Source organism: Urocitellus parryii, chromosome 14, assembly GCF_045843805.1.
Source record: "Urocitellus parryii isolate mUroPar1 chromosome 14, mUroPar1.hap1, whole genome shotgun sequence".
NCBI classification, from domain to species: domain Eukaryota; kingdom Metazoa; phylum Chordata; class Mammalia; order Rodentia; family Sciuridae; genus Urocitellus; species Urocitellus parryii.
The window spans coordinates 59,205,718-59,349,896 of NC_135544.1; the positions used below are offsets into that span (position 1 = coordinate 59,205,718).

At 45.1% G+C, this 144,179-nt stretch overlaps 1 protein-coding gene and 1 long non-coding RNA gene across 6 annotated transcripts; one reads left to right on the forward strand and one right to left on the reverse strand.

The window, feature by feature from the left end:
• The first annotated feature begins 9,843 nt into the window (after nucleotides 1-9,843).
• Nucleotides 9,844-97,925, forward strand: Adra1a (adrenoceptor alpha 1A). 5 transcript variants are annotated; one of them, XM_077792422.1, is made up of 4 exons: nucleotides 9,844-10,272; nucleotides 11,565-13,114; nucleotides 91,999-92,528; nucleotides 96,318-97,925. In XM_077792422.1, exons 2-3 carry the CDS (start codon nucleotides 12,232-12,234, stop codon nucleotides 92,514-92,516), a joined length of 1,401 nt encoding a protein of 466 aa, XP_077648548.1. In that variant the 5' UTR covers nucleotides 9,844-10,272; nucleotides 11,565-12,231; the 3' UTR covers nucleotides 92,517-92,528; nucleotides 96,318-97,925. The 5 variants fall into 5 exon arrangements, with proteins under 5 accessions (XP_077648548.1, XP_077648549.1, XP_077648546.1 ...); XM_077792423.1 differs by having other exon boundaries at nucleotides 91,999-92,384; XM_077792421.1 differs by lacking the exon at nucleotides 96,318-97,925 and having other exon boundaries at nucleotides 9,857-9,888; nucleotides 10,081-10,272; nucleotides 91,999-93,688.
• Nucleotides 16,540-18,495, reverse strand: LOC144250054 (uncharacterized). The gene is made up of 3 exons (XR_013342393.1): nucleotides 18,363-18,495; nucleotides 16,896-16,968; nucleotides 16,540-16,618 (listed from the first exon to the last, which is right to left on the reverse strand). It is a non-coding gene; the product is annotated as an uncharacterized LOC144250054 (long non-coding RNA).
• Nucleotides 97,926-144,179: the final 46,254 nt, after the last annotated feature.

The window sequence follows — 144,179 nt, forward strand, 5'->3', positions numbered from 1 at the left end:
AGACAATGGATGCCAACCAAGAATTCTGTACCCAGCAAAATTAAGCTTCAGATACGACAACGAAATAAAAATCTTTCACGATAAACAAAAACTAAAAGAATTTGCAGCCAGAAAACCAGCGTTGCAAAGCATCTTGAGCAAAACACTTCACGAGGAAGAAATGGAAAACAATAACCAAAGCCAACAGTGAGAAGTACCTCAGTAAAGACAGACGGAGCGGGGAAAGCTAATCATGGAGAAACAAACGAAATTAAAAAAAAAAGAGAGAGATAAATAATCAAACATGGCTGGAAGTACAAACCATATATCAATAGTAACTCTAAACATTAATGGTTTAAACACTCCAATAAAGCTACTTAGGCTTGTAACATGGATTAAAAAAAACAAATCCAACAATATGCTGCCTGCAGGAGACACACCTGACTGGAAAAGACATACACAGGCTGAAGGTGAAAGGTTGGGAAAAAATATACCACGCACACGGTCCGAGCAAGCAAGCAGCGGTGGCCATCCTCATATCGAATAAAATCGACTTCAAGACTAAGTTAATCCAAAGGGATAAGGAAGGACATTATATACTGTTAAAAGGAACCATTAAACAACAAGATATAACAAGTATCAATATTTATGCACCAAATAATGGTGCTGCGAAGTACATAAAACAAATTCTCCTCAAGTTCAAAAATCAAATAGATCACAACACAATAATTATGGGTGACTTCAACACACCTCTCTCACCATTGGACAGATCCTCCAAGCAAAAGTTGAATAAAGAAACTATAGAACTCAATACCACAATCAATAACCTAGACTTAACTGACATATATAGAATATACCAACCATCATCGAATGGATATACTTTTTTCTCAGCAGCACATGGATCCTTCTCAAAAATAGACCATATATTATGCCATAGGGCAACCCTCAATAAATATAAAGGGGTAGAGATTATACCATGCATTTTATCTGATTATAATGGATTGAAACTGGAAATTAATGATAAAAGAAGGAAGGGAAAATCCTACGCCACATGGAAAATGAACAATATGTTACTGAATGATCAAGGGGTTACAGAAGACATAAAGGAGGAAATCAAAAAATTCTTAGAGATAAATGAAAATTCAGACACAACATATGGGAATCTATGGGACACAATGAAAGCAGTTTTAAGAGGGAAATTCATCGCCTGGAGGTCATTCCTCAAAAAAAGGAAAAACCAACAAATAAATGAGCTCACACTTCATCTCAAAGCCCTAGAAAAGGAAGAGCAAAACAACAGCAAATGTAGCAGAAGGCAAGAAATAATTAAAATCAGAGCGGAAATCAATGAAATTGAAACAAAAGAAACAATTGAAAAAATTAACAAAACTAAAAGTTGGTTCTTTGAAAAAATAAACAAGATTGACAGACCCTTAGCCATGCTAATGAAGAGAAGAAGAGAGAGAACTCAAATTACTAACATAAGGGATGAAAAAGGCAATATCACAACAGACGCCACAGAAATACAGAAGACAATTAGAAATTATTTTGAAAACCTATATTCCAATAAAATAGAAGATAGTGAAGGCATCGATAAATTTCTTAAGACATATGACTTGCCCAGACTGAGTCAGGAGGACACACACGATTTGAACAGACCAATATCAATGGATGAAATTGAAGAAGTAATCAAAAGACTACCAACCAAGAAAAGCCCAGGACCGGATGGGTATACAGCGGAGTTTTACAAAACCTTTAAAGAAGAATTAATACCAATACTTTTCAAGTTATTTCAGGAAATAGAAAAAGAGGGAGTTCTTCCAAATTCATTCTATGAGGCCAACATCACCCTGATTCCGAAACCAGACAAGGACACTTCAAAGAAAGAAAACTACAGACCAATATCTCTGATGAACCTAGATGCAAAAATCCTCAATAAAATTCTGTCGAATCGGATACAAAGACACATCAAAAAAATTGTGCATCATGATCAAGTAGGATTCATCCCTGGGATGCAGGGATGGTTCAATATACGGAAATCAATAAATGTTATTCACCATATCAATAGACTTAAAGATAAGAACCATATGATCATCTCGATAGACGCAGAAAAAGCATTCGACAAAGTACAGCATCCCTTCATGTTCAAAACATTAGAAAAACTAGGGATAACAGGAACTTACCTTGATATTGTAAAAGCTATCTACGCTAAGCCCCAGGCTAGCATCATTCTGAACGGAGAAAAATTGGAGGCATTCCCTCTAAAATCTGGAACAAGACAGGGATGCCCTTTATCACCACTTCTATTCAATTTAGTTCTTGAAACACTGGCCAGAGCAATTAGACAAACGAAAGAAATTAAAGGCATAAAAATTGGAAAAGAAGAACTTAAATTATCACTATTTGCAGATGACATGATTCTATACATAGAAGACCCAAAAGGGTCTACAAAAAAACTACTAGAACTAATAAATGAATTCGGCAAAGTGGCAGGATATAAAATCAACACGCACAAATCAAAGGCATTTCTGTATATCAGTGACAAAACTTCTGAAACGGAAATGAGGAAAAACACTCCATTCACAATATCCTCAAAAAAAAAAAAAATAAAATACTTGGGAATCAACCTAACAAAAGAGGTGAAAGATCTATACAATGAAAACTACAAAACCCTAAAGAGAGAAGTAGAAGAAGATCTTAGAAGATGGAAAGATATACCCTGTTCATGGATAGGCAGAACTAACATCATCAAAATGGCGATATTACCAAAAGTCCTCTATAGGTTTAATGCAATGCCAATCAAAATCCCAATGGCATTGCTTGTAGAAATAGATAAAGCAATCATGAAATTCATATGGAAAAATAAAAGACCCAGAATAGCAAAAGCAATTCTGAGCAGGAAGTGTGAATCAGGTGGTATAGCAATACCAGATTTCAAACTATACTACAGAGCAATAGTAGCAAAAACAGCATGGTACTGGTACAAAAACAGGCGGGTGGACCAATGGTACAGAATAGAGGATACAGAGACTAATCCACAAAGTTACATATATCTTATATTTGATAAAGGGGCTAAAAGCATGCAATGGAGGAAGGATAGCATCTTCAACAAATGGTGTTGGGAAAACTGGAAATCCATATGCAACAAAACGAAACTGAATCCCCTCCTCTCACCATGCACAAAAGTGAGCTCAAAATGGATCAAGGACCTTGATATCAAATCAGAGACTCTGCTTATGATAGAAGAAAAAGTTGGCTATGATCTACATATTGTGGGATCAGGCTCCAAATTCCTTAACAGGACACCCATAGCACAAGAGTTAATAACAAGAATCAACAAATGGGACTTACTTAAACTAAAAAGTTTTTTCACAGCAAGAGAAACAATAAGAGAAGTAAATCGGGAGCCTACATCATGGGAACAAATTTTTACTCCCCACACTTCAGACAGAGCCTTAATATCCAGAGTATACAAAGAACTCAAAAAATTAGACAATAAGATAACAAATAACCCAATCAACAAATGGGCCAAGGACCTGAACAGACACTTCTCAGAGGAGGATATACAATCAATCAACAAGTACATGAAAAAATGCTCACCATCTCTAGCAGTCAGAGAAATGCAAATCAAAACTACCCTAAGATACCATCTCACTCCAGTAAGATTGGCAGCCATTATGAAGTCAAACAATAACAAGTGCTGGAGAGGATGTGGGGAAAAGGGTACTCTTGTACATTGCTGGTGGGATTGCAAATTGGTTCAGCCAATTTGGAAAGCAGTTTGGAGATTCCTGGGAAAGCTGGGAATGGAACCACCATTTGACCCAGTTATTGCCCTTCTTGGTCTATTCCCTGAAGACCTTAAGAGAGAGTACTACAGGGATACTGCCACAACGATGTTCACAGCAGCACAATTCACAATAGCTAGACTGTGGAACCAACCCAGATGCCCTTCAATGGATGAATGGATTAAAAATGTGGCAGTTATACACCATGGAGTATTACGCAGCACTAAAAAATGACAAAATCATGGAATTTGCAGGGAAATGGATGGTACTAGAGCAGATTATGCTTAGTGAAGCCAGCCAATCCCTAAAAAACAAATACCAAATGTCTTCTTTGATATAATGAGAACTACTAAGAATAGAGCAGGGAGGAAGAGCAGGAAGAAAAAATTGATATTAAACAGAGACACGAGATGGGAGAGAAAGAAAGAGAAAAGGGGAATTGCATGGAAATGGAAAGAGACCCTCATTGTTATAAAAAACTACATAAAAGAGGTTGTGAGGGGAATTGGAAGAAAAAACAAGGAGAGAAATGAATTACAGTAGATGGGATAGAAAGAGAAGATGGGGCCGGGGGAGGGGGATAGTAGAGGATAGGAAAGGTAGCAGAATACAACAGTTACTAGTATGGCATTATGTAAAAAGGTGAATGTGTAACCGATGTGATTCTGCAATTTGTATTTGGGGTAAAAATGGGAGTTCATAACTCACTTGAAACTAATGTCTGAAATATGATATGTCAAGAGCTTTGTAAGGTTTTGAACAACCAATAATAATAATAAAAAAGAAAAGCCTGACGGTACAATATTAACATATAAGAGTATTTGTCATAGCATAAGTCAAAAAGTTATAGGTCAGAAATTTTTTTTAAAACTCAACTATCTAGATACCTGAATTTATCGTACTGTCTTAGCCCATTCAAGCTACTTTTGTGAATGTCCTAGACCAAGTTATTTATAAACAGCAGAAATTTATTGCTTACTATTCTGGGAACTGGGATGTTCAAAATCAAAGTGCCAGCCAGTTTGGTGTCTGGAGGGGACCTGTTCCTCATAGATGGCACTTGTAGGTTTACTCTCATGGCAGAGAGACAAGAAGCTCCTCATAGCTCTTTTATAAGGACACAAACCCATCCACTCTCCAAAGTCCCATCACCTTGGGAGTTTAGCTTGAGAACTGGGGAGCGGGGAGCAAACATTGAAACAATAGCATGTTCATAGAACGGAACTGCTGTGCAGCCATTATGAATCATGCTTTGGTACAAATTTAAAAATATGAGAATGAGTTCATGAAATTCAGAAGTGGAAAAGTAAGATGTGTAGTTATGGATGCAGTATGATGACTATATTGCATATAAAGTATACGATATGTTTTATACCCACACACATAATAAATGTATACATTTCACACTTTGCCAAACATGAAATGTGACAAATATTTAACTGTGGCTATTTGTTCAGTGGTAGGATTGCAGATAATTTTTATTTTTATGTATTTCTGATTTTTAAAAATGTACCATAAAGGGCATGCATTTTATAACCAAATACAGGTCATAAACATTTTAATGTGCCTTATAACATTGTAACAGTCCATCAGGAAGTAAAGAAATGAGAATGCATTTCTACCCTAGGTACACATATTGATTTAGGTCTTTTATTTCCCTTTCAGATATCGTTTTACAAATTGAGAGAATTCGGTTGATACAGCTCAATTCACACTTGCTATGCAAGAGAAAAGTGACCTCATCGGCTAAGGCTGAGCTGACTCCCTATTCCCACCATGATATTTCTATACTGCCCTGATGCCATGATGCTAACTCATAAGATTAGAAGCAAGCTCTATTCTTGGAGCAACAAGAATTTGGTCAAATAATGCCAAAGATGAGATTATTGTCTCATCAAAGCCTTCCATCAGCCTTGTCTTTCTTGCCCTGTGCAGTTTTCTCAGTTCAATAAAGGATTAGAACACAATGCTTGTTTGGAGAATTGTGATTTGATACTGCATCAATATCTTTCTGAGTGGTGTTTTTCATTTTCCTCCCACTGTAACTTTTTAAGCCTTAGGAGAATTAGTTGAAAAGCCAGGTCTTTTGGTGGATGCTAACATTAAGCCCTCTACTTTGTCACTTGGAATCATAAATCCCAGAAAACAGCTCCTTATTCCATTTCACGTTGTTTTCTTAGAGAATGATTGACAGGTCCCTTTTGTTTTTTTAAAGCTCCACACACCTCCTGCACTTGCTGACTTTCTGGCAGCCATTTACAGAGCTCTGCTCCTCAAAGGCATCAGGTGTGTGTTGACTGCCCGGCCTTCTTCTCCAATTACACTGGCTCATCCGGTGTCTCTGAACACACACACACACACACACACACACACACACACACACACACACTGCTGCTACTATCAGGTGACACTCCCCACTGAACTGAAATCTGCTTATCCTGCAAGCATTGAATCAAGCAAGATCATCCCATGAACCTTCCCCGAATTTCTCCTAATTTGGATTTCTCAGCATCCATCACAACTGAAGTCTACAGAGTAGCGCACTTAGACCCAGGCAAGATGGGCCCCTGGATTTTAGGCTTTAGAGCTCAGATCTGACTCCTTTTGGCCATGGCCTTCCCTTTGGGACAAAAAGGTCCATAGATTTAAATGATATGCCTGCCTGGAGCCTGTACCCTCCCTTCTAGACCATGCTGTGGGCCCCAGAATCCCCTGCCCCAATGGCCACAAAGTCTCTCTCAGGGATTTCGTGCCTTTTACTTGGGTCCATCCCTCTGAACAGACAATATCACAAGTGCATGATCCTCCAAGGCCCAAGCCCAAGGGTCAGGTATCCAGATGTGTGGATCGGGGTATTCAGGGACATTCACATGGTCCCTCAAGATGTCGGACTAGGGGGCAATGGGAAGGAGGAGCAGTCAGTGCCCAGGGCCAGCTCTTCCAGCTCTGCCATATTGAGTCTTCCTGATTTTACCATTAGGCCCCAGCACAACACTCAGGCTATTTAGCACATTCTCCAGCTGAATTTACCAGTGTTCATGGGCACGCTGAGTTAGAAATAGATTTCATTTTAAATTAACACAGAAACATAGCAGAAAGAGAAAGGGTTAATAAGATTAAAAATAAAGGAGGTAATAAGCAGTATGAGCTGCATTCTTGAGAGATGATTTCATGTAACCCCCTAACAACTATGTGAAGTTTCGTTGTCTCCCTTTCAAAATTCGGAAACTAAGCCTGAAAAGAGCTGGCTGGGTTTTGCCGTGGTCTCACAGGAGGGGACAGCATCTTCTTGACACCACAGCCCAATCTCTCTTCACTGAAACTTCCCAGGTTCTAGCTCAGACATCTCCTAGGAGGTCCATGTCAAACACACTTCAGGGAGTAACCAGCAGACAAGAGTTTCCCATGTGTGTGTGTTGTGGTTAGCAACCGGAAAGTTGGTTCTAAAAAGTTCATTTTGCAAAAGCTGATGCTCACAGGCTGGAGAGCAGATTTAGAAGATCTGTGGTGGCATACAGGCGGCTCTTCCTGTCTTGGGGTCAGCTAGTTAGTTATTGAAGGTGGTATATTCTAACTTTGGAGAATTGGAAGATTGAGAGTTTCAAAAACCTTTGCAGATGTTGACCTTGCAGAGCTGAGAAAGTGTCAGGGTTTTTTTTTTTTTTTTTTCTTGCAAATAATGCAACTTTCCTTATCTACCATGGAACAGATCTTAATAGAGGACGGACGTTTGTGGCATGAGGTTAGTGAATATTAAACTAAACAATGTATGTCCCTTGGGTGTGTGGGATTTCTGAAGAAGAGACTTTATGCACATATTTAAGAGTAGCAGGAAATTATAGAGCAGCCTCCTCCACCTGAGGGCACTGAATCCCAGAGGGAGCTGGTGACTTAGCCAAAAGAATGAGTAAGGGCTAGAAGGGTAGGTCTCTTTCCACTCCTCCAGGGTGCTCCTTCTATAGCCTAACATCCGGCTGATGGCTGACTAAGCCATGTGTGTATATAATAAAATAAATAATAATGCTAAATATTAAACAATAATATTTAAAATAACGCTAAAGTCTAATCAAATGTGGTAGGTGTGGATACTATACCTATAGATGAGGGTGTGAGGAGACTATGTACAAAAGAAAAGAACATTTAACTATTAGGTCTTCGATGACAAATGCTCCCCACCCTGAGCCTTCCAGGGGCATTCCTCTGAGTCATTCAAGATTGATTGCTATAAGAGCTTTCAAACCCTTATCTCACTAGGAAAAGGTCTTAATGTTGATAAATTTAAGTACATACCACTGCTTTGTTGTTAGGTTTATGGGAACCTTGTAAATACTTTAAGAATGCTTTGCTTTGTGTGAATCCACAAAAATGAAAGAATATTACCTAGGAGGGAGGAATTGAAGTAGGAAAAAATCATTTCTTTTTAATATTCTGAAATACACGTGGCTTTATTCGACCATAAGGTAAACGGAGCATGGAATTTATCAGGAAAAAAAAAGTCGAAGATTGGTTGTGCAGCTTTTCATATTTCAGATATTAATGAATCAAAGAGAAGTAAAATTTCTATCTATCTAAAGATATTAGATGACTGATATTTACGAACATTTCTATATTCTCGCTTTATTTTACATTCCTGGAAATGTGTTTTTTCTATACTTTTTATTGGTACATTATAGTTGTACATACTGGTGGGATTGTTATGTATTCGTTCTCAACCCTTCTCCCTTCCCTGGTCCCTTTACTCTACTGATCTCCCTTTGATTTTCATGAAATGCCCCCCCCCCGCCCCGCTTCCTTTTCCTTTTTCCTCTCTAGCTTCCACATATGAGAGAAAACATACAGCCCTTGACTTTCTGAGTTTGAGCTTATTTTGCTGAACATAATGTTCTCAAGTTCTATCCATTTTCCTGCAAATGACCTCATTTCATTCTTCCTTATATACCATGTTTTCTATCTATTCATCCGCTGACAAACACCTAGGTTGGTCCCATAGTTTGTCTATTATGAATTTTGCTGCTGTAAACACGGGCATGCATTTATCACTGCAGTATGATGATTTTAACTCTTTAGGATAAATACAGGGGAGTGGTCTAGCTGGGTCATATGGTGGTTCCCTGCCTAGTCTTTTGAAAACTCTTCACACTGATTTCCATAGCTCTCTTAATTAATTTACAATCTCATCAACAGCGTAGAAGTATTCCTTTTTCTCTACATCCTCTCCAGCATTTACTATTATTTGTATTTTTTATTTTTATTTGTTCTTTCTAGCAATATATGATAATAGAATCCATTTTGATATATTTATACAAGCATAGAATATATCTTATTCCAATTAGGAACACAGCCTTGTTGGGATGATGCTGAGACATGACTGCCATTCTGACTGGAGAGGAAATCTCAGTGTATATGGCTTTTACTTGGCATTTCCCTAATTGCTAAAGATGTTGAGCATTTTTTCATATATTTGTTGGCCATTTGTATTTCTTTTGTGTCTGTTTAGTTTATTTGCCCAGTTATTGATTGGGCTATTTGGGGGGGGTTAAGTTTTTTTAGTTCTTTATATATTCAGGATATTATTCCTCTGTCAGAAAAGTAGCTAGCAAAGATTTTCTCCCATCCTGTAAGTTCTGTCTTCACATTCTTATTGTTTCATTGACTGGGTAGAAGCTTTTTAATTTTTATGCCATCCCATTTACTAACTCTTGACATTATCCTGGAAATATCATTTTATCACAATAAAATCTATGGAATTTTATCTGATTTTACTTATTTTTTAAAAAATCTGCAAAAAACATAATTTACCTGTGTATTTGGTACAACAACATGCTTGTTGATTTTAACAGCCCTAGGCCACATGTTAAATTAAGCTGTTCAAAGTAACTTTTCTAGCGATTTCTGTGAACACATCATATACACAGTAATATCTAGCAAAAGTATTTCAAATAACTTCCCCTACACACACACACACACACTCACAAATGCCTCCTCCCCCTCCCCCTCCCCCTCCCCCTCCCCCTCCCCCTCCTCCTCCTCCTCCTCCTCCTCCTCCTCCAACCCAATCCACTCTAGTCAGGAAAGAAACTACCGCTGACCTCACTTGTGCCCGCTGCGGCAGAGCAATACGGTAACTGCAGGAGATTACGGTACTAGCTGGGCTACAGCCTGTGTTACGTCAGCGAGAGCTGCAAAGTTCCTGGCCGGTTCTTCTCTGGTGTCGAGGGGCTGAATATTGAAAGGGTGATTGTGGAGTTGTTGGTGACTGTCGGGTTTTTTTTTTTATTATTATATTATTTTCACTTTATTTTTAAATATCCAGGTATAGCGGTAACCAAGGAATTTGAAGGCGTCGGTGGTAGAGGGGTGAGTCAGCGGGTGGAAGAGGACTAGGATTTGGTTCCTCGGAGAGAGGTCCCCTCTTCCCACGCCAAAGAGGCGGCCGGCGGCTCGGGGAACTGAAGCCCGCCGCTCCTCCCCAGCGCGGGAGCGGGTGCTGGGCACCGCACTTCAGGTGAGTGCGCGGCGGCAGCCAGGGCAGGCATGCGGCAGGGCCGGTGGGCGAGGCAGACGCCCCGGCCTGCAGGTGAGTCGGGATCCCCACTACCCCCAAAGCCTCGCCCGATCCACAGCAGCAGCGCTCCCCACCCGGTTTCCCCCCTGTATTCTGGGAAGTTATCTTCTAGTTAACAAGTGTCCCTGGCCCTCTGGGTACTGCCCCGAAGTAGGAGAGGACGGGTTTCCGCAGTGGCAAGCGTTTGCTATCACCTGCGACGGCCTGAACTCGTGGTTTTCAGGGTAGCCTTCGCCGGGGATTCCTGTCTCAGAACTCAACCCCTGAAGGCAACCTGGGCACGTCCCCCCCCCCCCCCCCCGCACTCGCGTCCCAAGTCCCTACGGTCGGCTCGCAGTTATGGAAACCCGGTTTTCTCACGTAGATTATGGTCCCCATCCCAGAAAATCCGAGCGTCCTCTGCCCGCTGGCACGCGGGCTTGATTTTTACGCCTACAAAAATCCGCATTGACTGCCACTTGCAAAGCCCCCTCTGCAGAGTACTGCGCTCCCCACCGGGTCCCCAGCAGTCCGGGTGTGGCTCCCGACTGGAGCCTCTGGGGCGGGCAATCCTGCGGCTTGGAAACCCAGCCAGGACAGACCTGACCTGGGTCCCGGTCAGCCCTCGGGATCCGCTCGGTTTTGCCGCGGACCTGGCTCCCAGGCCGGCGTGGTTGGTGAACCCGCTAGCATCCCGCATCCCGGAGTGCGAATTCCTGGGGCGTGAGCGTGAACGTGCGCGTGGCTCCGGCCTTGCGCTTTCCGGGTAGCAGAGGTTCTCTCTCCCAGGCCGCCCCCTCCAGGTGACTGCGTTGCAACCTGTTCAAAAGACTAAGGGGTAGATCCTCTGGATTCCACCGGCTTTGGCTGAGCGCTACGCACTCCAGCCGCAGTCGCGCCTACCCGGCTTGGGGATTTTTTTTTTCCCCCGCTGTAGTGGCGCTCCGGGTCCAGTCTCCGGGCACTACAGCTTGGATTGCTGTTGATGGGGCGGGGGTTGTTCGGGGGTTGGGGCGGGTGGTTGTTTTGTTTCCTCCCACTTTGGATCTTGAACTTGGTCGGAGGCAGCCAAGCAAAGCTAGAGAGGGCAGGTTCCCGGCTGGGATCTGGGGGAGGAGGAGGGGCGTGCGGTCCACTCCAGTGTCGTCTCTGTTTGGGCCGGGCAAGGCGGCTTCTGGCGGTGCTGCCAACTGGTGTCCGCACTGCCTCGCTCCGCAGCGCGCCTGAATCACGGTCCACATTTGATCTTTCAGGCGGGCGCAGGAAAAGAAGCACCGACGCAGCCACGGTCTCAGCCAACGTTTCACACCCTTTTCTCCCGGCCTGCGTGCCTAGAAGCTGGAGCTAGCAGGAGCCTACGGTGGGCCAGTAAACCTAAGGATAACTAAGGGCGGTGAGCAACGACCAGATGCAAAGGGTCCCTGTCTTTGAGCATCGACGGCTGATCTATACTTGCCTGTGGTTTGGGGGAAGAGTGGAGCTGGAATTTTCAATTCCAAATTATGTGCAGAATGCCCAGTTTTCTCCCCACTAGGACGGATCAGACGGTACAGAAAAGAGGACTCTGGTAATTCTGGTTTTGCATTTTGCAAGGTTTCTCCTCTAGCTTTACGTCAAACGTCGGGTAGGGAGGGAGTTGGGGTCCTGGCCAGCGCCGTGAGTGGAGAGGTTCTCTGACAGCCTCGCGCGCCCCTGGCCATGTTGCCTTTACTTCCCTATGATTTAGCGTGGCCCTCCCAGGGTTCCCAGGGCTGGTCGGGGTTGTTCCCCACCCGCGCATTCTCCCTCACCCCCAGCCAAACTCAACTGGCAGGGCTCCGCCGAGGCGAGACCTTTTGACTCCAGCTCCTTCCCTCCCGCCTCCGTCCCCCGCCCGAGGGTGGCCCTAGAGAGCCGGTTCTCGCCGGCCGGGCTGAGACCATGGTGTTTCTCTCCGGAAATGCTTCCGACAGCTCCAACTGCACCCACCCGCCGGCACCAGTGAACATTTCCAAGGCCATTCTGCTCGGGGTGATCTTAGGGGGACTCATCATTTTCGGGGTGCTGGGGAACATCCTAGTGATCCTCTCCGTGGCCTGTCACCGGCATCTGCACTCGGTCACTCACTATTACATCGTCAACCTGGCTGTGGCCGATCTGCTGCTCACCTCCACGGTCCTGCCCTTCTCCGCCATCTTCGAGATCTTGGGCTACTGGGCCTTTGGCAGGGTCTTCTGCAATATCTGGGCGGCAGTGGACGTCCTGTGCTGCACTGCGTCCATCATGGGCCTCTGCATCATCTCCATTGACCGCTACATCGGCGTGAGCTACCCGCTGCGCTACCCGACCATCGTCACCCAGAGGAGGGGCGTCAGGGCTCTGCTCTGCGTCTGGGCGCTTTCCCTGGTCATCTCCATCGGGCCCCTGTTTGGCTGGAGGCAGCCGGCCCCCGACGATGAGACCATCTGCCAGATCAACGAGGAGCCCGGCTACGTGCTCTTCTCGGCGCTGGGTTCCTTCTACGTGCCGCTGGCCATCATCCTGGTCATGTACTGCCGGGTCTACGTGGTGGCCAAGAGGGAGAGCAGGGGCCTCAAGTCCGGCCTCAAGACCGACAAGTCCGACTCGGAGCAAGTGACGCTTCGCATACACCGGAAAAATGTCGCGGCAGGAGGCGGCGGAATGAGCAGCGCCAAGAACAAGACGCACTTTTCGGTGAGGCTCCTCAAGTTTTCCCGGGAGAAGAAAGCGGCCAAAACGCTGGGCATCGTGGTCGGCTGCTTCGTGCTCTGCTGGCTGCCCTTCTTCCTGGTGATGCCCATCGGTAAGTGTTCAGGACGCCTGGGCGTGGGGTTCAGTGGCCTTCACCCTCTTCCTCTTCTGTGACCCAAGATCACAGTCCCTAGTGGAAGAGGGGTCTGCGTCTCTCTCTGTCAGCCAGGGCATTGGGGAAGGCTTTCTGGTAGAAGCTGAACGTTCATTCTCTTTCTACTCCAATCTCCTTTACACTGGGTCCCAGGGCACTTTTCAACTACTGTAAAGTGGCTTCCAACCGGTGCAGATTAATTGGTCTCCATAATAAGAATGTCAATTTCCTTAATGCCTTTAAGTATGTGTTTAATTTAAATCTGTCCGCCCTCTTTGGTGTCTCGGAGTCTCCGAGGAGTACTTAGGCTGACTGTCAAGACAGGGAGTGCAAATTCTCTTGGCCTGAAAATAAGCACCATGCTTATTTTAGACAAATGTGCCATTGTATTATTGCATTAGATTGTTCCTAGGGGTTATAATGGTCTGCTTATTATGTTGTATATGTGTGTTAATTTTATTTTCTGGATCAAGTATGAAAGGAAATATGGGAAACTTCTAACAACAAAAATGGGTTTATGTCTAAACCAACTTAAACCTTAAAGAGTGTTTTTCAATCATTGAAAATCATAACGTTTTCAATAAGTAAATACTTCTACCTTTATTTTGATATTTTATTTTGATAGCAAATATTAAACCAGACACCACTTATATCCAGAATCATCTGGGAAGTTGGAGATGACATTGTTTGAAAATAACAGCATAATATTTCAAGCCCATTTTTTTTTGCAGATGATAAATTAGCTATTGTCAAAACTAATTAGCTCATTATAAGTATCAGCAAGCTGGTCCACTTGGAATAGTCATCTATCTCTGAAAGGCCTTCAGTGACATCCCAAAATGGTTGTTTGCTATTTTTAGTTGGTGAGTCAAATATAGACCCACACTTTGCTTATCTACTGACTCTAACAAACAAACAGTCATGGTAAAAAAAATTAATCAAAATTTGTTTCAAGTGCTTTAGAGCCAAGTTTAAATGGCATGGACCTAAAGTATTTAATTTGCACCCTGTGTAAGAGCAGCAGCTATTATTTTTTGAATGCCAACCACATTCCAGATAATTTACCAGACTTTGTATTTCACCAGTCCTTTCAACATCTATTAACCTGAAATCACAAGTTGGGGCAGGGATTCTTCTGGCTCTAATCCCGAAGTCACCAGCCACATGTAGCTACTTAAATGTGAGTCAATGATAAATAGTATCAAGATTAAGCACTTCCATCCCACTAGGCATTTTTCAAGTACACAATAGCTAGCTGTGGCCAGTGGCTACTGTTTTAGATAGGAGAGATATAAATTATTTCTATTATCACAGAAATTTTATCAGACAGGGCTTCCGGAGAGGCCCTTCCTGGTCCACCACCTGGCAATCCATGGTGCCCACCTTGTCATCATTACTTGCTCTGCTCCTGGAAGTGCACCTGGGCTTTGTATTTATGGGAATGACACCCCTTACCTGAGCCACTGCCAGTTTTCCTACCTTCCCACATCCCACCTCTTCCTGCCTTCTGGATTTCTGCACATTTATTCATGCGTTTGCTCAGTTGACAAGTATTTATTGAAAACTTATTTTGGATAATTAAGGATGAACAGGACAGAAAAAGCCTTGCCCATGATACTCTTGCATTCTTTGGGAGGAGATAGAAACAAACAAATAAATATACGTTTAAAAGTCAAGGATTAACAAACACTATCCAAAAGTTAAGAGAGTAAGACAACAGTGAGTGGCAAGGATGACGGTCAGGAAAGTTCTACTGAAGAGGTGATATTTGAGCAGAGCCCTGGCTGATATGAAGAGCAAGCCTTGCAAAGTCTGGGAGAGAGAGCTCCCAGGAAAAGGAACAGCAAATACAGGAATGGGAAGGAGCTGGACCTGTTCAAGGAAGAGCACGAGGGCCAGGAAGGCTGGACTACGGACAGCAAAGGGCCAGATGAGTTCAAAAAGAGGTTGGGGAATAGGTGGAATCAAAGGCAAGTGGGTCTCCTGGCCCAAAGTAAAATTTGCGTATTATTCTAATTCTGTGGAAAGCCACTGGGGGAGGGGGTTAGCAAGTGAGTGGCTCGTCTCATTTTATATTTTTAAAGGATTGTTATTTTGGATGGAGAATGAGATTCGGAGTGGGGCAAAAGGGGGATTTAGGGAGACCAAAAGTGGAGGGGAGAGAGGGCCCGAGGCCTTAGATTCAGCTGGGGCAGGTGGAGGTGGCCAGGAGTGATCATGTCCAGCACTTACTTCACAGGTCAGGCTAACAAATGTGGACAGAGAGTATGACATAAAGAAATGAGTGATTCAGGATTGTGGCCTGAATAAATAGGTAAATGGTAGCACATTTTACCGAGGCTGGGAAAGCCTGAGAATGGAAGGGCCTAGTGGAAGTGGGCATTCAGAGCATTAGTTTTATATACACTGCTGGGAAATATCCGTTAACATCTGAGTGGAGATATAGATGTATTCATTTGGAGGCTATAGGAGAAGGCGAGATTAAAATCTGGGACACGCGGAGGTATACAAAGAAGCAGGAGAGCTCTGCCAAGAGAGAGGAACTGAGAAAAAGAGAAAGGTAAGAAGTGAGCCTGGGGGTCAGGAGAAAAACCCAGTTAAAAATCTGACTGGGCTGCTCAGGGGGACAAAGGATCCCTAAGTCTCACCAATCTGGGGTCTGCAAATTCCTCTACCACCCAACAAGGGAGGGGGAGACCACTTGGCAGTCTAATAAGTAATGGGCACAGAACTAAAATTAAAGGATGGATAGAGCACACTTCATCCCCCCGAAGGCCCTGCAGGACAGTTGAGGAGACTCTCTGTGAACCATTGCAGAGGTCTGGACAATGGGCCCTCACAGTGGTGTGATTACCAGGAGGTAAGGAATAGAGCTGTTATCTGCATCCAGAGGTCACTATAGAAGGTTCCAGAAGTAGAGCCGTTGACTGAGCATGTTCTTCAAGACCATACTACTTCTGTTGGCCATTTGCAAGATGTTATCTGTTTTTATTAACAACCTTAAAGCACATTATTCATGCAAAATGTGATCAGAAAAATAAATATGCCATTATGTTATCATACCCTAGGGACGAGAGCTCTTAAGTAGATTAATGTTCTCTTGGGAAAAAGAGGTTATCAGTCTGCATGAAGCTGCCAGAGAGCAAAGGGATCTGAAACCAACCCAGGGCAGGGACGAGCGTGGTGTGCAGGCTCCAAGGTGATGCGCCCTCGTGTGATGGGAACTGACCAGGAAAATCAAGTGAGAGGTTCGCTTCCTGGACTCAACAGTGTGGGGTGGGTGGAGTCTGACTGGCCCATTCCAAGTCCCAATCTTGCCAATCTTGCTTCCTTTTTCATCCCAAATGTTTGGTTGAGATTCAGACCCCTTCATCAGAGGAATGCGGCATTTGAGGTTGCTATCCGTCATTGATTCCTTGGGGAGAATGCTTGGAAAAAGCAGCTTGGTCCACAGTGGGATGACTAGAGGGAACAGGAGGGGGTTAGCCTTCATCCAGGGACAAGCAGGAACTCAGAGACCTCCTCCCAGCCCAGCTCCTGCACTGCAGCTGCATGGTCTTTGCCTGTTTTATCCCCTTAGCTAGAGCCCACCAGTTCCAGAGACCACGTCCCAAATGGAAAAGTAGGGCCCTGAGATTTAAACCTAGGCTTTCTTTTCCATAAAACAGGGTATCCTAGGCAGACCAGCTTCCTCCCTTAGCACCCAGCACAGAGCAAATATAACAAGTGTCAATCTTACCAGGATTCATAAGAATCACAGACCACTACTGACTGATGACCACATGCAGATATTTCCAGGAGAGGTGACTGTCCTTGGAGGTATGAGAAAGAAAGGACAGAAGAAAGGAAGGACTGAGGAGCCCCTTTTGTTGAAGACATGGTTAGGTCATGTTATCTGATGTCAATACAAAAGCCAGCATTATTCTTGGACCTAAGGAATTGCGCTAAACCAAAGGGAGCAGTGTCAGGTTGCTATGTGGCCTCTGTGGACAGAGAGTATTTGAGAATTCCGTTTTTGAAAAAGACAGGAGGCAGGGTAGTCAGTGGTAGGGAGGGAGAATGTCTTCTGGGATGGGAGGTATGAGGAAGACAGAACCCACGAGGTGTTTATCCTGCAGAAGAAACCACAGGCAGAGTGTGAATCAGCAAAATTTCATTGAGCATCTACTATGTGCCAAGCACTTAGAGAATCACTGAGGATAATAACAAGAAATCTCTTCCCGAATGGGGCTCAAAATTGGAACAGTTAAATATCTAGAAGTTTCAGATGGTGAGATATGAATCATGACAAGAGAGAAGAGCTGGTTCCTACAATGACACACAAATTTTCTATAATGTTGCTGATTCCTTGGTGATGCCCAAGGTCACCAGGAGTTAACTATGGCTTCACCCCAGGCGCACTGGGTTCTGCCCTCTAAATCTCACAGAAAAGCTTGGCCTCCGAGAGAAAATGACGTGAAGAGAATCTAATAGCCATTCAGATTTAATTTAAGATAAGAAAGCAATTTTTCCATTACTCTTACTATATCACAAAGCATCCCAAAATGTAGGGGCAAAAAAAGGATCTCGAGGCTTATAATTCCATGAGCCAGGCATAAGTCAGCACCCAGCTTGTCGGGCAGTCAGGGCTGGCTGGCACTCACGGTGGCCTCTCTCCCTCCAGTGGTCTCAACCAGCTTTCTTATAGGGTGACAGTCCTCTCCAAAGACTGCCAGACCTTTGAAGAGCTGATCCCCATCCAGCCCAGCGTCGTAGCTGCCTCATCCTGCAGTCAGAGCCAGTCACGGGATCAGCCTCAGTTCCGGGGGAAGAGAAGCCGACCCACCTCTTGATGGGGGAGCAGCAGGTAGATACCCACTCTGGGGACTGTCATGGTCCTGGTGTGGACCATCTTCAGGAGGGTGTCAGAAAACCTTCTGTTTTCATCCGCCAGTTATGTGGCGACATCCCCACGTCTGGGCTTAATGCAATGAATTGGCTAATAAAACACAGGGTTCCCGCCTTCCTGAAGCTTCTGATCTCTAGAGGGAAGAAGAGGGCCACATGACACAATCCCAGACTGTGTACAGTGCCATAAAGGGGCTCCACACGGCGCCTCAAACACCTCCACTGTGGCTAAGGGTGGTCCTGCACAGGGAGGGCTACAAAGTCTTTCTGCAGAATGAGCAGGTGTGTGGGGGTTCAGAGGGGGAAAGGGAGGACTCACTGTGCAAAGACTCTGGCAGAGGCGGCCTGAAGCCCCTGGAGATCTTCTGGAAGGTCACCGTGGCCGCAGCTGAGAGACCAGGAGATCACTGGTGTCAAAAAAGGCTGGAGAGAGAGGCCAGACTCAACAAGACCACAAGACTTGAGAGCCATGCTACAAGTTGTTTACAAGATGACCGGCGAGCAGAGAGGACACGATCAAGTTTCTATTTCAAACCATCAAAGGCTTAGTGAGAAGATCATGGCTAGACCAGCCAGGAGACCTCGGCACGGGCCAGGGTGAGGGGTGTCCTGCCAAGTGCGATCTGGTTAAAACGCCTGTTTCCCCGGTTGCTGCAGAGCCCTGGCACACCCCCTTCTTGGGGCTTCAGGGGTTAGATTTGCGAGAACACGTTTCTCGTGATCACAAGTATTGTAACCAGGCTGGGCTTTGAAATAATTTTGACTATCGCCACCAGAAAAACCTGCGGGTGAGGATTTACCCCCATACTACAAGGAACGCGCCGCAGAAGACGCTAACAAGGAGTTCTAACAAGGCTTGGGACGAGAGCCAACTTGCAAATCAGGCCACAGCCAGGGAAGTCCTCAGCTGAGCAGCGATCCCTCCTTAGTCACTCAGCAAGGAAGTCACCACCCTGTTCTGCTGCCTCTTGGTTTCATGGTGGGCAAGGGGACACTTTTCGAAGTCATTTCATCTGACAAGTAGTTCCCTCTATTTTAACCTTCCTATTTCCTTGGCCAATTTGACACTTGTATAGTGGCTTTTCATTTTCAGCCAGGTGTGGCTGTGAACATTTCTTTCTATATTTTTATTAGTCATTTTTATTTCTCCTTTTATGAAATTGCCTGCTTGTGCTTTGGGGCCACTTTTTTATATGGTGATTTTTTACTTTTGTACTTTTTTTTTTTTTTACTGTAAGTTCATTTTATCCATTGAAGATATTAATCACTTAGTTATCAAAAATGCTGAGTAGCCCATGTTCTGAGGCTCTATTCAGATATGCTAAGGAAACATAGCTTCTTTATTTTGCAAAATCCCACATGACTCTTATAAATTTCCACAGAAACACACACACACACACACACACACACACGCACACACACACTCACACACACACATACACACACACACACACACACACAGTGAAATCCAACAAGCTCTGTCAGATCTGATCATTTATGCATCATTTTACATTCTCAGTCTCCTTCAGTTTACTTGGGGTCCTGGTCCACTCTGGCTGCTGTAAGAGAATAGCACCCGCTGAATGGCCCATAAAAACCAGAAATGTACTTCAAATCTTTCTGGACCCTGGGAAGTCCAAGATCAAGGCCCTGTTGTCTAGTAAAGAACCACTTTTTAGTTCACAGATGGCACCTTCTAGCTCTGTCCACAGTCAAAGCAATTCTCTGAGGCCTTTTTTCTAATCCCTCTCCAAAGACTGCACCTCCTGATATCATCACATTGACAGTGAAATTATCATTGTATACATTTGGAAGGACACACACACTCTGACCAGAGCCTTTCAGAACTGCCCTCTAAGATATTAACCAGGCTCAAGGGCTTACATAAATTCAGGGTAGTCAGGAAGGGACAGGAGGTTAGGATTTGTATTAGTCAGATGTCTGTCACTACAACAAAATGCCTGAGTCAATTAATGTACAAAGAGAAAAAGGTTTATTTTGGCTCATGGTTCTGGAGGTTACAACCCAAGATCATGTGGCTGCATTGCTTTGAGCCTTTGGCAAGAATGGTACATTTTTGCTGCAGTGGGTAGCAGAGCCAAGCTCTTACTTCATGAGCCAGGAAACCAAGAGGGACACTGAGACCAGGGCCCCATAATCTCCTTCAAAGACACCCCCTCAGAGACCAAAGAACCAAAGAACCTCCCATAAGGCACCACCTCCTAAAGATCCATAGCACCTCTCACTTGGGGAGCCAAGCCTTGGACACATGAACCTTTGGGGGACATTCAACATTCAAAATGTCATCAGGACCCTTGGCCCTAATTGTGTCATATAAAGTCGTGTTTTTGTTTTGTTTGTTTTTGTTCTTTGTTTTAGTGTCTTGCACTAGAGAGGTTGGTTTTGTCCAATGACTGGTCACTAATGCTAGTCTCCAGCCCTTGTCCCCTGATGACTCTGAGGCTAGTGGCCTATGGGTGACCTCGCCCCCCAGCCATCACTGCAAGAACAGACCCTCGAGCTTGACTGTGACTCCATTGGTTCCTGGCGTGGGTGACCCTTGCTCTTTTGCTATTGGTCATGGAGTAACTGTGCCCCTGTCACCCCATAGACGTCTCTGGCAGCCTCCTGAGCCGATTCTCAGCCATCCTGGGCTCCAGACACGGAGGCTGGTTGGTTCCTTCCACACCCTGTGGGTGCTGGGCCCACCCTGCTGACTGTCACTGACCAGGTGCAGAAAACACTTGTGCTCCCACCTTCATTTCCAGACATCCTTGAACGCTCCCACCATCCTGTGGAGAGGAGAACTCAGAACGAAGGTCCCCTGCCTTTCCCCCACCTTTCCTCCTTTTCCCTCTGGTTCCCTTAGAGGGGAGGCATGTTGACTCCCTGGACCCTGCCCACCATTTTTTGGTTTTGTTTTTCTAAATGGGACATGGCTCTGAATCATGCCCCTCTTTCCTGGGTGGCACCCACCGTCCATGGACCAGTGATGGCAGTGGACTGCTGGCTGGGAGAGAAAGAGGTTATAAAGGAGAATGGAGATGAGGAATTAAGATGTTCTGACCCATGTACACATTTAGCTACGACTTTTTCCCATTGGCATCTTATTGTTTTCGTAGTTTTTACAAATATACAGCCATATACAATTTTATGTCTTGAACGTTTTAATCTGTTCCTTCATGGAAGCGCCTTGGGGGTACTCAGAGAGACCTTCCCTGGTGGAGGTCGGTACCCCATCTCCTCCTCGTTCTTCTCGACCATCACTTGTGTTCTACCTGGAAGTTTTTGTTTGTATCTGGGTGGTTGTTGTCTCACTGTATTAACTTTGAAATGGATAACCAGATAGTCTGAAAAGATTACTGAGTAGTTCATCATTTCCTGTCTTATTTGGGAAACTATATTTGTTAAAAAGAGCATGGAGTCTATTTTATGTTTCTCTTCCATTTAGCTCTTTCTCTAACACTGATGCCACATTATTTTAATAGCTGTGGTTTCATCATCCGTTTTCATACTTTGGGGCTTAAGACTCCTGGATGGATATTCATTTTGAAAATGGTCTTGCCTCTGTGTGTTCGTGCACATCTATCTATTCTCTCATGGAATCTCAGGACTCACTGGGTTGCTCTGGTTGCTTCCCAGACTACTATTGAACTGTCCTTGCACTTGGCCACCATCTCCTGAAACACTGACCATTACAATGTCCATGAGAACATTAGAGACGACATCCACTATTGATTTTAGATAAACACATTTCATCACGTCAAGGAAGTATCTTTCTGTAATTTACACACTATATGGATCCAAATTTCAAATGAATTTTAATCTATTTGCCATTGAGAATGCAATTTTATTTTAATATTTATTTTTTAGTATTTGGCGGACACAACATCTTTGTTTGTATGTGGTGCTGAGGATTGAACCCGGGCCGCACGCATGCCAGGCGAGCACGCTACCGCTTGAGCCACATCTCCAGCCCAAGAATGCAATTTTATAAAAAGTGAATTTTTCATCTTATCAAATGCTTCATCAGTATAATCTTTTTTCATTGACATGGATGTGATCAATTTTATTTCTTACGATTAACCTGTGTCTTCTTGGATTAAATTCTACCTGATTTGGTGGCATTATTCTTTTTTATGTGAATGTACAACCCTGAGTTTTTTGTTTTTTTTTTCTGGTTGGCACTTACATTTCTATGTGAAGTGAGTCTATTATTCTGTTTTGTTGGGCTGCTTTTGTCACGTTGTAGTACCAGGTTTATGTTAACTTTAGAAAGCAAATTGTTTTTAAAAAATGAAAAACAATTTTTCATTTTTTCTACAATCTGTAACAGTTTAAATAGTGTAAGAATTATGTGTTCCTGGCAGGTTTGAAAAACTTGCTCATAAAATACTTGGGCACGGCTCCTTTTATGGATGCAATTCTTTGAGACTGGTTTCTATTTCTTCCGTGGGATAGTGATCTATTTTGATTGTCAGATTAGATAATTTTTATTTTCTTATTTTCTTTCTCCTTGGGGTTCAACATCTTAGTTGGGATTTATACGTGAAGTTCTGCTTTCTTTTATTTTCTTGTTATCTCATTTCCCACATCACATACTTGTAATTTCTTTTTGTCTTCATTTGAGGCTTCCTGGAAGACTGTCAATTTTTCTAGTTTTTTCTTTAAAAAAAAATCAAGTTCTAGATTTACGAATTATTTTCATCTATTTGCCAACACACTAATTTGATCTCTAGAAAATTCTCTCTTTTATTTTCTGATTATGCCTTGTTTGTCAATATTAGCTTGAATGGAATGTTTAGTTTCTGTATTTTAATTCTTTCCTATGTGAGGTTAAACACGGCCAAAGCGGTATACTTTCCTCTAAGCAAATTTGACTTCTTTCCCCTGTGTTTTGCTAGGCAGTATTTCCATACAGCGGGCCTGTGTCTCTACTTTTAATATTTCCTTTGCTCTGTGTAGACAGGAACGGAGTCCTTGTGTGTTGTTGTTTGTTAATTTGAAAATAATTGGTATTTTATCTCCTACTTTCTTAAAATTAATTTCTAATTTACTTCATTATTGTCAGAGAGTATGAACCAAACAATTTCTAGCTATGGAAATAATGGGAGGTTTTCTTTAGGACTTATAAGATCAATAATTTATAGGTTTAATAGATTTATGTTTAATAGCCTTCTATTAATCATTTTAATAGCAGTGTTTTCCATATCTTCTCTATCCATTTTTCTTATTTTGATCCTCTATATATCATCTACTTCATTTGTAAAATATTGAGAGAGGTATGAAAACCTTCCCGTTGCTACTGGGTTTCTTCCAATTATTTCTGTATTTTTAGCAGATTGCTGTATGTATCTTGATGCTGTTGCTTGATAAAATCCAACCAATAATATCTTCCTTTAAAGATCATCATTTATCCTATTAACTACTTTCCATGACATGTACGTTTTTAAAGACACAAATGCTGTCATCTTTAATCTATTTGTCTGCATTTTCCAATGTACTTTCACCATTCTTTCACATTTCCGCCTGCACATCTTGTATCAAGTGGATTTTCATTTTCCATGTTCCTGATCTGGGTATCTGTGTCTTAATGAGGATTTAACCAACTTTCACTTACTGTGGCAGATCATTTGGTTTATTTTTGTGTTGTGCTTTCTGGCTTTGTTGTTGTTGTTTTGTTTGTTTTTTCATTTTCTTTGTTAAAGCAGGACATTTTTCCTGACTGTTTTGGAAAGCCTGGCCCCTGTTTTGGATTCTAGGAGGGGTCACCTTTGAATTTCAAAAAGCATGTTTTAGTCTTTGTTTCTCTTGCCATCCCCTCGCCCCCTGTGCACATGTGAGACTGGAGGAGTAGTAGCACACTTCGATTCTCTCTTCACCCTGAAACCCACAACTTTGGGCAAATAAAATTTTGCATTGTCAATCTAGATTATTTCTAGGAGGTTTTAGTGTTGCCTATTGTTCTTTTGTATCTTCTTCATTTGGTCTGGTAATATTAACCGTCCTCTTATCCTACTGTGACTTACTCACTCCTGTGCTCTGGAGGATGCTTCACCTGCCACGTGGCACAGGGGTCAGCAAAGCCAGGCCTGGTTTTATAGATGCAGTTTTCTTGGAACACACTAGTGCTTGTGTTCCCAGCTCCGTGGGTGCTGCTAAGGTGCTGCTGCAAGCGGAGTCATCACTAGCAACTGCGCAGCCACAAACCTGAAAATGTCTGTTATCATATTAAAGGCTATCTACCACCAAAACAAATTTTAAAAAATATGAATAAAGACATGAGCTAGGGGCTGGAGTTGTGGCTCAGCGGCAGAGCGCTCGCCTAGCACGTTGGAGGCCCTGGGTTTAATCCTCAGCACCACAGAACAGTAAATAAATAAAATAAAGGTATTGTGACCAATTACAACTAAAAATATTAAAAAAAAAAAAAAGGGGCATAAGAAACCCATTTTCTCAGCCCTTGCCGTCCTGAGCCTCAGCACGTGAAAGAACACCTATCTGGCCAAGAAGCCACTTGGGTACTTTGTACTTCTCAGCACCCCACGTCGTGCTCAGCTCACTTGTGGCATCTAGGGTCGGATCACCGAGTTGAGACCAACCTGGTTATTGTTTTTGCCAAGAATTTGCTTTACTTATTCATTTTTCAAACAAGATCCTGATAGATTTTTTTCCCCTTATTCAAAAACAAACAAAAATCACGGGTCTGGGGTCACGGTGCATTGCTATTGCCCGCCACCATGGGCAGCCTTTCGCCCTGAAGCCAATGGTGGCCTCCGTGACAGTCACGTGCTCCGCTCTGCTCCTCCCTTTGGACTGCGGTCTCAGAGCTCCTCCATCTCGCTCCACCCCTTTGCTCTTGCTTTTCTCCTATTCTCTCACCTTTGCACTGTTTTCTCCCGGTCTCCTTCCTGATTTCTCAAGTGCATGTTCTAGTGTGTGTCTTGGGGGCTCGCAGCCTTCACTCTCCTCCCCACTCCCTCCGCCCCTCCCGGTTGGGGGCACGTGGTTCTGTCCTCAGTGTCCCCTTCGCCCTTCCTGCAGCCCATTTGCTCCCTCAGCCTTGCTCCAGCCGCGCCGCCGTCTTCTACATCCCACTTTTCAGGGTGGACACTTGCTCCGATTCCCCAGATCCACCTCCTCTACTGAACCTTTTCAGAGAAATGGTGATTTTCCTCTCTGTGTTCCACCTCATAGAAGATGACCTAGTATTAAAATTGGAAGTGGGCTTTGGTTCAGACTGCCTGGGTTTCTGTTCAAGTCCTCCAGGCCCAGACAAAGGGGAGAAGGAAGAAGTTCTCTTGGTTGCAGCTTGAATTTGCTGGAGCACAGCACAGTTCATCCACAGGGAGCCGTGGAGGGCAGAGAAGTAAGGGGCTTTCACTTCTCCCAGTTGCTTGGCCTGGTGCAGTGACCTCTCCTCCAGGGACTCTCTGGCCCCGGGGAGCTGCCCCAGCAAGCCTGGGAAAGCAGAGTGCCTGTTCCACCCTTCAGGGACCTTAGCTGAGTACCCTCCTCAGACCCTGGCGTATCCTTGAGGGTTGTCTTTGGAAAGCTGCCGCAGCCACCGGTCTCCGGCGCCTGTCACTCCAACCCCTGGGGCACGTGACTGAGAAGCCACTGGGAGCCATCTTACCTTTACCCCCTTTTCCTGAGGTGAACCCCGGACTCATCAGACTGTTGTTCAGGGTCCAAGCCAAACTAATGACCTGAAACTTCTCAGGAGATTCTGGCTGATGGAGACTGGTTTTCCCTAGGCGTTTAAATGTATACACACCTCAGATGTATGAAGACATGAGAAGGGACCTGGAAGTTCAGTGGGTTCTAAAGTCGCTTTGCCCGCACAGCCTCCTCTCCCAGTGGCACCACAGTGTGAAAGTAAATGAGGTTGGCTGGAAGGGGGAGCTTGTGGGGTGTGTGGATGACAGAGCAGGCCTGTCATCCCCCAGCCTTGGCCTGTTGACCTGTTTGGAGGACACGGTGGGGTCAGTCAGGAGCAGAGGCCCAGCGGGACCTTGTTTGGTGGATTCCCAAGAAGGTGGGGAGAAACCCTGTGAGAGGTTTGGCGAGTCTCCTCCTAGGAAAAGCAAGACAACTGGTTCTGGGGGACAGGCGCTGTGATGGGTGGTGTCTTAGCCTGGACTACCTCAGCACCCAGAGATGGGGGGACTGAAAGCACACCCATATTCCCCGCAGTTCTGGGGGCTGGGAATCCAAGATCCGAGTGCCTGTGTGAGACCTTTCTTGGGTCACAGGTGACCACCTTCCCACTGTGTCCTCACATGGCTGGGACGGAGAGAGCATTGTCCCTTCCTCTCCTTATACGAACACTTATTCCAATATGGGGGCTCCATCCTCAAGACCTCATCTAATCCTAAATACTTCCCAGAGACACCACCTCTTAATACCATCACATTGGGACTTCAGCTATGAGTTTGGGGGCACAGACATCTGTCTGCATGGGTGGTGCTCGCATGTGTTGAATTCACTTCCCAGGTGAGGTGAGGTGCCTGTGAGGTGAAGCTGCAATGTGGCCATGGAGATGAGGAAGCTGAGGCTCACCAGTGACAGAGTGACATCCTGCTGGAGCTCCTGGACCAGGGCACAGGGAACTGGCCACGAGTTCAAAGCCGAGGGTCTCCCCTTCTGCTCCTTCCCCTGCACTCTTGTCTCCTCCCCTGCGGGAAGAGGGGCTTGCTCTGGGCCTGTGGCTCTCAAACTTAGCTTTGTAACCCTTTGTGCAAAGGAAATCTCATTGCAAATCTCAAGACATAAAGTGGATAAAAGTGGCACCACACCAGGGGCAGCGGCCAGGGAACCCCAAGTCCTGGACACTCAATATTTCTCTCCTGCTGGCTGCTGCCACCGAAGGAGACCGGAGCACAGGTTGCTCTCTGTGCTCAGTGTCTGATTCCAGACTCAGTATATGGAATTCAAGTTCTGTGTGGAGCAGGGTTTGCGTTTTCCAACGAGAAGGAGGCAGAGTTGACCAAGGGCACATGGGCTGTCATTGTTCTGGAATGCCGGCAGAGCAGTAGTCTTTGCCCAAAAAGGGTTTGAAAAGGGAACATTTTGCACACTCACTATTTTTTTTTACATGTGCTATCCACATTTAGCCTATTGCCAGGGCATTTGGTTGCCACTTAGAAACCTGCTGTTTACAAGTTGAGGGTGGACTTGTCCCTCGTAGGAGAAGTGTTCTTGAAGTTTACCTGCTACCTACAATGCAGTCCCCTCCCCTCAGCTTCTCTGTTATTAGGAAATGACTAACGGAGGATCTCAAAGGAATTTTTTAAGGGAAACTGCAGAAGAGGATGAAGTCCCAGAATAACAAACCATTCCTAAAGAGGTCTGAGCAGTTGTTCTCCCCCAGGGGCAATTTTGAACCTGGGTGACACTCGGCAATGTCACCGTGGGGATGGGAGATGCCCCTGGCATCTGGGGGCTGGACCAGGAATGCTGCTCAACACCCTGCAGTGCACAGGTCGCCCCCAAAGCCCTGAACTAGCCATCCCCAAGAGGAAACAGCACCAAGACTGAGAAACTCTCCAAGTTTCTAAAAGTCATCAAAACACCTTAGATACACCATTTTAAACAGAACATAAATTTTGCTACCATTTTAATTTTTTCACTCTGTTTCCAACGTCTTGGCTAGTGTTCAAGAAGAAAAAAAAAAATCAAAGACCCTGAAGTCTCCAGGCGCCTGAGGGTCCCCAATGATTGCTTTCCATTGTTTTCTTTAATGGACTTGAAATGCATATAACATATAATTCTCACTTTAAACCATTTTAAATTGTACAACTCAGTAGCATTTAGTACACTGACAGCGTTGTGCAACCGTCACCACGAAATAGCACTGAAACAGTTCCATCGCCACCAAATAAGACTCTGTCCGTTAGCAGTCACTCCCTCCCCAAGCCCTGGCGACCACCCACCTGCTTTTATCCATGGTGTGGAGGTACCTTTGCTGCAGGCAAAGGGGATCCTACCCCGTGGCCTTGGCACAGGTCTTTGACTCTCGGGAGTCACCACGTGGTGGCATGCCTCACGGCTTTGTTCTGTTTTGCGGCTGAATAATAATACTTCCTTGTGGGCATTTTATTTACCCATTCATCAGTCAGTGGAGTTTGGGGTGGTTTCTATCTTCTGGCTAATTAGGAAGAGTTCTGCTGTGAATGTTCATGTACAAATTTTTAACACCTGTTTTCAACTCTTCCCCGTATCTCCACCTAGCAGGGAATCTTGAGGCACTTGGTACTTCTCTGTTTAGCTTATTGAAAGGGCCCCGCTGTTTTCCACAGCAGACCCCCCACTACGGGCCCACCAGGGGTGTGTGAGGGTTCCGGTTTCTCTTTTCTTCTTAGCTTCATCCTTCCAAGGTGAAGGAGCATCTCGGGGTGGTTTTGCTTTGCATTCCCCTAACGGCCTGTGATGGTCCTCATCCTCCTGTGTGCTTACTGTGCGATTGTGTAGATTCCTCTTATGATACCTATTTTAAGCCCTTTGTCCATTTTTGATTGGGTTGTTTGGCTTTTTGTTGTTGAATTTCTGGAGTTCTTTATATATTCAGATATTAGACTCTTATCAGTTGTGTGACTTGCAAATATTTTTGTCCTATGGTTTGTCTTTTAATTTCGTTTTCTTTCCACATTTTCCTTTGGTGCATCCCAGTTATACATAATGCTGGGATTTGTCGTTACATATTTATACATGCACAATATAGTTTGGCCAATATCAATCCCCAGTACCTCCCGGCTCCGACCCTTTCCTCTACTGATCCCCCTTTGATTTTCATGAGATCCCCCCACCACATACCTTTCTTTTCCTTTTTCTTCCTGTCTTCTGCATAGGAAAGAAAACAGGAACCCTTGACCTTCTTAGGTTGGTTTAGTTCACTTGACATAATGGTCTCTAATTAAGTCCATTTTCCTACAAAAGACATCATTTCACTTTTTCTTTATGTCTGAATAAAACTCATTTTTTTGTGTATATACCCCATTTTCCTTATCCAGTTATCCTTTTACTTTCTTGATAGTTTCACTCAATTCGCACCTAATTTTCATGAGATCCAATTTATCTACTTTTTAAATTGTTGCTTTTATTTTGGATCATAGCTGATAAATCATTGCCTAATCCAATGTCAGAAAGACTTATTCCTGTGCTTCATTCTAAGGGTTTTATAGTTTTATCTCCTACAGGAAGGTCTTTGATCCATTTTGTGTTAATTTTTATGTACGGTATGGAGTTTGGCTCTAACCTCATTGTTTAGTATGTGGAACACCCATTGCCAAAGCCCCATCCAGTAAAGAAAATATTCTTTTCCCCTTTGAATAATCTAGACCTCTTTGTGGAAATTCAGTTGACCATAGGTACGTGAGTTCACGTCTGGACTTTCAATTCTATTCCATTGCATATTCCATATGTCTCTTATCCTCAGGCCAGTACCACATGATCTGATTACTGTAGTTTTACAATAAGCTTTGAAATTGTCACCCTCTGTTTTTATATATATATATTTTTTTAAAAGCTGAATGGAAATTTTCAAAGTGATTACCCATTTTTTTTTGTAGAAAAATTATGTCTAATAGTTCAAGAACACAATTTCTTTGTAATTCCTAATTTCAAAACCTTGGAAGTTAGAAAGTTCCACATCGATTTATTATGTGCTAATCATTTAAAAATGTTTAAGGAAATGGAAATGCTAACCGATTTGATCATTACACATTGTATATACATATCAAATTATCACAGCATGCCCCATATGTACATCCAATTAAAATAACAATAATTAATTTGAAGTATAACAATAATTTGGGGCCAAAACCAGAATGGATGAAGACTTATCTGGAAGTGAATCCAAACTCAAGGGTCTCTTAGTAGATCTTCATCATGTTGCAGAGACATTTATATTTTTAATCATGGGATGCACCCTACTTCTGGTGTCACACAGTATGTGACCCACATTACCTTTATAAGGTCTGAAAAATCCTGAATTCTAAAACACTTTTGACTCCAGAAGTTTTGGAAAAAGAATGGGGCATGGTTATGTTATGATGCTCAAAACTCTTGACCGTTTTTTATCTTTGATTAGAATAACACAAAGACAAACAATAAGTATGATTTTTATGCAACTAACATTTCTGGCACAGCTGACCTGCGTTAGCCAATACTCTAGAATGTTCATCACGACTGTGGTTCTAGATACTCCCCCTCCTCCTGCTTAGTCTACACCGCATGAAATGTTCTCGTTTAATCAGTTCCTTTAGTTCAAACATTGCCCTTCTGGTGTGCCCTCTATCTCTGGGACATCCAATCATATGTCAAGCCTATTATTCAAGTGTCATTTTGTTTAACTCCAAAGTTTCCTTATAAGATTTTGAGTGATATTTTTATTCCCCAAAATGAGGCTCAGAGTTTATGTAGTTTATCCAATGCCCCCAAGCTAGTAAGTGACAGAAGTTCTATCCATAATTTTTCTCTACATGACAAATAAGGCATTAGCCATGACCACCATTTCCAGGAGAAAACAGAAAATTGTACGTGTTCTGCTCCAGCCCTGTCCTGATTAGCTCCTATAGTGTCTAGGAAGAAGGGGGAAAGAATTAAAGTTGGGAAAACCCAGGATGACCCGGGGACTCTGGAGAGTAGGGAGTAACTCATTAACCACGAATCTCAAGTTCACTGAGCTCTCGGACCTCTTCAAGTCCTGTTCTTATCCCAAACTTGCTGATTCATCCAGACATGTTGATGAAGTGCTGAGCACCCAGCTGAGTCCCATGCAGGTTACTGAAGAAGACCCACTGCCTTCCTCTCTAATACGAGAGAAAAGGTTAGCCCCCCGGAGACAAGAGTCATGGGTCAGTTACGTTCGTTATAAATGCCCTAGAAATTGTGGATGTGTAACCGATGTGATTCTGCAATCTGCATTTGGGGTAAAAATTGGGAGTTCATAACCCACTTCAATCTAATGTATGAAATATGATATGTCAAGAGCTTTGTAATGTTGTGAACAACCAATAAAAAAAAAGAAAGAAAGAAATCTAAATATTCAAAAATAAATAAATAAATGCCCTAGAAATTCAGAGGTGAGATGTGTCAGGCAGGGCTTAGATCATCATGGAAATCTCCACGAGGGAGTGAAACTGCAGCTGGGTCTTCACAGGCGGGTTCTGAAAGGCCAGTGGAAGCGCCAAGGCAGGAGTGAACACAGCATGTTCATGTTCCTAAGATGGGAAATCGTGTGTGTGTGTGTGTGTGTGTGTGTGTGTGTGTGTGTGTGTTGGGATGTGTGTAGAGAGATCATGGAAGACAATATTGACTGGTTTGGTAGGACATTACCCTTAATTTCTTTTAGAAAATCAGACAAAGACTTTGGCCTTATGAAAGTGGGGATCGACTGGGGCTTCAGGGTAGATAAGTGTAATCGAGGAGCCATGTTGGAATGAGATTAAACAGCAGCGATGGCAAGAGGCATGGAAGTGAGAGACTCGGACTGATGGTTTGAAGGAGAAGCTGAAAAGGGTGTGGCAGTGAGATGTGGGAGGAACTGAGAGAGCAAAAAACAGTTCCAAATAGGTCAGTGGGTGTCAGAGGCCACATGTGGGGACTCAGGGTGGAATGAATAAAAGACGGCGTTGGAATATGGGGTGTGGCATGGGTGCAGGTACCATAGGCAGAGAAGCTAGGTGAGGAACTCCTTCCCGAGGCCTTTTGTCTTTATCATGTTCAGCCTGAAATCATGGTGTTTAAGTGAAGCTATCTAGAACAGAGGTGTAAAATACGGTAGCCTCTAGCCACATGTGGCAAGTAATTAAACGAGAATTAACATTAGATAACATTAGAAATCCAGTTCCTCCGCCAGGCTAACCACATTCCAACTGCTCCATAGCTAACCTGGGCTGGTGGCTACCATATTGGAAAACATAGGCACAGGATATTTCCATCCTCTCAAGATGCTCTATTGGACAAGACTGGTCTAGAGATCAGTACCTAATGGCAACATTTTGGTGAGGGGAGAGCTCATGAGCCAATTTACGGGATCATCTCTTAAGGAGGAGAGTCAAAGGCTGAACCTTAGGACATGAATAAAATAGGAAAGAAAAGACGCAAGAACAAGCAAAATTTACCTAAGATTTTGGGAAAGTTGAAAATTCAGCATAACATAAAATCCTATCAAAGAAACAAGGAGGAGGAGGAGGAGGAGGAGGAGGAGGAGGACATTTCAGGGAGGAGGGAGTGGTACCAGATGCAGACGGGAAGGCAGAAAGAGAACTGGAGAAACCATCGTGTTTGGTGACTTTGGGTCAGATCCTGATGCCATGTCCCAACTTACTGTCAGGTGTAGACTCTGAGGCCTGGGAAGAGCTTAAGTGAAGTGTTAGGAACACAGGCTGGTCCCAGAGGATGTGGGGAGGAGAGGAGAGGGTGGGAGCAGAGCCAGCTGCTGTGAGTAGAAGAGAGAGAAGTGAAAGAGATTGGACAGTTATCACTAAGGGCTTCACCGTCAAATTGGAGTTTTTTCCCCAACACAGAGGAGATGGATACAGAAGAAGGGACCTTCCAGGCGGTTGGTGGAGAGGATGGAATGCAGAGGGTATTGGTGGAAACGGCTGCCTTCTGTTGCAGGGAAAACATGGCTCTACAGTGTCCAGTGGCACATCGCTGAAGAGAGATTCTGTATGCCCCACTGTGTCCATTGGAAGGGAGTTAGAGCCACAGGCCTTGAATTTGCTGTTACATCCATCCCAGGGTTTGGGGGCAATCGTGTTTCATAAGGGTCAAGGAAGTAGGTCGGGAGGAGACGCTAAGCTTCTGGCCCTTAGGGTAGAAGGAGCAGCTGGTGAAGTTGGGGCCTCCATTCTCTGAGACTGAAATAGTCCCTTGAAGCGAGACAATGTCTCAGCTGGTTGTCTGGCTCTTGCTCCCCTGTTCCCCACACATCTCCCCTGGATTCTTGCTTTTGATTGATCTGCTTTGGGCTGTTCATTTCTTATGGGCAGATACTCGTTGGTTTTTGTGCATTATTTTGTTTAATCCTGGAGAGCATTTGGAGTAATGGCGGTTTTTATTTTTATTTTTTTTCTGTCATTTCAAAAATGTAGAAACTGTGGCAGAGGGTGCTTAAGTCACTTGCCCAGGGTCACGGCAACCAGTAAGCGGCAGAGTAGGAGTTGAATCTGGTTCTGTCCGGCACCAAATCTCATGTCCTTAATGTCCTCTGGACTCTGTGACCAGCATGCTAAGGCAGCCAGTCTATTCCTGCTATCATGAGTAGCTTGGCCTCAACTCTGACCATGTCCACATAAGGATGTGTTTGCTCTCTATAGCCATAATTCTCTTCTCATTACTGAGAGGTGGAAAAACGGTTGTGGAGAATAGCACAAATAACACCTCCCGGTGTCAACCCAGCCCCCGTGGGGGACAAAACGCTTAGCAACTCTTTCAAAGTAACCAAGACAAAACTTGACCTTTACGCACTTTCTCCATTTAGAGTTAAATTTGTCTTCAGCAAATATGGTTTGGATAAATCAGTCCTCCTGTTTTAGCTATTTAACTAGGAAGGTAACATTTCCAATCTGATTTAAATTTTTTTTTCTTTTATCAAATTCTGAAGGGCAAGGGGGGCGGGGGGAAGGAATACTAAAGTTCAGAATAAAAAGGAAACTTCCCAAGAAGTTCATTCTTATAAACTGTTTCCACAGTCATCATAAATATCACTTTTACTTTCCAACTCCAGTCTTGGGTTTCCATGGTAACTGCCTTTACCCCGGCTGATTTGTATCATGTTCTTTGTACAGAAGCCATTGGCAAGACCCGGCTGTGTCACAAAGTTCAGGTGTCAATATCAAATGGATTATCTGGGACAAATTCCAGAAAGAAATACAGTGCACTCCCACCCACTAACTTCCCGAACCCTAGCCCTCTGCTCCTGCTGACCAAGTGCCCAGGGCTTCCTGGCGCTGGCTGCCCTCTCCAAGCCAACCCACTAGCTGCATCCAACCACGACCTCTCTATATGTGCCCCTGTGTCTGTCCATCAGAAGGGAATTAGAGCCACAGGCCTTGAATTTACTAACATTACGTTCATCCCGGGTCCTTGGGCAATCGTGTTTCATAAGGGTCAGGAGGTAGATTTGACAGCCCAGCCAAATCCCACTTGAGAAACCGCATTCTGCCTTTCTGTGATACACAGAGGCTTCCAGATGGAAGTGATCTCCAAGGTCAGTGCAAATCTTGGTACCTAGGGTCTCGTTTAGAAAGCAGGGCGAGAGTCTGTTCTGCCCTTGACGGAGGCAGAGCTGGCCTGCCTGTGAGAGCCTCCCCCACAGGCCTCGTGCACCTCTCGTGTCCATGTCCACCATGCTTCACCAGCCCCGATTCTATTTTCTGGGCTCAGTGAGGGCACAGAGGAAGAAACATGGCCCTTCCCATCAAACCATTTCCATTTTCATAAAATGAATCCCGCTGACTTCTTCAGTGAAGCCACCCTAAATGGGCTTTGATCTCAAAATATTCGTAATTCAAGAAGCATATTGAGAGCTCAGTGGGGGCCAGACACCCACAGACTTCAAGGTCAAGCCCAACAAAGAACAGTGATGGTTGCAAGGGTCCCATCAAAGGAGGTCCAGTCAACTCTGCAGTCAGGGTGTCAAGCCATCCAACAGCAGTGACTGACGTGGCTAGCACAGCTCATCAACTTCTAGTGTAATCAGCAGGCAGGGTTCAGCATTGGGTGTAAGCTTTAGGTAAACACAGGTCTGACTCAATATCTGCTTCAGGAAAGGTCTTGAGAGTGAATCCTGGTCTTCACTACACTGGGTTCAAATTCCGACTCTTCTCCTGCCCAAGCCCAGGGGACTGAGTGGAGGGCACATGGGTAGTTTGTGTGAAGAAGTGACCCTGTGCAGACAGCGGGAAGGGCTTCTTCTGAGTGACCAGTCAAGGGAGGAGTGGACACCCAAGAGTGAAGCGACAGGAAGGGACTTTCATGAGCACTTCCATCTGCTTCCTTCTGTGGGTAGCAACAGCGTCCACTTTTTAACCATGCCTTCAGATTTTGAGTTTCCCTGGCTCTCCCTCCCTCTGTGCCCTTGGGAAGTGTCCTTCTAGAAGCCCAGGTCTCCATTCTTCCTGAGCAGAATGACGGGGCTGGCTGAGGCCGTCCGCTCTTAAGTTGCATTCCTCAGGCATGACCTGCACGGCTCTCCATCCGCTTTGAATCCTCAAGGCCAAGCCCAGCCATGAGTACTGAGTAAATATTTGTTAAATTAAATTAGAAAGAATCAAAGTCCAGTGGCACATCGCTGAAGAGATTCTGGCCAGCTGCTTCATTTAATAAGAGCACAGACCAAGGGCTTGGGTCTTCTCCCTTTCCCTGAGACCCAGGAGGTGGTTTTGGCTACTTGGATCAAAGTCCGAGTTGGCATCTTCAGATGTTGATTCTGACCAATCCTAGAGCTGGGCTTTGTTAAATATCTGAACATAAAAAGGGAAAATAAACATATTCTCCAGAGTACTTAAATGAAGTCTTATAAACTAAAGAAAGTCTTCAAGCAGCTTTTCGGTGCCTTAAAAAAAAAAAAAAGTGCATGGTGTGAAACATCTGTATGATTAAATGCCTGCTCTGGTTTGTACTCAATTACTTGGCTTAATTTTATGCAGCTTGGAGAAGCAAGAGTCTTGTGATCCGTGTAGATAGCCAACTGGAACAACTCAGGCCAAAAAAAAAAAAAAAAAAACTGAGTCGATTGTGTGTTGTCCTGCTTACAGTCACTTAAAGACAACTCTTTCTCTGTCTTCTTCAGTGCTTTGTAAGGATGACAGTCATGTATGGAGGTGGGAAGTCACTAAAGGTGGCACCATTCTGAGCAGCACATGGAGCCCCCGAGTCCTCTCTGAACCTGTTAGCTCGCCAGGTGCCATGGGAATAGCCACCGCAGAATGGTCTCTTAGAGCAAAGCCCTTTTTGCTGTACTGTCCCTCATCCCCAGTGAGGACGCCGGTCAGACCTCAGGCTCTTTCCTCCTGTGGCTGGTGTGGATTTAATGTGACTCTGACCACTTCTTTTATGTGTTTCTTCATGTTCTGCACCATGCCTGAAGCTGTTTTCATTCCATCTAACATCATGCATCAAAAATGAATTAAAAATCTTTTAAGAAGGAGTTGGACAGATAGGTATAAGCAGATCCTGGTAGAGGAAGATGAACTCTATTTACATTTTTATTTCTATTCAAGTGGACAACCATTTCTGAGTGCTCAAGTGCCAGCTGCTTTGCATTTATCTTTGTTTAGTAAGGAGTGTGTGTTCTGCACAGCAAGTACAGGACCACTACCCTGTGAGGGAGCAGCAAGGCTGGGATTCCAACCAGGACCCTTGGATTCTGGAACCCAGGCCTCCCCATACCATGACCCTTTCCTGGGATGACTGAGGCTGCTCCCTGGCCCTCCTCCTGGCTCTTTGGAGCTTCATTCAACTGCCACACAACCTTAGGTGACCAGAGCACTCACCTTCAGTCACCACCCACTTGAACACTACTGCTGGCCCCTGCTACAGAACACAGGGAAGAGCATCCCCCTCTGAATGATGACGGGAGGCTTTGCTGGAAATCTCGGAGATCTGTTGGTAGTTTACATTCACAAACATGGCTTACCAGAGGCTACAAGGTGCCCTTCTACCTGTGACCTGCAGTTTGGGAAAACAGGATCAAAAAAAGCGCTTTGGTTACTGAGATGCAGCCTAAATGATTCACTACTTCTCTCTTTCTCAAAGAGTTGAAGGAAAGTTTTTAGTGACTTGGTTTCAATGCAATATTTGCATATTGTTCTTGAGAAATATCCGTGCTTTCTAAGTGGTGGATCATTTGCAATTTTTCTCCTAAAACAGTGATGAGTATAAGAATAACATCATTAGCCCAGGGGCTCTGGGCCATTTGGTGAGCTTTCTCTTCAAGGATGTGGGATAATGAAAGGCAGGAAGGGGCTCTAGAGCACTTGCTGTGCTGCTGCCCTCCCAGCTGTGGGTTGGACTCCCTGAGCCATGGACGGATAGCAGCTCCAGGCCACCCCACATACAGACCTCCATTAAGGATGGAAAGAACCAGGGATCGTGCGTGAGCACATCAGGGACATGGTGGAGGTGTCCCTGAGTGTCAGTGCAAAGATCTGCAAAGACCTACCCGAGAAACGTCATTTGTAACCAGCTGCCAGTACCTCAGAGAAAAATGACTTGAGGACCATGCAGAGTGCAGGGTTGTAAAAAGGGGACATTGTCTTGTCACCCGGGGCGCAGAAGCCAGTCTCTGCAATGAGTTATAGAACGGTGCGGTGGATCGACAAGTGCCGCCAGAGAACCTAAGTGTTTAGAGACATTTATGGCAGCAGGACAGAGTAACTTTCTCTCTGTTGAATTTAATAATAACAGCTGGAGCTCGTGTTTTCTTAGCAGCTGTTTTTCCTTTTTTTAATTTCTTTTTTACAATTTATTTTTCTTACATTTAAAATAAGTGCCTTGTGGATTTGAAAACATGGCTCCACATACAGATGCTGTGAGCAGCTCTAGGATGTGAGGCATCAGGAGTCCAGGGGACAAGTGAAAAATTAATATTGGAGCCTGCACGTTTTGCCTGTCCAGGGGAAAGGCTGTCAGGAAGTGTCCAGCATTCCAAGTGGATGGGCCACTTCTTCCAGATGTTTGGTGTCCTGGAGACCCAGTCAGAGGATCTGCTTGGACTCCATGCCTTGGAGACTCAACATCGATAAAAGGAATACAAGTCCCAGGCCTAGAACTCTCACTGCTTTTCCTAGGATGATGGCCAAAGACCCTGGGGATGCTGGCTGTTCTGAGATGATGGGCCTGCAGAGAGACCGCCTTGGGACAAAATAGCATCCACGAGAGGCCATGGTCAACTGAGAGAAAAGAGGATGCTAATGTCCACATCCAGAAATGTCAGAAGTGACTGAATAATCAACAGAAACCCTGATTTGTATTTTGGTAGCAATACTTATGAGTTTATTCTACTTTAAAATACATTTTAATAACTAATCAGTCAATGTTCCCTCTCCCCCACCCACTCCACCTCGCTCTTCATCCATATTTATTCCTCTAGATGAAAGGAAGAATAATTTTGTTTAGTTTTGAGTAAATTCTTAGTTGGAATTCTATTAATTTATATATTAAGATGGATAAAATTGAAGCCCTCACAACATTAAGACTCCCATCCAAGAATGTATCACTCTACAGTCAATTTTTGTAGCTTTCTCAATTCATTCCATGTATTTCTCATTAAATGTATCCCTAGGTATTTTATATTTTGATGGCTACTGTGAGCGGAATTCTGTTCTCTGTTACATTCAAATTCTAATTCTTGCCAGTATGTAAGAAAGATTTTAATGTATTAATGTTTAGATGGAAGCCTTCATGCTTTCTTCTTATATTAGTGAGCATTTTTTTTCCAACTAGTTCTTCTGGGTTATCCAAGAGTATGAAAATCATTTACACTTCCTAACTCTTCTTTTTTCTTGGCTAATAACTTTAGCTGTTATTTCCAGAACAACTCTAAAGCGATTACAGCGTCCAGCTGGACTGTGATGGGGGCTGGGCTGTTCTTGTGCTCTTGCTGTATTAACAGGAGCCTGTCACCTGAAGCCATATGCCCGCCTCCTCTTCCTCTCCATTGTTCCTCACACACTTCCTGAGAGCAATAAAATCTCACTCTGAAAGACAGTCTTGGAGAGATATTGAGTTAAGGGTATCGTTTCTGCCCTGCCTTGGTCACACAGTGCAAGGAGAGGGTGAGACATGGGGCTGATTGTATGTCTAACCGTGAGGTTTCATATCCTGGTGGCAGGGGATGTCAGCACTAGGGCTTCTTGCTTAACCCTGGGCCAGAGCAATGACCTTAATCTTATAGCACCCTGGGCATGGCCCTGCCTCCCAGGGACAGAGTAGGGTGCCCTTTCTGAGCTCCTTACTTTGTATTTTCTTCCTGGCTCCTGTCTGAACCCATATTCAGGTTATCCCTGACAGGCAGAAGGGAGAGAAAATTTATCCCTTGGTTCTATTTCCAACCCATTCAAAAATAGCAAGCCGCGGAGTTCTCAGGGGCTGACATGTGTCCAGATGGGAGACTGTGTGCCTGGTGTCCCTGTGACAAGGTCAGGGGAGCCACAGGCCTGTGTTACCACCCGCCCTGCTCAGCCGGGGTTTTGCCTGTGTTTCCCATTGGAATGGAGACTAGTTAGAACTGTCAGTGTTGCAAGAAAACCCTACCCTTCTCTTCTGCTTATTCTTTTGCTTTGTATAGTTATACACACACACACACACATGTACACACCTGTGACTGTGCCAACATACACACAGGCAACATGCTCCCAGGCAGCAGCACCTGCTGTGATATGGTGCCTGCCCCACCCCCTCCAGGGCTTGGAGTGCTGATGGCTGGCCCTCACAGCTGAGTGTCACCACCTGGGGACTGCCCTCTGCTGATGGGAGCCGCCTCCTTTCTAAGAGCAGGAAATACAAGGACCGGCCACATCCTGATTCATGGCCTCTCCATTGACTTGGGCTAAGGCTTTTTCCTGTCTGCATTACAGCCCAGCTGTGGCTCTCACAGGTGTGATGCTGGGGCCATTCCGATAAGCCTTCTGCAAGCTCACCTCCTGAGTCTACTTCCTGGGTTTATCTCAGTAGGCTTCCCTCACCTCTATACTCTGCTTGAGTTTTTAAAGTGTCATCATTTTTATTTTCTTTTTTTCAGCTCCTCCCGTCTCTTTCCTGTACACAATCTGATGGCCTATGTACATTGAGCTTTATTTCCACGAGAGAGACTCCTAAGATAGGGACAGCTGGTCCGAAGGGTGTGCATGCTTCCAATTACAGAAGATGTTTCCAGATCCCTGTCTCAGGAGTCTGTGACCCATTCCTCCAGCCAGTGCAGGAGGGAGCCTGTTGCTTACTCCACCTTGAGCTTTCCACCTGCAGATCCCTCCTGAAGGTCAAGGGCAATGCAGGCCAGAGGCTTCCCAACTGCATCAGTTAGGAAATGAAAGGTGGGTTTGGTGAGGGAGGAGGAAGACGATGGGCTTGAGGAAAGCCCCTCGGCCCTGCGGTGGCTTCTTCCTCTACCTGGATGAGAGAGGTGGGGTGGAGCCCAGCAGGTGCCATCTCCCAGGGACAGGCATGAGCCAGCCTGAGCACAGGATTCCCCAAGCAGGGAGCCCAGAGCCCAGGGACCGTGGCTGCTGCTGACAGGCCAAAGGGACCGTGAAGATGGGCAGCAGAGAGCAGAGATAGAGGAGGAGCAGGGACAGGACGCAGGGAGCCACATGCAGCGAGACTCACAGGGCTCTCACTTCCCTGCGAGTGAAACTGCACTAATCTTGTCTCTGGGGGTGGCGGGGGAGGAGAAAATTTCTAGGTTGCTCACGCCCAGGCTGGAAAGGAGGAAAACTGAGACTGTTAAATTTAGGAAAATCCATTTAGGATACTTGAGTACAGATGCACCTCCTCCAACGTCCAAGTCATTGCACATGACCTGGAGCTTCCCAACTTTTCAAGCTGGTCATCCTCAGTGAGGATGTGCTGTTGGAGGCTGGTCTTGGGGCAGGCCCAGAAGGGTTTGCTACCAGCCTGCCTGCTTGTGCCCTGGGCATGGTGTGACAGGCCATCTCTGCTTCAGTGTCACTGGTATCTCCTGTCCCCTTGGCAAGTGAAATGAAACTGACCCTGTGGGTTGCTTTTATGGCACAGAATCATTATCTGTAATAAGCATTTCTCAACTCAATCTATTTCTGCCAGTTGTTTTAAATCTTTCTCATTAGCTTCACCAGGCAGGCTATTATCTTAATCTTCTTATCATCCATGTGAGAGTTTGACAGGTCATAGGGGCACCTGCCTTCTCCGCCAGGGAGACATGATTAGGTTACAGCTCCAGAGGCCTGGAATCCTGAGCCCCAGCCCCCAATTTATCTCCCGAGCATCTTTCTTTCTTTGTACCCAGGATTCAACCCAGGGATTGCTTAACCCTTGAGCCACATCCCCAGCCCTTTTGTATATTTTATTTAGAGACAGGTTTTCACTAAGTTGCTTAGGGCCTTGTTAAGATGTTGAGGCTGGCTTTGAACTCACGATCCTTCTGCCTCAGCTTCCGAGCCACTGGGATTACAGACGTGCACCATCACGCCCGGTTAACCAAGTGTGTGTGTGTATTTTAACTATGAAAGTTCTTGGTTTCCTGAAGTCCAAGGAGTAAGTGAATCTGTGCAAACAGATTCAAACTAATACCTTGGGCTTTCACCAATGGTTTAACCTTGTGTAAATCAGTAGATAAAGAGTTGAAAGAGAGAGAGAGACCTCCACCGATCTTGGCCTCATCTGGGCAGCCACTGAAACAACCTGGGCCTTCTCTGAAAGGTTGTAGAAACAATTGGTAAATTCTGAAGGAGTTAACCCAAAGTGTAGTGGGAACACTTAACACTCTGATATAACTCAGATCTTTCTTTTCCTGGGATCATCTCAGGGTAGGAAAGCAATTTGGGTATTGGCAGCAGAGATGACTGTGGTCAGAACAGCTTATTTCTTGGTTAATTCCATAAATAAATCATCATATCTCAATACTCTTGTCATAGCCACAACGGATGAGAAGGTCCAGCTACACTGTCTCCCCAGCCAAATCATCTTTGGTCCTAGTTTCTGTGAACTTCTCTCTTTCTTGTGTTAAGATAATGTTGCCTGGTTCCGGGGTGTCATCATTTCAGATCATTTAGCTTTGGTCCAAATATGTGTCATTCTCACAGAAACAAGGGAATCCTGAGGACGGAATCTGGGTTCTAGATACTGCAAAAGCCAGTTGGCTGAGAGCCAGCTCTTATCATACCACAGTCACATCTCTCCCCTGCCTTCCACATGAAAGCATCCAGAGCATCCAGGGTTCAAAGTGGGTGCAGATGGAACAGTCAGCAAGCATCTTTTGCAGAGAGCTGTCTGTGTGTCCATCCAGACCTCTGCTTTCTCTGCAGGGGAGCTGCTCAGGAACAGGATCTTGTTCTCTGGCACGGACAGCTCTTGGATGTGCAGACTAGCAGCTCTCACACTATGATGAGCATCAGAATCCCCTAGGAATTGTGCAGATTTCCAGTTCCCCACCCCACAACTCTGACTCTGGGGCTGGGTCAGGTGGGTCGTGGCTCGTTGTGACACTGGTTACAAACCTGAGTCTGTTGGAGGCTCAGGACAGTGGTCACTCTCACGTATGCCTGGTGCTGTCTTCAAATACCCTACGCTCCTTCTCCCAGAAATAGCCAATCCACCGCATCCCCCATACATTCTCAGCAAAATGGGAGCCACGTCTCCCAAATGAGTCAGCCCCTACTTGGCTCCTCTGCACCTAAGCCAAGGACTTTCTGTGTTTTCTTTGCAGAAACTAATTGGAGGTGTGTGAGGTTGTAAGTGATGTCTAAGGAACTGCAGATCTTTTTCCAGATTTGTTTTTTTGTTAAGCTATTCTGAACCTCCTCACTCTGCCTCTCTTCTCATCTTTATAATGAACTCCAGTGCCAGGAGGGCCGTGCATCTTCAGGTGTGGAATCAGGGTTGTGGACCTTCCAACTGCATTTCTAGGACCTGTGCTGAAACATTCGATCACATCATCTTTTGTTTGTTTTCTGTTTTTCCTTTTTCCATGTATCTGATCACTTGTCTTTTTCTTAATCATTTTTTTTTCTCATGGATAAATTTTATACAAGTTTAATAGCCAAAGAACATTTCATTAGAATGACCTGCTTTATTCAAAATGTGGGCTAAATGGGCATCTTGGCAAGCCTCTCGAGGAGCACCAGTATCTCCCTCTCGCTTTTTACTAAGTTCCTCAGGAATTTTCTGATTTTCTGATTGCTCATTTACCAGGGCAATTCTGTGTTACAGATCCTTCCAGGAGACACTAGAGTTCACCCTGGTTGGTGCCCATTTTTTAATGAGCCCTGCATTCCCCCCGTCTCTGTGCATCTTGCATCAAGCAGGATTGATCCAGACTCTGACTCTGCCAGTGTAGGCAGGCTGCCCATGGCTGTACCAGTCACAGTAGAGGATGGTTCCATCCCTGCTCAGGTGACAGCTGGAGACGCCACTGTCCCTTGTGTGTTTCCCAGCCATCATTCCGCTAGTGTGGCTCTGCCATATTGAGATGTGACACTTCTGAGGCATGATTGTATGCCAGACAATGACGACCTCGAACATGCTAAGTGCCATCAGCATTCAGACGACAAAACAGACGGAGCACATCCAAGATTGAGCAGTTTGGCTCATGGAGCTGGCATTTGGGAAGGGCAGAATTGGAATCAGGCCCTGGGCTCTTGCCCAGGATGTCCTGCGAGTGGTTATCAAGTGCCCCTTGAAATGGCCAGAGGCATGATCGTTTCCAGTGGTCAGGTCAATTGAATTTCAGATCATTGACCACAAAGCCTTGAGAGCATTAAAATACTGAATGTAGAGAAGATCCTGCAGGAAGTGTGATCCTCTGAAGTCTAGAGGATTTTGTCCTTTTATGGCAATGCCAGTGTCACAGGAAAAAAAAAATAACAGAAACAAAAGTCAGTCTTCAGAACCCCAAGCCTTTGCCCCATGTCCTTCCATCCCCCTCTGTCCCCAGCAGACAGAGCCTGCCCTGGAGACAAGAAGCTCACTGGGGCCAAGTGTTGAGGCCTGATGGGGGACTTCCAGGCCCCGCCTTCCAGGCAGGCGCTGTTTTGACTGAGAGGGTTAGGAGCAGAGGAAGGGAGCAGCCTTCTTGAGCTTAGCACCAAATCTGCCTCTAATGAGCAGCGGGGGCTTCGCCGACCACACAGGAGCAGCAGCGGGTGTTTGTTTAGACACCGATCTTCTTCCTCAGCAGAACAGAACGGAGACAGTTGGGGCTGGAGACACAGCTCAGGGGAGAACACTCGCCTGTCAAGCACGAGGCCCCAACTTCCATCCTCAGCACCACACAAGTCAAAACAGGAAAGAGACAGCCTGGCGACAGGCCCACCCAGGGCAGTTTTTAATACTCACCAAGGAAGAACTGTTCCTTGTCATTTTATTTTACAGATGAGAAGGCAGAGTCTCCATGCTATGGTCTGAATGTGTCTTCCCCGAATCCATAGGTTGAAACTCATCACCAGAGTGATAGAGTTAGCAGGAGGGCTCTTTGACTAGGTCCCAGTCTATTAGTCTGCTTGGGCACCCTGAATAGACTTACACCAGAGAGATGAGCCACGTGTCTAACGTCACTGCTGGTGAATGACAAAGCTGTGGTTTGCGCCCACATCTGCCTGACTCCCAAACATTCCCATTAAACCTCAACACTTTCCCCACACAAGTTCTGGCTGCAGTGAGACCTGAACGTTCTAGCAGTTCTTAGAAACCCAAGTGTTCCACAGGCATGAGTCACAAGATAGAAAGATGAGTATTTATTTAGTGCTTGCCACGTGCCAGATGCTGTGGTAAGCTCCGTGCATTAATCATCTAGTCTCATCTTCAAGTACCAGGAGGGGTATTCAGTTCTTGCACGCTGCTTTCAAGATGAGGAAACTGAGGTTTGGTGAGTCACGAACTTGTCCAGTCATGCACAGCTTTGTCACCCGCGTGTACAGAGCCCTCGCTGTGGGCAAGGCGCAGGGCAACATGCCGGGGAGCTGCCAAAGGGCCCATGACCTGGCTGTCTGTCTGGGGAGGCTGATGTGCACACCCCAAGAAGCAAGGCAAGCCAGGTAGCAGGAGCTGGCAGGAGGACCTGGGGCTGGTCAGGACAGAGGGAGATGGCCGCAGTTAGATGAGCAGCCACCTTCGGACCACCATGCTTTAAAGCTTTTTGGAAATACTTTTATTTCTTGAAGATCAGAATAAAAGTAAATTTTCAGGTCAAGGAAAATGTACTGGTACACAACCTAGCCATCTTTAACCACCTGAGTTGTGAAATATAACCCCCACTGTCCTGCGTGGCAGAGGGCCATGAAGACAAGAGCAGCTGGAACCATGGAAGCCATTGGCTCCTTGATGTGGGTCAGCCCAGAGTCTCTGTGGGTGGCAGAGCCACAGGGGAAGGAGGCTGGGTCCCTGGAAGCGGCACACGGAGAGCTGCCTACTTATCAGAAACCCAACAACAAAATGGAAATCGATTCAAGAGATCACGCATGTGGCGCCCGTCAATGGCTCTCGCATGCCTAGCGTCATTTTCTTAGGAAAGAGGAAAGACAGGTTCTGAGGGAAATCACAGAAAGAAATTCAACTGCGCATTGACAGGACGCACTGGCCCAGCAGGGGCACGCCTGCCAGCTGGTGGGTGACGGTGACGGATCTGTCCTCAGGAAGAGCAGAGGAGTGCTCTGGGGCCACAGCGCACCCCTCGCGTGGCCAGGGCCCAGCTCAGTGCCCAGAACCTGGAGGAACTCTGGAAGCCCTTGCCCTTGGGCAAACCTCAGCCGGCAGCACCTGAAGTTTTCTGTTTTAAGCGGGTGTTGAATAGGTCACTGACTTTGTGCCCAGTCTTGCACCAAGACACCCGTGCAGAATACCCAAGAGACGGAAGATCACGCCCTCCCTCAAGAATCCACAAAATCAGGGTGGGAAGTTCAAATTAGCCTGCATGAGAGATACAGCTTGCAGGAATTATGAGCTCGACTTTGGTGCATTCTACAGAAGCAGCAGGAGCTCGGTGAGGGGCTGAAGTGGCTAAGGAAGAGCACAGGGGACCTTTGACCTGGGACGTAGGGTAGAAGTGGGATGTAAGTAGGAGGAATTGGGCAATTTTTGACAAGAAGGGATGAGGGAGCCCAGGATGACCAGGGGAAATACTCATGGTCACTTGGTAGGAAATGCATGATCTCTTAAGAAATGTAGGGGATGCACCTCCCTCCCCCTCTCCCTCCTCAGCTCCCTCCTCTGCTCCCTCCCCCTCTCCCTCCTCCTCTCCCTCCTCCTCTCTCTCCTCCTCCCTCCTCATTGTGTAGAACACCTGTTCCTCTTTGATAAATGATTGGCTGAAGGCAGAGAAGAGAAGGGAGAAGAGAGGGGAAAGCTTCAGTGGAAAAGAAGAAAACAGGCTTGGGAATGAGGAGCCGTGCTCTGCAGCAACCCCTGTGAAGGAGTCCCCATAAAACCTTGAAGAGGGAGCTCTCCCCTGGCCCCCTCCCAGCACAGCCCTGGGGACCTACTCCCTAAGGTCCAGCTGCACTCAGGGAGGGGTGTGGGTGTCACCGTTGTTTTCTGCAGTTCTTGTGTTCAGAAGGATGAGATGCTGACAGGAGGGCTGGCACTTGTCACAGTGGTGGGTCAATCCAGGGTTGAAGGTGCTGTGCCTTCTTAGGAGCAGCTACCGATGCGGCTGAACTCCCATGCTGGACGGGAAGTGGCAGCCACCCTGCTCTGAACATGACGAAGGCGCAAGCTCTGGTGGACTGGACAGCCTTCTGCCTTTTCTTCCAGGAATAAAGACGGGCTCATTTAACAGGATTTCTACCTGTTCTCCTGCGATTAGTGTTTAAGTGACTGTCTCTGGGTATTAGTCACTCGGAGGAAATGAAATGATGCCATGGTAATTGGCCATGTGGTTCTTGTCGATTCCCTGGGGATTTCGCTTGGCTCAGAAATCATTTTTTCACATAGACCCTGTCTGCACTCTTTATTTAGCTAATTAGAGGGCTTAAGGGAGCGGCTGGCCCTGGAGGTGGTGGGAGGCAATGGGAGGGGCAGCATATTAAAACTGGAGGGGCACTTGATTGAAATGAAATACTGGGTTCTGGTCCAGACTATTGAAATTTCTCTTCTATTAGGTTCTGATTTTGCACAGCTGTGTTACATACTTTATCTCATGTAATCCTCCCCAAGACCCTACGTTGAGGGCATTAGGACCCTATTTTCATGGATAAGAAAATGAAGTTCAGAGAGGTTGACTCACCCTATTTCCAGTTGGGCAGCACAGGGATGGGACCAGCTCCCTGGTCTTAATTCTGGGTTCTGCTGTCCATCACTGGCTTCTACCTGCCTTACATCACTGGCTTCTACCTGCCTCACATACCTGATTGCCTGGACCACACCACGTCACCTCTGTCCTTGCTGCTTTGTTCATGATCTGTCCGGGTGCTGGCTGCTCCTTTGAGACTCCAAGTGCCTTTCCTTCTGAACAGGTGGAAATGATAGGCATCCTGTCTCCCTCTCCTTCTTCTTGCTCCATACCTCTTTTGATCTGTATTTCTTCTCCTCCCTCCCACATCCAAACTAAGGCTGGTGCAGCAGGTTGAGCAAGGAGGCGGGCAAGGAGAACAGTTTGGTGCTTTAGGTACAGTTTTCTAGTTCCAGGCAAAGCTCTCTTCCACACGAGCTCAGGGTGGTGTGGCACGGGACAACAGGTTTCCACTTCTGCCGCTATCTCATTTTATTGTGGAGCTTTGACTAAACCACGGTCCTTTTCTCCAACTATAAACATGCACCAGAGAGGGGTTGGTCCCTTGAAGTCACAAAAACATACAACTGTCCCGGTGTCTATGATGGAATTATGGTCCTGGTGGGGCTCTTGAGCCATCTAGTCCTAAAGCCCTACTTTATAGGAAGAAGGGAGGTGAGCTTCCTGGTGCCACATAGATCCTTGGTGGCATAGGTCAAGAGCGCAGGCAGTGTGACTTCAAGCTCCTGGGGCCACTCCATTTCCCCCACTTCTGGGATGGAGGGAAGGTTCTTTTTTATCGGGGAATTTATACTCTTTATAGGGAAATCATGAAACTCCTCCACCTCTCCTGGCCAACTGAGAGGGACCAGAGATAGGGCTCCCCAGGGACCCGTTTCTCATGCCTGAGCACATCCCCGTTGGTGATCTATCTGGATAATGAATTATGTAAAGTGAGCCTCACTGCGCGTGCCCAGCCCCTAGCCACCTAGGCCCCGTGTCAGAGCCCAGCAGGTGACAGTGTGGAAAGCAGGCACCTCGAATGTGTGTGGCAGCGAGGGCTATACTTGGCCAGCCAGTTTGCCCCTGACACCACCTCCCACATCTCATTCACTTATTGTTAGCATTGATTTTTCTATTTATACCTAAAACAAAAAATGGTGGTTCACAATTGGTGTGTGCTAAGGGGAGTTTCTTGGCCTGTACCCTAAACATTCTTGAGGGTTTTTTTATTGATTATTTTATTATTCGAGTTCTCTAGAGGAACAGAACCCACAGAAGATATGGATAGGAATGTGATTATAAAAAGAAGATTTATAAGATTGGCTTACACAACCAGAAGCTGGATAGTCCACAGTGGCCGTCTGCAGGCTGCAGAGCTGGGGGAACCAGTAGCTGCGCATCCAAGAGGCTGAAGCCCCAGAACAAGAGGGATCAACGGTGCTACCCCAGGCCCCACCAAAGGCTTCTGGAAACTTCATTCTGGAGATCATTATTCTTAAAACAAATGCAGGGTAACAACGATTTATACAGTATCTATATTGTATTAGCTATTATAAGTAACCCAGAAATGGTTTAAAGTAGACAGGAGAATGTGCATAGGTTACGTGCAAATACCACAACCCACTGTCTAAGGAACTTCGGCATCCATAGATTTTGGCATCTTGCATTTGGCATCCTGTTAGGCTGTTGTAGTCAGCGTTGTTTTACTTCTGAGGCCAAAAAACCTGACAAGAATTTAGAGGGGGAAAAGTTTATTTGGAGGCTTATGGTTACAGAGGTCTCAGTCCATAGACAGCCGGCTGTATTCCTCAGGGCATGAGGTGAGGCAGGACAACGTGGTGGAAGGGTGTGGTGGAGGGAAGAAGCAAGACCCCACACCAGGAAGCGAGCTCTGCTCAACAGCCCAAAATATAAACCCCAATGGCCCCCTCCTCCAGCCACACCCTACCTGCTTACCCTTTCCACTCAGTTAATCCCTATCAGGGAATTCATACACAGATTGGGTTAAAACTCTCATAATTCAATTATTTCACCTCTAAACCTTCATGTATTATCCCACACATGAGCTTTTGGGAGACACCTAATATCTAAATCATAATATAGCCCCCCCCCAAAGATTACTGTACTAAGATAATAATAAAGGTGTTATGATTATCTAACAAATATCTTAAATAATCTATTGGAAGATGCTTCGATGAGCAATCACAAACATGCTCGAAACAACTGAAAAAATTAAAAGTCCCAGGGAAAACAATGTCTCAGTCCAAAGACAAAAGATATCAAGAAGAACAAAATGAAATTGTTAGAACCGCAGAATATAACAACTGAAACAAGCCGGCAAACACAAAATCCCTCAGTGGATGGACTCGTAAGCAGAATGGGGGAAACAAGAAAGAACTAGTGAGCTGGAAGACAGAACAAGAGCAATGGTCCAACCCGAACAGCAGAGGAAAAAAATAGACCTAAACCAAGCGAACACAGCTTCAGGGACCTGTAGAGCCATGATGAAATATCCAACATTGCATCTCCACAGTTATGGGGAAAAAAAAGAAAGAACCAGGCTGGCCTGAAAGAGCACTCAATGAATAATGGCTGACATTTTTCCAAACTTGGCAAAAGACAGACATACAGATTCAGGAAGCTGAGCAAATCCCAAGTGGGATAAACACAAAGAAACCCACACCCAAACACATCGCAGTCAGACTTCTGAAAACTAAAGATACAGGAAAGAAGTCCTGATACAAGCCAGAGGTAAATGGTGCATTGCCTATGAGGAAAGCCACCCAGTGGCAGCAGATGTCTGATCAGAAACCAAAGATGCCAGAAAAAATGACACCACGTTTTTCAAGTTCTGAAAGAAAAGAACTGTCAACCTAGAATTCTGCACCCAGTGAAAATGTCCCTGAGGGATGGCAGAGTCAAGATATTATCAGACCAAGACAAACAAAGATGATCTGTCACCTGCAGACCTACCCCAAAAGAATAGCTAAGGGAAGTTCCCCAAACAGGAAAAAGAATGATAACAGAGCATCAGAAAGTAAGAAATAACAAAAAAAATATGCAAGAATCTGATTACATACTGTAGACTTTCCCCCTCCTGAGTATTCTCTGACATATGTTTGGTGATTGTAGCAAAAATTATAATGCTGCCTAATTTGTTTTCAATGTATATAGAGGAAGTATTTAAGACAAAATTATAAATACATGACAGTAAGAAATGGTAATTTATACTTTATACTTCACTCAGCTAGGTAAATGTCAATACCTGTATATATTGATAAGTTATGTATGTATGATGTACTACCTATAACCGACCACCAAAAAAATTACATAAGGAGATGCACTCACAAATTCTGTGGATCAGTGAAAATGGAATTAGGGAAAAAAGATTCAAAATATCATAGGAAGGCAAGAGAAACATACAGAGTAACAAAAGAGAAATAGAAAACAAAAATAAAATAACAAACTTAAGTCCTCTCATATCAATAATTACAATAAATGTAGATGGTCTAGATATATCAATTAAAAGATGGAAATTGGCAGAGTGAATTTTTAAAACATTAAAAAACTTTATAAGCCATTATTCTGGTAAAAGGTCCACAAGAAGACATTGTGATCCATAAGAAATTAATCTCAAATGTAGTGATGTATGTTAATTGAAAGTAAATGACAGGAAAATATAGCATGCAAACATTAATGAAAAGAAAGCAAGAATACTATATCAATATCAAATAAAATAGACTTGACCATATGGAAATTATTCTGGTAAAAAGAGGACATTGTAATCCACAAGAGGACATTGTGATCCTAAATGCATGTAAAGAACTGAAAGGAAAAATAGAAAAATCCATAGTTATACATTGATATTTTGACTTCCTTCTCCCCTGACAATTAATACAACGTTTGCACATCAAATCAGGAAACATATAGAAGAACTCAACCACACTATCAACTGACAAGATCTAACTGACTTTTAAAGAACTTCCTACAGAAAGACAATAGGATATACACTCTTCTCAAGCCCCCATAGAATAAATTTCATCATGAACTTCACTTTGGATTATGAAATACACATAAGCAAAATTAAAAAATTAGAATTTTATATGTGGCTTCTGACCAAAATGGAATCCAACAAGAAATTAGTAACATACAGATAACAGAAAAAAAAATATTAGTTTCAGATACTTTGAAACTAACCAACACATTTCTAAGTAATCCATGGGACACTGAGGAAATCTCAATAGAAATAAAATGTTTATCAAAATGAATGAAAGTACAGCATATCAAAATTTGTGGAATACAGCTAACAAGGCAGCAGTAGCAATTTTTCATACCAAAAGCTTACATTTCCAAAAGGAAAAGCTTCAAATAAATAAACTAAAATAAACCAAAGTTAATAAGGAAGAAGATGGAAAAAAAAATAAAAGCAGAAATAATTAAAATTGAAAAGAGAAGATCAATGACAGAAAGGACTGGTTCTTTTAAAAGATCAGTAAAATTGACAAATATCTAGCAAATCTCAGAGAAAGAGAGAAGACATAAATTTCAAACATCAGGAATAGGATAGGCTATTATGACATACTGCAGATATCAAAAGGCAAAGGAATACTACAAGCAACTCTACACACATCGGTTTAATAAATGAAATGGACTAATGTCTTGGAAAGTGCTAACTACCACAACTCACTCAAATAGGTAATTTAAATAACTCTATAACCAACTTTTAAGAAACTTGAATTCATAACTTAAAATCAGCCAAAAAAAAAAATCTCTGAGCACAGATGGTTTTACTGAAGCATTCAATCAAAAGAAGGATTAACCACAATTCCATTCTATAATCTTTAAGAAATTAGTAGATAGAATACCTTCTAATTTATTCTGTCACTTGTGTTATACTGACACTATAATCAAAGGTGGCTAAAAAAACAAAGATAACTGTGTAATATTACCACATAAATTTAGTGCAAAAATCCTTAACAAAATAATAGCAAATAGAATTCAGCTATACATAAAAAGATTTATCATTTCCAAAAGGATTCATTTCAAGGATTCAAGTCTTGTTTAATATTTGAAAATCGGTGTGATTCATCATGAACTAAAGAAGTAAAATCACATGATTGTATCAACTGATGTAGAAAATCATTTGACAAAATTCAACAGTCATGAAAACTCTCAGAAACTAGGAATAGTTGGGGAATTTCTCAAACTTGATACAGAACATCTACAATAAACTACAGACTGTTACATGTAATGGTGAAGGAACAAATGCTTTTCCCTGGTATCATCAACAAAGCAAGCCATGTAATCTCACTACCTTTATTTAACATATTGTTTGGAGTTTTAGACAATACAGTAAGGTGAGGGGAGAAAAAGAAAAGACAAACACATCAGAAAGGAAGAAATAAAAGTGTTATTTTATATAAAATATATGTTGAAAATTCCAAGGAATGAATATATATATATTATATATGTATTTGTACATTTATAAATTATATGTAATTTATATATAAATTATATATATTTATATTTTTATATATACTTATATATTATATAATATATATATACACACACACACACACACACATATTTAAAAACTTCTAGAACTGGTGCATTTGGCAAGCCCTCAGGACACAAGTTAAACCAAGCAATCAAATTCTATATTTATGGATTTTTTTGAATTTTGAATGTAATACCACTAACAATTGCTCTCAAATGAAACAGGAATCAATCTAATAATATTTGTACAGAATTTGTAGACTGAGCACTCCAAGATGTTGATGACAGAAATCAAAGATCTAAATAAATGGAGAGACACATTGTGTTCATGGGCACAACATAGGAAAGATGTTAGTTCTCCCCAAATTGAAATGTAGTATAACAATCCCTATCAAAATCCTAGCAGTATTTTTATACTTATAGATTATATGACTGTTCTAAAATTTATATGGGAAGGCAAAGGAAGTAGAATAGCTGAAACAATTTGGGAAAGAAGCTTAAATAAGGAGGATCGTTACTGAATTCCAAGACTGATTAAACAGTGATAGCAATCAAGACTTGAGGACTGACAGGCTAGACACACAGCTGGATGGAACAAATAGAAACCCAGAAATAGACCCAAACAAATATGCGCAGCTGATTTTTGACACAAGGTGCAAAAGCAACTCATTGAAGGAAAGATAATTTTTTTCAACAAATGGTACAAGACCAATTGAGCATCCATAAGAAACTGAACCTTCATCTAAACCTCATGCCTTACCCAAAAATTAACTTGCAATAGATCACAGATTTAAATTCAAAGCACACAACCACAAAGCTCTTGTTTTAAAAGAAAAAGAGAAAAACCTTTGGTATCCAGGGCTAAGCAAGAACTGATACCAAACTACTATTCACAAAAGAAAAATTAATACAGTGGGCTTTATGGAAATGAAAAACAATTTTTTTTTGCTCTTCAAAAGACCCTACTGAACAAGATGGAAAGTAAGCTACTGACTGGAAGAAAATATTTGCAAGTCATATATCCGTTAGAGGACTGTTGCTAGAATGTCTATAAAACTCAAAATTCAATATTAAAAAATCAAAACAAGCCAATTAGAACAGGACCAAAAGACATGCACAACCATTTCACTGAAGAGGATAAACAGATGGCAAATAAGCACAGAAAAATATGTTCAGCATCATTAGCGTTTAGGAAAGTGCAAATTAAAACCACAATTAGATATCATTGCACAACTAGTAGAAGGTTAAAATAAAAAATAGTGACAAACCAAATGCTGGGGAGGATGCAGAAAAACTGAATCACTTGTTGGCAGTGTAAAATGGTACAGGCGCCTTGCAAAAGTTTGGCAATTTCTTAAAAACCTGCCATACAACAGTAATTACACTCCTGGGCATATATCCCAGAGAAGTGAAAATTTATCTTCATACAAAAACCTATACAGGAATATTTACAGCAACTTTATTTCTAATATCCTGAAACCAGAAAGTACTCAGATATTCTTGAGTGAATGAATAGTGAAGCAAATGTGATACATTGCTATAAGCAATATAAAGCAATATTGATGTATTCTCTAAATGAATCTCCAGAGAAAGTCTATTTTGACTGGTATAAAAAGTATACAGTCACCCTTGCTCTCTTTTTCATTACTCCATAATATCTCAAAACAGTATTCTGAATTTGACAATACCCGTACTTACAAGAGAGGTCTGCACTTCCATATGTTTTCCTGTAACTAATTAGTGTCCTGAAGAACTCCCTTAGCATTTCTTGTAAGGTAAGCCCGGTGCTAAACTCCTACAACTTAGGTTTGCCTGGGAAATTCTCTGTTCTTGTTTGGCAGTTGGTTTTTGTTATTGCTTGTTTGCTTGCTTATTTGTTTACTTTCAGCACTTTTAATCAATCATCTCACTCTTCTCCTGACCTGCAAGGTTTATGCTGAGAAATATGCTGAGAGCCTTATGGGATTCCCCTAGCATGTAAAGAGGCGCTTTTCTCTTCCTGCTTTTAAAATTCTTTTTGTCTTTGACTTTTTTTTTTTTTTTCCCTAGGGCAGTGCCCTGGGGTGTGGAAGGTTGAGTTCCTTTCTCTGGGTCCTGCTGAGTTGAGCCAGCTGTCAGATTAGCTCCTGCACAATCCACAAGGCCTGCAAGCACTGTCTGTGCATGGCCACCAACTATGAGGGGAAGGAGCACACAGACTGGCAGGGTTCAGATTGGTAGTGGGGAGGAAAACCGGCGATGTGTCCAGTGAGATTGTTAATAGGTCTCCTGGTGAAGGTCACAAGACAGTCAGTAGAAACTATGATCCTTTGTTCAATTCTTGACTCCAGTTGCTGTGAGTCCCTGCCCTTTTTCTCTGCTCCTAGCTGCCACCAGATTGTTCAGCTGTGCTGGTCCCTGCAGTGTTCAGGTTGGGTGAAGAGTAGTCCCTAGGGCAGTGTCCTGCAGGGCTGGGGACGCCAGCTACTCATTACACAGTCGCTTTCCTCCACTGCAGAAAGCACAGGCCGAAGGGGTCTTTCTCGACACTGAGCTGACATAGGTAAAGTGACACTGCTCTTCTTACCCTCTGCAGTGTTTCTATTCCCAGATTTTTTTTTTTTTTTTTTTTTTTTTTTTTTTTTTTTGCTCCAATAGGAACAGGGTAGCAGGACCTCTCCTATTGGACTCCCAAGCTCCCGCAAAGCTACTTTCTTCTGTGGGTGATGTTATAACTGGTGATTCTGTGGGAGTGAGGTGAGAAATTAATACTCCTGTTCCACTACCTTATTGATAATACTCCATAATTACATTTAAGATTTTTCTGAAGAACTTAAGCAACTTTTTAGAATAAAACAGATGAGCAAATTGATCGTCTTTCCTAACCTTTATTACTTAAATAATTCTAATAGCTATTTCAAAAGATAATTGTGAAAAATTAAATAACAGAATAGACATGCTAACCCAATGCTTGGCACATGGTAAGAGATTAATAAAGGTAGGTTTTTATTATAATAACAAGTTCCCTTTGGGCATGTTATTGAAGTATAATTTATTTACAGTAAGGTTTATTCTTTTTGTTATTCAGCTCTATAAATTTTGACAAACATATACATACAGTCATGTAACCCTGCCACCAAAGAGGTATAGAAAACTCCATCACTCTCACTTCCTTCATGTACCACTAAAGTTAACCCATCTCCTCACCCACCATCTCTGGCAACCACTGATCCACTTTCCTCCTGTACAGTGTTGCTATTGCAAGAATATCATAAATGGAATTATCATCATCTACCCTTTTGGATCCTCTTCCAGTTAGCACACTGGCTTTGGAATTCACTAATTTTTTTTTTCATGAATTAGTATAAAACAAGATACTGGGGCTGCCTGGAATTTATTCTTATGTACTACATGAAATTGGAAGTCAATTCACCTTCCATCCATTCAGGTAACAAGTTTACCAGGACCACCTACTAAGGTGCATTTCTTTCCCCATTAATCTGTAGTGGAACTTCTGTCATACATTAATATTCCAAACATGGAACTGTTTCTGGGGTCTGTAGTCTTTACTCTTGATCTATGTATCTATTCCTAAGTCGATATAACATCAGGTTTTTCATATCTTTTATATTATTTTGTGGATTATTTTAAAATATTTTATGTCCATGAGAAAATTAAGCGGAAAGTACAAAGACACCTCGGGCCAGTGCATGTGCAGGTATATCCATACTTTTCCTCATTATCAACATCCTCTACCAGAGAGGTATACTCCTTACAACTGATGAGCCTATCTTGGTACCTCATTGCCAGCAAAGTCCACAGTTTATATGTGGTTTTACGTTGCTGTTGGACATTCCATGGGTTTAGACCAAGCTTATGACAAGGACCCACCACTATAGTGTCATACAGAGAAGATTCACTGCCTGTAAAATTCTATGTTCCAACTATTCATCCCTCCCTCCTCACTAACCACAGGCAACTATTCATCTTTCCACAGTCTCCTTGGTGTTCTCTATTCCAGAATGTTGTATAGCTGGAATCCTACCTTATTTAGCCTTCTGAGGTTGGACTCTGTTCCTTAGTAATATGCATTTAAGATTCCTCCGTGTCTCTTCCTGACCACTTATCTCACTTCTTTTTAGCACTGAATAGCATTCCATTGCCTGAATGTAACACAGTTTAATATTTATCAAGTCACACACTGAAGGACATCTTGTTTGCTTCCAGGTTTGGGCAATTATGAATAAAGCTGCTAAAAATATTCATGTGCAGGTTTTTGTGTGAACATAACTATTCCTCTCCTCTGAATAAACAACAAGGAGCACAAATGCTGGATAGAGTGTGGTCAGAGTGTGTTATTTTGTACAAAATCACCAAGCTGTCTTCCAGGGGGGCAGTGCCAATTTAGCATCCCCACCAGCAATGAAATGAGACTTTTCATTGCGGCAGGTCCTCACCCTCTATAGGACTAGAACACGGTTTGTCTATCTGTTTGACAGGCAACGAACATAAATGTTGTTTCCTCCTTTGGGGATTATTACAAACAATGCAATTTATTTTCCATCTGTGTGTTTGTAGTGATCTATTTTAAAATCAGGATGTTTGCTTTCTTATTGTGCCCTGGATTATTTCGTGAAAGCTTTAAAATGCCTTGATATTTAGAGAGTTGAGTCTTTCTATCTTACTTCTAATCCAAGTTTTTCTGGGGCCTAATGGAAGGAGTTTAGGGCTGGAGGATCCACCTGGCGAGAGGGTTAATGCCGTGATCAATGCACCTGAGACTGTGGATCTCTGCTCTTGCCATCTCCTTCTGTGCATAGTGGAGTGATGTGGCCCAAAGGCCTTTGCCAGGCGTGGACCTTATGGCCTTGCATTTCCCAACCTCCAGACTGTAGTAAATAAATCTGTGGAATAAAAAACACTCCAGTGAGGAGTGTTCAGCTACATCAGCACAAAACCAACCAAGACAACTACTGTAATCTTTACTTGATGCTGGATGTGAGGTGCCCTGAGCAGGATGTGGGTGTTCTCTGTGTTCTGATGACACCTTGGGTCTCAGGGAGGAGTCGAGGTTCTCAATGATCCTGCCTGTCCCCAGCCCTTAGATCTGAACGCCTCCTCATTCCCTTTCCCAGCTTCTGTGGGCTTCTCCAAGTCCTTAAAGATGACAGGGCTGTGGCCCTCCCACAGCAGCTTAAGACCTGCCATCCGTGGGAATAGAGGAAAGACAGACCTAGGCACGTGAGTCTTTCCTGCCGGGCTGCTGCCCCACTGGGCCGACATGAGGAAGGGTGTCTTCTAGGGATTCTGTCTGGAGTCGCTGCCTCTCTGTTTAGCCTTTCTGGAGATGCAGATGGGAACCAAATGGCACCCCTCCCTCCAGCCAGCCGACTCACAGGGGCTTAGAGCAGCGACCCTGGCTAACGAGTGGGCTTGACTTCACTTCTCAGCCTTCGTGTCCCATTCCCTTTCTTCTAACTCTTTCTGCTCAGCCAGTGGACCTCTCAATAACGCGTGAGCTCTGAATCCTTGCCTTAGTCTCTGTTTTATAGGGAATAGAAACAGATACTTTGCTCATTCATTTTCAGCTCTTTTCTTATGAAAGTATTTCATATAAAATTTCAAGGGCCGCTTTGGCTTCCCTCTCGGCCAGTTTTGCTGTTTTATTTTTGCTGTTGTTCCATTCCCACAGAGGCCTTCCTCTTCCACAGCAGTGCCCAGGCTGAGACCGACCAGGTTGCTCTTCATGGAAGCCTTGTCCTTGGAGGGCTCCAGCCCACACGCAGGGGTCTCAGTTTTTGCTCCCCAATCTGATCCAAGCCGAAGGCTTCATCTTTGGTCTTTGGTCCTAACATGGCTCATGCAGCTCATAGCTCAGATGCCCACAAGGCAGCTTGGGCTCAGCGTTCCCTTAATACCTTGGTTTTCAACTACTTCTAATTGCTGATCCCTGGAGAATTTTCTATCTTGCAAGTTTCTACCATGTGTAAGGAGCTGATCAAAGTTTACCCATTATGCCTGTGTTCTGTTGCAGATTTTTCAATATTCTAAGTTGCCTCTATTTCCAAAAATAGAAATCTGCATGTAATCTTTAAGTGTCCATGAAAGGGTATTATTTTACTCTTTTACCATGTAATTTGGTCTGATATATATTGGTGAGAATTTGATAGTTGAAATCTTTGACACTTTGGTCCAACTGTCCAGATAATTTTGACCAATAAAAGGAATGAAATGCATGTATTTCTAAATTAGTAAAATGTGTTAAATACAGAAGGTTGATTTCAAGGAAGGAGGCTGCTCAACAGGGAATTCAGATTTAAAAAATTTTTTTATAATCTGCAAATTAAATTCACCCTTAATTTAGATTTCACTTCATCTTGTCAATGATGAAGTGAAATGTCAATTAAAAATTCAGTCAAGAGAGAAAGGAACAGGAACGTATTTTAATTTTGGAAGACTATTTAAATGATAAGGACAATTGTTATATAAAATGATACAAATTAAGTATTAAAAATCTAAACTCTGAAAAGTATAAAGAGAAAGTAAACATCTTACAAATCCCATCATCCAGGATAACAATGATCATCATTTGAGACCACACAAACCTAAACATCTCTAGAAGGACAAGAAATATGTGAATGAACAGATAGAGAATTAAAAAAAAAAATCAGAGTTATGCATACTTTATAAACAGAATTATTAAATTTAAATTTAGAGTATTTAACAGAAAGGAATCACTTGATCAGGAAGTGTTTTTTATTTGTTTGTTTTTGCACCATAAGAGAGAGCAATCTTTAAAAATGCTTTCTAAAGCAAAGAAACAAGTTCATGATAATCATTCAGCACCCTCTTTTTGTTAGGATTGGCCAGATTCAGATTTTTTGTTATAGTCTAATTTTAAAATTTGGCAAGTAATTTATTGTTTTTAAAATGTTGTATCGGCCAAACAAAGCACATCTGTGGGCTCTAATCTGAGGCTCAACTGGACTTGCTTTGGGGATCATGTCACTTGTAGAGAAATCTTTCTCCTGCTCCAAGTCAGAGAGGAAAAAAAAAAAAAATGTCAGCTCTGGACATGATGCTCCTTTTGTCCAGGGTTTTGAGTTGAGTCTTAGAAGACTTTTACTGATGAAGCTGCCTTTTGCTTTCAATATCCTCTTTTCCTAGTGGTTGCCACGTTTTGATAGCAATGGAGAATAAAATAATGAGAAGAATAAAAGAATGCCAATTTATCAGACTCATTTGCTGGTTCCTCTCCAAGGTAACATTATTACCTGTCACAAATGAGCTGGCTGTGTGGCTTGGGTGAGTTGCGTACCACTGGAAAGGATCACACATTTCCCAGAGTGAAATACTAGCCTGGATCCAAGCCAAGACTCTGATACATGGTTGGATGGATGGATGGATGATGGACAGGTGAATGACAGTTGGTCTGACATATGAATGGATACCAGTGTAGTTAAGTTTCCTTTCAGCCCCAGGGTTCCCTTCAGGTGGGACCTTCATGAATTCCCTTCTTTGTGAAGAAGCAGCTCAATGAGGCAGAAAGTTTGGGGAGGATTTGGGGAAAGAAAGACAAAAGATGTCAATTAGTTGCTTTGTCTTTTTAACATTTTTCTTTAAGAGATTAGCCCCATGATGTCATCTAAAATAATTTTACCTGCTCCTTGGTGACTTGGGTTCTAACAGAAGGAAGCAAATCATTGTCACTTTGTGCCTTTACAGAGAAACTGAGCAGCTTTCACTGCTCTGAACTCTAACTGGAAAATTTTAGTATGTTTTAATATTTAAGCAAGTTTAATCCTTCACCCTGTCCTTTAGCTAGCAGTTGGCAAGATGAGTATGGCTGCAATTAATACTGAGAATTTGTGGATAGACTACAGCAGAACTTGGGAATCGTAGGTATAACTAATGCTATTGGTAGCTTTAAAAATCAAATGGGCTCTAAAAGGGAAACCCCCTTTTCAAGGTATGAAGAGCTAACTTCACAAGAAAAATGTTTATGGCATCATTTTCTGGTACTGAAAAGTCTCTTCCCTCGGAAACCCTCCTGATCCTTACTGACCTCTAAAATTTCTTCATCAAAAAGTAGATCCCTTTTTTCCTGTAAATATGCATGCTTCTCCAGCAAAGCAATGCCATTATTATGTGATCCCTTTGTTTTACTTCTGAACTATCTGGGGTCCAATAGGATACATACTTGTCAAAAACACTTGCAAAACCTGCCATCCAGGGAACCAAGGTGCATTGGCCATATGGATTCTACAGGAGTGGGCCTGAGAGGGCTGGAAATGGCTCTGGTTTCTTCTAAAGCCTCTCTGTCATTTCATGAACAACTAGTTAATTTTCTATAAGCAAAGTCACTGTGTATCTTGAAGCTAGAACATTTAGAGTTACCTCACCAGAGTAACATAGTAGTGGGAAGTTATTCAGAGTTCCCTTCTTATTTGGGTTGTTTCAGATTATTACATAAGTAATCCATTACCTTTAACTGAGCTTCTTGGAAATGCCCCACCACCACCACCACCACCACCACCACCATCTCATTTCTTAGCACACTGCTGGAAGGTTCCAGCAGATGGTTCCATTCAGGATCCACGTGCAGTCTCTCTCCCGGGTGAAACAGAACAGCTGTGTTGGGCTTGTTGCCTGTCACCAGCTCCGTAGATGGAGCAAGGGAAAAACCCTACAATCATGACTGTGCTCAGTAGACACTGCAGTGGGAATTCAGAAATGCAGCATGAAATCAACCCAAAGTGGAATCTGCCTGGATTCCCAGAGCTTGCATGGCGATCCTTTTGTAAAAATTGCTCTGGTCCTTGTGATGTTCACAGCTGGTCAAGATCTTGGCATCACTGCTTTGACCTTGGAGTCTATTAAGGAACTATTGGTTAGTGAGAAAGACTTGTGGAAGCCGAGGAGCTCCCTTAAGGGCAGGGCAGGAAGTCCTGGGCAGCCAGTTTTCAAGGGAAGACCTTCCTCTTGGAGGCAGAGTTCCACTGTGAGAAATGCTGCAAGCGGAGAGAAAGAACAGGGCATAATAATATAATCCATTAACAATCTAGGGATCTAAGGCCTAAATTGCTTGAGGGGCTGTGCCAAAATTACACAGCAAGCCATTTAGAGAGGTAGGCAACGTCCAAGATTGTCGCTGCTGTCTTCCTGGGAGCAGATGGTATTGTTTTGCATTTTTGAGACTAAACCAGTGGCCATGGCACTCTTATAGTCCCCCTACCCCTGCTTCAAGGGAAGAGACCATTCCACCTAGAGCACATTGCCCAGGGTATAACAGGAGGATCAGCTTGATACACGTTTATTTAATTGAGTAGATGTGCACTGTCTATCTGTATACTCTACCAAAGCGTATGTGATCTTGTGCTTTTATAAATTGCGATGGTATCTGTTTTTCTGTGGGTTGTGACCTCCTTGGGCAGGATGGCATGGCTCACTGGCCCATAGAAAGGGTGGTTCCCCACGTTGAGTCTCCTAGAAGACTGTGTTGAGGCTCATGGAAGCTGAGGATTCTGGTTCCGTTCCTCCATGGAGGGAGTACCTTCTTTGGGACCTCGGTGATTTCAGGATGATCAGATATCAAGCACTTCTCAGAGGTGCTGGGCCTGGAGATGGTGGGATTCCAGTTTGGGGCCAGAGTGGCTTAAGAGGAAGAGGGAAAATACTTTGGCAGAGAGAATGGCATAACACACATCATGAAAGCTGAAAGGCATATTAGAACAGTAGTCCAAATTGGCTTTGGCGTAAAATTCATTTGAGGGAGTGGTAAGATTGGAAATGCCCGTTGGAATTACAACACAGAGACCAACCCAGCATTGTCTCATGGGCATGTGCCTTGTGCTCCGTGTCAGGCAGGAGCTCAGGAGAGAATAGAGAGGTGCTCAACAACAGCAGGAAGGTATCCATGTCAGATTGCAAAGAGCAACATAAACTTTCTTCATTCACACTGGGATAACCCTGATGTCAGAAAAATGACCCACCAAAGTCCATGGGCTTTTGTGCCCAGAGCTTTCTTGGTTATAGAGACCAAGTAAGTGGAAGGTAAAAACAGATAAATAATTTGCTGTTTTTAAAAATGTGCAGGTGTGAATTAGCCAGAGTGACAATACTAATAAAAAGAAAGACACATGCTAAAATGCCGTTAAAACCATGTCGCCCCATGGAGGTAAAGGTCAATGAAGGGAAAAAAATGACAGGCTGGAGTCTGTCGTCTTAGTGGGTAGGAGAGCAAGCCGGACCTCTAGGTGTGCATCTTTTTATCAGGCAAGAACAAAAAGCAGAGGAGAACAGGAAGGAAAAGGGGTGTCACTTTTAGGGACAGCTGGGATGTTGCAAGAGGACAGATTCGTGACACCAGGCAGGCAGCTAGAAGCAGGGCAGGAGAGAAGCCAGCAAGAGGGCTTGGGCACACAGAAGTGACCAGTGAGGTCCCAAGAGCAGCCGAGCCACTAAGGACAAAAAGGCAACAGCAAATACATTTAAAAGCCAAGTTCAAAAACTCCTCAGAATTACTAGTTTTTCATTTCCACAGGGCATATAACCGGAAAAACAGGGAGTAACCTAGTTATGCAGCAGTTGGGGCTGGTTAAATGAACTATGCTAAGTGCACACAAGAGGAAACTATGCTAACCACCAGCAAGGTTGAAGATCTTTATATATTGCTGGGGGGAAAAAGGCCAGGCTGCATTAGTGGAAAAAAAAAAAAAAAAGCAAGATGTAGATCATATCCAGATGTTGCTTTTGCATTGGAAATGTAAGCAAGTGAGAATGCGTAAACATTCCACTTCTTATACTCTTGTATTTCTATAAAATAAATCAGTGGAAGTATCAACAAGAAACTAAAAGTGAGATTACCTGTAGGAATTGGAGAGGAACCAGAGAGATGGAGTCAAGCGTAAAACATCTCAGAGTACGTGTGGTTACATGGTTCTAATTGTTTTTATTAAAGCATTAGTTGTGCATACTATTGAGGTTCATTCTGACATAATCATACAAGCTTAGAATACAGTTTGCTTCCCTTCCTCTGGTCCTCTCCCATCACTCCCCCCATTCCCCTTCCTCTACTGGTCTTCCATTTATCTATTTTTTTGATTGATGCTTTGTAGAGACCCACAAGGTGAAACTCACTATGGTCTGTGCAGATCTGTGCACAGCGTAAGTTGGTCCATTTCATTCTGTAGTTTCCTGCCCTTCCTCCCTCCCCGTCTCTTCCTCTGCTCCACTGATCTCCCTTCTATTTTCACGGGATTCCCCACTTTCCCCCCTTTACTTTGCTCTGGCTTCCACCCATGAGAGAGAACATTTGATCCCTGGCTTTCAGGGTCTGGCTCATCTCACTCAGCACGCCGGTCCCCGGTTCCGTCCACTTACCAGCGAGGGCCGTCACTTCCTTCTCCTTCGTGGCTGAGCGGAGCTCCACTGCACACATTCCCATTTTCTTCATCCATTCATCTGTGGGTCTTTAAACCAGGTCCATGTGCTGGTGACTCAAAATGTGAGCTGAGGAGGATAAGGAAGTGCACAGTGCTTAGCTCCTGACTGGAGAGCTTGGCTCTGTCTCCAGAGGGGAGCAGGGGCGGGCGGGAGGTGCATCTCCTGAGGCTCACACCTGGGAGAGGAGGAGGGGCAGGACCTCCCGGACAGAAGCCACTCAGGCCTGCCCCTTTGGCGCTCTCTCTCTCTCTCTCTCTCTCTCTCTCTCTCTCTCTCTCTCCTCTCTTTCTCTCCCCCAATCCTCCTCAATCCCTCTACTGTCTTTTCTGGAACATTCTAAATGTGTTCCTTCCGGAACAGCTTCTCAGGTGACATCACTGTAGTCAAATTCACCAGGGGGCTCCCTCCGTTCTGGTCAGACGGAAGCAGAGTGACACCGCTCTTCCCAGCTCCACGGTGCTCGCCCTTGTATTTCTTGATTTCCTTGACTGGTATCTGTGCCACCTGTGTGCCACCTGTGTGCCTCCAGGTCCTCCTTCATTCTGGACCCTGCACCATTCCTGAAGTGGATAAAGAAGGGGAGACGTGGAGTGCTGAGAGGCACCCCAAGGCCAAGCCCATCCTTAGGAGACGACGCTTCATGGGAAGGGCTTGGGTGTGTGACCACCCCGGGGACAAGGACTTACTTGCAGTGGAAAGTACTGCCAGGCTCTGGCTCCGTCACAGAACCTCGATAAGCCAAGGTTCTCTGGAATTGGGGGAGGCCCCGCGTCTCTGCAGCGTTCTCCCCCATGTGACCTGGGCAGTGCCACCACAGCCAGAGCAAGCCAGGCTGCCTCCGTCAGCGGGCCCTCCAACCCTCCTCTTCTGCTGTGGCCCCCAGACACTGCCCCTGCCGGCACTCTGGTAGCAAGGTGGCCTCTCTTCTGTTTCTTGGATGACCTCCTCAAACAGTCTGGGATGCCGCTGTGCTTCCTGAAGACTTTTGACTGGTATTTCTCCTTTTCCAAGACTTTCCCTCAGGCCACTTCCTGCAGGGACCAAGGCCCTTGGGCTCCTGTTCCATCCTTTAGGCATGTGGCCGCGTCACGTCACCACGGAACTCTTAACGAAGCCTGGGTAAAGAGGCGCGGGGCCCTGCGACTGCCAGGGCTCTGCTGTCAATCATCCCATTTCCTGTCTGACCCCGGGTGAGGCATGACGTCTCCCCACTCATTCCTGGGGACCCTTCTTGGTGAAGAGTTCCTATCTGGGTTCCCATCGGCCATCTGGAGAGGAGCCGGGACACCAGAGACTTCCTGTTTTTATCAGGCTCTGGCACGGCATGGCATTCCCTTAAAACTGAGCCAGAAGTCACAGAAAACTGGAATCGTGCTCTTTTTCCCACCTACAACCAATGTGAACCGGACAAGGGGCTGTCGCTCCCACGTTGTCTCATAACCATGAGGCAAGAGCAAACAGAAGGCAGCTTTCCACTAGAAAAGCAAAAGTCTTGGGGATTCCACCGTTTCTGGGGTCATTCCACCTAGCCCGAAGGCTGGAGGGGGACGATCTCCACGCACACAGTCAGCAGGATGAATGACAGTGACACACAGCCAGGGCAGTGAACAGGGCAGGGACAGTTCCCCGCAGGGGGCCTTGTTGGAGTGGGGGGGAGCAGAGGTGGGGTGGAACAGAACACGAGAGGCATGGTCTCTCTTGCGTCAGAGGAAGACAATCTTTAGATGGAGTTTCCAGGTTGTTCTCCCAACAGTGAGGACATGGTGACCATGGTAAGGCACTGGGTGCAGAGGAGGGGAACTCAGGTGTGGGAGGTCACGTCCACTTTGCCTTACTAGTTGCATGGCCTCCACAGGTTTCTTAGCCTCTTGGCCTGTTTCCCAAGCTGCAATAGCATAGAGGTGTTAGTAGCCTCCTAACACTTTTGAAAAATTAAATGAGATAATATATGGACAGCAGTATAGAACTCTAGCCACACAGTGACCATGCAAGAAGTGCCAAGTCTTGCTTTACTTAGAATTTTGGTCTTCCAAATCCTCTACAGCAATGTGATAACCCAATCCAGAGGTGATTTGTCTTATCTTTAGAGTGGATATAATTCTCACCTCGTTGATTCTATTCAGTAAATATGAATTCGGTGTTAATTTATTGTCCAGCCCATGACACTCTGAAGAACAAAGAAAGGACTATTAATAATTATGCCAAGATGACCACCATAAATTGAGACCACCCGAAGCAAACCAGAAAGATGACTGTAAATGGAAAAATTAGTTGGGCAATCACAATGAGAAACCATCTAACTGATCTTTTAGGACTGGATTCCTAGCCTAGAATGAGCATTTGGATCACCAGTAGCATTAGGAAAGAAATTTCATGCCCTTGCCCAAACTTGTAGAACCAACATTGATGGAACATGAGTAGTGTGTGTGTGTGTGTGTGTGTGTGCGTCTACAAAGCCAATTTCAACACAAAGTCGTGGCTGCCTCACTGGTGAGCTATGAAATTCCAATGTCATGGCTTCTCGCTCGTTGTTAATATCAAGCCATAAGAATAAATTAAATTTCTATCAGATCTTGTCATTGCAGTTCTTTTCACACGTCATGTCCCTGATCTCTACCACAGCCATCCTCCGGAGCCCCAGGAGTTCTGCCAACGAGACCCAGAGATGGTCAGTGCATTATGGAACTAGACCCCAAACCTCCGGTTTAGAGGTTTTCCACTTAATGGGATCATTTGTTCATTAAGCAAACTGGTATCAGTTACAGTGATTCAGAACACAACTCTGAGGCCCAGGGAACCCACGGATTGTGGCCTTCTGTCCCCAAACACTGATCTGTTTTCTGTGGCTGCATTGTGGCTTTTCTGACTTCCAGAATCACGCCCAAAGCGGGCTGTGCGCTGTGGCCTCTTCTTTACCCCCTTTCTTTTGTTCCCCCTAATGATCTGGGGACTTGTCCATGTGGTACACATGAATAAATCGTCCTCTTTTTTCCCAGAGTGTAACATGCATATGATAATTTTGAATGTGTTCACCTTTCGTGAACATTTGGACCATTTCCATTTGGGGACGGGTACGAAGACTGTTCCTGTGAACGCTCATAGACACGTCTTTGTGTGGATGTGTTTTCATTTCTCTTGGGAAAGTATTGAGGGGGAAACCAGCTGGGTCTTACAATAGGTATATGTCTAACTGTTTGAGAAATTCACAAAGCGTTCTTCTGCAACGTGACGTCGTGGGCTTACAGGAGTGTCTTACTGTGCATTAGTCCCCATAGTCCTGAGCACTAATGGTGCTGCTGTGGTTTGGTGTTAAGTGTCCCCTGTGTTAAAGGCTTGGTCCCAGCTTGATGCTTTTGGAAGAGGGTGGGAACCTTTAAAAGGTGGGGCCTCCTGGGAGACTTTAGATCATTGTGTCTTCAAGGGAATCAAGGGACACTGGTCTCCTCCTCTCTCCACTTTTCTTATCCCCACCTTGTAAGTGGGCCCCATCCACCACAAGCCTCCTCTAGGACATATATACTGTGCCGCCACAGGCCCAAAGCAATGGAGCAGCCAGTAGGTCATTGCCTGAAACCTCCAAAACTGTGAGCCAAAATAAACCTTCCTCCTTTTTAGTTAATTAGATATTTTCTCAGGTTTTGCTGCAGTATCATAAAGCTAACAAACTCAGAAGCTGAGCATCGTTTTGGTGTACTTAAGGTCATTTGTTTATCTTCCTATTTCAAATGTCTATTCAAGTCTTCTACCTGTTCCTTGAACTGGATTTTTTTGTGACTGAGATGTGATATCTCTGCAGACATTCTGGATACAAGTCCTTTTTTGATATTTATATGGTCTCTATTGTCTCACAGATTATTTTGTCCATTCACTTCCTTAATACCATCTTCTGATGAGCAGAAGTTTTAATTTTGGTGAAATTTATTTACGCATTTCTATGTTTATTACTTTCTAAGTCCTGTATTTCCCTACTCTAAAATCACAAGAGAATTTTTCTATTCTCCTCTAACAGCTTTATAATCCAAACTTTATATGTTAATAATATATACCAAATTAATTTTTGATGTAAGACACCAGGCACAACTCAGGGGTCATCCTTTATGTGTGGGTATTCAATTATTCTCACACCGTTTGTTGGAAAGACTTTCCTTTCCCCCATCTAACTCTTTTGTACCTTTGCTGAAAAATCAACTCACTCACATGTGTGGTCTGTTTCTGGAGCCTCATCTCTTCTATTCATTCATCAGTCTGTCCTTACATTATTGCAATATTTCTTTGATGACTGTACCTTTTATTAAATCACAAAGTCGGAGAACATACCTTCTCCCACTTTGTTCTTTTCCAAATTGCATGTCAATTCTAAATCATTTGAATCTCTATATAAATTGATTGATTCAAGTGTCCACTGTCTTCTTAAATCAATTTTGAAAATTTGCATATTTCAAAGAATTTGTCCGTTTCATCCACATTATTGGATCTATTGGCTAATAATCCAAAATCTGCACTTATTCTCCCTGTCTTAAGAGAGATCCCAGAGGTCACACATATGAGGACGTATTGAAGGTGGAACAAGCTAGACTGGAAACCTTGTCACATAATCTGGGCTCGGCTGACACCCCGGATAAGCACATCTTAGAAGCAGGCTGCCCCAGAAGCAGTGGCAAAGCCTAAAACCGGGGCCTCAACAGGATCGCCTTGCAGGCACCTACCCTGTGCTTCTACAGCTAAATATTTGATGAGGTTCAAGGGCACCTTTCTGAAGATTGCTGGGACTTCCCCGCACAGCCTCCTCCTCTCCTCACCTTGGCTCGAAAGTTCCATCCATCTCCGTATCCCTGAGTAGCAGCCTCTGTTTCCTCCACCCAGAGTATGCTTTCTGCTCGGATTCCCCTTCCCTGCACACAGCTGGAAAACGCTCCTAGGGAGAAAGTCAGGGTAGCACTGAGCTCATCTTGTGTGCTTCTTCCTCTAGAGATCAACCCCCCCCACCCCCGTATGCTTACAAGTGGCAATTTTGCATAATACCCAATTCTATTATTATGCAATGTATGGATATATATGCATTAGTGTGACATGGCTGGCACCCAGCCCTGAACTTTTAAGCAACTACTTACATTAGATAAACAAGTGCAGTGCAGCTGACCCTGATATTTTTTAACTAATTAAATTTCACATCCATTATTGAAATGTGGTACATAGGAGTCTCCATGTAAGGGGTATTGGGAAGCATATGAAGAAAGCAAAATATCTCCCATGGAAGAGGTCCCTGGCCAGGAGGGAAAACAGAAAGAAGTGCAGCCAGCTATAACATGCCAGAGGCTGATAAATGCCATCAGAGGAAGACCAAAGTGTCACAGGAACACAAGGAGAAAATCTAATGTTGAAATGGGATTGGTAGCAGATGAGTGAGTGAGTGTTTCAGAAAGTGTCTTAAAGAAGAATTTTTTTTCATCTGGGTTTTGAAGAATGGTAAAGTACATCCGCCCTCCCACCAAATGTGCCGATTTGTAAACTTTAATATATTTCATTAGCTGTGTCTTTTTTTACAGGCCAGTACCATGCTAGCTCTATTTTTCACTAGAGTCCTGAGAGACAAATAAATGAGTTGACTTTCCCTGCGCACACATTAAATGACCTGTCAAGATAACTGAGCTATGATTTCTGCCTGGGAAAATAATTAGGGAATGAAAAATGTCCTTTGAACAAAAAGTAAATGAGAAGAGGCCAGAGGTAGGTGAGAGCTAACGGCGCTCATGCCTTGTGTAAGCAAAGGGATAAGTGTGTCTAGATCTGCTTGATGTATTGGGAGTCCTTTTTAAAACATGCTCTTTCTGCATGGGTTAAGGAAACCGTGCTTTTCTGTGTTGGAAAAATAATTGAAACTGAACTTGTTTTCCCTTTGTGAATCTCTTTGATGTCTGGCTACAGGAGACAGCTCAATTCCCCTCTCGGCCTCCACATTCACCCCGTGGCAGTAGGAGGCATCAGGTCCTCTCTGGAGCATTGCACCACACTCTGGTGAGAGAAGGAGAGCAAGAAAGGCAAACAGTGTCTCAGCTTTATTACGGCCGTGTTCTCCACCTTTCAGACCCTTTGGAGAACCCTGGGAACCGATGCTCTGATAGGATTCTCTTCATTTCACACTTGGTTCTCTTCTCGTCTCTGTAAATATTTGCTCCTGAGTGCACAGACCTCTCCAGTCGGTCCTGAACCAGCTGCCTCTCAAACAAGGCCCTGTCCCAAGGCTTTCTGGGACCACACCTCGCAGCCGCCCGGTCATCCCTGCAGCCCATCCGGAGGCCGCACCTGACCTCCAGGCCTCCCCATCCTCCCGTTCCAACTTAAGAACGCCTCTACCTAGGTCCCTGGCATGGCTCCCGGTGCCAAACGCCCTCCCCCCCCTCGTGCATGCGCAAGGGGCATCTGTCCCTGAATCTTGCCTCCATGAAGCCGCCCTGCTCCAGGGACAGTCTCCTGTGGCCAGGTTCCTGGCATGATGTCCTCTGAGTGACTGTGGGACTTCTCCGTTCATAAAGACAGACTCGGGGTGGGGGGGTCCTTGTCTTCCCTGGATTCCTCACTCCACCCAGATTCTTTTGAGGCAAATTCCAGTGGAAACACAACTTCATCTGTAAACGTTTGGCTGGGGACCTCTCCACCACAGGATCAGCCTCTCTGACCAAAAACCCCCAACAGGCCCTCCTCATCAAATTCCAGTCAGCGGCCACCTTCCCCGATTTCCTTCTAATGCTTTTAGGATTTTTTTGTTTTCATTGAGATCCAAATAAAGTCCATATACGATGATTTGCTTTCTGTGTTTCTGGGATTTTTTTTTTTAATCAAGTTCCCCTCCAGCATGCTCTCTGTCCTTTTCCTTGGAGTTTTGGTTTTTATTTGAACGGGCAGGGTCTCCTCGTCTGGATTTTGCTGCCCCATCTTCGTGGTATTGCCTGATATCTTCCTGTGTTTCCTGGAAGTTGGTGGTTGGCTTTGGAAGCCTTCGTTCCTGTTTGTTGTGAAGCTAGTGCTTTCCTGGGCCACCCTGAAGCCCGTAGGAGTTATCGGTTTAAGATATTAAGTATGATAATCCTTGCTAGGTTTGGGAACGTGCAGCTGACATTCTAACTGACGCTCTATCTTCCTTTGTTGTCTGGAAAAATCTATGAAGAGCTTGGGACTATAGATTTTCCTGAGAAAAACAGAATTAATGCTAGAGTCTTTACTCACTTATTTTCAAAATCATTAGCTGGTTATTTAAGCTCCCTCAGAGATAATCAATGAGGCTTTCTTGTTCCCCAGCTTCAGTAAGAATTGACAGGTTGAGACACATTGCTACTCCCTCTCGCCATTTTCACCCTGGGGGACTCCTCGCCCAGTCTCACTCATCTGCCTTGAGTGGCAGCTCTTCCAAGTTAGTTTTGAGCCCTTTCCTTGTGGCCCTGCAGTGTCCTGTGGCTGTCCTGCCTGCAGACTGGAGAGCCGGTTCTTGAGCATTTCCCACGCTGACCTGGAATCAGACACGGCTTCCAGGAGTCTTGGTCCTTCTTAGTAGGAGACAGAATTTACGGGACACAGTCTAATGAGGTGTTCATTGCAACTGCATTGATAATTGTCTCTCGGTCATTTTAAAAGTCAGATATAGGAAAAAAAAATTTTTTAAGTTAAAGTACCCCTTTTATTTTCCTGGTAACAAAGCATTAGTATGCAGTTATACAAATAATAACTTTTTTCCATTGTGTGTGTCTCCTTTTCTTCTCTTTTTGCATCGACTTAATCTTCTAGAATATCATTCTAGAAATTGTACTTTTGAACATGCTTCCTGTTGCTAACATTATTTTTATTATATTTTTATTGGATTTTTTTTTTTTGGTTACACATGACATCAGGATTCATTTTGACGTAATCTAAAAAGCGTGGAATATAATTTGTCAAGTTCAGTCCCCTGTCCTTCCTCTTTCCCTCCCTCCTCTCCCTCCCATTCCCTTCCCTCTACTCGACTGATCTTTCTGCTATTTGCTTTTAGATTTATTTTTCTTTTTGGTTAGTGTCTTGTGGACGAACGTGATGGCGAGACTCACTGTGGTATGTTCACGTCTGTACGTAGGAAAGTTAGGGCACATTCACTCCTCTTTCTTCCTTATTCTGTCTCTTCTCCCTTCCACTTCGTCCCCTTTATCTAACCCACCAGTCTTATTCCTTTTTGATGGGAATCCCCTGACCCCCTTCTATTTTTCCTTCTTATTTTAGGCTAGCTTCCACATAAGAGAGAAAACATTCCACCTTGGGCTTTCTGAGTCTGGTTTATTTCACTTAGCATGATGCTCTCCAGTTCCATCCATTTACCAGAAAATGCCATCATTTCGTTCTTCTTTATGGCTGAGTAATACTCCACTGTGTATAGATGGAAAGACCTCCCATGTTCTTAGATAGGCAGAATTGATGTTATTAAAATACCACACTGGGGCTGAGGTTGTGGCTCAGGGGTAGAGCATTCGCCTAGCACGAGCAAGGACCTGGATTCAATCTTTAGCACCACATAAAATAAAATAATAAAATAAATAAATAAAGGTTTGAAAAAAAATAGCCACACTACCAAAAGCATTATCGGATGAATGCAATTCTCATCAAATGACCAATGATATTCCTCGCAGAACTAGAAAAAAACAAAATAGTTTGGAAAAATAAGAGACCTAGAATAACCAAGGCAATCCTGAGCAAAAAGAGTGATGCAGGAGTCCTCACAATACCAGGCTTCAAACTATACTACAAAGCTACAGTAACAAAACCAGCATGGTACTGTTGAGGACATTCGTAATAATCAAGGTGTAGAAGAAACCCATGTGCTCTCAAATTCCCCTTAAAGCAAGAGCTAAATCCTTCTCTGGGTGTTAGCAAACCAGCCCATGTGTCATATCAAAACTGCTTCATTTTTTGAATGGACCATGAATTAATAATGATTTTTTACATTTTAAATAATTGAAAAAAAAATGAAGAATTTTTTTTCATGACGTATAGAAGTGACATGGCATTCGAGTTTTTCTGTGCACAGGTGAAGTCTTCCTGGAACACGCCACATGGTCATTTGCAGGATGTCTGTGGCTGCTTTCAAGCCGTGTAGTGGAGGAGACCCTGGGGTTTGCAGGGCCTGGGATCTTGGCTGTCTGGCTGTTTCTCAGTCTAGGCTTCAAGATGGTGCTGGCCTGGGAGGTGAATCAGGAAGATTTCAGCTTGCTCAAGGGCTCTGGAAATACGTACACAGCCTGACTATAATCTGTTTGGACCCAACAACTTGTAAGGGTAAATTTTGTCCATTTTTATGTCTTCTGTAATCATTATTATATGGAGTGTCCTAGACATTAGTAACTCCATTTTAATTCTGGAACTACATCTTAACCCAAAACCAAAACTTATATAAACTGCCAAGAAAAAGAAACTTAAGACACCTTGTTCCCATACCCCCCACTCCAGGTCACTAAATAAAAAATCTGTTGTTACCCAGACACCTGCACCCAAGGTCAACTCTAGCTTGCCATACCCAAGGTCCTTTCCAGCTTGTTCTTGTCCCTTCTTTAACAAGAGATATAAACTTCTATTGAAGGGACTCTGACTGCTGTGCCACGCAACTGGGCAGCCTGGCAGGCCTTCCCTGTCAGTAACCTTTGTTTACTGAGCGTGGGACCAGGTCTCGAGAGATTTCTTTGAGCATTCTATCCTAACCATTATGGCAATCTATTCTCCCTCTCTGAAGAGAACTTGGCCCATGTCGTCAGTGCTGCCCAGAATCCTCAGGTTATGTGCAGACGGTGTGTCGTTGGAGTTGCCTTTACTCTTCTCACCATCCGAAAGGGCCTCCTTTGATTACTGGTGGACCGATTGCACTTTTTCTCCTACAACTGTGGTCGGGCTTCTCAGGGGCATGTCCAATCTGGGGTCTGTCCGATGAATCAAATTAAACGTGCCAGTTAGTTTAGTGATTGTCTGCTTTCCAATTCTTTGATTTCCACTTTCTTTGTTTAAATCCTGTTGTTCTTTTTCCGCTTGTTTGATCCAACGTCCATTTCAGTTACTCCCGTCTTCCCTGTGTAACCAGGAGTATGTGTAGGCTCAGCAGAGAGCCAGCTTTGGCTTCCTGCAGGGCAGGATGGTGGAGGGGGACTGTCATTTTCAATCTTTCCAAGTTGCCTGCATTGCAATTTTTATTTACTCTTCTACTGAAAAAATCATTGATAGATATTTTTGTGTGCATCTTAGCCATTGTCTTTGAGAATAGTTTTATCAATGTTTTCTAAAATCCTTCAAAATATACATACTTATACACATATGCATATATCTTTGTTATCATTTGGTACATAAAATTCAACAACTATATTTCCTATTGGCAAGTACACCATTTATCAAAATGAAATGATTGGTGTGGCCGCGCATGAAAACCTAAGAGCTTGGTACCTAGAGCACTCGCAGTCATTCATTGCTGTCATCATCACCATATTGTCATTATTTTTCATTGCTGGCACAAATGCCTTCTCCAAAGAGAAATTCGTAAACATGGATCCAAAAACTTATATTTTACAACCCAGAATCCTTTTCTAGAATTTGTCTTGAGAAAATGTTCCAAAAGGTACCACCAAATCTAGCCACACAAATGTTTACTTCATAGTTATTTTTAACAGAGAACACTTGGAAAGAACTAAAATGTTCAAATTAGCAAGAGCAGAAGAAATAAATTTTTTATAATTCGTATTATGAAATGCTAAGATGTCATGAAAAATTGTTCTCTGAAATAAAATTAAGATAGAAGAATGTTCATAATGTATTAAATGAAAAAAGCAGGTCCTAAAAGAAAGTACTATCAATGCAATCCCTGTTGTTTACAGCGTGTTCTTATTTCTGAATTATAACATCTTGGCTGATTGTTATTTAGCGTGTATTTTTGTGCATGCACACACATGTTCCTGTGCACAGAGCGGGCACACCAATTGGAGATATTATAAATTTTACAGATTTGGCATGTATTAATTTGTAACTTAAACACAATAATTGTTTGATGCAGTGACTTTTTTTCAAACTGTTTGGTGCCTGGATACAGATAAACTCATTCCCAAAAGAAAGCCACTATAAATTATTATATGAAAAAGTTTCAGCAATTTCTACTTTTTTTTTTTTTTGTACCAAGGATTGAACCACAGGGGATGCTTAACCACGGAGCCACATTCCCACATCCCCAACCCTTTTTATTTTTTTATTTTGTGACAGCATCCCACTAAGTTGCTTAGGGCCTAAGTTGCTGAGTCTGGCTTTGAACTTGTGATCCTCCTGCCTCAGCCTCCCAAGTTGTTGGGATTACAGGTGTGTGTACCACCACACCTGGCTGGTAGTTTCTTAATAATTGATTGAAGTGGCTTTGTGTCTGTTCCGAAATTAGAACCCAATTTTTGCTGGTGGAAACGTAACAGCAAGCACTCAGCACTGTTAAACTACTACTCAGCAGCAGGAGGCAGCTGAACAGATTTTCAGCAAGTGCCGTGTTGGGACAGGGAGCGGCATCTGGAGCCAGGCAGGCGTGGGCTCAACCCTGCCTAATCTTACAGGATGATTATTCTTTGGCAAATTATTAAACTCCCTGGGTCTCATTCTGCACGTCTGCAAAGTGGAGATGCACAGGGCATGCCTTCTGGGGCCGAAATGGGGTGAGGCAGTGAAGGGTGACCGGCGTGCCCTTAGTGCTTGGTAAGCTACATCCACTGTGAAGGTCGCTGTCCTTAGAGCCACCGTCAGTGCCTCACCATGCTCTGAGGAACCCTTTGAGGTGTTGTGGGATCGTGAAACTTGACTTTACAAACCTAAAATAAACTATGTCTGACTTCTGGGAGGCTTTCATCTTAAGGAGACAAAAATACGGACAGGGTTTCTGATGTGGCCGAAAGCCCAGGGGTCCCTTCAATAAATGTGTGGCCTCAGTTCTAGCCTGAAAGCAGCCCAACTCAGAAAAAAGGCTACCCTTCACCTAACCGAACTCAACCTAGTCTAGAAAGGTTCTCAGATGGGCAAGACTATACATCAACTTTTTATAGGTGCAGTTAGGTGTGACCCCTAACAGGCTACTCGGGAAGTGTGACCATGTTGGCGTGAACGTGCCTTCCCCAACACTCTGAATATAGGAAGTTCTCCCAAAGTGCACTAGTCACCCCTTATCTGCAGTTTTCCTTTCCATGGTTTCATTTACCTGTTGTCAGCCACAGTCTGAAAGTATCAAGTGGAAAATTCCGGAAATGGACAATGCACTAGTTTTTAATTGCCTACCATTTTGCCTAGCGGGATGAAATCCCATGCTGCCCCACTCCATCCGCTAGGACGTGAATCCTTCCCTTGTCTGGGTTCTTCATGCTGTCTGTGCGACCCACCTTTTAGTCCCTTAGCAGTGTCTTGGTTATGAGGTCAACTGTCATGGTATCACAGGGCTTGTGTTCAAGTGACACTTATTTAATCATGGCCCATCTTTCTGTCACTGTGACAAATACCCGAAATAATCAAGTTAAAAGGAGGAGAGGAAAGATTTACTTTGCCTTCTATCAGAGGTTTCAGTCCATGGTTGACTGACTCCATGGCTCTTGAGTCTGGGAAGGCAGAACCTCATGGTGAGCAGCACAAGGAGGAGCAAAGCTGCTGGCTTTGTGGTGGCCAAGAAGCAAAGAGGGACAGAGGAGCCAGGTTCCCAGTGTCTCCTTGAGGGGCTCACCTCTGTTGACTCAACTGTCCCCCTTTGGGGGACACTTTTGATCTGTAAGAGTCCCAGAGCACACAGAAGTGTTGCTGGCAGTTTGGATAAGTTTGAATCTGCCAAAGGAAACCTCTGAAGTGCTTCCAGGAGCGGGAGCTCTTGACTTAATAAGGAAGGAAGAAGCTCACATCTGGGGCTGCTAAAATCTACACTAAAAGTGAACCTTCTCCCATGAAATTGTGAAGAAGCCAAAGAAACTGTTCCTAGTTTTCCTGTTACTCTTCACACTGCAAAAATTGCAGCCACGGTGTCCAATAAATGCTCAGTTAAGATGGAAAAGGCATTACTAAATGTGCGCATTGTGTGTAGGGAGAAGCAGAGCCCTCTGAGCTGTGTGCAGTGTCAGGCACCCACTGTAGCCTTGAAACATAGCCCTGGTGGATAAGGGGGAACCTGTGTACTCACAGATGGTCTGAAGGTCCAGATCCTGGCCTCTCAAAGTATCCCTGAAAATTAGCAACAGGGTGGGCACTAACGAACCAGGGGGTACCTGGGCACAGGTGCAGAGCTGGCAAACGTGAAGAAGAAAAGCAGGGGTCCCAGTGTGGAGGTAGAACCTGCTCACAGCAGGCCCTGTGCTTCCACATGCTGGACACAGAGACACAGAGACGATAATAGGTGTGCCTCTGTCACTGACTACTAAGCAAACTACCCATTGCCTTCCCAGGCAGCAAGGGTAGGAGTTGGAAGTCTGTGTCAGGAATGCACACTTGGACGCCACGCCCTAGAGGGTAACTGTTTCTGTCTGTCGCCATCTCTCCTTCCATTTCCCTATCTCCCCGCCCTCACCCTCGAGAGCTGAGGATTGCAGTTCTCTTGTAGGCCTGGACTTTTGCAATGTTGTATTGTAAATGACAGATGATACTCTCTCACCTAATACCTCTGTTTTCAGGCATGCTTTATTAATAGAGTTTTGTTGGAGGTTTGTTTTTTTTTTTTTTTGATAGAATGTAGTGTACAAAGCTTATCCTGTATCCAAACATGCTTTTAAGAACACACTTGATTATTAATATTCAAGAATTTTATTTTTGTTTTAATGATTCGAATTATGGATGTCTCTGCTTCCTTAAAAAAAAATAGTCCTTGGGACATGTGATTGATTTTTTTGGCCACTTGGATAAGTGTCTTTGCTTTGGACTCCAAGTACTGTAACACTATGCACCGTGTTCACCATAAAGCCAGCAAAGAAGGGCCAGCTTACATAAACAAGAGAGGAAATACAAAGTGTGGATATCCATCCAGATATGAATCTGAGCTCAGCTACTCTCTTTATTGTGAATTAAACTCTTGAAGCCCCAGATTCCTCATCTGTAAAAGGGGGTTGCTACTATACACGCATAGGGTTGTCAGGAGAGTTAAATGGGATGTTTGGGAAATATTTTACATGATGTCTGGCACACAATCGGTGGTCAATTAGTGTTTTAATCTTTAATAAGTGTTTATTAAACACCAACAATATTCCAGGCACAATTTCCATCTTCATGAACTTCATGAGGGAGACAGTGAAGAAATCACAACCCACAATCTCAGAACAACAATGGTAATAGGTGCTTCGGAAAAACATGGGAGGCTTTGATGGTGTTGAACAAGTGAACTTCTCCTGGGCAGAGTCTGGGGTGTGTGGATGGGTAGAGGGGATCAGAGATTCTTTACCCAAGGAAGTGGAATTTGAGCTAAGACCCAGGCAGCGAGTTGGAGCTGGCACCACAAAGCAGATGAGGAGAGGAGAATATTCCAGGCAAGGAGGCCAGCAGGAGTGGAGGTCCATAACAGAGAATCGCCCACAGCTCAACAGGTTGGGGTGACCAGAGAAGGCAGCACAGGGAGGGTAGGAGGAGGGCAGATCACATGGACAGATGGCCTTCCGGGGATTTGGGATTTCATGTAAGGGCACTGCAAGGTGTTGGAAGCACATGAGCACAGATGTCACCAAATTGGAATTGCAGTTCCCAAAGATCATCTGGGGCAAAGGGAGAGAGGGGCAGACCCTCTGGAGACCAGGGAGAAGGCTCCTGCAGGCAACAGGTCAAGTGACTTGGAGTCGGGAGGACCATGGAGACAGACATGGAGAGACCTGAGCGATATTCAGAGGTATAATCTATTGGTGACATCAGGGAGGAAGTGCCAGGGTTTTTATAGCCAACAAATGAATGAATTTTAAAGATCACTTATGAAGATGGGAACCCTGGCAGGCAAACAGATGAGGGCATCACTTTGGACTTGAGACATTCCTGTGAGACACCCAGACGCCCATGCCTGTATAGGTCATGAGCTCAAACCATGATAAGAACTACAGCCACATGTTTGACGGCTAAATGCAGCTACAGACATTAACCTTGAAGGTGTCCATGCTTCAGGCTAAGTTTTCTGAGACCTCCCAAATAATTGGAGGACATTTTCCTCTTGCAACGGACACCTTCCATGTACTCATGAGTGGGACCCTTTCTAAACCTGGAATCTGAAGACTGAGGTTTTTCCTCTGATCCAGTTGCCAGTGTGCAGCCCCCAGTGGGCACCCCACCCCCCGTTCCGAGCTTTCACGTCCTTGCCGACTTGTAGCCCAGTCGGCTTTACTCTTGGTGACTCAGGAATTTTAAAGGAGGATAATAAATACTTTTAACAACAATTTAGATCAAAGTGCGTATAATGGATTCCAAACAGACTACCCAGACAATTTAGGAATTATGGAAACACACATCTAGATGAGTGCTGCTCTCGGAAACAAGTAAATCATGCTAAGTGAACTGTCATGTCCCACAGTATATCCGTACTCTTATAATACGCAGACTTCTTAAAATGCTTCTGCTCCACAGTTTCTCTATTGCATTATTTTAAAAAGGAAGCAAAGACATTCGAACAACCAACTTTTCCTCCTACAATAGTGTTTGCTTCTGAAAAACTCCAAAACATCAGGGTTAGAATGTCCCCTAAGGAGATGTTTAATAGGATGTTCCGTAATGCCTGAGTCCCCACTGTGATGCCCCAGACACAGGTGGTCTGATGCACCCCGGGGGAGGCCAAGCTCTGTGGTAGCCCAAATCTCTCTTCCTACAATGTTTAGCCATTGGTCAGAATTCTGTCACAGGACCCATGTGCTGTCTGCTGGTTGATCTCCCTGACCCTACCGTCTCCCTCTTTAGTTAAAAGTAAATTTTATTAAAATGTAAAACACGAGGAAAGCCAGCAACCTGCTAACACTTAACACCCATCCTGAGCCATAAAGCAGGTGTGATTTCTAACTCATCAAAATCAAACCCGAAGCAACAACAACAAAAAGTATCATTATCTTCACATGGAAGCGCCAGGGTGGATCTGCATGTTTTTATAGCCAACAAGTGAATGAATTCTAAAAGTCACTTAGGAAGATGGCTTTCTTCTCCTCTCGTGGACATTGTTCTGTGGGAGAGAAATTAACAACTGCAGCCAGGTGAGAGCGCGGCTCCCATGATTACCATTGATTCTTCCATTGAAGGAACAAGGCAGGTGCTGGAGCTGGTGAAGAACTCGATGGCTTCCTGACAGCACATCCAGAAGATGCTGTTTGTGGTCACCTGGTGCGTCCTCGACTAATCACCTAATGGGAACAGACACTGGCTGGGCGTTTCAGAGGGGAATCGCAGTGGGTATGTTAGTCAGCTCTCCGTCACGGTGACAAACTACCTAAGAAAATCATCTTGGAGAAGAAAACTTTTACTTTGCTCGTGGCCTTAGAAAGCCTCGCCCAAGCTGGGCTGGCTCCATTGTTCCCAGCCAGAAAGTCATGGAGCATGTGGCCGAGCAAAGATGCTTGCCTCATGACAACCTGAAAACAGAGAAAGAGAAAGTGGCAGGGACATGATGATAGAGTCCCAAGGGCATGTCCCCAAGGACCCACTCCTCCACCTGGGCACTATCTCCCTCAGTTTTCACCACCACTTAATAGTCCATTCTTCTATGAATCCATCAGTGGATAAATCCACTGATGAGGTCATAGCCCCCAAGATTCAATCACTTCTTAAAATCCCTCCCCCTAAACACTGCTGCATGGGGGACCCAGCCTTCAACACATGCGCCTTTCAGGGGACATTCGAGATCCAAACCATCACAGTGGCAAACACCTTTCCCTTGGAAACAGGACTGTAGACTCTTTGTTAGAAAACCGTGCCCTCCACGAGGGGTGGGCTCTTCAAGGCAGCCCTGAATGCACTGGCTCTGCCTTGGACTTGCCCTCGCCACCTTCCCTGTTTATCCTTAGGGCGCCTTCAGTCCTGTCTTTGGTCTTCCAGGCGTCACTAAGCTCCCAGAGCCACTGTCATGGCTACCACTGGAACAGTTGGAAGTTCATGAGGGGTTCCCATCCCTAGCCTTGGGAAGACTTCAGTGTACGTGCTGCTGCCTGGAAGCCACAAGTGTATTCCTTGGAATCAAACTCTGATACCTCGCCCCTGATTCACATCCTGGCCACAAAGGATGCTGAATCACTCCTCGGGGTAAACAATTAGAGAGCTGTTTTAAAGATCCTGCCAGTTGACATCCTCCGTCTTCTATGATATAAACCAAGACTTTGGATGGCACTGGATCTCTGTGCTCAACGAATTAGTTACCCAACAAAGTGGATTTTCAGTCTCCCAGACCCACGGGCCTGAGATGTCATAGTGCAGAATTGGTACTTCATCTTGAATCCAGCGAAGAGATGATTACTCCAGAGAGGGATATAATCGGGTTTGTTTTCTCGGAATCTTCAGACTGTAGTGTGGGAAGTAGGTGGGAAGGAGACCAGAACAGCAGCAGGGAGCCAGTTAGGACGCTGATACAGGGGACGAGACAGAGGTGATGGTGGCCTGGACTAGGAAGGGCAGTGACAGGAGATGGAAGTTCCTGTGGACAGAACTAGATACATGGCCATCATGAAGGAGTCAGGAGATGAGGAGCTGATGGTGGCAATGGGTTTCTGGCTTGGACAACTGAGGGGAATGGCTGCCATCAACTGAGGATGGAGTGGAGACGAAAGGAAAGGTGTGTGGGAGATGATGAGTTCCGTTTGGTTTTCAGGGTGAGATGGTTTGGGAACATCGGGAGCATGTCTGGTAACGGCAGTGCACAAGGTTCAAGTGCCAGATATGATGAGCTGCCCGAAACTTCATCCTCCCCCCGGAAGTACCAGGCAGTGCTCAGATGAGACAGCAGAAGGCTTCGTTAAGTCTGAAGAATGAGAGTGTCCCCTTCAAGCAAAGCTGAGCTACCTAAGTTTTGCCTTTATCATGAACGATGGAGACACAGCCAATTCTTGTTTTCAAAGATGCCTACGATCAAAACAGAACAATACTCTGTTGCTTTTTAAGACTAAAGATGAAATTGTCCCAATCCCCTTTAGTCTTTTAAAATTCTAGCACAGCCATATTATAGATTCAAAAAAAGACATATTTTATTTGTAAAATGAGCTGTTGAAACTTCTGTATGTATCTACTGCATCCACTGGAACACTGTCTGTGTTTCCTGGAGGTCAGGGTTGGTGGCGCTCTAGTCCTTTCTGAGCCTAGGGCTGGTTACCCACGTGGCTGTATCCAGACAGTCTGCAGTCCTGGCTTACCCCAGGCTGGGGAGGGGACATGCAGGAGCAGGAGCGGAGAGAAAGGTATCCATACTTTAAACAGAGCCAGACAAAGATGCGAAGGGATGGCTACCATATCAGGACACATGCCCCTGGGCCAACCGGTGGTCACTGAGAGGGCCCGGTATGTCATTCCCAAGTGGGATTGTCCTGAGGACTCAGGTTAGGTATCATATTCAGAAACAAGCGTCCACCCGCTGGCTCCCCTGTTCACTTCTTACTGCATGGGCATCAGCCAGCTCGCCTGTGACCTTGCTGGCCAAGTCAGGACTTGGACTTGTCCTGGCCTTTAAGCTGAGCGTAAAGAAACGTGGTCCTGAAAAGTCTTGCGGTTCCTCCTGGGAGACCGATTTTGGTTGTTTGTGTCACTGCTTTGGATTGACGGTGTCTGGCCTCAGACTCGCATCCCACAGATACAAGAGGAGATGATGGCTATCGCATCTTCATGGCAGCCGTTGACCCCTCCCAGGGGACCCTATAAAATAGCTTTATAAGTACTGGAAGTAATAATTTTATGATGTGCCTGCAACTTAGCCACATAAAATTATTTGGAGAATGGTCTTGTTGTCCTGTAAATATGAACATCTTGAAGATCGGGAAGATAAAGTTTTGGAATGTGAGTGAAGACAGACTCCTTATTTAAGAGTGTATTTCAGCTGTAAGTGGTTGAAGCAGGAGTTTCATTCAAATGCCATTTTCTTCCATCAACAAATGTCACCCCCATCAACTCAATAAAGACCGAGAATCGAGAATCGTGCTCATCACCAAGGGAGATGTAAAAAAATCACAAGTGTGCGTTTTAATCCTAAAGATAGAATGACATGCATTCAGTGATAAAGTTAGGAGGTTACTATATGCTACCCACTATTCTGGGTTTGAAGATATAGCACCGAAACAAACAGACAAAAAGTTCTGCCTTCAAATTTATAGTCAAAAATGGATATTTTTAAACATAAGTCAAGAACAAAAGACGGTGATAAGCACCATAGAGAAAAAAATTACTGGTGCTAAATACCCTCCAAGATGGTCAGGAAATAAGTCAGACGATAATGGAAGAAAGGCTCAGGGGATGAGCTGGATTTTGACCACAGCCTGGAAGACAGAATTTGAACAGATTCAAGTTGCATAGCTGTAGACGAACAAGACAGGTCACCCAGAGAAGAGCAGGGATAAAGAACCACAGCCACACATGGTTCCTTCGGTGGATCAACAAAGTTGCAGTGAAATGTCCGCCATGTCAGGAAGAAAGCTTTGGAGTTGGAAATTCTTGATTCAGCTTAACAGTCATTTATAGATATATTCACAGAGGGTGAACTCCAGCATCAGAAGCCTTGTGTGTGTTTCTGAACTCTTTTTCCAGTATCTACAACAGCGGCTGGCCCAGAGAAGGTGCTAAGCAAATTATGTGTTAAGCAAGTGAATAATTGGAGAGAGGATTGTGAAGGGTCTTGAAGGACAGGGTATTATTTGATAAACTTGAACCTGACCTTATAGGCAACAAAAAGATAACGCCTAACGCTGTGTTGGCCAATACTCCATTGTGTGTTTCCCTAGCTATATCCTGAGCCCCTGGTAAAACCTCCACTCCCTTTAGTTATTTCTGGGAATGGTCCCTCGAGCCTTCTGCTACTCTCTTCTCGTTCTGTGCAGTGCACAGCTCACCAATTATCAAGGAGTACACGAGCTCTGGAGCCACCAGCATCCCTGACCATTCTGAGCCCCATGCCCAAGAAAAGCAAGCTCCATCCTTTCCCAGAGTAACTCGGTGCCGAAGGGCTTCAGAGAGCTATCTGTGCCCTGTGTCGGTGCATCTCCAGCCACCAGCCTTGGATTTCTCCTTCCAAGCCTTCTTTCCCTTAAGTGCTCCCCAGTTCCCCTCTCTCCTAAAGCCTGCCCTCTTCCCTCTTCCCCACTGTGTTCTTGCATCTTTGATTTCACCTCTGAATATTCCTGCATTAGCACAGGACATCTGGGGGCATACCTCCCATCCAAACCATAACACCACCCTTCTAGGTGGATACCCTAAAGACATCTGGTTGGCTGGGAACTGTCCAAAGGTGGCCACACACGAACCCCAGGAGGGCTCAGTCAGGTCACTGCGACACAACAACCAGGTAGCAACTCAGCACCTGCCATCTGGTAGAGCCCGGCAGGGCGGAGCTTGGACTGGCTCCTACACTGATTGCTGTGGCTCTTCTCTGAGGTTCAAGTGGATGAGGCAGTTTTCTCCCCAGCATCAACTGGTCTGGTCTGAATGTTTCCTGGCCCTGGAGGCTCTTGGCCCGGGAACTGGCACCTACCTGTGTGATGGTTGTTTCCCTCCTCTGCTCCTTGGACCTGTGCCAGTCCCATGGGAGGGATCATGGGTAGGACAATGAGAAGCAATTAAGGGTGATTTTCTCCCATGATCACATAGCATCAGCTTCTCCTTTGGAGTCCACATTTTTAAAACAGAAGTTATTTAAACTCCAATTTTCAACATATGACAGGCTGCCAACATGCCTTCTGAACACTGTGTCCCAACTTCTTACATAATGTTCTTACTGATGATGCAACTTTCCTCCTTCTTTCCCATTGTACCTGCAAAGCCTGCTGTCACCCAGTGAAAGCTGCACATATCACCATTTGTATTTTCCACGCCATTGTAGGGCTGCTAAGGGCGCACAGAGATGGGGAGTGGAAGTGGAAGTAAGCAGGTTCTTGGTCTAGTCCTGACTTGGCCACAAAAGAGCCAAGTGACCTTGGGAAACCACTGTCTTCCTGTGTAAAAGTGAGATTACTGATCCCTAAGTTCCTGCCCATCTTCACAGTCTAGCATCCCATGACTCCCGCTAATTAGGGTTCTCCGTGGCCCCCGTCTCTCAAGGGTATCATTAAGGTGCCAAGTTCACAGGTGGATAAGATGAAGCACAGACGCTGCCAGGCGGGAACCAAGGAGACTGACTCACGGCTCTCTGCTTCAGCACCACTTTCCCTCATTCTGGAAGAAACTGCCAAGCCAAAAAGAAACCTTCTAATTACCAGTGCTGTGTTAAAATTTAAGAACGCTTCTGTTCTCACTGAGTTTGGGAGTAAACTGAAGCAACAGGCATAGAAACCTCCCATAGGAGGCCAATGTTGGAAGAAAACTAAGCGTCTCTTGTTGGAAGCATTAAGTCAAAACTTAGCTCCCTCGAGAGCTGAAATACGACTCCAGTGGCTAAGCTTTTCCTGGGATAAATCCTCCCCCCACTCCCTTCAGCCCACCAGATGAGTCCAAGATCAAAAATGAGACGCAAATGTTCCCAATCGACAGGACATAAAATGACAGGACGTAAAAGCACCCTTGGAAATCATCCATTTTAACTTCTTTTGGGAATCTAGAAGCTTCTACAGTGGAAATGAGCGTTCTGAATCCCCCAAGGTGAGGAGACTGGCCATGGTGGTATTTAGCCATTAGTACCCTTCTTGATCTGGCCAATCTTAAGTTGGTCGGGGTGCTCACAGGGTGTTCAAGGGTTAGAAAAGACTCCTCAACTCTACAGCAATTAAATAGCGACAGGGAACTCAGTGAAGGGAAGGGTTCCCAGAGGTTTGGGGATTTTCCAAAGCCCAAGAATTAAATCAGGCAGATTCACATGCAGAGGCCGACCTGACCTGCAGGGCGAGGTGTTCAGGGAATTAGCAGGGAGCTGCTGGCTCCCCTGAGGCTGACTCTGCAGAGGTTGTTGAAAAGAAAACCTAGCCCTGGTGACAAGAGAAACGGGAGCCCCTATTCTCATGCGGGCCATTCAAAAGTCTGGCTCTTCCTAGGAAGCTTGGTGAGGAAAGCTAGTGTGTTAGGTACGGAAGCATGCTGGTGGGGGGCAGTGACAAACCAGAGGATTGAACAGAAAGAGGGCACAAATCAAAGGGAACCCACACAGCAGAAAGAAGGCAGGGTCAGGGAGAGAAAGAAGAAGCTGGGCTGTTGGTAGAGAAGACAGCATGGGCCACACTGAGGCAGAACCACGGGGAGGGCAGGAGACCTGGTCATGCAGTCAGTCAGGAGGCAGGCCACTCTCAACAAGTCCTGAGCCTTCGAGGGCCTGCGTTATGCTGGATTCTGCAGCCCCGGAGCTGAGCAAAAGGGACCTGGCCCTGCTCACCCAGAGTTCATAGCCTAGTGACGAGGTCCGAGGCATCCATCCTGAACGGGCTGGTTCCACCCTGGTGCTCCTTTCCTTGACGCAAGAAGAACTTTTCAGCTGTCTTCCCCTCTAAGAAGCATCATCAGTCATCAAGAAGGAAGGAATCTGAGAAGCAACTGAGGCTGGGCACAGAAGTGGTGGGGTTCAGAGTGGGAAGGTTTGGGCAGAGAAGGAGGCTACAGGAGGAGGGATCAGATGGGGACCAGGTGATAGCAGCTGTTTTCCAAGCTGGATTCCAGCTCTAGCTCCCCTTCCTAAGGAAGGGGAAATAAAGAAAGAGATCTGGGGATGTGAACAATGTCCAAAAGGAGGGCAGCAGCCCTTTGCTATCTTCTCTCACCCTTTGGAAAGTTGCTAAAGGTCTTACCATTCACTATGAGTCCTCCCCTAACCACGGCCGCAGCAGCTGCTCAAAAAACCACATGGCTCTCCCAGGGAAGGAGGGAAGAATTCCCAGACCTGACCCTAGTGGAACTGTCAGATTGGGAAGGGGAGAGTCTGCCCTAGGCTTAGACACGTGCCTAGACACACTTAATGGGGGCGGGGTGGGGGGGAAGACACCAATTACGGGAAGTTGTTTGGCATCTCTAACTCAAGTGTCTGAAAAGTCAGTATCCAGAGAGTTCTTGGCTTAACAGGAAAATATCCCTGAAGGATTAAGGCTGGGGACTCTCTTACATCCTTATCTCAGTATAAATTAGTTTTTTATCCAACTTCTTGTCTCATCCTATATCTCAGCTGTCGTGAAAACATGGGTGTTTTGAGTGTGATACCATGGTGAGCGAGCTCTGTCATTGACATAGACCAAACTGTGTGTGTCTTTCCACAATGTCAGAATTTATTGAATAATAAGAAATTCCAGGGCTACACCACCTTCATCAGAGGCAATTCACTGAATCTTTGTGGGTCACGTGGTGGTCAGAGCAGGGCAATCACAGGTTCTTTTATTCCAATCTTGATTTCTAACATCCAAGCCACACAACACTTTACACAATGATACACATGTAGGTTACAGAAAGGCCAAGGAAGGTTTAAGACAGCCACAGGTTTCCAAGCAGAGGCAGAGAGCAGATAAGAATGCAAAGAATCACTATAGGTGGATGGATAAGATCATGAACCAGCCAAAGAACTTGTTCAGGACACAGAGCCAGCAAAGTGCCAGAAAATCAGAAAAATCAGACAAAGTGCTGGCATGTATTCTAGGCCAAGGACAAGAGGATGGCAGTTTCAGAGTGTCAATTTGGAGTGGGCCACGTGAGATTGTCACGGGCAGGAGAAACCATAATCTGCTGAAGCCCAAGGACAGAGATTCAGAGGTTCATCTCTGTAGAAAGTTTCCTAGGCAAGGCTTGTGACAGGTGACCAGGTGACAGAGTCAGGGTGCTGCTGTGTCCAGTCTCAGGGTGCTCCTCCTCTCATGGGCCTCGACTGAGGGGGTTGCTTTATTCCATGGTCTGGTGTGTTCAATAAGCACAGGGGCCTGGTTTTCCCAATGAGTTTGATCCATCCATACATCTAGGTGCTTCCGATTAATTTGAAGAGTCACAGGTCATTTTGATGAGTCATTTTTATCAGCATGATAAGTTTACTTATCAGTTTGTGCCTCATGGTTGTGCTAGGCAGGTGGTGGTTGTTTCCTTGTACAAACAAGGTGCGGAGTCATTCCATCTCAGCACTGAAACTCAAAATGGAGTCGCTCATGGCAAGCTGCTGCTTTACTAGATGGAGTGACACAGGTTTCGGCACAGCCCCCAAACCACTGTTCTGTGCATCCTGGAGTAGCTCACAGGAGGGCACAGCCTGCCCTCCACAGGTGCAGAGAAGGGAGACCCTGTACCTACCTCTGGGTCAGCCAGACCTGCAGTTGGGGACACAGGCAGAGAGGGAGGAAAGGGGGTGGGAGGAGCCATCCAGGAGGAGAGGGTGAGACTCGTCTTTGCAAAACCAGACTCTGTAAGCAGAGGTCCTGGGAGGGTCGTGGGAGATCCCAAAGCTCTCAAATCACTTCAGTAACATTCATATTCATAGCTCATATATATTTTTCTATTTATTTTTTCCTGTTAACTGAAATTCCTCAAATAAAGAAAGTCTAGCTGTCTACTGGTATACAGAGTGACGAAATTTCCAGACGAGGTGGTTTTTGCTACACCTGCCATCATGAAGCACAGGAAAAGGTGAAGCAGGTTCCCTTAATCACATGGATGTCCCTATTTGGAGGGATGACAGGAGATACATAGGCATCGTAACACAGGATGAATGCCTCCTACAGCTGACCGTAGTCACGCAGAGCCGGTTAACACGGACGCTTTCTCCACCTCTCAGGTGAAGTTGGAAGGAGCATCTTTCTGATTCAGCTTCCCTCAACGGTAGTCTTCATCTCTTCATCTCTCCATCTCACCCTCCTTCCCCAGAAATACATGGTTCTGATGCATTTTAAGATTCCATGAAGAAACAGTCCCTCAAATCAGACGGTCTCCATTCAAATCCCAGCCCTGCCTTACGCTCTGAATGACCTGAGGTATTTGAATTCTTTAAGCAGCAGCTTCTTCCCTTGTAGAGTAGAAATATTAATAGGTGTCCCATTCTTCCTGTGTCACTGAGGATGACTGAGTTGTATGTCACGCCTTGAACCCCCGACTTGGCTGGAGACACACTCCCAGCCACACAGGACTTTGTTATGACGATGGGACAATATTAGAAGCTTTGGAGCTAAAGAACAAAACTTCCTCATGTGCTTTTTTTAAAGTCAGCACCCACCATCTGTGCACGTGTATGCCTGGGTGTGTGTGTGTGTGTGTGTGTGTGTTTCCTCGAGACACACAAAACTCTGCAGGGACCATGCTTCAGTGGTACGTGCTCATATCAACCCCAGCACCATTCTGGCTCTTTGTGGGCTCCATGGTATGTAGGTTGCTGTTCCACTAGACTCCAGCGCTCTGTTTGCCAGAGGAGCTTGCAAGTGTGCCCACATCACAGAGAGGGAAAGAAAGACATAAAATCAGGACGGTAAGAAAAAGGTTGTGTGTGTCCATTCGAAATTATCATTCAGCCTTTATTCAGGAAGAAAACGTGAGGCCCACAGGAATGTTAAGACTGTCCCAAACCCGCTCACCCGGTGTGCGTAGAACTGTAACTAAAGGTCAGGGGAAGAAGGAACAGGAGTTGGGAGTGAAGAAGGAAAAAGAGGAGGTGCAGGGAGGGTGCTGGTGGTCTTCCACAGCCCGTCCAAGAGGAACAGAGAGGGCTGTTTGGGGTCTCATGATCCATGCGGTTCCTTTGCTGGGCACTCCTGGGGGTCTGGGAGGGCACACTGGGCTAGGAGGGCTGCAGGCCTGAGCGCGATCAAACTGACCTGATAAAAGAATCCGTGAGACTGTTTCCACTTTAGGGCCCCATGGTCTTGTCACCGTGCTGCGAAGGGCTTTGAGGTGGTTACTGTGTCAAGGACCAGAGGCCTGATTCCCAGAGTGCACATTAATGGATAAGGTTTGAGTAGGTAGAGAAGCAAGAAAAGGGCATTGAAAGGGGCATTTAAGACACAATGACTCAACCAGAGAGGACAAAAAAAAATGAGAAAAAGTGGTAGTGAGTCGGGCTAGATTAATAACAATAAGAAGCAATAATGCTCTAAAGCTGGTTAAGCCAGGGACTGGGGAGATCCTGATGGTCAAGCAATTGATAAACATTAGGAGTCACAGGGAACACTGAGAAGGCAAGCAGACTGTAGCATCAAAGGCATCAACAGGAAGAACGGTTGAAGGTCGCTGGCCATAAGTTCCCAGAGCCAATATTTTGTACAGTGGGGGTTTTCATCAACGTACAGAACTCCAGCATAGAGGAGGGAGGGAATTCTGAACCATGTCCCATCTGCATCAGAGTAAAAGGTGGCTCCAAGGAACCAATTTCTTGTTGTTGTTGTTGTTGTGTTGTGTTGTGTTTTGCTTTGCTTTTGAGAAAAAAAGTAAAAGATGTTTTATTGCTTTGCTAGCAAAGGAGAAGCACGGGGGACTCCTGTTGCATGGGCTCTGATTCTGCCCATCAGAGGGAACAGAAGGCTTTTAAAGAGCTGATTCAAAGGCTACCTTCCAGGTGTGCCCTGATGCCATCATAATTCACTTGTTAATTTGAGAGATGTCCTAGACCTTCTGGTGCCATCCCCGAAATCTGAATTATTCATTCCTAAGGACAGATATCTCAGCTTAGGATGGGAAGGAGGTAATCTGTTATTCCTGCCCCATGCACAAACACCCTCCAGATTAACTGAGGGTGGGTCAGCGTGGGAGAGGAAAAGAAAGAGAAAGAAACATGGCCATTTTAAAAATAAGTCCCAGCAACACAGCAGCAAGGGCTGTATTCAAAGCATGAAGTGGACCACTGTTCCATTTCCCCACAGTCAATTTCTACCTTACATTTCTATGAAAAATGGGCAATGATATCTCCAAGCCGCTTCCTGCTGAGGGAGGGGGAAGGTGACCTACAGTCCTTGTTCTATCAGGTGGGGCATGGACTTACAGGTGTCCGGCATCAGGGCAGTGCATAGTCCACGGTGGCTGTTGGTAGGAGATAGACAAGGCATACCTAGGGCAGGGATCATGCTAGGACAGCAATCAACGAGACAGCAGAGCATTACTTTGTTTTTTTGTTTTTTTGGTTTTTTTTGCAAACAATTAGCACAAAAGCAATTAGTATTTCAGCCAGTCTCTGAAAACCAAGAAGCTAGTAACTCATTGAAGCTTCAGGTGGGACCCAACATACCTTCAATTTGTGAGTGGAGGCCACTTTGTGCTTTAGGAATGTTACCAGAGTCATTGGAAACATCCACAACATTTAGTTTTTATAATGGCACGTGTCCCCTTGAACTGTAGTTAAAATATCTAACGACAACTTATTTCTGTAAAATAACTTGCTCATTATCATCACCTCTATGTTCAGTAGAGAGATCCCTTGAACTGTGTCATTTAGGGCTCTCTTGGTAAAGCTAGTTAGGGCTTTTGTGTGCCACATCCCATTGTTTAGACCAATCTGAGGGAGAAATATTAGGGTTAAGTCATCACACCATTGAAAAACAGATCGGGTTTATCTGTGTAGGAGCTTAGGAAGATTTGTTGGTCAATGAGATCAGGCTCGAATTGACTCCTGAAAAATTTGTGACTCTAGAGTCCTTTGTGATAGTTATTATTAGGCGTTCCCAAAGAACCAGATTTTAAAATGGATTATTGAAGTAGATTCCAACTTGTTTCAAAATTCAGGCAAAAATATTTGTATATCTACTCTTAACCAGTATTTAGTATTTCATTATTTAAGTCTTCACAGGAACCACCCAGTGATATTCCATCAGTGACAGAGCTGAAGTCACCTTGTCCTTTGGGCCTGCTGTCATATTGATGGCCACACATGGGCCACGTAAGAATGGTCATTGAGGATATGACCAAGAGGTTTCTGGTAAATGTGAGAAACTCTGATGCATCAGGAATCTTCTAAACATTCAAAAAAATATAAAAAGGATGCATATTGGTTTGTTTTCCTAGTCACTTGGCCTATTGAATTGCAAATCATACATGTATGACTCTGTGTGTTTTCTTCCAGGGTCTTTCTTTCCTGATTTCAAGCCCTCCGAAACAGTTTTTAAAATAGTATTTTGGCTTGGATACCTAAACAGCTGCATCAACCCTATCATCTATCCGTGCTCCAGTCAGGAGTTCAAGAAAGCCTTCCAGAATGTCTTGAGAATCCAGTGTCTCCGCAGGAAGCAGTCTTCTAAGCACGCCCTGGGCTACACCCTGCACGCCCCCAGCCAGGCCCTGGAGGGGCAGCCGAAGGACATGGTCCGCATCCCCGTGGGATCCGGGGAGACCTTCTATAAGATCTCCAAGACGGACGGGGTCTGTGAATGGAAATTTTTCTCTTCCATGCCCCACGGATCTGCCAGGATTACAATGCCCAAAGACCAATCAGCCTGCACCACGGCTCGGGTGAGAAGTAAAAGCTTTTTGCAGGTCTGCTGCTGTGTGGGGCCCTCAGACCCCAGCCTTGGAGACAACCACCAAGTTCCAACCATTAAGATCCACACCATCTCCCTCAGTGAGAATGGAGAGGAAGTCTAGAGGACAGGAAAGGTCAGAGAAAGGGGTGACCCTAGGCTCCCTCCCCACTTCCCACACAGAAGGCCACGCACCCTTCCTGCAGGACAAGAGGGCACCATCCAGCACAGGCCCATCTGGGAACGGGGTGGGGGAGGAGACCCAACTCATCAGGCAGCAGGTGGGTCTCACGGAAGAGGCAGGATGTCTCACCACCACCTGGTTCAAAGTGAGCCAGATGGCATTTCCCCCAGGCTAACATCTCTCGGTCATTTTCTGAATCTGCTTTCCACAACTGGCCCTTTCCACGAAAAACACCATGGGAAACAGAATTTCATACACAATCCCAAAGACTATAAATATAGGGTTATGACTTCATCATGAATATTTTGAGCACACACTCTAAGTTTGGAGCTAGTTCTTGATGAAAGTGAGGGGATTTTATTTTCAGGCTCAACCTCCTCACAGCCACATTTGACATTTATGGAGACAGGGCCGAGAGAGCAAGGACTGTAAGATGGCGGCCAATACCCGAACACGTTCTTTTAGAGCGAGTTTTAAAACGCCATCATCTCTGATACAACGAGTTTCTCAACTTGGGTGCAACTGGACAGTGAGATTTACCCTTGGCTGCACTTTGGATATTGTTCCTTGTCCCCTAAAGGGACATTCATGTCTCAGAATGAGACAGAGACACATTCTCTGCCATTGGGTTTGGAGAATGTGGAAAGAACCAAGCAGGAAAAGCAGACTTTTCCCAAGAGACATGAGGCTCAGTTTTGCAAATTAACGACTAAGGACAGAAATCCTTCCAGAAGCTCCCAGATTATATGAAAGAAAGCCCCTTCTGCAACATTTAAAGATCAAGAAGTTGGGGTGGGTGCTCATTTCTCCCTAAGGTAAAGATTGCCAAATTACTCCACAACATTTTTGATGTGGCCTAAAAAGACCTTTCTTGACAAATCCCTTACCTTTTCCAGAACTCCAATTTGAAAATACAGAGCTCATTCTCTTTTGACTTGCATTTCTTTTTATCTGCTTGCCAACTGCATATTGAGGTGAGGTTTACCTGGGTTGTATTGGAATGAGCCCAAGGTCCAGGTATATCCTTCCTGAACTTTGAAAGACACTAATGCTCAGCCTTGAACATGGAATGACTGATGGCCAAAGAACTGCCCAGAGCATGAGTTTGCAAACGTTTTTGACAAAAACCCATCTATCCCGGCAAAGATCCAGTAGCCTATTCAATTTCATCTATGCCTGCTTTCTGCAAGAACCTGGGGAACGTGCTATTTTTCAATTATATAAACACCAAATTTTGACAAACCTTAATAACTCAGATGACTGCTAATGACGGAGATGGTAACCATATGTAAAAATTCAAATATGCCTGTCATTCCACATTAAGAACTTAAAAAGTAGGATTTAAGAATTCCAGAGCAGGTTGAAGGGGATGCGGAACCTTCCAGCAAGGCTGTGGCCCCAGTATCTTTCTCTTCCTTCCTTGCTGCAAGGTGCTCATTTCCTTAAATCTTTCTCAAAGGCGACTCTCTTTCCACACTGCAATGGATGGTGTACCTGCATGTGGGTTGGGGTTTTGTGGTAGGGTGTGTTTGGTTTTGAGTAGGACTGCTTCCTCAGTGTTATTCTGCCTAGAATCCTCTGATTGTCCAGAGGGACGGACATTTGGCCTTGTGTTCAGAACTTGGGTTCTGGCGCTTAGAAGTTGGCTGGATTTTTAGACTCTCCTGGTCCTCTCTGCATGTCCCATAATGCTTCTACCAGATGTGTCCTTCGTATTCTCCAGGCAGGCATTAGGGAGAACTGGAATATGCAGGCCTCACTGATTTCTGCCTTGATAGGAAAGATAAGCTCTGGTGTCCAGAGAGCTTCTTTCAGATTCTGAATTTAGGGGGAAAAAAAAAATTCACACTTGGCCCTGGTTTCCCCTGCAGGAAGGGTATCCTCATAGGTAATCACTTTTCTTCAGCAAAATGCCATCCCATGTTAGAGATGATCTTTTAAACACTTTTACAGATAAATCTAAATTTTAGATATGGGAAAAAGAAGAGCACCCAAAAGTCAGCACGCCACTTCCAATCAAAGTAAACCACTAAGAAATCTTTTGACCATCAGATAAAAAACATGACAATTTTATCCATGTAAAATTATCCATAAATAATTGTCTGCTCCACTGTTCTCCAGCACCACTCTCTCTGCGGAGGCAAACTTTACATGTTTTATTTTTTTTCTTTTCCCATAGCATGATAACTGGTATAAACATGCCAAGAAATTGGTAATGTCACCCAAAAGTTAGTAACAACGTGGATTAAACAATACACAAGTTATGTTTTACTCATCCACAAAAATATCTGTACTTTTAAGCATGCCAAAAATTATCTAAAATTGTTACAGCTAAACAAATGATTGTCATATTTATACTCACATGTTTACTGTTTCTATTTGGAGTGGGAGGAATTTACCCAGAGTAACAATGTTTTCTCCAATGTGTTATAAAAAGCAGCTGCTCTGGGATTGTCCCGACATCACAAGAATCGATGTTGATGTCGCATGGGAGAGGTGAGATGGACCTTGATTCTGCAGATCGTATTGCTCGTGTTGAAAGGGTCCTTGAAGTTCTTTATTCAAAAATTTCCCCAGACGATTTGCAAGGGTTTCAGAAGAGCATTTTACTCACCCTCCTTTTCTTCTCATTTGCTTCTGGGGCGAGACCTGCACAGGTCCTCATACCCACACTTTAAAATGTGGTTCCTTGGGATTTGCTGCAAATTAACCTTGGCCAGTAGGCTACCAAATCTCCAGTGCAGCCAAGAGCAGGTCGTCATCAGAAATTTGGTATCCACAGTTCCAGAAGACCACACCACTTTTTTAGGGTTGATTATCTAGAATGTTGTTCAGACCTTGCAAGAAGGGACAAGTATACCAACTTGGGAGAAGATGGGCACATGAAAGAATGCAGAAGAGGCTGCATAGGCCAAGAATGGAAAACACAATCTTGGCCAGGACACCCACTGGGAGGTGTGTTGAAGTTATTGATTACCAGCCGTAGTTCATAGGAACACTCCGGAAGTGTATTTTTTTGAGAAAAATGAACGTTAACAGATCCATTGCTTACTCTCACATGTATTCCAACTTTTTAAAAAAATTTTATTTGAGTTGGAGAAAAGGGAAGGGATGATAGGTTTTCCACCATGAATTTCAGAGAATGTGTTGAGCATGGGAAACTCATGGATGCCGCTGTGAGAGAAGGGTTCAGAGTGGTGATTGCCCGGTTGCCAGAGACCCAGGCAATCTGAGGCACCTTGGCAGCTGTGCCACTTGCTAGATGGCAGCCCCCTGCCTCTGGATTTTCTTTCCCATATGAAAGTGGCACATCGCAATCATCTTGGTCTCTCCTCTCTTCAATGTGCACCATCACGCAGATCTTCTAGCTTCAGTGGGTCTCTTGTTCATGGCCTGGGGGTGAGAACAGTTGGGGAAACTATTTGCTTGGGCAAGTAATTGTTCATCCTTTAATGACAGCTACTTAGTCACAGCTGGACAAACATTCTCAGTTGCTTCTGGGGCGAGATCTGCACAGGTCCTCCTGCCAAAAAAGTCGCTGCCTCTTTATGTGAACATTTGTTGATGTATTTAAGGACAAGAGCTCTGCTCATCAACAAAGGGGGGAGGGGTGGCAATTAAGGGGAAGTCAAGCAGGTGGAAGGCAAATCTCCTAGAATAAGCCAGGGAAGGCAGAGGTGGCACACATGGAGACATCAGAGCTGCACTCACTCGACCCTCTGATCTCTTTTACACTACTAGGACTTTTAACCATGAAACCACCTGTACACAGCTCCCGCCGAGCCCAGTTGGAACACTGTTGCGCCTGCTCCGTGTCTACAAACTAAGCTGTGGAGCAGGGCTGAGTCCACCATCTTCCAAAAGCAATGGCAGCAGTGGCCTCTGGCCCTTCAAAGTCCCTGCAAGATGAGTGAGTGGAAATGACTGTCACCCAGCTGAGCCAGGAAAACAAGTTAGGATGTCAGCGGAGGACCCTGGCCCCTTGCCCGGGTTGCCATCAGCACAATCTTATTTTTGATCCCCAGACCCAAATGTCATGTGGGTGGACTGGGAATCGCTGCATCTGCTCTGGGTAGGACAATGTCATTTCTTCTTCGCCACTGCAGCCGGATTATGGGTTCTCCCACCTGCAGGGAAGGCTGCGGGGTGGCAGGGGGCTGAGGGGCAGGGCATTTAGTGGTGTTTTGCTGCAGCTAAGAAGCAAGGAACTGCCATTAGGCTGGAAGCTTGCTCATTTCAAGAGGCAAAATGATTCCTTTTCCTTTTCCTGTGGCTCAGGAGTCACTACATTATCTCCTTCCATATCATGTCAGGGTGGACATGTTATAATCTGGAAATAATTTTGGCCAGACTAGGAAAACTACAGACTTCATTAGGTAAAAAATCCGAAAGCAGATGTATACTGTATTTAGAGAAAAATATGCCGAGGGCACAGGCCTATTAAACAGCCTGAATACAGCAGGTGCATTTGAATGTGAAAGAGAAGACGTGAAGACTGAAAAGCCCAATGTGAGTCTCTTATTTTCATCCATGACTTTGCTTTTTATTTGTCCAGGTGATTTCTCTTATCTCGGGACATTCCCATGTGGCAGAAAGAGAAGCAAGGGCTTCACTTGGCATATGAAGAAATAGGGGAGTGAGTGGAGGGGTTTCTTTGAATATCCCCATATTTAGCCGACACCTCCATGTCCCCGAGGTCCACAACCTCTAACTTTCCTGTTTTGCTCCTCCATCTCTAACCCATAATTCCAGCTGTGTTGGCATCTGCTTGCCTGCTCTCTCTGGCAGCACAGTGTCATCCCAGGGACCAAGTGCAGGTTTGTCCCTGTTTCTCTCCGTGGCTACCAGACAGGACATGTAATTCTGCTCCTTCTCCCTAGCTAGGACACCACAGAGTTAAGGAAAAGTTAGGAAAGGAGGCTCTTGGTTTGCTCAATTTGGTGGCATGTAAGCCACAGTCAGCAGTGACTGTCACCATAAGGTCCTCAGGAACACAAAGGTCCCAAAGGGAATCACGGGAACACTCCTACTCCCAGTGAGCCTGCCAGTCACTGTGGACACTGATGGTCAGCAGCAAACTACCTCCCTGTGCCAAGCACTGAACTTGTCATGAAAACCACAGAGAGGCACAGACAGTTCCCACCTTAGGAGCTGGATGGGTTCCAAGTTCACCTGCCTAGAAATCAAGAATGATTTTCCAACAGGCATTGTTATTCATGGGGAGAGGAGGGCTGTTCCCAGATGAACCAAAAAAATAAAAGTCTATTTAATGTTCACCAAGACTTGGCAAACTTTTTCTGTAAACAGCTAGTTAGTAAATGGTTTAGGCATTATGAGTTTTATGTTCTCTATCACACGTATTTCTCTGTTTGGACATTTTGGGGATAGGGGAGAACATCCTTTAAAAATGTAGACCCATTCATAGCTTGAAAAAAAAGGGGGGGGTGGGCCAGATTTAGCCCATGAGGATCAATTTGCCACCCATCACAGCTTCCAGCACAGTACAAATAATAGGAAAGAGTTTGGGGTGTTCAGCATATAAACATTTTTTAAACATGTCATTCATTGACACATCTCCACTTAGCTAAATCAATGCTCCCAACCTGCATGAGTTGCTAGGCAAAGTGACAAGTTCAGGTCCCAGGGTGATTTTCTGAGCAGGTGCAAAAAGCAGAAGTGAGACCCTCTGCACTCCATCACTGTCCCCCGCAGAGCAGACAGGTCCACAGGAGCACAGGTGAATGCGTGGCTGGCTCAGCCCTTCACCTCCTGGGCCTGACTCGGAGAACAGCCACAACTACATGCCCCTTGACCACAGCTGACCTCAAATTCCTCCCAGGCCCTTGGGAACTGCTAAAGGGGAGGTCCACAGAAGTCTTTGGGGACCACACTTGGCTCCTTGGAGAGTCCTCCTGACCACAGTGCCCTGTACCGGGCATTTGCAAGCCCTGCCTGGAGCTCACTAAGAGTCATGGGGTACAAACGGAGGGCATCTGCCAAAGGACAAACATAAGGAGGAGCTCTTCTCCTCCTCTTCTTTTCCTATTTTTTCTTTTTTTCTGTAAGTTGGGGGTCCCCTAAATGGGAAAGACGTGGTGTTGCTATGGGGAAATGTAGTTGGCCCTCCCAGGCACCAAAGCCAGGTTCCGAGCGAGGTGTGTGCTGGGGAGCACATGCCCTTCCCTCTCCAGCCCTGGTGGGTGCTGAGGGGCAGAAGGACATTCCCAATTGGAAATAAGCTCTGAGCTCATGGCCCCCAGCAGGGTGCCCACAGTGCTGAGGAGACGCCTTCACTGGGCCTGGGTGCAGTGGGTGCAGAACTGCTGGAGAAGGACCTGGAAACATTGAGGCTCTTTTAATGATACTGCCGTCTCCTTTGAGTACAAAAGGGGAGCTTTGGATGAACACTGTGTGGCAGGGTCCCTTCCCCCTCCCCTGCTCTTGATCTTGCCTTTTCCAGCCTTCTGTCCTGTCCCTTCCTCTGTTTCCATAACTCCACCCTGAACTTCCTGCTGACTTTACTGACCATGTGAGATGTTGGGGTAGGCACCCTTCCTGCAACGGGTGCCATCTCCATGGAATGTTCTGCTCTGGGTGACAGGACGGGGCTTCCCTGAGTAACAGCCCTGACTCAGTGAATTCTGGTCCCTGCAGCCTGCCTGCCCAGGGCGGGGGACCTGTCCACAAAGGTGAGGACATTCCCAAGGCCCCAGTCCTCAAGAACATTCACCCTCTCCTTGTATGCTGTCTCTCTGGGCTTACACTGTTGGTTCCAATGAAGGTGCAACACTGTGTGCAGCCAGGTGTTAGAAAACAGCTGGTGGTCAGAGTGGTTCCTGGTGTTGCTGACCACGCTCTCGGGGTGGGCACCTCTTCCTTTGCCAGTGGTCGCTGCTTACTCTGACTCTGTCTTGCAAAGTCACCTTCTGTCCTCTTGCTCCTCATCTTTTGTCTCTTGCCTTTAAAGTTTCTTTTCTGTTGGACTTTCCCTTGGGGTCTTCAAGGCCTTAATTCATCCTATAAAGTAAACCTGGCTCCTTTAGCATTGGGCACAGGAGGCACACCCCAGGCAAAACTGTCAGCTAGGCAGAGATGTTCTTCCCTTCTGGGCTCTGCTTCTTCCTCCTGTCCCCACCAGCCCATCTGTGACGGGGACTTCTTCACTCCCCTTGTCCTTGCATTGGGAACTTTTCTGCCCCAAGAAAAGAGTCCCCTCCCACAGAGTGTGTTCTGGTTTTTGCTGCCATGGCTCCATGCATCTGTAGACACCCGTGTTCGTCGCAGACCCATCATTACAAAGCACTGCAGACTGGGTGGCTGCCGCAGACATCTCCTATCCTACTGCTCTGGAGGCTGGAAGTTCAAGGTCAAGGCATTAGCAGGTGGTTTCTTCAGAGGTCTCTCCCTGTCTGACGCCGCCTGTGCGTGCACAGGTCTGTGTCCTAACCTCCTCTTCTCATCAGAACACCAGGCTTATTACAGCAGGATCCACCCTCGTGACCTCCCTAAAGACCCTGTTTTCAAACACAGTCCCGGTGTGAGATAAGGGGGTCAGGGGTTAGGATTTCAGTAGGAATTTGGGAGGCACTCAGCTCACCCATCTGAACCTTCCCTGCTCTCCTTTCTTCCAATAACAACAACAAAAAAAGTATCCATAATTCTTTTCCCAGATCAGAAGGTCAAATTCGGCCCTTTCTGATTACCCCAATCCCTCCCCAAGTTCTTACACCAATTCTCTGTAAAATATATTTGTCAATTAAGCATGCCCTGTATTTTTAAAATCCATATCTATTTAGTGTACTTTAAAATGTGAATTGCATACAGTGCATATATAGGTTCTGTCTACTCAACTAGATAAAAACTCCTGGGGAGCGTGAACAGCCATGTCATTTAATTGGACTAAGACCCCCAGTCCCAAGTAGGCAAGGAGAGAGAAGAGTAGACTAGGGTCTGGAGACCAGGCCCATAGGGACATGGACATACCCAGGAAGGCCCAGGGAAAAGGTATAGTAAAGCCGTCACAGTGGTGCATGCCTTTAATCCCTGTGGCCTGAGAGGCTGAGGCAGGAGGATCGCAAGTTCAAAGTCAGCCTCAGCAATTTGGTAAAGCCCTAAGCAACTTAGCAAGACCCTGTCTGTAAACAAAATATATAAAAAGGAATGGGGATGTGGCTCAGTGGTGAAATTAGGTTCAATCCTGGTGTTAAAAGAAAATATTTTTAAAAATCATAGTAAGATCCTAATGAAGGGGAAGATCACAGCCGTGGAGACTCCCAGGCCAGCAGCCACCTCAAGTCAGGGGATAGATGGTCATCCCAGAGACACCGGCACCAGGAAAGCAGAGCCCCCTCCCTGAATGTGCAGACCCCGGGCCCCGAGGGCAAGGTGGAGTCAAGGACCAGCTGCAGTCCAGTCCTGAGAACCAGATCCGGGAGGACCTTCGGGAGCCTGTGGTCAACCCAGGCCTTCCCAGTCACAGGTGGATTAAGGGTATGTCGATGGGACCTGCCTGACTTCAGGATTGGCTTGGAAAATGGGTACCCAGGAGCCTTCCGGCAGGTTTGAGGCAATTCCCTCTCTTCAGTGTCATAACCTAAGAGAAGAGGAGAGCAGGCTGCTCTGACCCCGAGGGACGGGAGGCCGAGCACAGCTCTCCTGCTGACACTCAGTTTAATTGAGACCCCCGAAGGCTACCTCGCGCCCTACTGCCTAAGCCTCGGGTGGCTTCTGCAGGGTCCTGGAGCACCTTGTGTGCCCACCTGGCCTTTCTTGTGAAATTCTCCTATTTCTGTTTCATCAGCCTCCTGAGCTGTTGTGGACATGTTCCTTGCCCTGACAGCACAGAGGGATATCTCCTCCTCCGCCCTGGTTCCCGCTGAGAAGCAGAGGGCATTTATCCTCATTAGGAAGACTCAGGGCGCTGACACACGGCATCTCCTGGCTCACGTTCTGCTTGGGTTTCCCCTCCCCCGCCCTGTCCCAGGGGACTCTCAGATTGCAATTGTTCCTCGTCCCCCAATATCAACAGCAAGGAAGCACCCCTGTTGCTAGAGCAACACCGGTCATCAGCTTCGGTCCAATTTAGAAATCAGGGAAAGAAAAGTCACATGAAAAGCCGGGGCCGACAGAAAAATTCAGTGTATTCAAGCCAGACACCACCCAAATACAGGGTGGCATGCCTGTAGCGACCGCTCACTGATTTATCCACTTAAAGAAAAATTGTCTTTCTCCCCAGACCTGGGTCTGCATCCTTTAGCTCAACCTGGCCTCACCTCCCACTGCTGCCATCGCCAGGGTTGGGAGGCCTGTTCATCAAACACCAAGCATCGGGTGAGGACTTTTTGCCCCCCAGTGTCTTCCCTTCCCAGGGCCCTGTGTCATGCGGGAGAGGACAGTGGTGGTAAAGAGCAGAGACGGAGGTGACGTTGACAAACGGTAGGGGAAGGAGCAGTTTCAATTTACAAATAAGGATGCCCAAATTCCAACCAACAAGTAGGGAAGCTATTAAAAATATGCTAGAAAGCATTTTTATGAGCAAAACATACCAGCATTGCAAGGATTTAAGTAACAATTTATTGCCAGTTTTCTACAGACTTTTTTTTTAAAAGAGATAAACATTGATTAGAAAATAATTGAATTAAAAAGTGGAGTCCCTTGCTGGCTGTCCCCTCCATTTCAGCAGTTGGCAACCAAACATGTCACACAACCCCAATTCCTAAACTTCAGTGGAGAGCGAAGATAAGGCTTGAACTATGCAAGCTCTCTTTGTGGAGCACCTGCTACATGCCAAGCCCCGTGCACACTGTGGGAAGGTGAGGAGCCAGATCTCACAGTCACATTCCCAGGGAAACATTCTCACAGAGAACCATGCAATGACGGGGGCATGAGAAGAGGAGGGCAGGGAAAGCTGTAGGGAGTCAGAGAAAGGGGGAAGATGGGAAAGGGAGACCTGCCTGCCCTCCCCTGGGGCTCTCCTTGTGTGAGCTCTCTACCTGCGGAACCTGACCTCCCTGCCCTCCCAGAGCCCATCACAGGAGGGCAACTGGAAGGATCTTGAGAGCAGTGTGGTGGGAATTGCTGCGGACAGAGTCTCAGACCTGCCTTCGGTACTGTCTGCATCTCTCAGTGACTAGGCAAGTCTTTTGACCGCTCTGCCCCCGTGTCTCACCTGTGAACTGGGGAGCGGGTGAAGGTATGCAGGAAGATGCCTCATGTGCTGATAAAACCTATGGAATTCAGCAGGCCCCCCACACACGCCAGACACCCCATTTCCCCTCCCAGTTGCTGTCCACCTAAGATGATTAGAACACAGCTCACCTGTATCTTCAAGCCCTGAAAGAAACCACATGCAGGGAGAGAGAGGCTGGATCTCCCCCTTCCTTTGCTCTTCACCTACTGCAGCTTTACCTATTGCCAGAGGTTGATTTGCACTCACTGAAACACTCACTTCTCTTTATCTAGGCAGGAAGTCACAAGCAAGCATGTGCCAACCTGGGGCGCTGACATGTCTAACTCAGGGTACTAAGCATCAGATTCTTGATTATCCACCTCCAGCTCCCATGCTATTTTCTTTGACTTGGAAATATTCCTCCCTGGATTTTTTTTTTTTTTTAATCAGACTCCTGGCACTACTTTGAAGCTTTCCACCAAAACCAGGATTATAGACACCCAGAACATGGGAAACATGGGACCGGGGCTGGCATGTGTTATCTTTCTCCCACCAGCCACTTACTGGCATTAAGAAGCATTTTATGTTCTCGTGGTTGACCTGTGAAGGATGCTACATAAAATGCAGTCGTTCTAAAAAAGGTGTGGGTGTGAGTTTCCATAACCGACGTTATGGAAAAGAGAAGTTGTTTCGACCGCTGGAAGAAGGGACAGGATTTGACACAAAGCTGGGGTTTAGAATCATCTAAGGAGACAGGGCTGAGCACTTCCTGGTAACTGTCAGAAGTGAAAGTTTACAAGAAAAAACAGTCCCCCCCCCACCCCCGCTCCCGCAGTTGTGAACAGAGAGAGGTTTGATTTTGTGGAATTGAGCCCCTGTCCTGGGAACTCCAGAGCAATCTCACTTCTGACTTCAGACCTGCCCCTCAGGTCCAGGACTGTCGTGGAGCCTTGAGTGGATCTGCAGGAAGCTTCTGGGCAGGGGGTTTAGCAGCAAAGTCCCCACCAAGCTCAGCTCAGCAGGACTCGGTCTGATGAGGCATTCAGCTCTACCCAGAGGCTATCGTTAGCAGGGACACAGCCACCATCTTCCTGCCAAATGGACTCTTGTGACTCAGAACCTCAAACTTGCTTTAAACAGAAGAGAAAGTCACTTTCAGAGATGGGGTTCTTGGCCCAGCCCTCCTTTGGATAAACAGAGTCTATGACTATTTTGGTCCTCTGGGTTTTAAGAAGCAGCTGCTAAGTTATGGCAAGAGCGAAGGGATCAGTATTGGTCCAAATTAAAGTGAAGAGTTTCCAGTTCTCTCAGGGTTGGAGGGGGGAAAAAAAGCTAGAGCAATGTCCCAGGGAACAGCACATGGCTGGCCTGGTAAGGGGGAATTGAGCCCGGCTTCTGCTGAGACCACCCGCCCCTTCCCAGGTCTGGCCTGCGGAAACGGATACTTCAGCTTTGGAGTAAGAATTCCCACTCTAAAAACGGATAAAATTTTGATCACATTGATGCATGAAGCTGAGTAGATTAAAAGTAGAATATGATTGTTGGAAGGTCAGTCCACGTTGTTTCGTCAGGGGGCATTACCCCCATTACGAGGAGTCAGCTCCCTGTCCATGAATTCCATCCTTCCTGCCTCACGAAGGGCCTGCAACCTTGCCGTCAGTCCTGCTCCCCTCTGAGCTTTAGAATCCTCCTCGGGAGCTGCCAGGTCTTGCTCTGTCAATGCTCTGTCAAGTTTCATCTGACTGTAGCTCGAATCTCACATAGGACTGAGGTCCCCGCTGGAACACTGGCCCAAATTTGGAGATGTCAGCTTAGCAGAACTCCCCCTGCTTCCTTCTTAGAAGGTAGATGCTCGTGTTTCCTGAGTGTCCCTCAGATTCTAGCCACACCACAAAACAAAATCGCCTTCTCCCAAAGCAGCTGCCATTGCACAAGGCTGCTCTCTCAGACATTTACCCAGCCTGTAATACCCAGTGCAGACTGACTGGGCACCAGGGCCTGGAGATTAACAGTGGTAGAGACACAGTCCTTGCATCAAAGCCCCTGCAGCCCATGGAGAGCACAGGCAAGCCAACAGGTACAGGAGCACGTGGCAAGCGTGTGGCTCAGTATCTGTGCAGTGTTATAGAGACCCGGAGGATGGTGCCTCCCAGCCTCACTGGGGCTTCTCATGAATGGTAACCTTTAGTGGCATCCTATAGGACAAAACTGAGTGGAGAGCAGAAGGTGTTGTTCCTGGCAAGGAGGGAACACATCCATGCCAAGGCCCTGGGTTTGGTGAATCTCAAGCATGTGCTGGGGTTGCCCCCTCTCACTCTACCAGGAGGGGAAAAATCAGCCTTGCTGATCATGGTGGCCAGTCCCTCATACCTGTAGGAAATTCACCTGCTTTTCTTCTCGCTCTTTTGAGGCTGAGGAAGAGCTCACTAGATGAGTCTATACATAGCAAGCACAGGACTTCCCTAACAGAGCCGCCGTGTTTGGCTTGACTGAAGATGGAAAGGCCTTGGTCTTCCAGGGGCCTGATTCTCTGTTCTTAAGGTTGAGCACAGCATTGCAGTGGGTGGCTGAATAAGAAAAGAAGAAAAGCTATTTCTTTCTCTTTGTGCAAATAAACATTGCCTCAAACGTGCTAATCCATAGAACAACCACACCATGTGGAAAATCAAACACAAGGCAATTCTGCGTTATTAAAAGTGGAGGAATTATTTGCAGCAAGAAAACATTGTGCAATGTGTTTTAAAAACAAAGAGTTCTGTCCTACAAAACAATGCAGGAGAAGATTGCTTCACAGAGGACACCCTGGTGGGCTTCTCTGTCCTCGCAGGTCAGCAGCTCTTGCTAAGTGGGGGCTCCTGCCTAGCAGAGGTGGCTGGTAGCTCACTGCAAGGCAAATGCAGCAGAGGTGGTGGCAGAACAGAAGACTTGGAGCTGCACTCCGCCATCAGTGCAGTTAGGAAGGATGTGACTTACTGGGGCGAAGGAAAACAAAAGGTGAGGCTCATTTTCCCTGTGAAATTAAAACCGTAGTTGAGTAAACAAGGCAGATGCATTTAAACTTGGACTCCGCAACACTTCCTGGCCCTCTCCAGCTTTTCTGCTTGTATCCTCCTTAAGTCTGCTCAAAATACAAACCCAGCTTGTCCTCATCACCCGAGAAGTAGACGTGGGCTGGCTGGCTGATTTTAGCTGCTATGGTTTTCCTATAACCTTTACAACTGTTGTGATCAGTGAGATCCCTGTGAGGTATGATGTCTAGCTGCACCGTGTTTGTGAGCCATGCCCACCCGCTCCAAGCTTGCTGTTTGGTCAGTCCAGCTGACAATCTCATTACCTTCCCTTCTATATTAAAAAAAAAAAAAAAAAGTTAGTCCGAATCATACTGAGAGTTTGGTATGTGCTCTGTGCTATACGAGAGAGAATTCTCTCCTGCATCTGATTAATATGTTCATGTGTGTGAATTGTTATACTTGAATTATCTGCACCAATTGTATTAAGGCATATATCTGACACCCAGGCTGTCTACAATGGCTTCAAAACATTTTATTTCTTTTAAATGGACTGAAATTTGCTTGGAATGTGCTACTAAGTGTTCCTGAATTTTCTACATGCCATTTTTACAGGTTCCTTTGTTTATAATGTGACATGGTGATCATGTTGGTTTTCCGTTCTATTTTTCTTTGAAGAAAATGAATGTACATATTTCAAAGCAAATGAATAAATTATTGAGAAGCTATAAGGATCATGCCCATTGTTAAAAGTGAATTTATTTTATTTGTTTAATAAAGTGTTCAAATAACAAGAATTTATATTGTCCTTTTCATATGGATGCCATGTATTTAAGTGTTGTTCGAAATTGATATATGTTCTCTAATAAAGTATTTAAGCCTCTTTCTTTTTTTAATGTTTCTTTTTTAGTTGTAGTTGTCAAGATCTTTATTTTATTTATTTTTATGTGGCGCTGAGGATCGGACCCAGGGCCTCACACGTGTTAGGCGAGCACTCTACCATTGAGCCACAACCCCAGCCCCTAAAGCCTCTTTCTTTAGACACACAATGTCCACGTGCCTCAGTCATGATGTGCTGTCAGTGTGTCTGCTGAGACCCAGCCTTTGAGACAAAGAGAGTTGCTGTCTTCAGCCAGTTAAATAGGGCAGATGGGACATAGGTTGGTTGCATTCGAGACACAGCCAAGAACCAGAGCTCAACTGGGTCAACAGGGGTAGATGCTGGTAGCAGGAGAAGGTGGGAGGGAAGTCAGACACGTGGACCTGTTGACTATTTTCAAGGTGGAATTGTATTAAACCATCCGCCAAGACAGCGGTGGGAGTTGTCAATGGTCAGAGAAGCCCTGGGCAACCCAGCCAAAGAGCGCTCTCGGACAGCACTTCTCGACTGTCTGTGGTCTCAGAACCCAGCCCCTCTTCCTCAAGGAGACTCCTCGGCATTGAGGTGTCTTGCTGGGGACGTGAATTCTGGAGTCAGATTGTCTGGGAGCCATTACCGGAGCCAGATTCCCTCAACCATTCGCCAGGACAATGAAATCAAACAATGCCCGTAAAAGGTTTAGGGAAATACCTGACATCGACTTAGCACTCAGCAATTGTAGGTTGTTCTTTTTCTTGTTGATTTTGCGGGTTTTGTTCTGGCTCAGTTCAGGTACCCAGGAAAACCAGCATCGATTCTTCCTGGTGAGGAGGATCATGACATCCTTAGCATCTGGGCCAAATGAGAGCACTTCCTCTCTTTTTGATTTAGTTTTTGCCAAATGGTGTCACATCCTACATATGACCTGCTGGTCACAATGCAGGTCATGTGGCCTGAGCCTGGCCTCACTTCTCAATGCTCCAGACAGGACGGGGAGTGGAGGGCAGACGCCAGTGGGAGGGCATCTGACAATACATAAACGTTTTCAGATTTTCAGGACTTGTTTTCAAGGAGCTTGGAATTGTCGCAACTGGTCTATAGACAAACATCGCTGCATTGTCCTGATGGCTCCCCTTTGGACCCCTCTGCTGTCTTTTGCCCTGGGATATAGACTAGGGAAGAGAGGGATGGTGTGGTTTTGCCACTCATTAGTTCTCACAAAGGAAGAGAAATAACTTGAGATAGGTAGCCACAGTGACATTAGGGCCACATCACTGCTATGTCTTCTTTCCTGACGATGCCACCTTTAGTATATAAACCCTGCACTGACCGGTCAGATGCATTATCTCATTCAATTTTCCCAACAATCCCTTAAGGAAATGCTAGAAATCATTAGGGTGCATTTGGCTGCAAGTAACCAAAATAGTTGAATAAAAGTGCCTCACACAAAATAAAACAATCTTAATACAACTAGCAATACTTGGGTCTGAAAACACGCATCTTTGCCAAAATGCTTTTGAGTCAAACTGTCTGGGTTTGAATTCTATTCGGTGATAAATAACTACCTGGTGCCACATCTGTCAGTCCCTGAGGTATATAAATCCTCCCACAATGGGCAATTTTAAGCTGTCAACATGATTCATTCAATATGGTATTGGAAAGAGATGTGCACAGTTAGCTCCTGGGAGCCTCTGTGAGCCAACCCAACGCACCACGGATCCTACCCACCCCCTGCACCTCAGCAGCATGTGATCTACCTGTGTTCATTTCCTCATATGTAAGATGAGATGATGGCAGTAGCTTCCCCATTAGGCCAATGCATGTGAAGAATTCCTGTTTGGTTCACAATAAGCATTGCATCGGTGTTAGCTGTTGTTAATAGAATATTGACTTATGTGAGCAACAAAGCACAAACCCTCTAGAATAGCAAAGTTTTCACCCACGTTCATTCCCAGGGGAGCCACTTTTCTGAGATACATGAGGCAATATTACACTCCTGCTTGGGACTGTACCCAGCCCTGACTATTTAGTCCACCTGCACTGAATTTGTTAGACTCTATTTCAGACTCAAAAGCTTCTGGGTGATCCTTCTGCACCTTTACATTTCAATTTTAACCAATGTGTTCAATGACTCTACAAACAAGTTTTCTCAAAGAGCCTCTTAATAACAAATGATTCTGTCAGCCAATGATGATGATCACTCCCGTTTATAAGTACAAATATAAATTGCCTCCAACAGAATCTATGAAAACTCATCATTCTGTTGTGTAGGTGGAGGAAAAACCTACTCTCTCTTCTCCTCACTTGTTACCATGGACTAGTCTATACACTTATTTCAAACATAATATATGTACATGGTAAACTAAGTCAAAGCACTACTTTGGGGGTGTTCTCTGTTCGTCAACGCTACCGCACACCACCCTGCAGCTCCCTTATGTAAGAACTAGACACAGAAGGACAAGCACCAAATTGGAAACACAGTACGATTTTTATTAATCCCCAGGAGAGCCGTGTGCCCAAGTCCCTGGTTTCTCTGCTCAGCAGTCCTAGCCCACCCGGGATTTCTCTACCTGATTTGCTTGAATCGAAAGTGTCAAGGTTTGAGGAATGCATTAGACCCCCGCCTTGTGTCCCTCCAGAATTCATAAACCAAAACCTAAGGAACCACGTGCCTAGTTGGTTCCTTCATTCTGGGCAGACCTACCGGATACCTGCTCCACAACCGGCATCATCTCAAGACACGTCAACGAACAAAGTAGGGGGAGACAGACGGCCATGGAGTCTGCATTCTAGACTTTTTCTAGAAGTATTCTATGCAAGTGCAAATATGGGATTCTTTTAAATATGTTTTTAAAAACAAAATGAGCCAGATATTCTGAAGGGTCAGGCCAGGTGACGTTTTGTAGGTCAGCGATTAAGCAATTTGGTCAGTCTCTCAATATCCTGAATCCCAGAGGTTTTGCCTTGACAAACACACCAAAGTCAAAGCCAAGTCCAGTCTCTGCCCTTTGAAAAGCTATAGTTTGATATTATAAGTCCTATGAAATAACTTTGAGAGCTTATTTTAGAGTTTCTAGCATTTTTAAGGGTTATAAACTTATTTCGACAGTGTTGTCACTGCCTAAATATTTTTGGAACTCTTTTAAGATTGCCTCTTGAGTCCATTTGTGTATGGGTACTTTCCACCAAAAGTCCCTTATTTACTGATTACTGCAAACGGTGCTAACCTTGACCACAAAAGGCCTTTCTCAAACACAGAAGGTGAGCCTCATTGGCTGAGGGGCGACTTCAGAGGTCCCTGCTGATGGACTCCATGGTGACCATTGCCAATGCATTGGCCAGCTAGCTCTGTCATCCTGTTGGCCCAGTGCAAGTCAGGAAGGTCAAACCACTATAAAAAGCCATTCTCCATAAATCCACTGGGAAAAAAAAATTAGGTCAATGATTTTTCAAACTGTTTTAAGCAGTGCAATTCTTTCAGTAGATGAAATCTTACTCAAAAGTTCAACACAAAAAACAGAAAAATAGAGCATTTTTCCAAAGAGGTAGAGACCTGCGTGAAACCCCAACTGCTCAGACACCCCACACACATACCCTCTCCCGGTGACCCCACAGGACCCGATGGAGCAGGGATTAAGCACCACCAGACCACACACGCTGGGGCGCTGGCTATCTGAACCTTCCCGAGGGCTCCGAGCCCATGGCGACCAGTCAACAAGGCTTTCCTCAGTGAGGAAGTGAGGCAGAGAGTGCGTGTCCCTTGGGGTTGGAGGGTGTCCCCTCCAGCAAAGAGCTCAGCTTACCAAGGGTAAAAGGAGGGCCCAGGACCAAAGACAATTAGCACCTGGAATAAGTTCCCCCACCAGAACAATTTCCTGAAGGTCAAAATCCAAAATCCAGAGCCACCTGATGTTCATGAAGACCACTGAAAGACACAGCTGCCCATGGCCAGGGGGATGGGGACATCCTGACAACAGAGGAGGGGACAGACACTCAATTCCCATTTCCCTCCCTTCTTCTCCAGCAGAGAGTGATCTGCTTTAGAACTAGGGAAAGAACACACGTGAATTAAGCAAGTCGTCATGAGAAGTACAGCCAGGCAGGTGGGGTGTCAAGAGGGAAGAACATGGAGGAACAGAAGGGAAGCAGAACCGGGAATGGGTCTCCGAGGGGCCCAGGATGCACCATCCACCTTCCCTCGGAGAATTCTGAAGAAACTGGTGAGTACAGTTACGTCAGCTGAGCTGGCCAGGGACAGGCGCTGTTCTAAACGGTTGAGTTTTGCTAACTCGTCTAGTGCTCCGACCGAACTCTGAAGAGGTTCTCTTACGTCCCCCCTTTTAGAGAAAAGAAACTGAGGCTCAGCCAGATTAGCAGCTTTCAGACTTTACACACCTGCAAGTGGCAGAGCTGGGACTCGAACCCAGACGTTTCAGTTCAAAGGAGCAACTTCTTAACCACGAAGCTTCTGGAGGTTAGACCCTCAGCTTGACTCCTAATCAAGGCTCAGTGTGAAGAACATGGCTCATGTCTGTGGGCAAATGGGCTTTGTGAGGGGTTGCCCTATACACAGTGCAGTACCAGGGCACAAGGGGAAGGGGAAGGACCAGGGTGGGCGGGGGGCTGGGGGGGGCACATCCACTCAAGAATGACACAGCCTGGGAGCAGCTCACTCTCCAAGGATGAAAGGAGTCCTTGGGCTCAGCCTGACTGTTTATTTTGCTCCAAATTCATCAATCAGATTAAGCTATTTATTCATGGGATGGATGGAAGGGATGATGAGGAGTGAGGAGGACCCACTCTCTAACACAGGACACATACAGGAAGCCAGGGCAGGGCAGAGTAGCAGTGGAATCCAAAGTCATCTTGCCTGATAGGATTCAGGACAGTTCAAAGAGCTAGTGATAAAACAAAGTAGGGTAGATTTACCCTCCAATGGACTAAGACAGGAGGTATCCTAAGGTAAAGAAGCTCCCCAAGGTGGAGCCACAGGCTCGGCAGAGACAGCCACCAGGGCATTCATGAAGTGGTCACAAACACCTTTCTGTGGTAGGTACTTTACATATACTCTCCATTAGTCAGCTTTCCATGACTGTGACAAAACACCTTAGATAATCTACTTAAAAGGTGAAAAGGTTTATTTCAGCTTATGGTTTCAGAGGTTTCAGTCCATGGGCTCTTGACCACGTTGCTTTGGGCAGATGGCAGGACAGCACATCATGAAGGGAGCGTGTGGCAAGGAAGCCTGTTCAACCACGGCAGCCAGGAATCAGACAGAAAAACAGGAAGAGGCCAGGGTTCCAATACCCGCTTCAAGGCCATGCCAACAGGACAATCTCTTCCTCCAGCAAAACTCCGCCTCTTGCAAGTTCCCCTTCCTCCCACAGCCCCCTCAGCTAGGGACCAAGCCTTCATCTGACACATGGGCCTCTGGGAGACATTTCACTGTCCAACCTGCCCTTTGCAGCCAGTGTTTAAAGTCCACCGTGTGCTCTTTTTACAGATGAGGAAACTGGGGCACAGGACCACGAAGTGTTCCACTTACCAGCTGTTGAATGCCAGGCTTCCTCTCCCCCTCCAATACCCTCACTCCTCGGCAAAGAAGGAGAATGGCCGCAATGCAAAATATTCAAGCAGCCCTAAATGACATCGTGATTTTTTAAAATATCTGCCGCATATAAAAACACTCCTAATTACCCACAGTGGGCGATGCTCTCACATCCTAAAGTTGGGGCACATGGTTTTTAAAACATGGCAGGATATTTAAATTCAGAGCTTCCCTGGGCATATGATAGCCATCACTACTGGTCCCCTGTTCCCAAAGTAAGCATCACTGGCTTCACACTATCCTGTGCTTAGCTATATTAAGTAGCCCTTCAACTAACTCCCTTGGCCCCAGGAGGGAGCTGGTACCAACTGACTTCCCGACTTTTTTATGCAGAAGCCAATGAGAGACGGAGCCCAGTATCCAAACTTGGAAGGTGCTACTTGATTTTGCAGCCACTTCCATGCTTGCTGCCAGGTGCCTCTTTTAGGACTTGAAGGAGTTGAAATTCTTCATATAATAAGTATTGCTTCCAGGAAAAAAAAAAAGACTTCCCAGAATTCAGCTCAGTGACACTCTTTTTAATTACTTAAAAATAAGCCCCAGAGTCATTACCCTTGCTCCCAGTTAGCTGGAGCTTGGAGGGTTGCTGATTCCATTCCTGTTTTTTACCCACATGAAGGGTGGGCGGGGTCCTCCCACGTTAGGATAACATCTACTAAGAGAAGAAAGGGACTCTGCCCGCCAGGCTCAGCGCCCTCTGGACTGTCAGACACAGGGAGGTGTGAGGAGAATTCATGTCCATATTTAAAAGAGACAACCTCCTGGCCTCCCAGCAGCCTGCAGCTGTAAACCAGAAAACAGAGCAAAGCAGGAAAGACAAGAGCCCCAGGTCCTGGGGACAGGGTCCCTGTGCACCTCTTTGGAGAGCAAATATCTGAGAAATACCAGTAGAAAATGGAAGAATATTCCCTGATGGACAAGCCTTGCTGTCTTGAAGGCTTAGAATGAAACTTTGTCTGGACAACAGAATCCTCAGCTGGGGGCAGGGGAGCCTGCCAGGGCTTCAACCGTCAGACGACTCATTCTGGTTATGCAAGAAATCCATGAGATCAGAAGGACATCCCCCAGCCTTCAGACCGTGTCCCAGGTTCCAGAGACCCACAACACGCTGCCCAGAGGGCCCTGAGGTTGCTTCTGGGGCCTGCACAGGCCCTTTTCCTCATCACTCCACTTAAGCCCAGCCAGTGGCCAAGAGGAGCTGTGTGGGGCTGTGGGCGGAGCCTGGGCCTGTGGCCCACAGTGTGCAGGAAGGGATCCAGTGAGCTGCAGGCCAGGGACAGCTCTCCTGCCCGCCAGGCCATTCTGAAGGTGTATTTGCCCGCGTAGGAGGAAGGACACACAGTTGGTTCTCATTACTGCTGGTACTTGTATTCTATAAAGTCATACACAAATACTGAGGCGTGGCTCCTAGGGATACACAGGATTAGGTTTCTGTCAACCTCTGGTCACAATATTTACATCAACAATGAATGCGTTACTCTTTTGTTCTGTTTTTGTTTGTTTTTGTTTTTGTTTTGTTTTGTTTAGCTATCACAGAATACCCAGGTTGGATAACTTATAAAGAAAAGAAATTTATTTTCTCACAGTTCTGGAAGCTAGGAAGCCCGACATCAATATCGAGGAACGAGAACCTGGTAGGACATTCTTACTGCATCATCCCATGCCAGAAGGCAAGAGGAGGAGAGAGGTGGTGGGGAGGGAAGGAGGAGCAGGAAAGAGAGGGCACGGGCATAGAATCCATCCTGAATCCCAAGACACTGAACCCCCTCCTGCATTCAAGGAATCTAATCGTCTCCAAGGGTCCCACCTCTCAACACTGCTGCACTCTGGGGACACCCTCAAACCACAGAAGTAGCTTTGTTTCCTGCGTTTCTGTCTTAAGACAGCTTATTTGATACAGACTGCTGATTCATCCACATGAACCCACCACCAATAGCTCCACCCCTCATTCCCGAGGGACTCTGATCTAGCACACATCTTTTCTCAGTAAGGAACATCTTGGCTTTCCTGCACCTCGGCACCCGTGTGAAGCCATTTATAAACAGCAAAGTCGCCGACAAAACTCCTGGCTTTCAATGTTCCCTATAAAGGCCATGAGTTTACAGAAGGCAGAGTGTCACCTTGTGCAACTCCAGCTGGGAGCCTGGACCTCCAGGGGAATTTCTCCATCAGCACCACCCCGTCCTTCCACCTATATTTTCCCTCCTCATTCTTTAAAGTGTTTCTGAGTTGTTGCTTTTGTGGGGGTTGGTAACTGGGGATTGAACTCAGGGGTATTCAGCCACTGAGACACATCCCCAGCCTTATTTTGTATTTCATTTAGAAACAGGGTCTTACTGAGGTGCTTAGCACCTTGCTTTTGCTGAGGCTGGATTTAAACTTGTGATCCTCCTGCCTTAGCCTCCTGAGCCACTGGGAGGCTCCGCCCACAGCCCTACACAGCCACTGAGTTATTTTCAATGCTTTAGTACAACATGGGATTTAGTTTGATGTATTATATAAGGTTAAAGCCCTTAATTTCTTTTTTTCATAAATATCTAATTATTCCAGCAAATTCCAGTGGCTGACTTCCAGTGCTTGCTACTGTTTCTATAAATCCACATGGAACAAAGTAGGTGTTCAGCCTTCAGTACTTCTATAGAGGTCTTTCCCACTACTCCGGGAAATCTTGGAATTAAATTTATCTCAGTATCACAATAAATACCAAGTCAAGAACCACTTCATTTCTTTCCATTTCTAATTATATTCCTTTGTCTCGTCCATCTCAACTCAACAGATAAACCAATTTAATGTGCTCCAGACATAAAATACTCATCACCATATAGAATTCTACCTTTTCAACTCACTCCTGCGTCAATACAATGCCCTGTTTCCATAGAGAAATCAGGGCTCCACAGAACGAGGCTCCCCACGTCCATCGAACACAAGTCACAAAGCATGCGTCTGTGGAGCTCCCAGTGCCACCACGGTCTGCAGCTGCTCCACCCTGCGGAAGCTGCCGTCCAGGTGCCTGGGTCCCGAGGCTGCTCCTGGGCAGCCAGCACCAGGCTGTCATGCCCAGAACGTTGCCTATAAAACTGAGGTTGCCCAGCCCTTGCCACCCATGAGTCACACTTTTCCAAAGTTCCATCTTCCCTTCCAGTCTCAGATTTTTTAAAAACAGAGGCAATTTCAGAACCAGATGTGACCCCTGCAGCAGCTTCCCAAACAAGCCCTGGCCCCCGTATTTGGCTGAGATCCCACACTAAAGGGGGTTCTGGACTACAGTTTCCAGGGCCATTGATCAGATTGGCCAAGTGCTTCTCTGAGAAGGAAATAGACCCAAGACGTAAAGGAGAAGGAGGAAAAGGAGAAAGGAGAAGGAGGAAAAGAATGTGCGGTGGTTCTTTTTCCAGGCTATCAGCAGACCTAAACAAGCTGCGTCTCTGAACTAAAACTCCCCTGGGATGTTGCGCGGGAAAGGGTTAATTTGTACCCAGATGGTCTGTTGTGGTTGTTGCTGTTTTTGAGAATGGGGGGAGGGTTCTGTAAACTAGAGAAACTAACTTCTTTCTTGTAGAGGGGTTATTTGAAACAGTGGCAATTACTTTCACTGTTTAGTCATATTAACTGTGGCCCTTCTAGCTCAAAGGCCATTTCTGAGAATGTCTTATCTGTCTCTTCCAAATATGGGAAAGGCTTTAAAATTCCACCTCCGACCTGTGCCTTCCACTTGACCCCTGTGTCCATGGTACCTCCAAGCCACCCTCAGTACAGGTGCTGTCTGGTGACCCCGCCCCCATCTCCCGTCTTTAGGACTCACTCTCCAGAAAAGGTGCCCGTGCCCAACGCCCTGTTCTTCCTCAGAGAGGCACAGGTTGACCTCGTGACCTTCGGATCAGGCTGGCTCTGTTCGAGTCCCAGCTCTGACGCCTCCCAGCAGTCAAGGATCCAGGTTTGGCCTCAGTTTCCCCATCTGGAAAATGAAGGTGTGATAACAGCATCGAGTTTGCAGGGACGTTGGAGGGATTCAGTGAGGTGACATATGGAAAGGGCTTGGACACGTCAGAAGCACTGAGCCACTTCTCTGAGTAGAAAGCAATCCCAAGCTCCCTCAAGTTTAGGTGCCGCTGTCGACCCAGGGACCACCCAGCCCTTGCCCCGGGATCTACGTTTGTGTTTGCCGCCCCAGAAGACCGTGCTACTCTTGTGTTCAAGTCCTGGGTAGATTCCACCGACTCATTAGAAACACAAACATCTGTTTTTTTTTTTTTTCTTCTTTGCTTTCCTTACCACCATAGTACCCACCTACATGTATGTCTTGGGAATACCATCTGTCCACGGGGCCTAAGGGACAGAATAGAAAGGAATAGAGACAAGGGTGATAAATGCTAAGCCGCCTCCAATCTTAAAAGCCTGCTAACTGCCGGGCTATTTGAGCTATTGAGTCCACTGTGACCCTGGACTTGGATGTCTGTTCAGTCCAGCAGCTCTTGGCTGCTCCTCTGGGAAAGCACCTTCAGGTAAGCCATTTGCCCACCTGCCTGTCTCTGACCCTGGAATTGACTGCTCCTCAGCAGCTATAACAGATCTCCCTGGAGAACATCTCCTGCCGCGGGTACCTCCTCTCTTCTGAAGAGTGCTCCACACACAAGAGCACCCGGCCCCTCAATGGCAGGACCGGAGGAACTCTGCCCCCACAAACCAGCAGTGTGGCTATTGACTGCTTCTGCTGAAGGGTCAGGGTGGCATCCAGAAGCCATTCGATTCTGTCCACAGCCATCCCTGCTGAATCTCAGCCATTTGATCAAAACAGACAAGACCAAGAAAGTGACAAGTAATCATTACTATGAACATTCAGCCTAAATCTCTCTCTGGTCTCCTGCCCAATCAATCATGTCCTTCCACTTAAAACCCTGCAAGGACTTCTCATCACCCTTAGGGTGAAATCCAGAATCCCTATGTCCTCCCCTCTCCTTATCTCCTCTCCCAACTTCTCCCCTTCTGCTCCTGGCTCTCCTCCTGCCTCTGCCCGAGAGCTCCTCCTCTCCACACCGGCCCAGCCTCTCCCCACTCATCCCCAGACGGCAGTAGAAGCCCCACCAGCCTCTTCTCAGACCCCAACGCCAGGTCAGATCCTTTTTGTGGACCTTGCTGGAGCATCCTATGATTCTTTGTTACGCTTATTAAATTGTAATTAAATAACTAATTAAATCATCCCTTGGTCCTGTGGGGGATTGGCTCCAAGATGTCCCCACCCCACAGATACCCTGGATGCCCAAGTCCCTTGGATAGAATGGTGTAGTATCTGTATAAAACCTGCACACCCACTGCCATATACTTTAAAACATTTCTAGACTAAGGCAATGTAATAAAGAGACATTATACTGCACTGCTTAGGGCACTGTTACGGTTTCTATGTGAGGTGTCCCCCAAAAGCTCACATGTGAGACAATGCAAGAAGGTTCAGAGGAGAAGTGATTGGGTTTTAAGATTCTTAACCCAGTTAGATTACTCAGTGAATTAATTCCCTGATAGGGATTAACTGAGTGGTAACTGAAGGGGTAGGGTGTGGCTGGAGGAGGTGGGCATTGGGGGCGTGGTGATGGGATATATATTTTGTATCTGGAAAGCGGAGTCCCTCTCTGCTTCTTGATCACTGTGATGTGAGCGGCTTCCCTCTGCCACCCTCTCCCACTGTGTTGTTCTGCCTCACCTCGAGCCCCAAGGAATGGAGGCTGCTGTCTATGGATGGAGACCTCTGAAACCCTGAGTCCTCAAATAAACTCTTCCCCCTCTATAATTGTGCTGGCAAGGTCCTTTAGTCCCAGGAGTGAAAAAGATGACTAAAACAGGCACAGTGATGGGAAAAAGGTCTGTACGTGTTCAGTGCACACACAACTGTTTTAAAAAAATATTTTCAATCCATAGTTGGTTGGATCTACAAGCATGCAGCACCTGCAGATGTGGAGGGCTGGCTGTGTTGGGCAGAATCTGTTTCCCCGGACTATCATGTGGCCTGGTGGGGACCAGGTCTGTTGGAATCCCTGTCGTATCTTCTGCATCTAATACAGTGCCTGGCACCTAATAAGAACTGTTTCCGGTCAAAACAGTCCTGATTTCTTGTCCACTTGGGTTTCAAAATTTTCTCTTCTTTTTGCAAATGCCAGTCTTGATACTTCTAAATCACCTGATTATTCTCCTGGCCCCTGGGGCCAGGCTCCCATACGAGCCTAAGTCCTGTCAGCCAAGCCATGTCACATCAGTTCTCTCGTTGTCATTCTGCTGCCATGTTTTCCATTCCACTTCCCATAAATCAGTCTCTCTTGCTCTTCCCACAAACCATCAGCTTTGACCTTTGAAAGGCTGTTATTTTTCCTAGAAAGTTCTTTACTCTTAAAAGAAAAAATGAAAGCAATTACCATGCCATCTTTGCAAAGTTTAAGTGCCACAGAGAATGTCACCATAGGAAAGCCTGGGTCCCGGTCCCCATGAAACCACTTGGGAGGCCTTGGAGTACAGTCAAACCTCACCCTGGACTAGATGGTCTCTAGCTGGCTCCCAACACCCAGCTCTGTAATTCTGTGACTCTATGATTACCCACAGGAGCAGAGGGGAGGACATTGGTTAAGAGTTAGATAAGGTCTTGGAGTCAGAGAAGAAAGTCTGTTTCCCAGCTGGGTGACTCTGACCTGTTCCTCCATCTGTCAAAGCCTAGGAGTCTTCCTCTACACCAGGAAGACAGCACCTCACCAGGTCACTGGGTGATAAAATGTCTTTGGGTATTTACAGCCGCCACTAGTCCTCCAAAGGGCAGCTGCTGTGGGTGTCATTAGCATCACATTGGCATGGGCCACCTCCATGTATGGGTCAAACCACTGTCCTTCTCCAAGAGGGCCCTCCTAATTCATCAACCAAGTCCTCCAGAGTGACCGTGGCCTTGGGTTCCACTAAGGATGGAAAAACAAAAAAGCCATTGTATAGGGTGGGGTGCTTGAGGAATCATTCATTCAAAGAAATGGTCACACTAAATTTAATTAAACACATTTGCAATTATTAGGTTACATTGTTTTTATTTTTTAAAATTTCTACTGGGATTTATATGCCATGATTCCTACAATCATAAATAGCTTTTCAAATTTTTTCAACCAATAAGTTTTTCTTATTCTGTTTTCCCCTGCTAATACTGAATGCCACAGAATGGGTAACTCATAAGAAATAAAATGTTCATAGTTCTAGAGGCTGGGAGGGTCAAGGTCCAGGGTACGTCTGGTGAGGCCTCCGTGTGGTGGTGCAGGGCATCACATGGCAAGAAGAGCACATAGAAGAGAGTCCAGCTGGCCTTTACAGGGCCGACTCTGCAGAGAAACCATTAGCCCTTTGGTCTATTAATCCTCGAATGGGTCTTATAAAGGCCAGTTTGACTCTCAGCATCACAAATTCGTAAAGTCAGAGACAGGGCAACTGGGAACCATCAAATATTCCAGAAGGTGCACTGCAGCTATAGTTTGAGGAAAAAAAATTTCCCAGAATCTCCTCCTTTTGGGAATGGTTACCCTTCCTCTAGCAGTTCCTGAGACAGGGGCAATAAAATAGAGCACTATTTGTTAGCAAGCTAAGTAACAATGGAAAGAGCAGCTGGCCTCTTGCCTTCTCAACCCATATCCCAGATGCAATCAGCTCTGACAAGTTAAGCTTCAGAGACTGAGAAACAAAGCTCCTAGATTCCAAAGGAAAAGCGCTCAGATTTTACATTTTTGCTGATGCCCTGGATCAGGAAGGTCACTGTAACACTAGTAACACAGACCTAAGTGCCATGCTCTGCACATAACACATAATAAATATTGTTAGATGAATGCCTATGGAATATCCATTTTTACTTTTATGCTCACACTGCTAAAATACCTCCTATGAGTGTGGTATTATATTTCATTTCATCATTTGAGATTTATAGACAAGGATAATACTTAGATACCATGATTAATGCCATGAATACAAGGGCACTGCAGATAAAATAAACTTTTTCAGTCCGGTAATCCATCTTCCACTGCCTTCTCCTCTGAGCTCTACAAAATCTCTTATCTAACACCACATTTTTTATCCTTGGCTCAAAGAAGTTTTCCTATGACATTCCCCAGTGCCTCTGATTCCCACTTATTTTAGGGTAATTTTATCCTGTGCCTGTACCTATGAATCTCCAACAACAATTTAACTCCTTTCAAGAAAGCATTTTTTATTCATCCATTACATGCTGAGCAGTGCACTACAATTCATTGGCTTATAAATCAAGAATATGCCATTGTACTTGCTATCTGTCAAGGTCTAGCCAGGAAAATAGACATCACTCGAAATAACCAAAGGAGACTCTAATACAGGGAATTGGGTTTTTACTTGTTGTAGGAGCTGGAAGGGCAAAAGAAAGAAAGGCTTGGGAGGAGGTGAGGGAAGCAGAACAGAATTATCGCCCTGTTATCTGGAAGTGGCTTTAATCCCTGACCTGGACACACAGGCACATGCCAGGTTTCAAGCTGCCCTTGGCTTCACCACTGCTGTTGAAGGAACCCACTGAGGACCCTGAGCAGATCACCAGGAGCCACGGCTGCCTCCCGTGCCCCAGCCACCTGCCAATGCTGCTGCCCCGCCCCACAGGTCACCCACACTCCCCCCAGCCTGTCTGGATACGCTGCAGATACGCAGCCCGGACCACCAACTAACCCAAGTGTGTGATGAACCTGCAAGAGTGCTGTGCCTGAATGTACCAGTGTTTGCAAGTAAAAGTACAGGATGCCCAGCTAAATATTAATTTCAGATAAATACACAATTTTTTTTTAGCTCAAATGTGTGCCAAGAGGAATCAAGTCCTTTGTCTCTGACCCAGGGGTCTTGAGTCTTCCAGCAGATTCCATGAAATGAACTCCTCATGCCAGATTTCAAGACGTAGTAACAGACTAACTTCTTAGAAAGTAGAAGGGTAAAGATCAAATCCCAGACTTGACCTTGGGCAGCCCTAAGCAGCAGGGTCCCCTCGCCCTTCAAGTCTGATCTTCGTAGTCAAACATAAAGTGAAATTTCCTGAAGCTGAATGACCTGCACCTTCTCATCCCCAGTGACCCCGTTCTCACGTGGGGAGGAGCCTGGTTCACAGGCTCACACCACAGCCTATGCCTCCAGCCAGAGAAGGAAACCACCTCAAACAACTGAAAACGTGGGGGAACTCATCAGTTGAATCTCTCACTTTTCAAATGATTTCCATGCATGGTTCAGACAAGTTAGTCTGTCAGTTCACTCAAGAACCCATTAGAGGGCTGGACCGTCTGACGCAGGTCCAAGCACAGTCGATACGTCCTCACTGAGCTCAGCATGTGCTAGACAGACTGAAGTGCCGCAGACGTGACTTTTGACTGCAAGCAACAGAAACCAACTCTGGCTAGCTTGAAATGTATTCAAAGGCTATCCAAAACCCAGAGAACTGGCAAGAAGGCTGAGAACCAGGCCAAGATAATAAGCAGGGCCCCGTCAAATGGATTCAGGAGGGAACATAACAGAGGTCACACACATAGTCAAACCCCATTGCTGGTTATATTTCTCTGCTGCCACCAACCGCCGTCATCAGTGAGCAACCATCCCTGCCACACTGGCTAGACCACTTCCCTCACCTGAACAATTTCTCAGGGCACGTTGCAAAATTTCGAGTCAAGCAAGCTGAAGCTATGTGCTCACATCCACCTGACAGGCGTGGAAGGAGGGAGACCTGGTTTCTGGAGCTTCATCTTCCATTGGCAGGGCCCTGCCTTCCACCAAGACTCACAGGATGGAGTTTGCCCCCAAAATAAGAAGGGACTGATTTGGTTTCTGGATGGCCAAACGGGACAAATGGTCACTGTGGAAAGATTAAAAAAAAAAAAGTATGACATGTAACTTGCTCTAAAGCAATTTAACTTCAAGTGCCCATAGCAAAAAAGGAATAATTGTGTCCTTAGTCCTAGAAAACAAGGTAAAAGGACCGAAGAAATTATGAAAAGGGGGAGGGATTGGTAGGAGCTTGACCAGTGTCCTGGAGACCTTGGTCCTTATCCAGGACTCTAAGCATTCGAAGGCTCTGCTAGGTGGGGCAGAGGGGGAGAAGGGCAGTTCACCTGGGGTAAAGAGAAAATGAGCAACTACGTCAGAGCGAGCGTGAGCAGAGACTGTGCAGGACAGGGGGACGTCCAGCCTGGCTGGGGAAGAATGTTTTCCATGGAACCCAATGGCAAACTGGCTGGAGGGGTGGGGAGAGACCCAGCAGAGGTTTAGGCTTGAGGTAAGAGGCAGGTACCTTTGATATTCAGAGAAATTCTACACTGAGAAACAATGATGCTTCAGAAAGATTAATCTGATCTTAATGGACAAAATGAGCTGGGCGAGGAAGACACTGTCATTAGGGTCTTTGTGAAGGGGAGACATGTAGGAGGAATCTCCTTTTTCCTGATTTTATTTGGGGATACTCCTTAGAGCAGCTCAGCCACCTCCCTCCACCTCTCCCCACCATGGGCTGTAGGTGCACTTAGTGAATTTGACCAAGAAGCTGAGTATTTGAGGCTCAGCCCCTTTCTCTATCCTTTCCTTGGGGATTCTGCTCAGCTGCTCCTTGTCTTCCAAGTCCTGGGTGTTGCAAGAGTGGGCCCCCCAGGGAGGCTTGTTGTCCATGCCCCTGAGACCATGAGAGCAAACTTGGCTAATTTAGGACTCACCTATGAGTCCCCTTGGGGTGACAGATTCCTAGACCTATCTTTTTATGGTCCAGATTTCAGAGAGGCAAAAAAGAGATGGTATCTACTGGACCCCCAAAATATAACTGTGGAGGCCAATGGATTATCCCAGGAATAGCACAGGGAAGACTTGGATCAGAGTATTTGAAGTGAATTTGGGAATTTGGACTCAGAAGGTCTAGAGCCTAGTTATAGTTCCCCAATAAATGGCTTTGCAACTTTCATTTACTTTCTTTCAACTTCAAGTTCCTCATCTTTGAAATGCAACTAATTCCTGACTGCCTCATCTTTCCGGACTGTTAATGAGTTCAGGTAGTGCAGGTGGCTTGGGACAGTTTACATGACTGTCTGAGTCTGTCTCCTTCACAGGAGGCCAAAGAATTGGTCACCAGGGGTTCCTGCAGTGACGCTCTGAATTATTAAAACCCCCACAGCTGGCATTTGGAATGTACAAGCAGATTCTACACTTTACAGTGAAAAATAAAAATTATCTTCAAGGCGAGCTCCTCTTTGTCCTGGAAGAGGCTTAGTGAGACCTGCTCATTTATGCAGATGTTTCTGTGGATGCTCTGAATGTCAGGAAATAACTCATCTGCAGGTGCTTCTGGCTCAGTTGCTTAAGTTTCTATTCTGCAACAGAACTGTAATTGCAAAGAGGTTTTCCTCAAATTCTTCTTTTGAGTTCTTACTCCCTGGAGGTGCTTACTTGCTCTTGGGAGGCATGTGTGTCATTTTGTCTAGGCATTTGCTCGCCACCCGTGGGGACTTGAGGCTCATCTTCCTGAGGAGGAGTAAAATGTGGACTTGATCTCTTCAGAAGGAAAATCATGAAAAGGCCTGGTTGGAAATCAGTACAAAGCATACCGAACCGGACTGTTGGGAACTTGCACAAGCCACACTTAGGAATCTCTACTGTTATTGCTTTGTCCAAGCCACTAGGCCAGACTGTGGGGAGCCGGGTGCATGAGGTGTCCTTTGGAGGACCTGGGTCCTGGATGTGGCAATTCAGGAGTTGCTGGCTCAGGGAGGTGGTGGCCTGGAGCTGGAGCTGTGGACAGACAGGAGACATGGGTCAGGATCAGGCCCAGCAGGCTTGGGCCACTTATTTCTGAGAGCAGCTGCTTCTGTTCAACATTGTAGATCCTTCTCAACACTTCCAATAGCCTTCAGCCTGGGGTCAAGTCCGCCTGAAGGTACAATCTGGCTGTAGGAAACAGAGGGGGCTTTTAACCTTTCAAAGACCCCATGTGGGGTATCCATGGTGGTCACCAATAGAAACAGCAGCTCCTAGCAGAGGACTGACCCCATGGAGCAACAGTGTGGAGATAAGATCAAGATCCTAGAGATGAGGAGGGGAGATGCCAATTCTAAGTGCAGCAGAGAAAAAGCACGGTAGGTGTGGGTCGAGGAAACTGACCTAGAGACAAGACAGGTTGTCCTGAGACACTCTGCACTGCTCTCTCCCTGTTGAGTGAGACTCCCCAAGATTGTCCAAAAAAAAAAAAAAAGGTATAGACATTGTCAGGATCACTCTTGAAGCGGGAGGTGGGCTCATGTTAAGGTTTGGATGTGAGGTGTCCCCCAGAAGCTCATGTGTGAGACAATACAAGAAGGTTCAAAGAAGAAATGTTTGAGTGTGAGAGTCTTAACCCCTGGATAGGGATTCGCTGAGTGGTGGGGTGTGGCTGGAGGAGGTGGGAATTGGGGCGTGGCTTTGGGGTATATACTTGTATCTGGCAATTGGAGTCTCTCTCTCTGCTCTCTGATCACCACGTGAGCTGCCTCCCTCTGCCACAGGCTTCTGCCATGATGTTCAGCCTCACCTCAAACCCCAAGGAATAGAGTCTATGGATGGACACCTCTGAAACCATGAACCCCCGACTAAACCTTTTCTCCTCTACAATTGTGCTGGCTGGGTCCTTCTAGTGACAGCAGAGAAAAATCTCACTAAAACAGCTCCCATGGGCCTTGACCAGGAAGCTGGGTGGAGGCCCTACTGCCTGGATGGGGCTGCGTGGAGCAAGACCCTGTTCATGCTCCTGTTTCCAAACTGATTCTGTAGACGAACAGGCCATTATTCTTTTAAAATTAACTTGTACATGCAAGGAAACAGACATGTATATAATATTGGCAGGAATGGCAATTAGTATAACTATTTTGGAGAATAATTTGGCAAATCTATATCATAATAAAATTGGCTAGCCTGCAGACCTCCAAATTCCACTTCTATACTTTTATTCTGAACCTGAAGTCACAACACTATACTTACCAATATGCTCATTGCACTATTTGTAACATGAATAATCTACCAATCTGTTGAGAATCGGTGAAATAAATCATGATACAGCCATCCTATAAAATACTGTGTAAAGAATTTTTTTTAAATGAAATACCCCAATGTCACAAAAGGATATCCAATGCATACAAAATGGAAAAAAACTACAGAATATATATAATATGATGCTCTTTACATAAAACATATATAATGTTTTATATAATGTATGATAAATTTTCATTTTAAAACAACTTCAGAATAGTTCCATTACATTTTGTTCTTTTCTCAACTCCTTCCTCCAGTGCTAACTTCTAACAATCCAGAATGTGTCTCCACCTCTATCATTTTGTCATTCAAGAGCGTGACATACCACAGTGTATTCCTGTATAAACTATCCCATTGTGCCCCATAAATATGTATAATCATTATTTTTTCTTAGAAATAAAGAAAATCTTTTTAAAAGAACATCATATAAATGGAAAGACATGCTATGTCAACTTTGGGATTGGTGTTTTTTTTAAACTCAGCCTAATTGCCCAGAGGTTCATCCAGGCTCTGGCAAGCATCAATAGTTGGATGCTTGTCTAACTATTCAGTGTTGGAGGACCTCTGCAAATAGAGCAGGCATGAGCTTTAGTGGTGCAGCTATACAGGGGCTACAAGGGATCCCTACAGTGACTGGACCCTTCATCTTGACGGTGGTAATGGAGACAGGTGCCGACACAAAGAATCAGACCCAGGCACAAGTGTACAGTAAAACCTGGGCAACCTGAATCACATTAGTGCATGCATCAATGTCAGTTTTCTGGTGTGACACTGCAAGAGTGACCGTCAGAGGAAACTGGCAAGAGGTCCCTGGGATGTCTCTACTTTCTGCATATGAATCTGCAATGATCTCAAAATAAAAAGTTCGATTTTTTTTTCACATTACTTTTTTAAGAACCTCAGTAAAAACGCACAGCTTGCTGTTTCTAATTGAATTAATTTCTATTGTTTCTAATTTAACTAATGTCATTGGTATCTATTGTTAAGTACTTAGGTTCAACTTTGCTTTATAGAAGATACAGTCTCCTCTGTTATTACATAATTTTAAAAGATCAAATTAATTTAACAAAGATTTATGTCACCAAATGTATTATTAATTGCAAAAAAATTAAAGTCATTATTAATTTTACTGCTTTTCTGTCCAGAAGTCATGTTCCCCTTCACCCTCCCTCATCAAATCTCAAACCCAAAAAGTTCCCATTCACAGCTTCTCTTTCCTTCCAAAATTTATGCCGATATACACGGACACACACACACACACACACACACACACACTTTATAGTTATAAATTAAATGTGCTTATCAGGGGAATAATGGATATTTTCTTTTTACTTCTTTGCACTCTTGTATTGCTTAAGTTCTCATGCTGAACATGAAACCTCTGTAACTTCTTTTTTTTATTAGTGCATTGTAGTTTTACATAGCAGTGGGGTTCATTTTGACATAATCAAACACACACGGAATTGAATTTGCTCCACTTCAATCCCCAGTAGCCTCCTTTGTCCTCCCCTCCAGCCTCCATACTCCCCTTCTTCTATTGGTCTTCCTTTTATTTATGTGTTTATTTATTTATCTTTAATTGTTGCTTTATAAATATACATAAAGTCGGAATTCATGCACGTAGCGTAATTTTGTCAAATTCATTCCACATTTCCCCCCTTTTGCCTCCCTCTTCTCAATCCCCTTCTTCTACTCCACTGATCTTCCCCCTATCCTATGATATCTGACTCCCCCCTTATTCCCCCTAACTTTGCTGTAGCACCCACATATGAGGGAAAGCCTGCCCCCTTGACTCTCTGAGCCTGGCTTATTTCACTGAGCACAATACTCTCTATTCCCACCCACCCACCAGCCAATGCCATTCTTCTCTATGCCTGCGTAAAATTCCATTGTGTATATGTACCACGGTTCTTTACCCATTCATCTGGGGAAATGTCTCACCTCCTTGTAAGAAGATAGAGCCCCGGAGCTTTTTATCACTTTTGGTCCTCCCTATCAGTCTTCCCTTCTGGAAAGTCTCTCCCCTGCTCAGCACTTCTCCAGGGAGGCATTCAGGGAATGAGTGAGAGCAGGCTTTGTTGGGTTGGTGGGTTGGTGGGTGGGTGGGTGGGTGGGTGGATTGTTTGGACAGGTGTTTGGTGTATTGGATTTGGGTTGTGGGAATGGCTGGGCAGGGCTTCCGGTATTTCACAGGTGGGGCTAAATATTCTAATATCTTACAGTCCATGGGAGAGTCCAGCATAAGACACCCACGTGCTTACTTTAAGAAACCCCAAAAGCCTGTTTTATTTTTTGTTTGTTTCCAAAGCTTGTTTTAGAACATCAGATCCATTCCTTCCTGCTCGGCTTTTAGTCTTAGACTCAAACCATTTCCAAGCTGGGACATCATAGGAGGGCAACATCACGTGCTTCTTTGATATAAACAAACAGATCTCAGAGGACAGGAGCACCCTGAAGGCTCAGCCACAGGACTGAATCTGCTTCTGCCCAACCCTGACACTGACGCTCTCAATGGCTGAGCCACCCAGAGGCGTGCCGACACTGCTCCTGATTGGTTCTGGTGAAAACAGGACAAAAGACCCACCCAACCCAATCACTGACTCACGGCTCCCCACCTGCCCACGATGAGGACTGAAAGATAAATGAACCAAAATCACCCCGCCTGGCCGACACAGTGGGGCGCGCCTGTAATCCCAGAGGCCCTGGAGGCTGAGACAGGAGAATTGCGAGTTCAAAACCAGCCTCAGCAACAACAAGGTGCTGAGCAACTCAGTGAGACCCTGTCTCTAAATAAAATACAAAACAGGGCTGGGGATGTGGCGCAGTGGTTGAGTGTTTCTGAGTTCAATTCCCAGGACCCCCCAAAAAATCATCCAGCCCGAACTATTTAGTGCGTCTAGTGAGAGACACACAGAAAGAGAAAAACTTGTGTTTTCTAATGGAGTAGCAATAATAGCAGAAGAATCCTTTGACTCCAAATGAAGAGTCTCAGGAAATCAAAACCTTTCCAGGGTTAACAGCCTCATGATTTTGAAGCCTTTTGGTGAGAACACAATAATCATCCCAAAGTTTCAATGGAATCGTGTTCACATCTCATCTCATCAACAGACTAGTGTCTCTGCTGCAGGAAGGAGACTTCTGGAGTCTCAGGTCTGGAGTCTGGCTATTTTTAGGTGAACCCAAAACTATAATATCACTGAATTCCCTGCTGATTCTGCCAACCCAAAAGAAGCAGTAAAATTAAATTATGAAGCTTAATTTTCGTACTCCTGGCCTCCTCGCATTACCCAGAGAGGTTTCTACTGCCATTAGAAAATACTCAGCTTTGAGTCTCTTCCCCAGTGCATGGGTTTATGGCTCCTAGACATGGACAAGCTCCAGGGCCTTCCTCCCCACGACTCTCCACCTGTGTCTGAATCTCAGAGCTCTTCCTGGGACGCCGTAGGGGTTCCACAGCAAGAGGGGAATGTTCACTGGGGAGATGGAGAGAAGAAGACACACGAGGGAAGGAAGAAAATCCTGCCTTCCAAGTCGGCTCCTAAGAGGACACCAGGCTGTCATTTCTCCAGGGGACCTTCCTGATCCTCTGACACAGAGGAATGTCATGAAGGCCTGTCAGTTTTATCCTCAACCCTGGCTGAGATTCCCCCATGGAGAATGGTCCCTGAGATTGACCACACCTTCATTAGAATTTCCCTGTTCAAAGTGCTAGTCCAGCAATGATCTTACACAAAGAGACAGCCTTCCTCACATGCTTGAAACCCTGTTTTTGCCTGGGGACATCTGGCAGCAATCATAATTTAACTCATTTGGACTGAATGAATGGTGTCTTATTTCCTCCCTGTGTGCAAACCCTTGAGGATGGCCATTGAAGGCTCTTACATGTCATTGAAGGCTGCTCTTTGCCAAGAAAGTCTTGTTCCCTATTTTTAAGCTCTTAGAACATGCCCATTTTAGGACATTTTCTATCTGGAGTGGATTTTCAATGATTTGCATCACCTGTTTTCCCTTAAAAAATGATTTCTCTTCTTTCCACATTGGCCTGTCTTTCTGAATCTCCTGTTAGAATGCTCTTGGGTCCCTTCTCTTTCAGTGAAGACAGCGGCCCTCATGTTTATGGAGGGAACACGCTACAGAGGCTCAAAGGCTCGGCAGCACAGCACCTCTGGGGTGTTGGAACCATTCTGTATCCTGTTCATGGTGGATATAACAAGAATCTGTGCATGAGCTAAAAGGGAACATATATTTTATTGCAAACCCCAATGCCCAGGCCATAGATAGTCTAACTAACTCAGAATTCCTGGATGGGAGCCAGATGAGTTTTTTGAAGCTCCCCAGGGTTCCTAGGGTGCAGTCTGGGTTAAGAAACAAGAGTCCAAGTGGGTAACAGTTGACATGGAAAGCCGTCTGGGTCAGCAGCTCAGGGTCCATTTCCCAGAGGCAAATTCTGTCCATCAGGATGCACCTGCTTGCTACTCTCTGGGTGGGGGCTGATTTTTGCATTTGATTCTCCACAAAAGACACATTTCCTTATGGGGTAGTGTGGATTTCAGTCTCTGCAGGCCCTGCCTGATGCCCAGAAATAGTCCTGTGAGACGCAGGAGAGAGAGTGATTCTGGACTATTCCAAATTCACCGTGGTTCCCCACCTGCCACCACAGAAGGCAAAGCACAGAGAACAATGGACACAGGTGATCAGAGAGGAGCCATTACTTTATGGTCGACTGTACTGGACCGGGGTTCCCAAACGTTCTTCTAGATGTGTCTATGAAACTCTGAAGGTGTTTTGGATGAGTCCCTGGACTGAACCAAGCAGAGTGCCCTCCTCAGTGTGAGTCAAGGCCCCAAGAGAGCAGAGAGGCGGAGTGACGGGGAGGCCTGGATGCCTCCAGATGGGACATCAGCTCTGTCCAGATGCCACACCAACAGTTGTCCTGGGTCTCCAGCAAGCGACACCCCCTGCAGCCTCCTTGACTCCTGAACCAATCGCCCCTTTCCCTCCTTCCCCCACCCTCTCCACCCCTCCCCCCAACAGACTTTTGACAGTTCGCAGCCACTAGCTAAACACGGGCCTCAGCTGTAGCATTTTGAAGGTCACAAGAAGCCCCTGACCTGGGCCTTTCTAGAAAGCCCAGAGAGAACCTGGTTGGGCTCCACCTCTGACCTATGGTGCCTCTGTGGCGGGATGTCGTGAAGGATCGTCAGCACCTGGGCCTCACTTCATCACCCTGCGTCCTAATCACCACCCCAAGAATGAGAGCAGTCCAGGAGGGAGGTGACACCTCAGTGCTTTTTCCCAGAACATGATAAATATGTCCTCTTTGGAGCAAACCCAGGACAGTGGGTTCCTGATTCCACTTCAGTCGTTCTGTTTCTTGCCCAAAGACACTTGAGGCTCTGATCCCACCCCCGGTGCTTAGTCAGCCCCACAGGGTCCTGGTTAAAACCCCTGTGCTCTGTGTGCCTGGGGAGATGATAAGGTGCTCTCCACCTCAGGGGCTCCATCCGCGCTTCCCGCCCACCCAGTGTGGGTGTGACTCGGCGGTCCCTCTCCACTCTTCTGTGTGCTTCCCTGTTTGCCCAGCAGCCCCTTTGGGTCACCTGCTGTGTACCTGCAGGCTCTCTTGTTATTGACTTCTACTCCTGGAAGCCTTCTTGAATGGTACATGCAATGACCCCTGAGTTGTTCTCCAACTGCTGCCACAGCTGGTTCCAGACCTTCCTTTCTTGTGCAAAAGGATTTCATGAGCCCCATGATGAGATGTTTTGTACTGACGTATTCAAAAATAAGAATTCATAACCCATTTGAACCAAATATATGAAATATGATATGTCAAGATCATTGTCATGTTTTGAGCAACCAATAAAATAAATAAATAATAGACAGAAGAGATCCATGAGATTCAGCCTTTGCTAACCTTCAAGGTGCACAGGTGGCCTTGGCCTGAATTCTCTCCTCTAGGGCGCTGGCTGGATTTCACTTCCAAACATGCAGCTGGAGGGGAGTCAACATACCCAGCTCTGGGCCAATTTCCATGTCTAGGATAGCTTTTATTTGATGTGACTGTGTTAAGCTAAAATGTAATCGGATTTTATTTCCAGTACCTGCTCCCTGCTTCTGGAGTAGATGTCGCACCTATAAAACTACAGTCCCGAAATGCTCAGCTGTGAGGCTTTCAATCGGTGGCCCCCACAGAGCACCTGGGGTGCAAGTAGTTAAAGGCCCGATGGATGCCTCCTCCTGCCCTCTCCCTCTCCCTGTGGCGTCTGTGAGCAGAGGCAGAGCAGCAGGGACAGATGAGGAGCAGGAGGAGCCAGAGCTGCTGGGGCACGGTGTCTCATTCTTTCTCCAAGGGGTTCTTAAGTGTCTGCTCTGTTTGTCGCTCTCAGAGCAAATCACGGTCCCCCTCTTCGAGCCACAGTCGAGTGGGCACAGAGCTGAGGGGTGGCCAGCCAAGTTCCTTAAAGGGGTCGCTGCTGAGAGGCAGCAAGTGCAGGGGCTTAGGGACCCAGGGATGGCAGCTTAGAAACTGACTTTCACAACTCTTTTCCTCCAGAATCAATACCATATCCAAACCCAACACAGAAAACACTGACTGTCCAGTTCAGGTGGGCTCCAGGGCCCTTCTCCCCCAAGGGGCCCACGAGGCCTCTTTCCGTCAATATTTTTGGTGGTCAATACTCGATCTCTGCAAGTGGGTTTGTGATTTGAAACATCCAAGAGTCACTCAGGATGGACCAGTTTCCTAAACCAAGTGAGCAATCTAGGATCATCATTTAGCTCTCAAAAAAAAAAAAAAATCAAAAGGCAAGAAAATTTAAGACTATTTTTATCTCATAAGAATTACGGTATTAAATGGCAGCAACAGTGGGGTAAACTACAAATTGTCTGGTGATGTCATTTTTGGAATTAAGAGAGAGTGCTAAAATGGGTGCTTGGAAAGAAGCACTTACTTGGGTGAATAATTTCTGAAATGTTTTATTTTTTAAAAATCAGCACAAGGGGCTGGGGCTGAGGCTGGGTCTCAGTGGTAGAGCACTTGCCTCTCTTGTGTGAGGCACTGGGTTCAATCCTCAGCATCACACATAAAAATAAACAAATAAAATAAAGGCATGCTGTCCTTCTACAATTACAAAAAAAAAAAAAAAACTTTTTTTTTTTTTTTTTTTTTAAATCAGCACAAGCCAGGTGCAGTGGCACACTCCTGTAATCCCAGAGGCTCAGGAGGCTGAGGCAGGAGGATCAAGAGTGCAAAGCCAGCCTCAGCAATGGCGAGGAGCTTAGCAACTCAGTGAGACCCTGTCTCTAAATAAAATGCAAAATAAGGCTGGAGATGGGGCTTAAAGGTTGAGTGCCCCTGAGTTCAATCCCCAGTACCAAAAAAAAAAAAAAAAAAAAAATCAGCACAAGCCCTAAGGAGGCTGTTGCGGGATGGAGAAACCAACGTTCCTTATTCAGGCAAACCTGACGGTATGGTCACATGATGATGGGGAACCCCAGACAAAGGACCTAACCTCTTTGAGCCCAAGTTTTCTCATCCTTAAAGACACACTTTATAGAAGAAGAAAACCACAGAGCCACTAATCACATGGAGATGTTCAGCCTCATGAAGTCCAGGGACACATACATCAAGACGACAGTGTGTTGCCGCTTTACACAATTTGATGCGGGGGCGGGAATACATCATACAATACTATGTGTTGGAGAGCATGTGTAACTATTGGATTTCTTATAGATTGTTCACAGATATAAAACTTAGTGCAACCATTTTGAAAAGCAATTTGGCTTGATCCACTAGAATTGTACATTGACATACCCTTGACTCAGAAATTCCACTCCTGGGAAGATACACAAGGGAAAGATTTACTCATGTATACTTCTGGAGACCACCCAAATGCCCATCAACTGGAAAGTAGATAAAATGATAAAGTCAAGCTATGGAATATGACACAGCAGTTAAAACGGATGGTCTCCAGCAATCCACCATAAGATGGATGAATCTTAACAAATATCATTCAAGGCAAAAGGGGTTTCAAAAGATACAAAAAACTTTGTGTACATTATAAAGTGAAAATGAGAGAAGAGAGAAACAAATGCAATAAAATGATATCAAAAGGAACACAAGATCATGACGGACCCAAGGCCCCAGGATGGTGGGTGGGAGGGACCAGGGAGATGGCAGCAGAGCTCCTCCCACCAGATGTGAGGAGCTGTCGAGATCCTGGCGTTGGTTTGGGGTCGCAAGTTTGGAGTATTCATCACATTAAAAAAAAGCATAGCCAATTATATAAAAATAATTTATATAAATTTTATATAACATTTTTATATTATATAAAAATTATATTTTAAAAATGCACTGTCCAGTGTTAAACATCATGAATCTGAGATTATGATCAACCCAACTCGGTGTGCCCAGGAGCCAACAGTAATAAAAGTAAACAGAGCAGTTGAACAAGTCTTGATCCAGCCTCTCTCCCTCCATGTCTCCTGAGAAATCTCCTTTACACTCGCTTCTCGGCCGCTCACCCTTCAGGTTGCTTCTCAAGAGAAAAATGCGGCCAGCGAGACTCACTTCACAGTGTCACCCCAACGCCTTGAAGAAGTCAATGAAGGAAAACGTCCAAAGCAGCTGACGCTGAGACTCTCAGAACTAACTCAGCCACGCTGATTCTGTGTTATGGGAACACATTGTTTTCCATTTTACAAAAAAAAGTTGTCGGTGGTATTATACACATAACAAAAATCTGCCATCCCAACTTCTTTTTTGCAACGAATATGTTCTTTATTTGTTCTTTTTAGTTATACATGACACTAGAGCCAATTTTGACATATTTATACAAACATGGAGTATTGTGAAAGCATTTTTAGATGTGATCAACATGTAAATTAATAGATTTTTGAGGAAAGCCGATTACCCTCCATAATGTGGGTGGGCCTCGACTACTCAGTTGAAGGCCTCAAAAGGAAAAAGCCTGAGGTCCCTGGAGAAAGAAGAATCCTGCTTCAGCCCCTTTAGACTCAAGCTGGGGCCTCAGCCCCTCCCTGGGCCTCCAGCCCAGCCCCACACAGTCCACACTCGCCAGCCAATTCCTGAAGATGAACTCTCACTCCGTGTGTGTGTGTGTGTGTGTGTGTGTGTGTGTGTGTCCGTCCGTCTAGCTCTCTCTGGAGAACTACCCAATCCAGAAGTCCAAGCAGGAGATTTGGGGTGCTAGGAATTCTTAGTTTCGTGTCCTGAGTTCTCATCTCAGTTTTATATTATATAAAAATTCTATTTTAAAAACCCACTGTCCAGTGTTAAAGTTAGTTTGCTGCGGTGATTCCTGCACCCGTACGTGGGCCTTGGGTGCTCTTTGATACGTGTATTGTATTTTACAATAAAAGCAATGCTTTCTTTCCAGCATTGGGAAGTTCACAGATGACATTAAATGACATACCGTCTTCTAGATAGAGCGGGGGTCATGGTAAAATCCTCAAACTTCATCATCACGTCCTTTTCCGCTGACCGTCTCTGTCTCCTCCCATGCTGACAGCTCGCGGCTCCTTCCTACAACCACCCGGGGTACATTTTCCTCATCCCATTTACCTCCCCAGGTTTCCCTGGTCACACCCTAAGCTCCGCGAGGCAAGGATTTGGCCTCCCTTCTTAGACAGCATACAGTAGGTGCTCGATAGTGAGTTCTTAAGGATAAATGGAGATAATTAATAAATAAATAAATGATACTTTTCTGGCTATGAGCCTCCAAATACCAATCGTCAGGGCACCGACCAGATGAGGGGACGTGTCGTGGAGGAGGGACTGGGCTGGCTCTGAAGGACAGGGGATCTCTGTAGGAAACCTAACGGCTGGCCTTCCCTCCCCAGCCTGGAGATCTGAGAAGACAGGTGAACTGGGGAGTCTCGCAGAACCAAGGGGCTGCGTCCAGGGAGGGCGCAGACATCTGAGCTGAGAAGAGACCAAAGCCCCCTGAACCAAGAGGCCAGGTGGACGGCCTGGGCCGCAGTCCCTGGTCCAGGAAACCGACTGTTATTTCCCGATCCCGTCTACTTTGCATGAAGACCCCACTTCAGGAAAGGGGGCACATGCGAGCTCCGGTCCTCTGGTGCTGGATGGAATTCTGAGTCAGTGCAGATCCAAGGCGGCCGATTGAGAAGTGCAGTATTTTGACTCCCTCCTTCTTCCCGGTTTCCAGCCAGCGAGAAATGCAGTTGCAACTAAGGCATTAACAGAGTCCTCTAAAGCAGAGTCTATCCTCCTGGGGAAACGGCCTTGGATTCCATCCAGTAGGCGTGGGATCGGAGGTCTTCCACAGAATTCCTCAACTCGGGATACAGAAGGTTAAGACCCGGAAGCTGGTTTGATGGAGTCTCATCCACAGAGCTGAGCTCGACTTTTTTATTTTCCAGTGATTTAAATGGATATTCTGACATCAACAGGCTCAACCATCAATACAATAGACTTTCCCTTTTTGTGCTCTGGATCTAGGGAAATCCGTGATCCCTGTGACAACGCTGCACATGCCACAGGGGGAGCCACCCTTGGGGACGTTGGTCTGTGACTAAAGCCACCGGGATCCTAGTCTCCATGAAGACTGCTCTTCTTTTCCTCTATCTCTATGTGGACTCCTCACACAGCTTCCCTAACGCTACGGTGTCTTTCCTTTCAGTTTATTGAATTCATAAAAGAGCATTAAAGCATCCATGATCGATCCTGCATTAACCACAACAAAAAGCGAAATTCAGAAAAAGCAGAGAAAATGGGAGGTAGGAATATGTGTGCACAGTGTTCCAGTCGGATCTGTGCTGCCCTGACTCGCTGAGACCCGGTGGCCTCCAGTGCTTGTTCTTTAATAGGAGAGGGGATGATCTATGCTTCGACCGGGAATGAACTTGAGATGATGGATGGCGTGGGCATTCGATAATTATGCTCCGTGCTGCAAGGGAGACCTCCCCTGCCTGGTCTGCACGGCTCATCTCTGTTGGTTGGCAATTCTCACAAAGGCCAGAGCTGACTCTTGGTGTGGACTTAAATACCAGAGTGTCACTTCACCTACTTTAAAGGATGCCGGGTGTTGTAAATTCTTTGCCCTAGAATTCAAAGAGAATGTTTTATCCCTCAGTAAAAAAAAAAAAAAAAAAAAAAAACTGAAAGAGAAGCCCATCTGGAAGCCATCATTCAATGGTATTCCCTTATGTGAAAGGAGAATTTCTTTTGAAAACAAAATACAAATAGGCAAATATACAACTCTTGTCCTGACACACAGACACACAGACATAACCACCGTTAACGGGTTCCTGTATGTTCTTTCACAATATTATATGAGAACGTGTTATGGACTGAACATCTGTGTTCCCCACATCCCTGTGTGGAAGCCCTCATCCCCAGTGAGGGGGGTCTTTCTTAGGGGGTGGGCTATTAGGATCAGATTAGATTTAGATGAGGGTGGAGCCCTCACCAGGGGATCAGTGCCCTTGAAGAAGAGGAGGAGACACCAGAGGTCCCCCGCTCCTTTCACAGCACAAAGAAGATGAGCCACCAGTGAGCAGGCAATCCCCACCAAGGACCAGATCGCCTGGGCCTGGATCTTGGCCTTCCGTCTCTAGAATTACGGGAATTAAATTTCTGTTGTTCAAGCCACCCAGCCGTGGTATTTTTTTTTTTTTTTTTTAGCAACACAAGCGGAATGATGCATTTTTTAAACCGTACCAATGACTTTCCATCTTTCTTACTTACCTTGTCCAGGTAAGAAGTGTTCCACGTGAAGAAGAGAAAGGTTTGTTCGACAGACAGTCCTCTCTAAGAGTGGTTAAAAACAGGCTATTTGTGTTCAAAGCCACCACTTAGCCCTGTGACATTAGACAAGATACTTAACATCTCTGTCTTGGTTTCTTTAAGTCAAATAGATTTTCTGCAGTACCTACTCCAAATGGGCTCCACTAGGAGTTAATCTATTCAGTGTGTGTGAAGTATTTAGAACCATATGTGTTAGTTATATGGTGGTCTGTCTACCTGAATCCTCTGTTACCATTCCTATTACTACCACGGGCTCCTCAAGGTCCTGAAATCTGGGAGAAGGCAGAGAGACATGGAAGGAAGAGAGGACAAGAAGGGACACCTCATTAACCAGGGAGGGAAAGGACTCCCTGGCAGCCATCAGAGACTAACTCCATAAGAACTGAAAAGCAATGCAAAAGAAAACCCGTCCCAAGCCCAGCCTAGGACACCGTTTTTGTGTGATGTGATTCACACTGTGGAAGGAACGTAGTAGACCTCATGCAATGCTTATGCAAGTTCTGATCAACTGTAATGGGATAAAGACTTGTTCTGGGAAAACATGCCCCACATTGACTGCCAATCAAGAGCCTAGTTAGGGATCACACAACCTTGGGTACAGAGGACAGTTGCCTGTTCATCTGTGTGTAATCATTAACACTGTGCCCTTGCTCTCACAAACATGTGCCAGTTGAGATAATAAATTCATTGGACAAGGGTACATAATTTAACAATGATTAGCCGACCATTCTCTTCTCCTATAAATTGTGTCTTCCAAAAGTAAATCTCCAGAATATATATTCAATTATTTTCCTTTTGAGCAAGACTAAATTACAGCTTTGACACATGGTCTTTGTAGCCTGCCAGAAAACATTTGTATTTAACAAAAAATAGATATGTAAGAGAGAGTGTATCTTGCCCTATCCTCTGATATGCTTATAATTTGTTAAAAGTAAGTATGCTACCAGTAATGAGCAATTGGAATTTGAAATTAAGAACATAATAATGTTTACATTAACACAAACTAGTAAGATACATAGATATGATTTTTAAACTATACAATAAGACCTATAAGAAGAAACTACAAAATTCTGGAAAAAATCAACTAACAATTAAATAAATGCAGAGACACAGGTATACCATGTTCACGGATAGGAAGACTCAACATTGCCAAGTTGCAGTTCTTCCCAACTTGATCTACAGATTTGACCCAATCTCAAAAATCCCAGCAAGGTATTTTGTGGATATTGAGAAACTAATTCTAGCATGTCTATGAGTGTGCAAAAGACCCAGATTAGGCAGTGCAATATTGAAGTAAAATCACTGACATTAACCTTCAAGATTTACTCTAAAGCCATAGTAATCAAAACAGTATGGCATTGGTAAAAGAATAGACAAACAGATCACGGAAGCAGAAGAAAGAACAGAGACAGACCCCACAGATAGCATCAACTGGTCTTTGACAAAGGAGCAAAAGCAATACAATGGAGAAAAGGTGGTCTTTCAACAAAATGTGCTGGGGCATCTACATGCAACCAAATGAATCTAAAAAACAGACCTTATACTTTTACACACACAAAACCCTCAGGATGAATTATATGAATTATAGACCAAAAAAAAGTCTAGATGACCTTTGGTTTGGTGATGACTTTTAAATTATAGCAACCAAAGCATAACCCACAAAGGAAAAAAAATTGATAATTTAGACTTTATTGAAATTTTAAAATTCTGCTCTGCCTTAGATATTGTTCAGAGAATGAAATGACAAGCTATGGACTTGGATAAAACACTTGAAAAATGCACATGTGAAAAAAGGTCTGTATCCAAAATAGACAAATTTTAAAACTCAACAGTAAGTAAACAAGCACATAATTTTAAAATACACAAAAGATATAAGCAGAAACACCTCACCAAAGAAGATATATAGATGCAAATGAGCATTTGCAGAGATGTTCAACATCTTGTGTCACTGGGGAACTGCAAAACTAAATAAGAGCTCTACACATCCAAGAATGGCTAAAATCCAAAATACCACAGTACCAAATGCTATCAAAGATGTGGGGCAATAACAAATTTCACTTTTTGCTATTGGGAATAAAAAATGGTGCAGCCACTTTGGAAGACAGCTTGGCAGTTTCTTGCAAAACCTACTCTTACCATCTGATCCAGCAATTGCACCTGTTGGTGTTTACCCAAAAGAGTTGAAAACGTATGTCCACACAAAAATCTGTACACGAATGTTTATAGCAGTTTTACTCAAAATTGCAAAACTTGGAAGCAACCAAATGTCCTTCAGTAAGTAAATGGATAAACAAACTGTAGTACATCCAAACAATGAACTACTACTGTTCAGCAATGAAGAGAAATAAGCTATTATGCCATGAGCAGAGATGAAGAAGACTTACATGCATATTGCTAAATGCAAAAACCACTGGTCTGAAAGGTTATGTACCATCTGATTTTAACTCCACGACATCCTGGAGAAAGCAAACCAGTAAAAAGATTTGAGGTTGCCAGGGATTCTGAGAGATGAAGGCAAGGATTAATAAGTAGCCCATGAAGGATAATCAGGGCAGTGAACAATTCCATGTGATACTGTCATAGTTGTGTCCATGTCATTGTATATTTGTCCCACAGACTGTGCATCACCAAGAACAAACCCTACTATAAACTAAGGACTTCAACATCCATAAACATGCCCCTCACTTATAACAACAAATGGACTACTAAACTCAGACGTTAATAGACACATGGAAACTGTGTACTTTCTGCTCATCTTTCTATACACTATAATTGTTCTTTTATAAGTTTATTAATCAATAATTGCTTTCTTTCTGACAATAATATTTGCCTATATAACTGTCCATATTTTTTGCATAAATGAAGGATTAAAGGGATGAAATGGGATTATAGTATCAATATTATTTCATCTTTTTAAACTATGTATCCTGAGGGTTTTCCAGTTACTAAATATCCTACATTATTTGGGCTACATTGATTTATATTTATATACACAATAAGTGATTACACCAGTCTCCTCGTATTAGATATTTAGGTCGCTCCCAACTTTTGGTAAAAGATTTTTTGGTTAGGACGAGCTTCTAAAAGCAAAATTGTTTCATATGGTCACATGTATGATTAAGTCCCTTGATATTTATTGCCAAATTTCTCTATAGACACATCCCAGTTCTTTCTCCTCCCAGGCTGTTCCTTTGCCAGTGTCATTAATATGTAAAATCAGTGCTAACTCCATAGACAAAAATACCCCATTATTATTAGTTTTAAGATGCATTTTACTACTAAGGAGCTTAAATATATTTTAACATGTTTCTTAGCCATCTCTAATTCCTTCTTATGATTTTACTGAAAGGTGTTTAAGTTAATTAACATATCAAAGAAAATGCTGGTCAGAAACCAACTTCTATTTTAAAAAAAAAGAACCAAAATCTCTAAATCTATAAGCCCCCATAATCAGTAATAGTAATTAATTCAAGGTTTGATTTTAAGTGTAGTGAACAGATGGCCATAATTAATTTTCTTCAAAAAACTTTGTAATTTCCAATTCTGCTAATGGCTATCTACTAGTTTTTAAAAAGCATAACACCTATGAAGCATCTCAATATCATAAGAAATTTTTTAAATAAGATTTGTTACATAGTAGAAGGCTATCACAGGAAGCTACAGAAACAAAATAAATGCCTACCAGAGAAGGTACCTCTGGGCACTAACCTCTTCCTTCCACCTATACCTTGGTGAGGCTGCTACTGGGTTTAAATCAATGCTGTGCTATCCTTTGAATATGTCCTCTAAATATTCATATGTTGAGAACCCCCACATTCATTTGTCAATGGAATTTTGAGGCAGGGTCTTTGAATTTGGAGACGACTAGGTTATGAGGGTTAAGTAAGCACCCTTGCTCCATCTCACCATGTGATGCCCTTCACCATGTTACAATACAGTGAGAAGGCCCTCTGCAGACGCCAAGCAGTTGCCAATGCACCATGTTCCTGGACTTCCTGCCCTCCAGAACTGTAAGCCAAATGCACTTTTATTCTTTGTAAATTACCAGGTCTTATGTATTTTGTTGTAGAACAGAAAACAGAGATACTACATTTGCAGTGAATAGCTGGCATGGATTCCTTGAAGTCATAAAGCCATCACCCAAACCACACCAGAATGATAAATGTCCCATTTAACTTACCTAGAAACTCACCACCCAGCTACTGACAGGCTAACAGCCAAATTCTTTAATGAAGAGAATGGAGTAGGTCGACAGGTAATATGACCTCTCCATACACCTCTGAAAGATGGGAGGCAGTGGACTTGTGTAGTCAGGATGCAGCGAGGAGCAGGCATGACTCTGAAGCCAGTCATAAAAGTCACTAACCAGCCTGCCTGCAGACTCTGGGCTCTCTGACTGCAGGGACCCCAGGAGAATGGGCTCAGAGTGTTACAAGTGGATGCCAAAGGTCACCACCCCACTACAAAGCAGAGAGTCACATGGGGTCCACAATCTCCTCCCACACACACTGCACGGCAAAGAAAACAAATAGATATGAGAAGTGACCCTTAAAAACTGAACACGCTGCCTTACCTATAGCCTAGCAAGGACAATGACAGACTTGAGGGCACTTGTATAATGACAGATGCCCCACGCCAGGTAGCAGTCACAACCACCCTTGCAAAGCTCCAAGTCAGTCTTCCTATTACCTCCTGTTTAGATATAAACAAGCAACTGAAGTTTCACGACCTTTGAGGAAGCCTACAAACTGTTAATGCCATTTACATTCCAAAAGCACTAGTCGTGAGATTTCTGGATGGATTCCAAAAAGCTCACTAGAACCAAAGCACATAAATCCCCAAAATTCAATTGCTAATATCCCTTTTATTGACTCTGAACTATTGAGCATAAGTATAAATTTGTTTGCAAACTCCCCATGAGCACTCGGTGTTGCTTCTCTAATGATACAGAGACTGTGAGATGTGGTTCCCAATCGTAACTGAAGTCACCCCAAGAAGGGTGTGGGCCAGGCTCTGAATCCTGCAGCTGGAGGGCATTTGAGTTGAACATACCTAAGTACATCTCCCCCACTATAAAGTCAGGGTGATGCCCAAGAAAAGGTTGGCAGGAGCTGATTTCACATTGAACAGCTGCCGCTCAGGCTTTGAAATTCGGGAAAGAACCAAACTATTATTCAAAACCCATCCATAGAAAACAGCAGTAACATCTGGAGGATCTGTGTGTGTCCTCACTCACACTGTACCCGAGCTGTTCATGGAAAGCCCTTCAATTCCCTCACCTTAGGCTCAAGGGCTCCTACCATGTCAGTCCCAGGAAATAGACATGAAGGCAGACGTTGGTGAGAAGACCACCCTCCCACATGCAAGGGACTAAATTCCCGCACGCGCACTGAAAGACATGGCCGTGCCTTTCTATCAAAGCCCACTGTGTTTCGGAGACGGCAGGAAATGTCATTCTGTCGACACTTTTGATTCCTTTCTCTTCTCCAACTCGGGGGCTACGCAGGTGCCCTACTTGGCTTTTAGAAATAGAACTTGAAGCGAGTAACTGGTGTGATCTCTTGGTGTTCCTGAAGAACCTCTGCCAACAAACTCCTAAGGTTTAGCACCGGATGAGATGTACCCAGGACAGCTGTGGCTAAGCTTCTTTCAATTGAATCCTGAATACTTACTTTACGAAGCCCAGTGCAAATCTCACCCTCAGGATACTAATTGGTTTATAGGAAGGAGATCTGAAGTGACTTGAGTGAATGCTCAGGAAGAAGAGCCAAGAGACCATCTCCAGTATCCCAATCCAACCTTAGAAAAGCACCGTTTGGACACGTCATGTGACTGGTGACTCTGGGCCACACTGCTAGAGAGGTCACAGCACAGTGACACTTGCTAGGGAAATGAGATTGTAGTGAGCAGTGAGGGGCAGGAGTGGGCGACCACAAAACGTGGCTGAATTTCCAAGCACCGTTGGGTCACGTCATGACAGAGGAGGACTGACAGAGGAGGCTGCTGACATCACTAACACTGTCTGGAAATGCAACCATGTCTATTTCCTGGGACTGAAATCTCTCGTCTTCAACTGGTTCTCACAGAAAGACCACAGGATGCACCTGGCCCCTCCGCAAACACTCGGGAAGGCAAAAAAGATGGCTTTGTGTGCCCCGTGCCGTCTGCCTAGACAAGCTGTGAACTCTTCCCCATCATCTACGTTGACAAATGACGTCCCCAAGTCCACTGCTCCCCACATGAGTGCTGTCAGAGGCACAGGTCCTGGGGGCCATTAGGGCTTACAAATTTCTGGGTCCAAATTTCTGGGACTGGAGTTTAAGTTCTACTTGAAAGCCCAGGCATCCACAGAAACAAACAATCCAATAGGAGCTGCCTGACCTTTTTAATACCAGACAAACCCACTGCACCCTACCACGGACGCGGGGGGCTCCGCAGCTTCTAGCAGGAACTCATGTCATCCAAGCTCTGAACCGTTGTTTGAGATCCTCCCAGAAACGTTCAGGAATCCACACAATCCCTTGGATTCTTTTGTTTTGCCAAAAACCAAGTAACAAGACTACACATTTTCTAGCAGGGAAAATAAGGATTAAGCGTACTACAGCGCTGGGAGTGTCTTCCTGAGACCACATTAAGTCCACGCCAACCCTCTGTGTGTCTGCGATCACGACATGCTTTGTGGAGTGAAATGGAGTCAGATTACTATAGAACTGTGTTTTCCTAACAGTATCCCTTTCTAACCGAAACTTCCAAGCTTCTCTTTCTCTGTATAGGATGTGAAATAAGCACTACATTTTTTAGGATGTGGTTCTTTCCAGACCTCCAAGGAATCCAGTTCAGATCATCACTGATTCTCATAAACAAGCTGGGGTTGCAATTGGAGCCCCCGAGTCTTCCAAGACATGAGCTTTTGTTGATTTTTTCTTTTATGCAACAGCATCATGCAAGTGGTAGGCTGTCTGGGTGTTTTTTCAATGTTTTTATTAGTGCATTATAGTTATACAAAATATCGGGGTTATTTTGGTATAATCATACATGCATGGAATGCAATTTCCTCCGTTTCAGTTCCTGGTACCTCTCTTTCCTACTCCTTTCTCCCATGTTCCCCTTTCTCTGGTG

What these genes read in the sequence shown, in the direction of transcription:
- Adra1a (XM_077792422.1), top strand. Translation starts at nt 12,232, where the DNA reads ATGGTGTTTCTCTCCGGAAATGCTTCCGACAGCTCCAACTGCACCCAC. An exon ending in CTTCCTGGTGATGCCCATCG is followed by an intron (nt 13,115 to 91,998) that starts GTAAGTGTTCAG and finishes GTTTTCTTCCAG; the next exon opens with GGTCTTTCTTTCCTGATTTC.